A 144,179-nucleotide genomic window follows, 5' to 3' on the forward strand; every position below is an offset into this window, starting at 1 on the left:
TCCTCTTAAGTGCAGTCCTACCTTGCAGAAAATGGTTGCCTCACGTAAGGAAATTTAATCTCTAACGAGAGTAAGTTTCTGAATAAGCTATTCTACCTTTATGAGGCAGTAAGCCAAGTAGAGAAGAGAGATATAGATAAAGAATTGAGAGTCATCCATTCACAGATGCTATTAGAGCAGAGTTTCATGAGCTTATTCAAGGAGAATGTAGGAAGAACAGAAGAGTGGTACGTGAAGGCCACTTAGAGGAAGCCAGAAGTCCTATGGGGAGAATGAGCCCCACAAGAAAATGGTGTCTTGGTGGTCAAGAGTAAATAGTATTTCAAGAATGGATTGGCTTAAAATAAAAAATGCCAGAGAAACCAAATAGGATAAACTGAACATGAAATATTACTGAGTGAGTTAGGATGTTACTATTGACCCTGTCTTTGACAAAGACAGGTTGCAGTGCTTTTAACACTATTTGAGTTGTAGGAAAGTTTGTAGTCTTCAAAAGAGTTTGACTGGGAAAAGAGAATTTGGGGATCTAGGGTAGATTTAGGACAGAAGAGCAGAAAATAATTGTAATCTTAAAAGGGGAGAGTTTTATGCTTTTACAAACAGCAGAAAAGATATTTAATGGAGCAACTCCCGGGGAGGTAAAGTAAGATGAAGTCAAGATTACAGGTAGAAGAGCTAACTTTGTAAAAATAGAATGTCACACCTTTCCTGTTAAAATTTGAAGGTGGAAAAGGATGATTGAAAATAAAGGAAATTATGAAAGCAGAATATTTTTTGAAAGATGATCTTGTAAAACTAACTATTTAGATGGAGGTAGCTAGAGTAAGAATAAAATAAAAATGTGTAGGTAGTACTCTAGATTGTGAATAATTGCTTTAAGGAAAAGGATTTGAGGCTGATTAGAGTCAATAAATAGAATTCTGAAACGATTCCAGGCTGATTCTAAAGAGCATCATATATTGGTAATGATGTCTAGGTGCAAGTCTCTCTGACTCTCCCTGGTGATGCTTGGCAGCCTAAGATCTGGGGGGAAATAGATTTCTCCAGAGACGGGATAATCAGGATAGTTGTAATGAAAAGACAAAAAGACCACAAAGTTATTATTGAACTGGAGGCTCTTGAGACCACTTGAATGAAAACTGTAAGTATTGGAGTGCCAAACAAAAGACTGACTCAGTAAACCTTTGGGGTTTATGGAGTTGCTTCCAGCTTATTTTCTGGCATAGGTTTAACTGTCAAAATTTGCGTCAGTACTCAGTTGAATGATTTGATCTCAAAGACTTAAATTCTATTTGTTTTCTTTTTTTATTGTTGTTTATTGTTATTTATGTATTTATTTTTCTTTAAATTTTTTATTGTTATGTTAATCACCATACATTACATCATTAGTTTTTGATGTAGTGTTCCATGATTCATTGTTTGTGCATAACACCCAGTGCTCCGTGCAGAACATAAACTCTATTTGTTTTCTATAAACATGGGCCAAAGGGAGTGGGGAAATAAATCAAGCTGAAAATAAATAGTTTGAAACTATTCCTATTCTATATATGTGGTTGATATAAAAAGGATGATGCAGAGGGAACTTCATTATATATATATTCAAATAGTGATGTAAAGCTTAATGATATTACAATGAAACTTATTACTATTACTTTGTTTAAATTTTAGTTAACATACGGTGCAATATTTGTTCTGGAGTAGAATTCAGTGATTCATCACTTAGATATGACACCCAGTGCTCATCACAAGTGCCCTCTTTAATACCCATCACTCATCTAGCCCATCCCCACCGACCTCCCTCCATCAACCCTCAGTTTGTTCTCTATCATCAAGAGTCTCTTAACAGTTTTTTCCCCCTCTCTCCTCCCCCAATATGTTCATTGTTTTCTTTCTTAAATTCCAAATATGAGTGAGATCATATGGTATTTCTTTCTCTGACTTATTTTACTTAGCATAATACACTCTAGCTCCATGGATTTCATTCTTTTTGATGGCTGAATAATATTGTAGTGTGTGTGTGTGTGTGTGTGTGTGTGTGTGTGTGTGTGTGTCTTTGTAGCACATCTTCTTTATCCATTCAACCACTGATGGACATTTGGGCTTTCTCCATAGTTTGGCTATTGTTGATAATGCTGCAATAAACATGGGGGTGCATGTACCCCTTTGAATTGTATTTTGTATCATTTGAGTAAATACCTGGTAGTGCAACTGCTGGATCATAGGGTAGTTTTTTTTTTTTAATTTTTTTTAACTTTTTGAGAAATCTCCATATTGTTTTCTGCAGCAGTATACAGAATGTGGCTGCACCAGTTTGCATTCCCAAAAACAGTGCAAGAGGGTTCCCCTTTCTCCACATCCTCAACAATACCTGTTTCTTGTATTGTTAATTTTAGCCATTCTGACAGGTGTGAGGTGGTATCTCATTGTAGTTTTGATTTGTATTTCCCTGATGTTGAGTGATGTTGAGCATCTTTTCATGTGTCTGTTAGCCATCTGGATGTCTTCTTTGAGAAAGTGTCTATTCATGTCTTCTGGATTATTTGTTTTTTTGGGTGTTGAATTTGACAAGTGCTTTATATATTTTGGATACTAACCCTTTATCAGATAGATCATTTCCAAATACCTTCTCCCAATCCATAGGTTGCCTTTTAGTTTTGTCAATTGTTTCCTCTGCTGTGCAGAAGTTTTTACTTTGATAAAGTCCCAATAGTTCATTTTTGCTTTTGTTGCCCTTGCTTGTGGTGATGTGTCTAGTAAGAAGTTGCTGTGGCTAAGGTCAAAGAGGTTGCTGCCTGTGTTGTCCTCTAGGATTTTGATGGGTTCCTGTCTCACGTTTAGAATTTATTATAAATTTTGAATTTATTTTTGTATGTGGTGTAAGAAAGTGGTCCACTTCCATTCTTTTGCATGTGGCTGTCCAGTTTTCCCAACACCATTTGTTCAAGAGACTGTCTTTTCCATTGGATATCCTTTCCTGCTTTGTCAAAGATTAGTTGACCATATGGTTTTGGGTCCATTTCTGGGCTCTCTATTCTTGTTCCATTGATCGATGTGTCTGTTTTTATGCCAGTACCATGCTGGCTTGATGATTACAGCTTTGTAATAGAGCTTGAAATCCAGAATTGTGACGCCGCCTCCTGCTTTGCTTTTCTTTTTAGGATTGCTTTGGCTATTCAGGGTCTTCTATGGTTCCATACAAATTTTAGGATTGTTCTAGCTCTGTGGAAAATGCTGATGGTATTTTGATAGGGATTGCATTAAATGTACAGATTGCTTTGGGTAATATAGGTATTTTAACAATGTTTGTTCTTCCAAACCATGAGCATGGAATGCCTTTCCATTTCTTTGTGCCCTCTTCAGTTTCTTTCATAAGAATTATATAGTTTTCAGAGTACAGTCTCTTTACGTCTTTAGTTAGGTTTATTCCTGAGTATCTTAAGGGTTTTGTTGCAATTGCAAATGGGATTGATTTCTTGATTTCTTTTTCTTCTGCTTCATTATTAGTGTATAGAAATGCAGATTTCTGCACACTGATTTTATATTCTGCAACTTTACTGAATTCAATATTTTAGCAATTTTTTTTCAGGTTTTCTACATAGAGTATCATATCATCGGCAAAGAGTGAAAGTTTGACTTCTTCCTTGCCAATTTGGATGCCTTTTATTTCTTTTCATTGTCTGATTGCTGAGGCTAAGACTTCCAGTACTATGTTAAATTGTAACGGTGAAAATGGACATCCTTGTCTTGTTCCTGACTGTAGGGTAAAGGCTCTCTGTTTCTCCCCTTTGAGGATGATATTAGCTGTGGGTCTTTCGTATATGACTTTTATGATGTTGAGGTATGTTCCATCTATCCCTACTTTGTTTATCAAGAAGGGATCCTGTATTTTATCAAATATTTGTCTGCATCTATTGACAGAATTGTGTGGTTCTTATCCTTTATTAATCTGGTGTATCATGTTGATTGATTTGTGGATATTGATCCACCCCTGCAGCCCAGGAATAAATCCCACTTGATCGTAGTGAATAATTCCTTTAATCTAAGGTTGAATTCAATTTGCTAGTATTTTACTGAGAACTTTTATATCCATGTTCATCAGGAATATTGGCCTGTGATTCTTCTTTTTAGTGGGGTCTTTCTTTGGTTGTGGAATCAAGGGAATGCTGGCTTTGTAGAAAGAGTTTGGAAGTGTTTCTTCCATTTCTATATTTTGGAACAGTTTGAGAATAGGTCAACTCTTCTTCAAATGTTTGGTAGAATTCCCCTGGGAAGCCATCTGGCCCAGGATTTTGGTTTTTTGGGAGATTGAATTTCTTTCCTGGTTATAAGTCCATTCAAAGTTTCTATTTCTTCCTGTTTCAGTTTTGGTAGTTTGTAGGTTTCTAGGAATTTGTCTATTTCTTTCAGATTTCCCAGTTTGTTGACATATAATTTTCATAATATTCTCTTATAATTGTTTTTATTTCTGTGGTGTTTGTTGTGATCTCTCCTCTTTCATTTGTGATTTTTATCTACTTGGGTCTTTTTTCTTTTTGTTAAGTCTGGCTAGAGGTTTATCAGTTATATTAATTCTTTCAAAGAACCAGTTCTTTGTTTTGTCAATCTGTTCTACTGGTTTTTGTTTGTTTGTTCCTATATTTTGTTTATTCCTGATCTAATCTTTATTATTTCCTTTCTGCTGGCTTTAGGCTTTATTGCTGTTCCTTTTCTGGCTCCTTTAGGTGTAGGGTTAGGTTGTGTATTGGAGACTTTTCTTCCTTCTTGAGGTAGGACTGTATTGAAATATACTTCCCTCTTAGGACTGCCTTTGCTGCATCACAAATGTTTTGGACTGTCATTTTCATTTTCATTTGGTTCCATGTATTTTATTTTAATCTCTTCTTTAATTTTCTGGTTAACCCATTCATTCTTTAGGAGGTTGTTCTTTAACATCCATGTATTTGTGGTCTTTCCAAATTTTTTCTTGGGATGGCTTCAAGTTTCATAGCATTGTGGTCCAAAAATATGCACGGCATAATCTTGATCTTTTTGTACTTCTTGAGGACCCACCATGTGATCTATTTTGGAGAATGTTCCGTGTGCATTCGAAAATGATGTGTGTTCTTCTGCTTTAGGATGAAATGTTCTGAATATATCTGTTAAGTCCCTCTGGTCCAGTGTGTCATTCAAAGCCATTGTTTCCTTGTTGATTTTCTGCTTAGGTGATCTGTCCATTGCTGTAAGTGTGGTGTTAAAGTCCCCTGCTATTATTGTATTATAATACAATAAAAAAAGATTTTACTTATTTATTGGACAGAGAGGGAGCACAAGCAGGGGGAGCGGCAGGCAGAGGGAGAAGCAGGCTCCCTGCTGAGCAGGGAGCCGATGCAGGCCTCCATCCCAGGATCCTGGGATCATGACCTGAGCCGAAGGCAGACACTTAACGACTGAGCCACCCAGGCACACATATTGATGAGTTTCTTTATGTTTATTATTAATTGACTTATATATTTGGGTGTTCCCAAGTTGGGTGCATAAATATTTACAATTGTTAAATCTTCTTGATGGTTAAACCCCTTAATTATGATAAAATGCCCTTTTATTTCTTGTTATCTCTTGTTAAGTCTTCAGTTTAAAATCTAGTTTGTCTGATATAAGTATGGCTACTTCAGCTTTCTTATGACATCCATTAGCATGATAGATGGTTCTTCATCCCCTTACTTTCAATTTGCAGATGCCTTTAGACTCTAAAATGAGTCTCTTGTATGCAGCATATAAATGGATCTTGTTGTTTTTTTTTTTTAATCAATTCTGATACCCTATGTCTTTTGATTGGAGCGTTTAGTCTATTTACATTCAGAGTGACTTTTGAAAGATATAATTTAGTGCCATTGTGTTACCTGTAGAGTTGGTGTTTCTGGTGATGTTCTCTGTCCTTTCTAGTCTTTGTTGCTTTTGGTATTTTTGCCCACTCAGAGTCTCCCTCAATATCTCTTGCAGAGCTGGTTTAGTGGTCATGAACTCTTTTAGTTTTTGTTTGTCTGGGAAACTCTATCCTTCCTTCTATTCTGAATGGCTGCCTTGCTGGATAAAGAGTTCTTGGCTGCAATTTTTTTCCCATGTTGAATTTATCCTGCCACTCTCTTCTGGCCTGCTGCAAACCTGACCTGTCTTCCCTTGTAGGTTAATGACTTTGTTCCCCCTTGCTGTTTTCAGGATTGTTTCTTTGTCCATCTATTTTGTGAATTTGACTATGATATGCCTTGGTAACAGTCAGCTTTTGTTGAATTTAATGGGAGTTCTCTGTGCTTCTTGGATTTTGATGTCTGTATCCTTCCCCAGATTAGGAAAGTTTTATGCTATAATTTGCTTGAGTAAACCTTCTGTCCCTTTTTCTCTCCCTTCATCTTCTGGGACTCCTATGATATGAATGTCATTTCATTTTAATAAGTCGCTAAGTTCCCTAAGTCTACCTTTATAATCCATTACCTTTGTTTCCCTCTTCTTTTCAGCTTCATTATTTTCCATAATTTTGTCTTCTGTATCACTGATTTGTTCCTCTGTTTCATCCATCCTTGTTTTTATAACATTCATTTGGGTTTGCATCTTGGTTTTAGCATTTTTAACTTCAGCCTGACTAGATTTTAGATTTTTATCTCTGCAGTAAGGGATGCTTGTCATTTTGGAGGGGAAACTCCCCCAAAAAACCCTAAAAATTATAAAATCATTTAAAAATAAAATACATGCAGGGAGCTAGATCCTACATGTGTTTTGGTTGCCTTCTTATAAAAAGCTTGATAAAACAGAGAGAAAGAAAGAAAAAATTAAAAATTAAATAATACACAAAATAAAATTTTAAAAAATTTTTAAAAATTGCTCTTTCTGTATGCAAAAATACGAAACAAAACAAAAAAGGAAAGGCAAGACAAAACAAAAAGAAATAACCAAACAACCAAAAAAACCCCAAAGGACACAAGATTCTTTTTCCCCTAGAGCTGAAGCTTTGTAGTACTCTGAATTGGTAGACTTGATGTGGTTGAGGGGTTTGTGCTGGTCTTCAGGGGGAGGGGTTTCTTGTGCTGATTCTCAGGTGGAGTTGCTAAAGTGGATATGCGCCTGTAGGGGACAGGAAGCCAGGGCTTGGTGTAGCTGCTCCTTTCTTTACTTGGTGGTGCTGTTTAGCTCACTGGGATGGATCAAGCTTATGGGTTCCTGGAGAAAATGGCTTTACCCTGTTCTCTCCTTTTTGAGTGGAAAATACATGCCACCCCTCTACGCCCAAACAATGACCCCCTCCTTTGTCCCTGGTTTCCATCAGATCCCCACTTTCACCCTGTGTCCAAGCTATCTGCCTGCCAAATCGTGCAGCATTCTGGTGTTACATCTCAGGAGCGGCTGTGTTTCAAAACCCGACACCGCAGAGACTCCCATGGCAGGTATCTGCATTGATCTCTGGGGGAGGGTCTCCCTGTGCTGTGGCCAGTGCCAGCTTGTCCCAGGAGACAGTTGCACAACCACACAGTGGTTTGTAGTTTATGGTAAATTGCAATACACAACTGGCACTAGGGTTTGCTGCCCTCAGCTGGTATCTTTGTTCCTATACTGATAAGTGGGAGAGTTCTATGGAGACTTCAGGGTCCTTTGCCTGCAGTGGGGCATTATCACCTCTCCCAAATGCACTCCAAGCGAGGGAACCCCTTCTCCCCATGTGACCCTGAGGATCCTTGCTGCCTGCTGCTGTGGTTCCACCCTGCTCTACCACCAGAGCACTGTTCAGTTCCCCAGGTGCGAACCTGGCAATGTCACAGACCTCTGAAATGTGTGCTCTGCTGTTTATAGAAAACTGGTGGTATTGTAACCCTTTCCTTTTTCCCTGTCAATGGTTTTGGGGAATTGTTTTCTTGCACAGTCCCCTGCGTGACTTTTTACTCCCCTCCTGTGCCCCGCCACCGCCCCTCCCCCCCCCCCGCCAGTGCTTTCTCACTCTTTTCTCCGTCTCTCTTGCTACTCCCCTCTGCAATCAGGGCTTCCTCCCCTGCAGCGCCCAGGACTCTTTCCTCCCACCAATCAACTCCCCACAGTTCCTACCTTCCACGGGTCATTTTTCTGGTTGCAGCTCTCTCTTAAGACTCCTGATTGATTTCTTGGGTGTTCAGAATGACTTGATATTACCTAGCTGTGTTCAAGGGAGGAGGCAAGCATAGGGTTGCCCTACTTCCCCATCTTACCTCTCTCTACAATGAAACTTTTATTAGAAAGTACAGAGTCAAAATCCTAATCACCTCTCCCGAACCTAATAGAAAAGTTAAAATTAGTCTTGGTTCAAGAATACAAAATGATACTTGATGTATTTTGTTTTTCTATAGTAGATACGTTTCTTATTTAGAGAAGCAGAGAAGTGAGATAAGATAACCTTTAAAATATTCAGCTTATTTTACCTTTAAATGTGGCCTAAATCTAGCTGGAAAAGTTATTTTCCATCTTTAGCTGTTTCTTTTGTTTCATTCAGTGCTACTTCTGATTACCCCAAATAGATTAATATAATGCATCTTTTGTTGAGTAAAAAAAAAAAAAACTCATTTATTTACTTCTTGATTTTCTTAAATTACTATGAAATGTATTATGCTATGATCATAGATTACAAAAAGGAAGGGGATATCTTTTTCTCTCCTTCAAAATCTAGCCTTTGAGAGCTTTGATTTTTTGACTCTTGAGCTCTTGTGAGGACTGACATTCAGTCTTGAGTTAGGGTAGGACAGGTATTGGGATTTTAAGTATTTATATTGGTTTAATCCTAAATGTACACACAAAGCCTTATGGATTGAAGATAATCATTTTTCACCTAAAAGTTAAGCAATGATGGTGTAATTCCCTACACTCTAATATTTACCTCTGAATAATGAAATGAAAGCTAGGTGTCATGTCCTATCAATGCAAATATCAAAATCTGTGTCATAGGAGGGAAACAGTAAAATAGATTTTTCTCGGTTTTCATACAGGAGAAAGAGACAGCTGCTTCCCCTATACTCCCAAAAGGAGAAAAATACTTTTTGCTCCTTGGAGATGAATGAGAAGTATCCTGTGTTCTCACTCTAAGCTTTTAGAATGTAAATATATCTCTCCTAGGGCCAGATAAGATACACTGTCTCTGGATTTTATGAGTAAAGATGAAGTCCTATGCCTCATTTTCCCTTGAAATGTAAAGTCATACCTCTAGAGTTAGGTCAGTATCTCTGGAGTTCTCTAGACCATCTATACAAATGCCAACTAACTCCCCAAGTTTTGTTCCAAGCTGAGAATCCCCCATTTCAACAAAATTCATTCAAAAAGTTCTAACTCTCCAGAAACATAAAAATCTTTTATTTCCTCTCAATAGATGAACTAGGGCTTTCTTGGAAAGAGGTCATAGGATGAAGATATTGGTAATCCATAAGTGGAGCAAGGAGGATAATCAAGTAGTACACAATATGCAGATGCGGATGTTCATTTACCCAGGAGATAGACTGTAGTGAGTACTTGCCATGTTTGGATGTCAGATTGTGGCATAAAATGAAGGGGGTGAATCAGAGGGGGAGATAAACCATGAGAGACTATGGACTCTGAGAAACAAACTGAGGGTTCTAGAGGGGAGGGGGGAGGGGGGATGGGTTAGCCTGGTGATGGTATTAAGGAGGGTACATATTGAATGGAGCACTGGGTGTTATACGCAAACAATGAATCATGGAACACTACATCAAAACCTAATGATGTAATGTATGGTGATTAACATAACATAATAAAATAACATTAAAAAAATTCTGACATGAAAGATGTCAGAGTCTGGCACAGAAACTCATAAAAGAAACTTTGAGTCATGGTACAGAAAGTAGTTTTTAAGAAAATGTACAAAATTGAAGAAAGTACTATCAAAAAAATAAGAAAGAGATATGGGATAAAGACTTAATTCCTTATTATAAAATTTCTAAATTATATACCTAGATATGGGCATTCATTCTTTTTTTTTTTCAAGGACAACTGGTTGAATATTTTTTAAATTTTTATTGTTATGTTAATCACCATATATTACATCTTCCTAGAAAGGTTGGAATCTAGGAGTTACAGGAGGTAAAGGCAGTTCTTTCACTCACAATGCTTTGGGTCTGACTAGTAAATTAATTACAATACTTTCTGTTCACAGTACACTTGGGGAATTTATTTAGATCTACTCTCAGGGCTGACTTCCCAAGGGAATGCAAGTCAATTATGGTTCAAGCTCTTCCTGTCTCATTAGCTATTTGAATAATAATATATTTGAATGATGGCCCAGGAGACTAAAATTAGGAACTGCTTGTCTCAGTCCCAAATGAGCTTCTTAGTCAGATAATCTTAAGTGTCCATTATTAGTTCAAGCTGTGCCACGACTGATTCCTGGATGTTCTACTCAATCCCAGAAAAACTGGTGGGATATATAGCTTTATTTCTTTTTAATAAACATCCAATTTTACTAGACATCTGCAGCTTAGCAAAATTTCAAACCATCAAAACTGTTAAATCAAGATATCTGATACGTCAGTTTTGCTCATTTTCAACTTATAAACATAACTACTATGTTCTAAAAAAATATGGCGTTTTAGAGATTTTTTTCAAAACAACTGTTGCTCTGTAACCACAGGTAACACCTAGTGCAAAATTAGGTTGTATTATTGGTGGCTAGCTATCTTTTGATGCGTGGTGTGATGAGATGCAGATCAACCTATAAAGTTCCACAAATAATGATGACCTAGGTCATTATTTAAGTAAGTTGTTTAAGAGAAATTATTTTAAAAACTATATTCCAGTGCTTGAAAAAGAAAAGGTAGACACAATACAGTATGATTGAAGTAAGAATATATAAAAGAAAAACATGAGCCATGCAGTAACAATGTGAACAGTAGTCCCAGAAAAAAATAGGATGGCTCTTTTATAAGTTGCAATTTTGAGTATCTGTAAAAGTGAAACTAAGAAACAAAATCAGTTAGCCTTTGAATTAATCTTTGTAGCACTCTAGAGACCAACAGATAAAAGATCAAAAACCCAGCACTATATCCCATTCCCAAAGGAGGTATTTCCTGTGTGATTACTACTCCATTTTGATAATGTATTTAGCCAACTTGAAGACGTCATTCCCTACTTGTAGTAAAAACTCTCTCATCCTATGAAATGCTGATCCTTACTAGTTGGTACATTAACCCTTCATCTCGGAAACCTCAGAATTAACAGATAACATGAACTTAATCATCCTCTAGTTCTATCTAAATTCTGTATCATTAAATTCTATCACGTGTTAATACAAAATGTTCTCATAGAAACACACTAGAAAGGCCTGCATTACTTATAAAGAGATTTCTGCCTTTTATTTTCTACAGAATTTATGTACATTTTATGTATATTATGTACTTTTTTTTTTTTTTTTACATAGTATCTGGTACTGAGTATACTGGATTTTATGAATTGATAGATTGGCCATGCATGTGAAATGACTAGATTATAGGTGAGTTGACTATAGGTGAGTTGTTGATAGATGGGAATTAGCACACTAGCAGTGACTTGTGTTGGTTAATATTGATCAGCACAGAAACTATAAAATGTAGCATACCTTTTGTAGGTGCAGTGACCAAGTGAAAACCTAACTTTAGTGAACATATCTCATTTTAAGTATAAAGATCCCAACTAAAATGGAGATAGAATTATTTTAGAAAAGATTAGCATCGGGTGCCTGGGTGGTTCAGTCAGTTAAGAGTCTGCCTTCGGCTCAGGGTCCTGGGATCAAGCCTCGTGGTTTGGGCTCCCTGCTCAGGGGGAGTCTGCCTCTCCCTCTCCCTCTCCCCTCCCCCTGCTTGTGTGCGTGTCCTCACACATGCGCTCTCTCTCTCTCATATAAATAAAATCTTTCCAAAAACAAACAAAAAGGATTAACATCATCATTCTATGGTAAAATATATTTAACTCATCTTTCCGGTGGCCTGTCTTTGGATGCTGTCTGTAAACACATTGAGCTTATTTCAGTTAATTTAAAAAAGAGTGAAGAAACTTTACCTATAAATGTTTTAAATAGATCCCTAATGGTAAACATTCCGTCATAACCGATAGCACCCTCCATCTGTTCTCATAGTTTGAAGACAAGTGTCTGGGCCTGTGTAAGTCTGTGTTTTCTCATGCTAATTCAAGAATCTATTCTCATTAAAATAACTTGCTGTGTGTATTACTACCAGCCTTTGACTCGCTTGAATACTCTGAAAGCAGGCTGCCTGTTAAAATATGATGACGATTCTCTCTAATTGTGCAGATGCTATGGACTAAACTGTGTTCCTGCAAAACTCATGTGTTGAAGCCCTAACCCCTAATGTAACTGTATCTGGAGACAGGATCTTTAGGAAGTAATTAAGTTTATATGGGGTCATAAGTGTGGAACCCTAATTTGATAGGACTTTGGCCTTAGAAGAAGAGGAAGAAATCTCTCCCTGTATTCCTCTCCCCTTCTCCTCCTCTCTCTCTGCTCCCCCCTCCCTCACTCCACCCCCAAGTCATGTAAGGACCCAACAGGAAGTTGTAGGTGGCTCTCTGCAAGCCAGGAAGAGAGCTCTCACCAGAAACTGAATCCTGCCAAACTTTGAACTTGGACTTTCTGGCCTCTAGAGATGTGAGAAAATAAATTTCTGCTGTTTAAAACACTCAGTCTATGGTATTTCATTGTGGCAGCCTGAGCTGACTAATACAGCAGTTTATAATTAGTGTGTTTTGATAGAAGATTTGCTAGAACATTGAACAAGCTGCATCACAAATTTTAAAACAAACTGATTAATTATGAATTGTACTTAATTGGACAATAGCTACAGACAAAAATCAACACTTTCTTACAATTATAGGATGAAAAGTATCTTTTAAAATGTCACTGCTATATTTAACAAAGGCTTTAAAATACTGTGCTTACTAGGAATATGTCTAGAGCATCTGTAACAGCAGTTTCAAATCTTTAAGTTTGATAACTATAGAATAATTAAGATACCGCCTACTTCTTGAGCACGTATCTCCTAGGAGACAATTACGTTATTTAAATCTCCTATTATAAGGGAGATGCTGTTTTTCCCTTTTCACAAGTGATGAAATTGGCCATGGACATGCAAATGAGAATACAGGGATTACACTTAATTCATTTAAGACCATGGTACCCAATGCTTTTACCATAGACATACATTCCTGCCACATAAAATATGTGTTTATGGGATAATGCTGAAGATACCATGCCAGTTTGTTCCTTGTTCTCTTTCTATAGATGATGTTTAGACCATTTTCCTTCCATGAATATCGTTTTTTCACTTCAAACAGAGAAAAAGAATTGACCAAGATAAGAGCTTTCTCACTTATAATCACTTCACAGTCTTTCATCCTTGAGCTTATACTCAGGGTTTGATTGAATACTTAGGTCATTTTTGTCAAAGGGCTAAATTTGGTCCTTAGAAAGTTTCAACAGACAGGGGCGCCTGGGTGGCTCAGTTGGTTAGGCGTCCAACTCTTGGTTTCAGCTCAGGTCGTGATCTCAGGGTCCTGGGCTCGAGCCCTGCATCGGGTTCTGTGCTCAACGAGGAGTCTGCTTGAAGACTCTCCCTCTCCTCCTGCCACTCCCTGCCTCAAATAAATCTTAAAAAAAAAAAAAAAGCTTCAACATATAATTTATTCTGAGAGTGACCATAATTTCAGTTTTTGAAAATGCTTTACTCTTTACCCATAGAGAAAAAGTTAAAAAAAAAAAAAAAGTGTGAGAGAAACATCTGTCTCTCTATGCCAGGAAATACCCAGAACGGAGAGTTTCTGAAAATTTGTGGGAGACACCAGTAGGCAAATGACAACAGAAGCCCTTTTTAGGATAACCTCCTGTCTATACAGCTTCTCCTAGACCATCAAAATGGAAAGGGGGTAGTGAGGGTCATGGACTCAGCAAATTCTCCCACGGACCTTAGAAAAGGGAAGAGGGCCAAATTGCTAAGGAATACATTAGCAGGAAGCAAATGTTGAAATGGTAACACTTTCTGGTGCTTTCTGCCACAAATGTCTACTGGGAGGATCAGTAGTACTACCTGGCCCCTCATTATTCCAGACATCAGCTTCTTAGCCAAAACAGGCTGTTGCCATATTTTCTCCAAGTCTAGTGTTTACATATGTCACAGAACATATATTAAACAAGCAAGTACAAACACAAACTCATCATATAAACAATCAGAAGTCTATCATCCAATAACAATATTTTAAGTATAACATCTATATAGAGGGAATAAATTTTCCTAGGAGATAAAATATATTATTCTTAGGGGCGGGTTATGATAAGGACTTGTGGAAAGCATTCCTTGAGAGGATAGGAAATCCACGAGACAGTTAGAGCAGTAGATGTATGGACAGTTGAGTCAGAGCAGGTTTCCCTGAACCCTGACTTACGCTGTAGACTTGATGCATATGCCTAACCAAGGGCCATAATTATTGTGGCCACCTTAAGGAAGTGAAAAAATAAAAGATAGGGAAAATTAAACTAAAAAGTATAGAGCAGGCAGTTAAATACAAATAAAAAGAAGGAAATAAAACAGGTACAAACAGATGAGAGTATTTAAAGAGTAATCTGTGATTTAAAGAAATTGAAAATCAGAAAAATAAAAATTTGATCATAAGATAATTACAAAATAAAAGAACATTAAAAGGAAAAGTTCATAAGTAAAAATAGAAGTAAAATATTTCATTGTTTATAACAAAAGTAGGTAAGATTGTAGAATGAGACTAAGAATAAAAAACTAAAAATGTTGAGCATAAATTACAATATAAAAACTGTGACAATAAACACAACCAAGAAAAATTTTAAAAAAGTTAATGATTAGACAACTAGGTAATGGAATTAAAAAGACAAAAGGCAATGGAATTCAAGTCAATAAAAGAACGAAAAACAGATCAAGACATTAAACTTGATTCTATCAAGAAGTGTGAGGCCTTGATGATATGGTGTGGATCAACAATGACAGGGCATGAGCTTACTGCTTCTACGAAGCAGATATTAGTAATTCCACAGAAGAAGAAATTAATCTACATCTGTCTAAATACACTTATCTGTTTGTATTTAAGAGATTAGCATTTCAGACTACATAGAAAAAACTTTGTAAACTGTTTCCGCTAGATGGGAAAAGGAAAAACATTTCCATTTTAGTATAAACTGAAGTGTTTACGTATGATTATCCATATCAAGATAAACTATCTCAGCTTGGGCATATTTCTTTGTGAATCTGTCTTGGCACCCAAGAATGATCTTCAAGCATCAGAAAAATGAACTCTGTGAATCAAACAGCTGAGCAATTTAGTAAGATATGGCCTTTCAAAGTTTCTTTGGTCTTGATCCTGGTGCGATGTCCTTTTCTGGATAAAGAAGAAATCTGCTCTGTAATTTTTGAATAGGATATCTATCCTTCCCTTTGCTTAGAGTTCAGTGGTGGAGAATGATACGGCCGACAGCCTTGAGTTGGTAGGATAATGAGTCTGTGTGAGCTATTAATGCCTACATTAGCTTGTCCATACAGAAAGGAGTTGAGACCAGAGAGACAGCAAGGGAAACAGGAAGTTGAGTCACAACAGAGGAAGCTCTGGACTGTAGTGAAGGCACTTGACCAAAATGTCTGAAAGATGAAATGCACAGATTTATGAACCGGTCATTGGGGAACTTAACTAATGCTCTATAGAGGTCAAAAGTTTATAGATTAAGATGTTTGTTTTCTACCTTCCTTGTCCCCTTAAGGACCAGTCCCCTAGAGAGACTGCAAGTCACAATTTGGCTTCGGCTTCATCCCTGCGTTTTGTTGGTCCAGGCCAGCTTAGAGCAGTCTCCTTTCCCCTGCTCTTGGGCTCAGCGTCCTCTTCTGTCCAAAACCACCTGCTGCACCAAGAATCCACACATGGCCACCTTCTTTACTCCCTTGGAAGCAATCTGTTCTAAACCTTTTCTTTCTACTCAGACTCACGGTCCTCTCCTCAGTCTCACATCAGCTGGATCTAAAAGGAAAGCAATTAGATTATAGGAATTGATACCAAAAATATGAATAGCTGATAACCCACACCCACTTCCAAACCCTTTGAGAAAAATTGGCATTTTAAAATAAGACACTTTAACCTCAATAAATACTCATTTGGTGGTAATGTAGTCACTATGAGCAAGTTGAGAAAAGGAAAAACAGCAGGGATTGTGAGAGAACTTGGAAAAGGAAGGGCATAATTAAATAACTTCTGAGGTATGTGGTATAAGTGGCTCTATAATTCATGTCCAAATCCCATTCTTGAAATGCTGATATTTGCCCATTAGTGCCTGGTCACATATTTCCTGTGATTTTTGCCCAATTTTTCATACGTTATTTAGTAATATTGTAGGTACAAGATTCCTCTTGGTTACTTCTTGGATGAAACGCTTGGTCCTTATTGGCAGCACAAATTAGTGTGATCCTTGTCCTGCACCAGTTTCTTTCCAGGTCATAGTAATTTAATTTCTGCTTATTAGATGAGTGAGTTTTTGTTTTTGGTGGAACAAGTTCTATTTTGTTAAAAGGATAGCTGTAAATACAGGTGAAAGGATCTCTTATAGATAAGAATGAAAGAAAAACCAACATAACTATCGGCATAATTAGAGACATGTTCACATAGTTCATTGACTGATGTTATGATGTACAGATTTTATACACGTACATTTCTCCCTAGTCTTTTCCATAATGAACATTTCCCACTATGGAAAAACTATGTGTGCATAGCAGAACTGTGTTTTCTGCTGGTATTTCTTGTTCTCCAACTTTCTCTTCTTTTGCTGGGTATAAACGCACAACCCAGAGTGTTAGTTCCAAGGAAATGGATACACAATTTGGAAATTGTCATATCTGAATTTGAAATGAATTTGGGGGGAAGTATAATATGGAAAAAAGGTGAGACTGAGCAAACAAACAGGTACATACATAGTCTAAAGAAAATCCCAGAAGCAAAAGAGCTCTAGTTTTAAAGTGAACATTACACACTTCCTACATGGTCCTTCTTATTTCTGAGTGCATCTGTGAAAATGGAAAATATTAACCATGGACTCCTACAGACCTGGGCCTGAATTCCAGTTATGGTCCTTACTAGAATGTGAATTTGGAGGAGTATTTTTTAATCTCTATGCCTTGATTTCCTAATATATGAAAATATGGTTAAATATGTTTACTCTGGGTATTTTACGTAGTCCTTGGAAGAATCAAATAGGATATTGATGTGAAACTTCTGTATGCTATTAACTTTATTTTTTTAATTTGAGAGAGAGATAGTAAGAGAGAGAGAGAGCATGAGTGGGGGGCAGGGAGAGGGAGAAGCAGGCTTCCTGCTGAGCAGGGAGCTCAACTTGGGGCTCTATCCCAGGACCCCAGGACCATGACCTGAGCTGAAGGCAGATGCTCAACAAACTGAGCCACCCAGGAGCCCTTGCTATTAACTTCTTTAAGCACAAAGTTGTCATTCCTTCATAGAATTTCTCTTAAGAAACAAAAGTTAATAGCTCTACTATTTAAACTGATATGTGCTCATACTTACCAAGACAGTTATTGATATCTGCAGGGGCTGCCAAGTCAAGCATACGATGATACATAAAGAATATTCACTTTGGCAATAATTTAATGTTTTACTGGATCCATGTGGTAGATTAATATATATCCATTCAATTGTTGATTTAACATGTTTATATTAATAGGGAGTATTTTACAAATATAGTTTATAAAAACAGTTTGCAGGAAAATATATATATAACTGTTGTGGATCGAATGTTTGTATCCCTCCCAAATTCATAGGTTGAAGACCTAACCCCCAATGTGATGCTATTTGGAGATAGAACTTTTGGGAGGTGATAAAGGTTAGATGGGGTCTTGAGGGTGAGCCCCGCATGATGGGATTAGTGCCCTTACCAGAAAAGATACTAGAGAGCTTGCCTCTCTCTCCCCATGGGCCTTCGAAGAGGTCACATGAGCACATAGCCAGATGGTGCCTACCTGAGGCCAAAAGAACAGGCCTTAGAAAGAAACTTGCCTTGCTTTTATCTTGGACTGATCTTGGACTCTTCATCCTCCAGATGTGTGAGAGCTAAATTACTGTTCCTTAAGCCACACAGTCCATGGTATTTGTTATGGCAGCTTGAGCCAAGATATATAATTTTGCTTTGTTAAGGACCCTATTATGTGGGACACCTGGGTGGCTCAGTTAAGCGTCTGCTTTCGGGTCTGGTCATGATCCCAGGGTCCAGGGTCCCTGCCCAACGGACAGCCTGCTTCTCCCTCTGCTGCTCTCTCTCTCTCTGTCAAATAAATAAATAAAATCTTTAAAAATATCCTAATATGTGTGTATTAGGGCAATAAAGTGGAGGAAGAGACAGCATACACTTAACGGTGGTTAGCAGTGGGATTTAACATTTGGGGCTTCTCACTTTTTACTCTCTAAATTTGTACAAGATAAAGATATTGTCTAATGTGCATGCATTATCTTTCTGACTTGAAAAGAGAAAAAGATACTTTGATGTAAAAAGTAAATCACAATTTAAGATCTTAGAATGCTTGAGTTTAAGTTTAAAAGAAATGAAACTATTCTTGATCATGTTCGCCACATGCATATCTTTGGCAACTTTGTCAAGCTTTCTAAGCCTCAGCCCCTTCATTTGTAAATTATGTATAATGATATTAGCCCTGCTCAAGATCCTGGAATTTTGTAGGGGAAAAACAGAGCTAAAACATAAGAAAATTTTTAGAAACTATAAAAGTATTTTTCCTATGTACAGTATATCATAAATAACTTTGTCACTACATATGTTAAGAAAACCTATTTCTGAATAAAAAGGAAGGAGGAAACATTACTTAGACATGAGAACTTTAAGAATCAGCAACACACAAAGATGTTTTTAAAAAGTTATTCAACTGTATGGAAAGGAGTGAAGATTGAAACTGTTAACTTCACCAACCATGTCCGAGAACAAAGAGCACTTGCCTATTATTCTGAGATGTCACGTATTTCCAGTGGTACGTTCTTGTCTTGTTTAAATCATTATTCAGGTCTTCTTTGTCTGCTAATCTTATCTTCTATTCTTTCCAGTTTCTCTGCATTTCAGTCTTTGTATATTTCAGAAAATAGTTCATAGTTTTAGTTCTGATCAGACTAGATTAATCACGATCTGTGGCTCCTCATCCCTTTCAACAGTTCAACAGGACCTGTTGACAGAAAACAACACTCTGGATTTTCTTAAAAATAATATGAGCCATTAAAAAAAAAAAAAAACCACCCAAACCCGTCTTTTATATCTTAATTGATGCTTAGTTAACTTTAGCACCGTGTACAGTAAGATATTAAAAACAAGCTAGGGTTGATGTTGAGCAGCTTTGCTGTGTATTTGACAGATAATTTACTCTGAAAAATAGAGTACCATTTTCCTGTTACTTACGTTCTTTTTATTGTAGGAGTAAAACATGTGGTGAAACAAAGGTTATGACCTTTGGCATTAATTAAAAACACAAAACAAAAACGCTGCCATTGTTTCCTTAGAGGACAAGTTTTCTATGGAATAACTGGCATTTGTGGCTAAAAATAAGTCTGTCCTTGGTGTCTTCTTTTCCTCAATAGGTACATCGCCTTGTTAGAAGACAGACGGATACCCTGTCATATATATGTAGTCATGAACATCCAAAAGTTCATATTTTCCATTGGAAAATTAGAAGGGTAGAAAATTTGCAAGAGAGAAGACTCAGGGTTTCAAGTTGTCACTGCAGATTAAAAATGTAGTACGTAGTGTTTTCACATTAAGTATGGAACGAATCTAGTGTTCTATTAGTTTCCTAAGTCTGTGCTTTTTTAAGAAAAAAGTAAATAAAGGTAGAATTCTCTCGCCAGGTTCTTTGGGTTCAAAGACAGCCTGCCTAACTAGAGAAGAAACAGGTATTGATATAGAACACGGGAAGATGTGAAAGTCACAATTTGAGCTTCCAAAATGAAAATGCTTTAAGGGACCGTGGTTCTGTAAAAGGCTACTTGATGCTTACTAGTGTTTTATTTGTGTATGTACTTATTTTAATTTCAATAGCCTTGGGTTCTAATTCACATACCCTACAATTCAACCATTTAAAGCATACAATTCAGTATTTTAGTACACTCACGTGATTGTACAACCATTACCACCATCAAATTTTAGCACATTTTCTTCTCTCCTAAGAGAAACTCAGCCCTCATTAGCAATCACCGTTCCCACCCTCTAACTCTGATGAATGGTTAATCTAAAGTCTGTCTCCATAGATTTGCCTCAATATTTCATATTTATAGGGAATCCCATAATACGTGGCCTTTTGTGATTAGCTTCTTTGACTTAGCAAAATGTTTTCAAGGTTTGTCTTTGTTGTCCTATGTGCTAATACTTCATTTATTTTTATTGTGATTTGATACTCTGTTTTATAGATACATCGCATTTTATTTATCCATTCATCATTTGGACATTTGGGTTGCTTCTACTTTTTTGGCTATTGGGAATAATGCTGCTCTGAACGTTTTTGTCTGTTTTTGTGTGGCTGCATTTTTTCTCTTGTGTATATAAATAAGAATGGAACTGCTGGATTAAAATGGTAGGTGTGATGAAATACTGCTGGGGATGGTGGATTTGAGACTCATTTTTAGAAGGATGATGAGTGATAAGAAAATATGAAAATAAAGATCACTAACAGTTCAGAGCAAAAGAGAAAGTGGCAAAATGCCTCACGGGTATGTCCGTAGTTAAGCAGCCAATGGAAAAGTGACATTGAAGGGAGTAAAAACAGAGCTGTAGGGACACTGAAGAGGAAAGGCATGCCAATGCTGCAAAGAGTTCAGGAAGAGCAAGAATAGAGACGTGGATACTCAATGTGGCACAAAGGAGATCAAGCATTGGTGACCTTGGGAAGAACAGTTTTCGTAGAATGAAAAAAGTCGTCCTACATAACAAAGGTTTAAGGAGTAAGAGTCAGGGAGATGGCCAGTGTGGGGTAATATTTAGCAATTTTGATTTTTGAAAGGAAAGACAGTGACAGGACTATGGTTCAAAGTAGGAAAGCATGTTTGTAATCAGAGAAGAAAAGTCAGGACAAAGAAAGGAACTCTGAAAGAAAGGGAATTGTTCATTGAGGAAAATGACAAATGCGGTGAAGAGTAGAAGGCAAAGAACACACTAATTGCAGGGTGGAGACTTTGAAAGAAGGAAATACCATTCTAACAAATACACATTTGTCTTTGGGTAGGGAGAGAAGTTATTCTGTGAGCAATTTTTGTTTTAGTTCCAGAAAATACTAAGTAGCTCATTGAATGATTATTTGACATTTATTAAGCATGTATTTTGTTCTGGAAACTATGTCAAGTGCTTTATGCATGAAATCTAATTCTCACAGCCATTTTATAGAATAACATCAATTCACAGATGATAAAACTGAGGTTTAATGTTCAGGCAACGTAAAAGATCCCAGAAAAATGAGGATATGATTTAAAACCCAGGCTTGTATAACTTTGCTTTTAACCAGTATATTAGTCTTTTTATTTTGTTGGCCTTCATCTTTTCTATAAACTAGATTTCAGTTGCTGACATTTGCAGTGTGCTATACGGCTGACTGAATCTGTGACTGTTTTAATGTGTAGGAATACAAATCTAGAGTAGATTGGAATATGAGAGCTGAAGCTGTTTCTGATTTCTAAATGTCTGTCTTTAACAGTCCATGTGAAGACAGTGATGTGAAGTCTGGTTGAAGCAACGTCCTGCTCATGGAAACCTAGCTTTGCCCTTCTCCAGTAGGGGGCAGCACACACCAATGTACACCCCCATTCACTGTGCCTCCAACCAACACAAATAATACAAAGAAAGATCTCTGAAGAGTCCACTGTATAAAGGTAGTAAAATAACTGAGCCTATAATAATAGGGTCCTGCCCTGAGGAAGCATTTTGTGAAATACATAGATTAGTTGTGGTTCTTCCTGTATGATTTATTCATTAGTTAGCAGAGCTATGTTGTCAATTCTCCTTGAGAGTCATATGAAGATACTAAGAAATGGAACTGATAATAAATTAATCTCCATCAAATAAATTGAATATAAAAACATAATTCTTAAAACTCAGAATAAGGAATTTCACAACATCAGTGCTTGGAAATTGATGCATTTAGGATCTTCCAGTGTCTAAAACTCTGAGGTATGAATAAGGATATAATATTAGTTATTGGCTATATGAAAGACAACATAATAATACTACAAGATGGAATTTATTTTTGTATTTTGAAGGCCACTCAACTATTTTAGGTTTTTGTTAATACGATACATCCTATGTTTGTTATTTTATTAGTTAGGTTCAAATCACCATGATTTCATCAGAAACTTTGTTTTAAAAAATTATTTTAGTTTGGTGTAATTAATTCACAGACCCCCCCCAATATATATGTATATAGTTGGTTGCTGAGAACACAGACTAGAAATTTTAGAAATAAAAGGAAAATAGAACCCATCTAGTGATAGTTTTTGCTTAAACATCAAATTTCAAAGCAACTTTGGATATTTTCCTTAACACAAAACTTAAAGATACATTAATTCTAGTTCTAGAGTGTTCCATTACCCATAGAAAATAAGCTTAGATTGGCTGAATGACCTCATTATGTATTATTTAATAGACAATATTTCATAGCAGAAAAAAAAAAAAGGGCTACCCAGTGTCCCATAGCTGGTGAAGCTAGGATTCAAACACAGGCCTACCTCCAGATCCCATGATCTTTCTGAAAAGCACACCACATCATTCCCACGATCCTACTGTAAGTATTTGAATCTACCATATAGAACTTTCTCATGAGGTAAGAATCCTAAAGATTGAGGCCAAGGTGTCTCAGAAGAGCCAGTAACAAAGTAGATTGGCTTCCCAAAGTTTCCTTTTCCCCCTTCTCCAGGCTACTTCAGAAACCATTCCCAAGTCCAAAAGCAAGGATGGGGCAGGAGGAAGGGTCTAGATACAGACAGTGTCTATCATCCACAAAAGCAATTAAAGAGCCATGTCTTGAAAGAACAACTTCTTCCTTTGGTTCTTATGCCTCTCTTCCCTGGAACACTGTCCTACTCAGGAAGCCAGTTGCCTTCAATCTTCTTCTCTTGGATCATTCCCTTTCGTGTGCTGTGCTGGGCTTCCTTCTCTTACTTATAGTCCATTCCAACATTTTATTTTGTTTTATTTTTTTTTAAGATTTTTATTCATTTATTTGAGAGAGAGAGAGAATAAGAGAGAGAGAGAGCATGAGAGGGAAGAGAGTCAGAGGGAGAAGCAGACTCCCGGCCGAGCAGGGAGCCCGATGCGGGACTCGATCCCAGGACTCCAGGATCATGACCTGAGCCGAAAGCAGTCGCCTAACCAACTGAGCCACCAAGGCACCCTCCAACATTTTAGACAGACTCCATACCAAAAAAATGTCGGGCTTTGCCATGCAGACTAATAACCAATCTGTGAGGTACATTTAATAATGGCTGCACCTTGTAATAAAGTTACTGCATATTTTACAAATTAACTGAGGCATAATGGAAATATAATCAACTGTACATATTTAAAGTATGCAATTGGATTATTTTTTACTTTGGCATATATCTGGAACACCAACACCTTAATAAGGGTAACACATACTTCCATAACTCCAAAAAGTTTCTTTGTGCCCCTTTGTGATATTGTAATTTATAATAAAAAAAAATTGGCTTTTGTCCCCATCTCTGCTATGGAGCTTCTAAAACCCTTGGAATTTTCAAAGTGATAAGATCAACAAAGATGTCTTTTGTTATTCATAAGCCCTTTCAACCACCTGAGTTCATGTCAATGAGGTGATTTTCAGAAAGCCCCTAGATAACCACAGGATGGGGTTTGGTTAACAAAGGAACAAAGAGTGTATGCTTTTTGGTTGCAGAGATGCACTGGAGGTTGAGTTAATCATCAGTGGCCAATGATTTAATCAGTTATGCCTATGTAATGAAGCCTTCATAAAAACCCAAAAGGGTGGGGGCCTGGATGGCTCAGTTGGTTAAGTATCTGCCTTCGGCTCATGTCATGATCCTGGGGTCCTGGGTTTCAGCCCCACATTGGGCTCCCTGCTCAGCAGGAAGCCTGCTTCTCCCTCTCCCTCTGCCCCTCCCCTCGTCCACCTTTGTTCACGTGCTTTCTATATATCTCAAATAAATAGATAAAAATCTTTTAAAAAAATCCAAAAGGATAGGTTCCGAGAACTTTGGGGTGGTGAGCATGAGGAAGTCCTGCCAGAGTGACATGCTTGGAGAGGATCTGGAGAGGATCTGGAAGCTCTGTGCCCTTCCCCACCTACTTTGCAGATGCATCTCTTTTCCATGTGGCTGTTTCTGAGTTGGATCCTTTTATAATAAGTTGATATTCTAATAAGCAAAAGTTTTCCTGAATTCTGTGAGCCATTCTAGCAAATGATGGAGCTGAAGGAGGGGATGTGGAACTTCTCATTTATAATGGGTTGGTCAGAAGCATGGATGACAATCTAAACTTTATTGTCATCTGAAGTTGGAGGAAGTCCTGTGTGACTGAGCCCGCCCTTAACCTGTGGGACCTGATGTTATCTCCAGAGAGATACTGTCAGAGCTGAGCTAAATGACACTCAGCTGGTGTCTGGAGAATCTGAGAATTGCTTAGTATGGCAAAACAAGGAAAACAAGAAAGAAAAAAAAAAAAAAGCCCAAACCCAAACTCATATATCTGTGTCAAAAGTAAAATACTGAGAGTAGTAATGGAATTGTGAGTACACAGAAAACAGCTGTTACTCCATTCCTGTCCACAGGCGACCACTGATCTGTTTTTGGTCATCCTAGATTTGTTTACAAGATCTTGAATTTATATGAATAGAATTATACAATATGTAGATGGTGTATGAATGGTCAAAAAACTACATGAAAAGATGTTTAATACTTTTAGCCATCAGCAAAAAGTAAATTAAAACTATAATGAGATACTGACATGTACTTATTTGATTAGCTAAAAGTACAAAGCTGGACTTTTTCAGGTTTTGGCAATGATGTAAAGCCACTGAACCTCTCATCATGTACAGGGCTATGGGGATGTCAAATGGTACAACCGCTTGGAAGAAACCGTTGGACAATTTTTTTTAATTTAATTTTATTATGTTATGTTAATCACTATACATTACACCATTAGTTTTTGATGTAGTGTTCCATGATTCATTGTTTGCGTATAACACCCAGTGCTCCATGCAGTACGTGACCTCTTTAATACCCATCACCGGGCTGACCCATCCCCCCACCACCACCCCCCAGAACCCTCAGGTTGTTTCTCAGAGTCCATAGCCTCTCATGGTTCGTCTCCCCCTCCGATTTCCCCCCTTTATTTTTCCCTTCCTACTATCTTCTTTTTTTTTTTTAACATATAATGTATTATTTGTTTCAGAGGTACAAGTCTGTGATTCATCAGTCTTACACAATTCACAGCGCTCACCATAGCACATACCCTCTGCAATGTCTATCACCCAGCCACCCCAACTCTCCCACCCCCCACCACTCCAGCAACTCTCAGTTTGTTTCCTGAAATTAAGAGTTCCTCATATCAGGGGGAGACGAACCATGAGAGACAATGGACTCTGAAAAGCATACTGAGGGTTCTGGAGGGGAGGGGGTGGGGGGATGGGTTAGCCTGGTGATGGGTATTGGAGAGGGCGCGTTCTGCATGGAGCACTGGGTGTTATGCACAAACAATGAATCATGGAACACTACATCAAAAACTAATGATGTAATGTATGGTGATTAACATAACAATAAAAAATTAAAAAAAAGAATTCCTCATATCAGTGAGGTCATATGATACATGTCTTTCTCTGATTGACTTATTTTGCTCAGCATAACGCTCTCCAGTTCTATCCACGTCATTGCAAATGGCAAGAGTTCATTCCTTTTGATGGCTGCATAATATTCCAGTGTGTGTGTGTGTGTGTGTGTGTGTGTGTGTGTGTGTGTGTGTATGACATCTTCTTTATCCATTCATCTGTCGATGGACAACTTGGCTCTTTCCATAGTTTGCTATTGTGGACATTGCTGCTATAAACATTGGGGTGCATGTACCCCTTTGGATCTCTACATTTGTATCTTTGGGGTAAATACCCAGTAGTGCAATTGCTGGGTCATATGGTAGCTCTATTTTCAACTTTTTGAGGAACCTCCATACTGTTTTCCAGAGTGGCTGCACCAGCTTGCATTCCCACCAACAGTGTAGGAGGGTTCCCCTTTCTCCGTATCCTCGCCAACATCTCTCATTTCCTGATGGGTTAATTTTAGCCATTCTGACTGGTGTGAGGTAGTATCTCATTGAGGTTTTGATTTGGATTTCCCTGATGCCGAGCGATGTTGAGCACTTTTTCATGTGTCTGTTGGCCATTTGGATGTCTTCTTTGGAAAAATGTCTGTTCATGTCTTCTGCCCATTTCTTTTTTTTTTTTTAAGATTTTATTTATTTATTTGAGAGAGAGAGAGAGAATGAGAGATAGCACGAGAGGGAAGAGGGACAGAGGGAGAAGTAGACTCCCTGCTGAGCAGGGAGCCCGATGTGGGACTCGATCCCGGGACTCCAGGATCATGACCTGAGCCGAAGGCAGTCGCTTAACCAACTGAGCCACCCAGGCGCCCCTCTTCTGCCCATTTCTTGATTGGATTATTTGTTCTTTGGGTGTTGAGTTTGATAAGTTCTTTATAGATTTTGGATACTAGCCCTTTATCTGATATGTCGTTTGCAAATATCTTCTCCCATTCTGTCGGTTGTCTTTTGGTTTTGTTGACTGTTCCCTTTGCTGTGCAAAAGCTTTTATCTTGATGAAGTCCCAGTAGTTCATTTTTGCCCTTGCATTTAGGGCAAATTTAGGAAATGGCCCAGTTTCATTCTTCTGCATGTGGCTGTCCAATTTTCCCAACACCATTTGTTGAAGAGAATGTCTTTTTTCCATTGGACATTCTTTAGTTGGAAAATTTCTTAAAAAGTGAAATGGCACCTACCTACTTTCAGGAATTCATTTGAGAGAAATGAAAGCATATGTCCACACCAAGACTTGTACATGGGTATTCACAGCAGCTTCATTTGTCATAGCCCCAAACTTGAAAAACAAAAATCCATCCATATGTAAATGGATAAATAAAGTATGGTGTATTGACAAAATGGAATATTCCTCAGCAACAAAAAGAATGAGCTACTGATACATTCAACAATATGGCTGAATCTTAAGGGGTTTATATTTTTAAAGCTACTGTCTGCCTATAAGGGGCTTTTAACAAGGGGGAGCTGGGGGGAGAAAGGGAGAAGGGAGATAAGGCTTTATTGTAATCATTTGAAGATTTTTCCCCAAATATACACACAAGATAGCTTCCCTGGTGTATATCAGGTGTAGGGGGTGGTACGCAGAGATAATTTGAAATGTTAGCCACCTTTTTTTTTTTTTTTGTCTTTCCTGTCTCCCTTCCTCCAGGGCAATTTCAAACATGAAAGGAGTATGGAACCTTCTTGGCATGTCTTGAGTCAAACTACGTAGCCTCAGATCTTCTCAGGCAGAGCTAACTCTAGACAGTAACAACATGAAAGCATCATTTTAAAGTCTTTGCCCAAAAAAGCTTAGGTCTGTGAGGAGTGACAGACAGCTAAGGAAATTCAGGAGCGTGTACATCTACTTGAGTTCCCAAGGCCCAAGTGAAGATCCAGCAACATCCTGAGAGCCAGGGTGCATTTTATTTGGGTAACATTACTTCAGATTTGTTCTACTTTGAAGAAACCCATCTTGAGTTAAAACAAAATAGGAACTATTTCAGGGTTAAGCAAAATCACTGTATTCCTTTAATTAAGAGTCTCTCCCATAGCCTAATTTTTTCTATAATTTGTCATCTTTTTCATAAAGCTCATTTAATTGGATAACCTCTTGCTATATATTCAGCCATCATCTCTTTTTGTGTTATTCATTCTGAATCAAATGATCTTCCTATTATGAAAAATTCTTGTTGATGCATTTTGATGTGGTCTGTTTGTCTAGAGGCTTCCAGTTGCTTCATGAGCCCTGTGCCCTTTATTTTTCTCATTAAGAGCAAACTCCACTCTTCTCTAAGGTTTTTAGTTAGAGCAAATACAAAAATCAACAGAAGCTTTTCTTTACCCTCTCACTCTTTCCTGTTAAATTTCATCTTACTTTGTTGCAATAAACAAACCACACGCTCAAGTCTCAAGCTGGTTGACCTGCACGAATGCAGTGACTCCCACATCTCTCTATGTGACCCAGGCCAGGGTCACTTCTCAAGCCAGTCCTCCACATCTCCATGCAGCCTAGATGTTTCTCCATTTTTGTTTTGTCCAGATGTTTTGTAATTGCTCTCATTCTCTGTCCTACAAACGAAGACCCCATAATATTAATAAGAAGCAATCTTCTGCTGGGATCAGTTAAGGCCAGCATGTGAGAGGCAACACCTCCTGGATGAGAACAGGACCAGAATCTGCATCCAAGTCTGGAGAAGGCAGATGATTTGGAAAGGCTTGATCAGCATGCACTTAACACAAACTAAAAGGCATGCTTGTGACTGTAAAAATTTCAGTAAAGGTAGAGGGAATATAAACAGCTCCATACATTTTACAGCTAATGGGAAGAGTGTTACATTTTCATTCTCTTTAATATGATAAACATTTTAATCTGGCTGAGATTATTCACTTCTGTTTATTTTTTTTTTAATTTTTATTATTTTTTTAAGATGTTATGAGAGAGAGAGACAGAGAGAGCATGAGAGGAAGGAGGGGCAGAGGGCGGAGAACAGACTTCCAAGTGGGAGCCAGACACAGGGCTCCATCCCAGGACCCTGAGATCATGACCTAAGCTTAAGTCAGATGCTTAACCGAGCCACCCAGGCCACCTGGCACCCTGAGACTATTCACTTCTGTTTAAACATGCTATCACAAGGTTGTAATTTAGAGTTCAAAAACATAATTATTAGGTTTTAAAATATCTTTAATCAAATTAAATATACTAAAATTTGAGAAATGTAGGTATGTTTTACATATATATATTTTAAAGATTTTTATTTATTTTGGAGTGAGACAGAGTGGGGGTGAGGGGCAGAGGAAGAGAGAATCTTTAGCAGACTCCCACTGAGCGGGGACCCTAATGTGGGGCCCAATCCCACAACCCTGAGATCATGACTGGAGCCGAAATCAAGAGTCAGGGGCTTAACCGATTGAGCCACCCAGGCGCCCCTGTTTTGCATATATTTTGTCCTAACCTGAGTTTTCCGGAGAGCAAACCTGAAGAGAAAAAATTCCTTAGGAATCATTTATTTGGGAAGTGATCCTGGGGAGTAGAGATGAAGAATAGGAGAAGTGAGAATGTGCACCAGAGAAACCCAAGGTAAGGATGTAATGTTGAGTTGGCTATTACTCTACCTAGTGCTCCATCATTAGGGTTTTCTGAGGATCCTAGAAACTGCCTCCCAGAACTATCTATCCAGAGAGGATAAAAGAGGAAAGCATTATGGATAAGCTTCCGATCTCCTTTGATGCTGGCTGGCCCCAACGGTGTTAACCACCCTCACTTCCCAATTGCACTTCTCTGAATGTCCAGTGGACTCCTGAGAGTGTCCCACACCTCAGGATTAGAGTTGTCCCCGGTCAGGAAGCAAAGGGATGCTGCATGACCCAGACAAAGCACTGTACAGTTTCACGGGAATAAAGCTGGTGAAGCCCTGGCTGAGGTAAGAAGAGAGAAAGCCAAGAGGATGTGAGGAGGTTCTGATCCATAGCCATTGATATAAATGTCAGTACCAGTGGCAGCAGGTAAGAGAGTTTACGAGCCATTTGCTTAAAACGAAAATGTTACAAGGTAAAAGTGTATTTCCGCATCTGGGTAGAAATGTAGATCTATAGCGATCACAATATTGAGAGTGTACATACGTGACTAAATATAGTGATAACAAAAATAGTGATTACAATATAAGCTGGTTTAGAAACACAGTTTATAGAAACTTCCTAAGTTTGATTAGTCAAATCCCAACAAATGCAAGACCACCCAACTGTCTCTGCCATTTTGTGCTTTCTCAAAATGTGAATCAAATGTGCGATGGTTCAAAGAAATTTTTATCCCCTTTAACATTTTATTGATTATACAAGTAATGCTGTAATGACATCAGTGAGATTTCAGATGGTTCAGAAATTGAATCATCTCCTAAATGGTTATATATATCCTTCTAGCACTTAATCCTATGCTTGTAATGTGGACAAAACTGCAATCAGACCGAGTATTCTCTTTATATTCTGTTTTAACATTTTCTTGTTGTTCTGCAGTGGTCGTTATTATGATTTTTAATCTGAACGTTTTATTATATCAAATTGAACTATCATGTATCTGGCTATTCTTCTACCATTGTACACCTAGTATGTTTCAAAATATAATCCGTATTTAGGCCCAAAATATGTTGTAGTGAACATTTTCATAGCCATAATCTTTTCCTTCTTTTGCATTACTTCTGTAGATAAATGTCTGGATTTTAGACAACTACATTTAAACAGTGGGCATATTTATTCTTAGGATATATTGTCTAAAAGGCCTGTATTGAATGGAGCACTGGGTGTTATATGCAAACAATGAATCATGGAACACTACATCAAAAACTAATGTATGGTGATTAACATAACAATAAAAAATTTTAAAAATTGTAAAAAAATAAAATAAATAAATAAATAAAAATAAAAGAAAATAAAAGGCCTGTATAAATTGTTATTAGCACATTCTCATGAGCATTAGGAGTTACATCATTATACTCATTAGCATTAAGAATTTTTTAAAAATTATTGTCATATTAATAGTTGATAAGATTTCTTGACATGCCTTGTGGCTTTACAGTTTACTCTTTGTTATTACCAGAATTTCCTCTTTTGACTTTTTTCTGGGTGTTAATTTGTTAATGCTACAAATTAACAAACATTATAGTTTTATTATCTTATAAATTCTCTTGATCAGGAGTCTGGATATTGGTTAGATGGATTTTTCTACCTCTTGTCTCACCAGGGTGAAATCAAGCTGTTAAGCAGGGTTGCAGTTTCATCGGAGGCTTGGGGTGTTCTCTTCTAAGCTCAGTTTTTGGCAGAAATCAGTCCCTAATTGCTATGTGACTGAGGTCCCTGTTTTCTTGTTATCACCTCCTAGAGACCACAGATCCCCCACCCACTCATAGGCCCTCTCACAATATGACAAAGTACTTCGTCTTTCAGACCAATGGAAGAGCATCTCTCTGACACTGCATTTTTTAAAGAGCTCGTCTGATTAGGTCAGGCCCACCGAGTGTATTATCCCTTTTGATCACCTCAAAATCAACTGATAACTAATCACAGGAGTGATATCTCATCATATTCACAGTCCTGCCCACACTCAGAGGAGGGTATTCGACAAGCTGTGTACACCAGAGGGTAGAAATCTTGGAGCCATCTTAGATTTCTGCCTACTACATCAAGCTAAATTTAGAACTTAAGATTCTATATCGAACAGATAGAAAACTATGTATTGAACAGGTCAGAAGACCTGTTGAATGATGAAATGGAAGACAAACACAATCATATAAGAAATAAGGAAGTAAACATTTTAACCTCAGTTACATGATGGTAAGGATAATTGCCGTTTTTTCACATGGATTTGAAATGTCCTAATATTAAAAGTTGTCAAAGAACTATCCATTTTCATGTCATGGGAAAACCATATTGATTATAGACATGTCAGTCCAGATAATTACTTTAAAATACAATTTAAGCTATAGGCATAATAGCGACATTATAAAAACTAGAGAGAAATGAGAAAAGAAAAAAAAAATGAATTACTCATGATGTCAAACCCAAGCGTCTCCACCGTATCTCACTGATCTCCCTAATTCTTGCCTGGATGGCTTGCTCGTGATGTTCATCCTTACCTGCTTCCCCGCCCTTCCTCTGCTGTTCTCTGTCATACCCCAGACAGCACATTCACTTGCTTTTTCTCCAATTGCACCCCTTTGACTCCAGCTCATCATCCATATCAATTCCTGCCATCTGCGGTCATGCTGAGTACATACGGAGTCTGGTCTGACTTCCCGTTACCTTGTGCCATTTCACAGGATTTTCAGTATGCTTTATGTATGAATACCTCTAGGTCATGTCCCCTGAGCTTCCATACTGGTATTGAAAAAACTGCACGTCCCTTTTCCCTTGAGAATTAGCTGAAGTGGACACAGGTCTTTGTAGTCTCTGGTACAACTTGGAGATTTTCTGTTGGTTTGCAAGGTCAGGTTTCTAAATTGTCATTTCTGTATTTCGTGGAAGGCTGAAATCACAAATACAGCATTTATCTGATGTTTAATATGTCTCAAGCATTGTACGATATGCTTTATATACACTACTTCTTGCATCAGCTCAGTAAATGAGAAAACCATTAACACCCCTGCTCTAGATTGAATGTTTGTGCCCCCCTAAAATCCATATGTTAAAATCCTAACTCCCAATGTGATGGTATTAATTGGTGAGGTATTTGGTAGGTGATTAGGGTGTGAGCGTAGAGCACTCCTGAATGGCTTGTGCCCCACCCACTTTTGACAAGTGAGGATGTGGTGAAGAGTGAACCAGGAAGTAAGTTGTTACCAGACACTGAATCTGCCAGCATCCTGGCCTCCAGAATTGCGAAGCAAATTTCTGTTGTTTGTAAACCACCCAGTCTTTGGTATTCTGTGATAGCAGCTCCAACAGACTAAGACATACTCATTAAGGACGAAGAAAGTGAAGCTCAGAGGTGTGGTCACACATTTAGTAAGTGGTAGGGCTGGGATTTGAACTCCGGAAGACTGCATCCTATGTTGGCCTTCTAGATCTGACATGGCTTGGCAGTGGGTTGACTCTGATCACACAGTATCATTTTCTTCAAAGACAGCAGTCTAGGATAGCAAGGAGGGAGTGGATAATAGGATTTCTCTCACTTAATAGTCTATGATTCCCTGCCAGGATTCCACTGATTGTAGGTGCCTCTCCTACAGAAAGTTATGATTTATTCTCTAAGCTATGATCTCATAAATGTTTTCTCTTTATTTATGTCATGTTCAGTTAATCAAAAGTGTATTAAAATCTCTATTACTGCTACCTCAATTTTTTTTCCCTAGAATCATTGCTCCTATCTTGGAAATCTTCCAACTTTATACCAAAATTTAATGAGACTATAAAGAGACATTCTTTCTATTCTTTTTCACTTTATTAGATCACCTTTTTCTAATTTAGTTCTGTTTGAGATCTCAAAGACCTATCATTCACACAAAGGAAAATGTATATATTTAAAAAAAGTTAATGCATGATTTTCCACTATTCTTTGGTAAAATGGCTCTTGATTTTTCTCCTCCGATGTTCTTTTACTTTTCCACATATAGGCTTGTTTTTTCTTTTTAATTTGCAAACCCAAGTGAGTGAATGGAAATTATGTCTCCGCTCCTCCAAATAGAATATTTTTGCCCATCCCAAATATTAAAAACAAAAGTGATAAACTCTAAACTTTAATTTTTGTCACATCACTGCAAATTTATTTTTAAAATTCTCCTTAAGTGAAAAAGATTATAAATTATCAAATTATTTTAAAGTTAACCTCTTAACCTTTCAGTAAATAATGACAGAGAAAATGTACATGACTTGAACTAATTTACCCTCACTTTGATTTTTGTTTGTTTTAAGAATACTTGGATTGAATTAGTCGAGTCTAGGAAATGGACCTTGCTTCACTTCCTATCCTAAGGATTACAGTTCTTACAGATTAATGAGATTGGAGTTGAAAAGATAGAAATAACGTCATACTCCAAAGTTAGCACTAAAATATTCCTGAAAATAGACATGAGATCTACATACCAAATGAATAAAACATTTATTCTCCAAAAAAAAAAAATACTTAGATTGAAATAGCATACTACATATCTATTTAAGGTAATGTGATTATTATAAAATTTAGAGGAATATTTTGTGATTCATCTTAATTTGAACTGCTATTTAAAGGTTAACTTTCTCAGCTGCATTTTAGATCATTCCTACTCATTTGTACATGTAGTTAGTGGAAACTGAGTAAATAAATGAATAAGTAAATGATTTAATAAATGTAAGATTGGAGATAATACCTTTATTATAGAATTCTTCTTGAGATAATGGCTTATCTTGAGATTAGCCTGGCTTATCTTGAGATACCTGGCTTATCTCCTTTGCTAGAATAGTTGGTTTTGAAAGTATATACTAATCTAATCCTTTGCTAGAATAGTTGGTTTTGAAAGTATATACTAATCTAATCCACTCACATTTCCCTCAGAGGTCTAAATTGGAACATAGTTTAAGGGCTTTGTTAACATTTAAACTAAAAAACTTTTTTAAAAAGAAATTAAACTGAGTAAATTTTAAAGATCTTACTAGCTGTGTTCAGTGACTTAGGAATCAGACAACACTCAATCTAACAGATGGAAAGGAGCTCCAAGGAGCAGTACAAGATGAAAAACTTCTATAGGCAGAAAGGAATGAGAACAAGGAAGTCCCACAATGGCTGGGGGAGAGACAGAAGAAGCAGACTCCCTGCTGAGTGGGGAGCCATACACATTGCTCCATCCCAGGGTCCTGGGATCTTGACCTGAGCCAAAGGCAGATGCTAAACCGACTGAGTCACCCAGGCGCCCCCCCCTGTGTAGAACTACTGATAGCTCTTCTCCAGTTTTGAAAATTTCTCCTGTGTTGTCTTGTCCCTGTACTCTCCCTGGACTGAATCTTACCTGTATTTTTCTTGACTTTTGACTCTCTTCTGCACTCTCCCCCTCTTGGCTAAATAACTGTTAACAATGTCCCAAGCTCTTTTTGATTTCTACTCTGTATCCTCAGACAATCTCATCTGCATCTGCAGTTTCTATTTCTCTTTATTTCTTGATGCTTCACAAAAATACCTGTCTCTGATCTGAACTGCTCCTCAAAGTCATCATGTTCAACACCATTTTCCTGGACTCCTCCTTCCTTCCCCACACTTGGTGCTCTTGACCATTCCCTATCTTGGTAACTCACCACTATCCCTAACATTTTCTCTCCCTAACTGTCCATTAGCCCTACCATGTCTCATAGTGATGAATTAATCACAAGGTCTGTTGCAATGGCCTCCAGAATACATTATAAACCTGTCTGCCATTTTATTCTCCATCTCTCTAGTCCTAGGTTAGGTTATTATCTCCTTTTGGAGCATTTTGAATAGCTTCTCACAGATCTGTGCAAATCCAGTCTTCTTTCAGTCATTTTTTCCACAGCACGGCCAAGGTGAACTTTTCTAACTGTTAATCTTATCACACCATCTCATTTCTAAACACTCATCTTAAAAATAAAGACAAAAATCCTTAATGTGTATTAAAAGACCCTGACCAGTCCTAATCTTTTCAACCTTACTTCACTGTATTCTCTCCCTTCCTCTTTGAGCTCCACCAAACATAGTAATTTACCTGCCCCATGATTTCTCTGACCTCAGGGTATTGGGACATGCATTTCCTTGGCCCAGAATAGTTCCCTTCCTCCCTTCATCTCATTACCGCATCCTCATTCCTGGGTCAAGTTTATTTACTCAGAAAAAAACTTACCCCATCTGAGTAGATCACTGTTTGCATGTTATGTGCTAATGAGATCACATTCACTGCTTTCATAACATACACTGCATTTTATACTCACTATGTTATTAATTTGTGTAATGGCTTTCTCCCTCCTAGAGTAGGAATTTGAGGAAGGCAGAACAAGTGCTTGTTTTTTGCTCACAATCATAGACCCCTAATTTGACATAATGCCTATGCTGTAGCAGGTGAGTGACACATATTTACTGAGTAAATAAATGAATGAGAAAATGATTTAACAAATGCAAGATTGGAGATAATACCTTTATTATAGAATTCCTCTTGAGATACCTGGATTATCTCCCTTACTAGAATAGTTGGTTTTGAAAGTAGACACTAATTTAATCCACTCACATTTCCCTCAAATGTCTAAGTTAGAACACAGTTTAAGCACTTCATTAACATTTAAACTAAAAAAAAATATATAAGTGGAAATGAAAATTTAAATCAGTGTTTCCTTTTCAATGTTTTAAGCAATGTTTCCCCTACTACCTAATCATAGCAATCACAAATTCATGGACGTTCTTCAACAGAATCAGAGTGGGAACCTCCAAATACACATTTTTAAGCAGTCCTCTCTGGTGTTAACAAGACTAGTTTGAGAAATACCAATTTAATATCGTTAATGTATTTATATTTATAATAGACATAGTAATGAGCAAAAAAAATGACATCATTCACACATGTCAAAAAAAAATACATTCTTCTATTTTTCTTACCTTCTTTTTTTTCCAACCATACATTCATACTGATGTATTCCAAAATCAAAATCAAGTTTATTTACAGCAGACTTGCAAATTGTGTAGTCTTTTTCCTGAATCATAAGTACACTTGGGATTTCCTGTATCAATTTTTTGCTAAAGGCAGAAACATGTTTGTCTTCCTGAGTGATAAAGGAATTGTTACTTATGTCTTCAGGTTGGGGATATGCTACTTAAGATTGGCTCCTGATAGTGTGGTTGTACTTAATGTATAATTTATTTTAATCCACAGTGGTGCAATTATGTCTCATACATCTTTTGTATATTCTTTTGGGAAATCTCAACCTAAGTGCTAACATTTTTCTAGGTTCAACTGTGTGGGTTAAATTGTCTGGAAAATAGCTAAGCTGAGAAAGCCATGTTAGGATTATTACAACAGCATTTTAGTGAAAAATTAGAATGTCAAGGAAGATTTGTACTGAGAGGAATGACCTCATATTGATTTTATACAAAGGGGCAAGGGGTTTCCTAGGGAAAGAGAGAAAGGATTTTGTCTCTGGCTCAGCATTTTAAAATGACAGTAAGTTAGATTAATGACATTCTAATGGTTTCAGTTTTAGAACAGTAAGATTTCTGCTAGAGTTGGATCTGAGTTTCTGAATTAGGATTTCATAACTTAAAGATGGCTGTTCAATGTAGTTCAAAGAGTCAGGATGAAAGTCAAAGCCCTGGAGAACCACAAGGGCCTTCCCTTATTCACAGCTTTTTGTTTTTTTAAAGAAAATTGCCGCACAAAATAGTATCCATGAGCCATTCTGTTAAAAAAAAAAAAAAAAAGGCAGTGCTGAATCCCAGCACAAAAGCATTACCTACAAGATGGCTGCACCATGCCCAGAACATGGCTCCTTGTCTTAATACCTGGACTTCGTCAGTTATTAAAACTGCTTTTTACTGGGCTACAGTCTGTTTCCCATGTGTGTGGTCTAAAGGAATACAAAATAGTGCCCTTATTTCATTGATATTTAGTTTGTGGCCATGTCACCTTATGCTGACCAAAACTGAAAACCAGGAAGTAAGTAGAAAAGACCTTTGCCCAAAAAACCTGTCACAAAATCCATGCAATAATATTATTGCTGTGAATTTATTATCGACTATTGCCCAGACTGTATTTCCCAGAACTACCTGCAACAAGAGGGGTTCCAAAAAGGAATCTTTATACATGTCTTCTCAAAAATACACAGCATTAAAGAAATGTTTAACTTTATTTAACCTACTATGTTAAAAATTTGTCTGAGAAAGCTCACCCCTCAATCCTTACTTTTACTGCTGTTGTCCTATGTGGGAAACAGTTCTATGAATTTGAAAGTATCCTGGTAACGGAGACCTCATATTAAACTTGGTAACAGAGACCTCATATTAAATTTGAATGATTTCATAGAAATTTTCAAAGTGCCAATTTGCAGTAGTTGAAAAATTGAATAAATGAATGGGTTAGTGAATAGATGGATAGATGGAAGGATAAGCAAGTAAATAAATCAATAAAAACTCTTAAGCCTAATACAATGAATGTAACATAGATATAGTAAAGATGAAATCAAGTTTGCTAAACTCAGATGCTACCAATAAAATGAATCAATATTTGCAATTTTTATATATATATATATATATATATATATTTCCATATCCTCTAATATCCTTTTTAATCAATGTATTAACCTTTTAGAGGACATTTCTTCCAAATCTCTTCCTTTTTTATCTCCACTTTCCTTCATTCCCTTCCTCCTACCCAACCAGGTCCTCTGTTATACCAAGAACCCTCCTCATATTTCTGTATACGACATTACAATTGCGTGTTAATTTTTCTGCTCCCTCTGTTAATAATCAATAATCTCTAACATGGAGCAGGCATTTTTCTAAACACTCCACACATATTACCTCATTTAGTCCTGGACTTAAACCTGTACCTGTTGTTACTCTAATTTTATGAATGTGGATACTGAGGAGTTAAGGACCTTGCTCCACGTTGACAGCTAATCAGTGAGAGAGTTATCAGCCCAGATGTCTAACTAAAGGACCTTTACTTGGCACTGCTCTTTTCTGTTTATGTTCTCTCCACACTAAAGAGGAGGTTTCTCTTGCTTCTTTGTCTTAAAAGCCAAGAGCACTTTTGCCAGATCACTCATATTAGCTCCTCACATGTATATGTTCTTATGACAATGAATAAAATAAAACCCACATGCCTAAAACGAAACTAAGGCTATTGTTGCATTACACTATAGTAATTGTTGTTCACCATAAGGATGTTGGGACATTAAAGAAAGAAGAAAATACGTTGAATATATCCTATCTCAGAAGATAGATTAGTCTATAGTACAGTTGAATAATTCGTTATGGTTTAAGATACCCAGGTTTGAAAGGAGCAAATACTCTAGTAGTTTGAAAACACCCTATTTAGTAAGAAATCTCCCATTAGACAGATGATAATGTCCTTTGAGTTCCAGATGGCACAGTTTTATCATATTCTGCTTATACAACTTGTGTATCAAAACAGAGCTCTTTTCGTTTAAAATTCATACTCAGCTATACTATTCTTGCTCCCCTTGTTGGACTAGTAATAAAATATGGCACCAGATGAGTTACTTGATGAAGCAATTTAAAACTGCAGCATGTTTCCAATACAGTTCTAACACCCTGAGTCAGCTGATGGTTACAGATTAATGTCACAATTAGTATGTGGATGTATGATATGCCAATCTCCTGCGTTTGGAGCACTTGTAAAATGCCATGGGCTCAGCTGGGCGTTGTGTTGTCATTGCTCACAAAGGTAATATAAACAGACATCTTCTGGGCCTCTGCTGAGCTGGGGTTTCAAGATGGGCCTCTCCTGAAGTAAGAGTTGATTTGACTTCAAAGAGAAAAAAGACTTCCAAAGTGAAAATATCTTTTTCAGAAGGCAAATATCACAACACCTTTTATATACAATTAAATGATCATCAGAAGTCAAATTGCGTACATTCACCATTCACACTGTGGGAGTTTAATAGATGGCAAAGCTGTTGTAGTTTGGTCATTATGCATGAGAGAAAATCTGCCCCTTCAAATGTCTTTAAAAATTGAAACTTATGCTGGTTATATTTTTAGAATCGAAACACAACTGAGAGATAGCACAGAGTACATGCACAGTAAATTCCTTGAATCTTTCTTTAAAGGTTTTTATTGACTTTTTTTGGATTCAGTTTTTTACTTTTTTAAAATTCAGTTTTATTGAATGTTTTTAAGAAGCCCTGGCAATTGAATAAAACATTTACAACCCTTAACTGATTGGACTTTAGCTTCTGATTTAAAGAAGGACTAAGCAACTGGCAGGTTTCATTAGTTTAAAAGACACTTTTTAAACTGTGTTTAGCAAAGGTGTTTTAGGTCTTCCTGAAGCATGAGATGATTTAGGCAATTATATTTAGCAACTTGCCTGCATACTTTATATCAAGGAGATAAAATTACTGAAACTCACTAGATTTGGTGAGTTTATAAATTTAAGGGATGGCAGTAAAAGAAATCTAAAAATCTCATGATTAAACACCCTCTAATGGAAATGATGAAATTCCCAAATCTATATCAAAGATCATGATCGCTAAACTTCACTGAGAAAAAGTATTGATTTTCAACTGAAATCTACCTCGAACAACTAAATATATTCATGTACATCTCAGTGAAGGAAATGTTTTTTACATAAAAGTATATTAAAATGTGAGAAACTTAAAAGAAAAAATATATTCAGATTATAGAAAATATAGAAGTAAGCGTTTCACTATTACCTACTCGTATTTATAGGCATTGAAAGGTAATTTATTCATTAACTTTACAAGTTATATTGTAAATTTTGGGAGATGTAAGCATTTTCCAAAGCTCTGTGATAGAACTTTGATTGCGCATATGATTTGCGCTCTTTTGGAAAGTTACAGATAGGGGTCATTTCTACTACAGTTGGTATTAGTGTTAAAGATGACTAATACTTTGGTAAAAATCTGATTTCTGTTTGTAAAGCAGTTGGATACATATGCAGTTCAAAGTCTGTCCTGTTTTTAAGAACAGAATTGCTTTTGCCAGGCTTAAAGACAGTGTTTTTTTCTTTTTTTTTTTTTAATAAAAAGAACATAAAAATATTAGTAAATCTAAACAGGTTAACCTTTATTATAAAGAAAGCATAAAAAGCTATGAAATGTCCAAAGATTCTAAAGGTTGGTTCCTTTATTATTGTGTTTTGCTGTTCTAAGGACAGTGCTTCATGTGACAATTCTATCTTTATAAGCTGGTAGAAAAGAGAAATGCTCACATTTTAAGGTTTGTTTTTCATGTAATGGATGAATTATTACAGGCTTTTGTGATATGCTGCTATTCATTATCCAAAGCCTCAAAAAAAAAAAAAATCTGTTTGACATACATGTCTGCTCTGGATCAGCAGTCTCATTTCAAGCCTTCTGAGTTATGCTAGACAGGTTTCTTTTTATGAAGGGATCAGTGTGGCAGCAAAGGCAAGAGTGGTGTTGTTTTCTTTTTCAAATGTCTTTAGGATAATACTATTATTTCTTAGAATAGTGATGGGTTTGACTTCCTCTCTAGAAGCTTGTGTAATTCATATTGCTACTAAGAAGCCATGGTAAATAGCTTTGAGAAAACAGAGATTGCTAAATATTCCTGTAGCCTCCTTTGGAATATAAAATAGATAGGTAAAGAATGGCTGATTGGAAACTTTACTAAATGCATTCAAGTTTTGTTTTGTTTTTTTTCTTTTTGGTTTGAATTGGGTAGAAAATAGGTGGTTTTTTTTTTTTTTTTTTGGTCATGATACCTGACTTTCTTTAGACACTTTTCTTATCCCTTGCTACTACACCAAGAACATCGACAGGGCTGTGAACTTTAAAACACATGGACACAAGTCAGATGGTGTAAATGTTGGGGTTTTGGAATATAGGTGAAGTTCAGTGGGGTGAGGTCCAGAGCCGACGACCAAGAAAGAATTCTTGAGGCATCTTTGGTGCAAAATGGTGGTTTATTAAAGCCCTGGGACAGGACCCGTGGGGCAGAAAGAGCTGCTGCCCCGGGGTTGTGAAAGGTGGCTGATTATATACTATGGGGTTGGGGGAGGCAAGGAAAAAAAGGGAGGTTTTGAAAGAACTTTCATGTATTAAAGAAGACACACAGGACACCAGAGGCTTTGCTATTTGTCAAGTTAAGGTTGTCTTTCCTTCTAGTAAGACATTAACAGTAAGATAGTTGTGAGCTTCCTGGAGGAATGTTACATTCCTCCTATCACACGTCCTTATCAATGGGCTATATAGATTTACAAGAAATTCAATTTTATTTACATTTCCTTCTGCCTCAGCCTCCCTCAATTTTATGGAGGGGAGGGTGATATTAGGGCTTCAGGAAACTGAGTTATGTGTCTCTGGAAGTTAGGCTATTGATAAGAAAGCTTCTTCCTTGTAAATCACTAGGGCATTTGTAAACTGAGGGAGACTCCTGTCTTGCAGGATTGTGATCTCTACAAGTTAACTATTTGTTTTTCCTTTAGGGCAGCCAGCAGTGCCTGAGGAATGTCACATACATCCCAAGGCGGTGGAGGGGGTGGGGGTGGGGGTTTACAGGGTGTCAGCTTCAGCTTTGTCCTCAGCTTGCCTTCTGTTCCCTCATCATAAACAGAGCCTACATACAACTATGCTTATCTTAAAGTGGATTATATGTACTCTTCACAAGGACTGACATGGATTTACTTGACTTCATTATCACGATAAGGCTTACAAAGGAGACATAAGGTGGTCAGGGAGCACAAAGGACAGACAGGTAGCCAAGACCCGGGAGGTAAGGAGAGAATGTCTGAAAAAAGTAAAAACTTAAAGGTTGAGTTAATCAGTCAACAAATGGGGAGAAGGAGGAATATTCTAGGAAGAAGCACATTTGCCAGTGGATTTAGATTGAAGAATGGTAAAAGATTGAACTAGAGAGGTGAAAAGGTATTGGGGCATAGAGGACATTTAAACATCATGGCAGTTGGACTTGATTCTGTAATCGTGTAGAACCAGGGAAGCACTTGAAGCTCTATATGAAGTTGTTTTGCAATTTAAAATGAGCACCATCATCTTGTCAGTTGGATGGAAAATAGATTGGAAGTGGTGAGAACAGATGCAGTGTAGACAGTTTAAGGCGCTGTCCCAGAAATTTCTGTAAGAGAGAGACTTGAATTCAACAAGGAATAATGATGATGGGAAATGCAGGCAATTAAAGAAATACTTAGCATGCAGAATCACTAGAACTTGTGAGTAATTTGAGTTGGGTATCAGATGAGGGGGGAAGAAAAGGCAAAACCTAAAGTTGGCGTTGAACAACTGAGAGACATCATAGGAGGAGGGAAAGATTCAGTGAGTTTAAATTTAATTAAACTCATTAAATCATGACTTTAATTTTTGAGTGTTGAGTTTTATTTGTATATGTCTCAAGAGGCAGTTAAGATATACGTCTAGAGATCAGAAGACTGATCTTACCTACAAAAGAATGAACTCATAAAAGTACTTAAGATTCCTAATAGAGAATGTATAGAGTAGTAAAAGATGGTCTAGATACATATTTTTAGTAATACTAATATTTATAGGATGGCCAGAGGAGTTGGAGGAGAAGACACTAGATAGGAGGAAAATCGGGAAAGTATTATATTCCAAAGGCAAAGAGAATAGCAGCTTTCCAGGAGAAATTAGTAAGCAACCATTGATTCATCCATTAATTCACAAATACTCAATAAATTTCTACTTTGCGTCAAGCACAATTGTGGAAAACCCCTATAAGGGCTCTGCCCTCAGGGAACTTACAGAAAGGTAGGAAAATAAATGTAAATTAAATAATCACAAACATTTCACTGTAAATTTCAATTAGTCAAAAAGAGTAAAATTATCATAAAGAACTCTAAAAAATATAAAGCAGTTGAACTTCTGTAAGTTTTGGAAGCCCCTGTCTGAAGAGGTAAACTCTAATTTAAGATTTAAGGAGGAGCTAACAAAGCATGAAGTGGGAGGGGGCAGTTCTGGCAATGAAATAGCAGACATTATGCACCTACTATGTGAGGGACTTGGCCATGTACCCTGAGCTCTGTGAGTTAACGTGAAACTTTTAGCATGAGAATGATCTCAGCTTCCAGGAATTTTTAAAAAATAAATTATTACTTTTAGGGAACCAACCATGCAAGGAGGGTGGTCCTAGACCAACAGGGATGTTGGAGTTTGGTACATTTTGATTTTAGGCTGAGAGGTAATTAATTATGGGAAATATGAACTTAATAATTTATTAAATATTTATTCCATTACATATAATATGTGTGAGGTACTATGGGGAAGAATGAGTTCCATATTTTTTTAAATCAACTTTATTATAATTAGAGGGACAACATATATTCACCCATTTTTAAGATCATAATTCAAAAATTTGGTAATTTTACTAAGTTGTCACATTATCTTTAATGAAATTTTTATACCTTAATTGATGTGTTTTTCCTCCCTTGGATGGCAAAAGCCTCTACCAGGCTTAACGATGAAATCTTGCCTTGTGAAGCCTTTACTAAGGCCAGTGTTAGATGCTTGATTGTTCTACCCAGCAATAAATAACATTTCTAAGCCCTCAACTTAAAACTGAAAAGTAAAGGAGTTCACAAATTTTAAACATCAAGTCACATATTGTTAACCAAAAAATAATCCATTTTTCTTCCTGTTTCAATTTTCTTTAAATAATTCAAACAAGAATGCTCAATAAATATTGATGATGGGAAAAAAAATAATCCAAACAAGAAAGAAAATATAGCCACCTTGTAAAATTAGGAATTGTTCAAGTTTCCACCGGGAGACAGTTCATCCTAGAACTGATACTTAGGCTCAAGTTCTCAAGCACAGTGCAGAGTTCCCTAAAGTTACCATGTCACCTGTTCCAGAGACAAGATATAGTTCAGGAGAACTTTTTACCACAGATTCACAATGAAACACCTGACAAGTAATTTCCTGTTGGAATCTCTGAGTTTAATGGAGGCTTCTAAGCATGGTGGTCCAGAATAGAACTGCCCAGATACCTACATTACTGTTTCATAGAAAAACAGTACTTCCTTTTTTATATTTAGAAAAGGAATAGATGTTTGTGTCTGTTTTGGGGTAACGTATATGGTAGACATACAGAGAGAGAGTTCCTCACATGAACTGAGATCAAGAGTCGGAGGCTCAACTGACTGAGTCACCCACGCGCTCCAGATTATATATATATTTTTTATAATAAAATTCTTTGCCTTTTGTTTCAAGAGGTGGGGATGATAATGCTCCACCACTACAGCTATCATTGGGGGGCACACCATATACGTGAATAAAAATGTGAAGTGATTATTTCTTGAATGTAATAGAGACCAACTAAAGATTTGTAGACTCACTATGATGAATTAACTTGACTTTAACTATAAGGGAAATAAAATTGTTTCTTTTGTCAGAAAACTATCTCACATAGTTTGTGCTATTGCAGGCATATCTCAGAGATATTGCAGGTTTGGTTACAGACTACCACAATAAAGTGAGTATCATAATAAAGTGAGTCCAGTGAACTTTTTGGTTTCCCAGTGCATGTAAGTTAGGTTTACACTATTCTGTAGTCTATTAAATGTGCAATAGCATTATGTCTAGAAACAATGTACAAACCTTAATTTAAAAATACTTTATTGCTTAAAAATGCTAGCCATCATTTGAGCTTTCAGCGAGTTGTAATCTTTTTATTGGTAGAGGGTCTTGCCTTGATGTTGATGGCTGCTGACTGATCAGGGTGGTGGTTGCCAAAGGTTGGGGTGGCTGTGGTAACTTCTTAAAATAAGACAACAATAAATTTTTCCTCATCTATTGATTCTTCCTTTCACAGATAATTTCTCTGTAGCATACAGTGCTGTTTGATAGCATTTGACCCACAGTAGAACTTTTTTCAAATTTGGGTTCAATCCTCTCAAACCCTGCTGCTGCTTTATCAACTAAGTTCCTGGAATATTCTAACTCCTTTGTGGTCATTTCAACAATCTTCACAGCATCTTCGCCAGGATTAAGTTCCATCTCAAGAAACTACTTTCTTTCCTCACACATAAAAAGCAACTCCTTATTCATTCAAGACTTCTCATGGATTACAGCCATTTAGTCAGATCTCTAGGCTCCACCTCTAATTCTAGTTCTTGTGCTGTTTCCACCCCATCTGTAGTTATTTTCTCCACTGAATTCTTGAACCCCTCAAAATTCCTCCATGAGAATTGGAATTAACTTCTTCCAAACTCCTGTTCAGGTTGATATTTGACCTCTTCCCATGAATCACAAATGTTCTTTTTGGCATCTAGAATGGTGAATCCTTTCCAGAAGGTCTTCATTTTGCCCAGATCCATCAGAGGAATCACTGTCTATGGCAGCTATAGCCTTATGAAATGTCTCTTCAATAAGACTTGGAAGTGGAAGTAACTCCTTGATCTATGGGCTATAGAAAGGACGTTGTGTTAACAGGCATGAAAACATTAATCTTGCTGTACATCTCCATCAGAGCCCTTAGATGACCAGGTGCATTGTTCAATGAGCAATGTTATTTTGAAGGGATTTTTTTTTTTTTTTTTTTTTTTTCCTGAGCAGTGGTTCTCAACAGTGGGCTTCAAATATAGTAAACACATTGTAAACAGATGTGTTGCTGTCATCCAAGCTTTGTTGTTCCACTGATAGAGCACAGGCAGAGTAGATTTAGCATAATTCTTAAGGGCCCTAGGATTTTCAGACTGGCCAATGAGCACTGCCTTCAAATAAAAGTCATCAGCCCCTTTGGCCCCCAATAAGAGAGTCAGCCGGGCATTGACTTCTCTTCTCTAGCTATGAAAGTCCTAGATGGCATCTTCTTCCAAAATAAAGCAGTTTTCTCTACATCAAAAATCTGTTGTTTAGTGTAACCACTTTCCTGAATTAGGTCTTCTGGTGAACTTGCTACAGCTTCTCCAATAGCACTTGGTGCTTCACTTTGTACTTTTATGTTATGGAGACAGCTTCTTTCTTTGAATCTTAATAACCAACCTCTGCTAGCTTCAAATTTTTGTTATGCAGCTTCCTTCCCTCACTCAGCCCACATAAAACTAAAGCGAGCCAGGGTCTTGCTCTGGATTAGGCTTTGGTTTAAGAGAATGTTGTGGCTGGTTTGACCTCCTATCCAGACCACTAAAGTTTTCTCCATATTAGCAATAAGGCTGTTTTGCTTTCTTGTCTTTCATGTGTTCACCGGAGTAGCACTTCCGATATCCTTCAAGAGCTTACCTTTTACTTTCACCACTTGGCTAACCATTTGGTGCAAGAGGCCTAGCTTTTGGCTTATCTCCACTTTGGACATGCCTTCCTCACTAAGCTTAATCATTTCTAGCTTTTGATTTAAAGTGAGAGATGTGCAACTCTTTAAGTTGAACATTTAGAGGTCATCGTGATGTGGGAAACAAAGGCAAAAGAAAAATTATTAAATTTCCTTAGTACTTACAGCCCATTGACAAGTCCTTGAAAAGGCAGTGTGACATTCCTCTAGGGACTTAGCTGCCTCTATGTTAAGACTGTGCTAAGGGCAAAAGGCAATCTTAGCCCAACCCTCCAGGATCCTGTAAATCTACTTTAACATGTAAAAATTCCTTTGAAAACTGTATCTCTGCCCCCAAAGATACATGTTGGCAATCATCCCCCAAGCATATGACCCACTGATACACATCTGAAGGGTCTCATGACTCAGGTTTTGTTAGACGGTAATAAATGACCTTTTCCCAACAATAGCCAGCCCCCTTAAGGTCCTGGAATCCTTGCTTCCAAAATTCCTTCGAGACTTACGCTATCCCTAACTCCCTCCCAACTTGGAGGTATATAATGGGCCACTGCTCATGACCCCGGTGCAGCTCCTTCTGCCCAAGTGTCCTGTCCCCATGCCTTAATAAAACCACTTTTTTTTTTTTTTTTTTTACACCAAAGACATCTCAAGATTGCTTTCTTGGCTATCGGCTTCGAACCCTAAACGTCTTTCCTACATCAGTTGTAGGGTGAATAAGCTGCCTGATTTCAATATTATTGTGTCTCAGAGAATAGGGAGGTCCAAGGAGAAGGAGAGAGAGATGGGGTGGGGAATGGCTGGTGGGCAGAGTAGTCAGTCACGGATCACCACAACAAATATAATAATGAAAAAGTTTGAAATATTGCCAGAATTACCAAAATGTAAAGAGACAAAGTGAGCAAATGCTGTCAGAAAACGTGGCCCCGACAGACTTGCTGGAGACAGGGTCAAAATTGAGAAACCTTCAAATTGTAAGCAAAATATATTGCAAAGCACAGTAAAGCAAAGTGTGATAAAACAAGATACACCAGCATATAAATGTACACTTCTACAGCAGTATTTTTTAAATGTAATAAAATATTCAGATTTTAATTGGATAGGATAAATAATCCTAGCGTACAGCACCTTTTTCTTTGGCATTCTGCATGTGGGGCTTTTTATGCCAAACTTTCTTAGGCTAACTCTAAGTACAATCATCTGTTGTTTTCTCCAACCTAAGGCTTTTAATATGTTAAAGTAGAAACAGTCACCGCTGTTTTTGATTTTACAATGGCATGTCTTATTTGGCCATTTTTCTTTTTCAAAAAAGAAAACACCACAATCTGCCCTGAAAAATATTTTCCATCACATACATGTGCTAGGTTTGGTTCCAATCTGATGAATTTAGAAAACATCAATGTCTTTCAAATAATCACTTGGCTTGTGTGTGTCATACATTATTTGATTTCTGAAGGGTGTTAAAATTAGAGGGCTATTACTGTCCGTCTGAAGTAAATTAGGGCTTTTTTATTTCCTCTTTCTTTCGTGACTCTATTTACTTCTTAACTAGTGTGACAAATGTGGTTTCGAGTAAAAATTGTGCTATTTAATGAAAAATATGTTGGCAGCCGCAGAGCTGGGAATCGCAAAATGTCACAGAGCACTTATTTTCCTGTCGATTTGGTGGAGTGGTAGTTAAGGAGAAAGTTATAATCAACATAATAGTGGATGGTTAATGTTCTAGCAGAGTGGAATTTTACTTTGATTTACTGAAAAGAAACCCATCGATAAGAAGCCATTTAATTACTATTCATGAAACAGAGTTGTTAAACATCAAATTATTTTTTCTCCTACATTTCACCGTAAGCTAATCAAGATTTTGGAAACAATATAGATGAATGGAAAACCCCACTGTACAAAATGAATGCTAACTTAGATTTAAACAAGAGTTTGGAAATGGCCAAAAAAAAAAAAATTTTTTAGAGCATGAGCAAAGACTAAATACCTGTCTAACACTGAACAAATTTGGGGAACTGTGTCAGTAGCTTTGTTATTCACAGATTTGACTAAAGTAGAGTGTATTATGATCAGAAGATTATCGTATGCTGCTGAGCTGGAAGCACAAAATGAGCCATGTTTCTTAATAGGATTTGATTATCTGTCCCATTAAAGCTATTGGTAATCTAAATTTATTATGTTTGCAACATTTGGGTAGAAAAACACATGATGTTAGTGTGCCCCCGTGTGGCTACAGACTGGTCAGTAAGAATGTCCGAAAAGGCGGACAAAGAAAGATGGTCATAACTGGTTAGATTATTGAATTGAATACTTGCTGCATCCGGGCAGAGGGTGGCGTCTCCTATTTTTAAAGTTATTCTGAGAGGATTCACAATTGCTTCTATAGTTCTTATGAATATTTTACTTTTAGTAGTTATTCCTGCTAACTAGCACATCCGTCTCTGATTCTGAAGTGGTGTCACATTGGAAAAACACGTATCTCCACAAGAAAGATTTCTTTTTTCTCATGTATGTAGCATGTGATTAAGTCAAGCCTGACTGATTCTGTGCAAGTATTTGCAAATATAGTTTGTGATTCAATAGGATAGTGAGTGGATCAAGTAAGAAAACTTGTCTTAGGACAGGCCCATAGCCTGAAAAAAACTAGTTTGACAATTTGTATGATGTACATGAAGACTGGTGTTTGTTTTTAAGTTTTGCGAACCGTTAGGATATGGGATATCTATAATGTATGCTGTAGACTTCACAGAATTTGAAACCCCTTTTCTATAGAGCTGCTTTTTAGAGTCACCAACTTTAATATTTTGACTCCAGGGTATTACCAACGAATATTCTTCTTCATTTAACTCTCTAGTCACTAGTCCCAAGATGCAAAGACTTATCTGCTGATCAGTTCATGCTTCTGGAGAAACCCAGTTGTTAGTGACTCTGTTAGCCATAAGCCTGCACCAGATCTCTGAGGTGGTGCAGTGTATCTACAATTGGACACATTTTAGAAATGAATGAGTTGGAAGTGTTAAAAATCTGAGGCAAGAGGATTTAAGGACATTCTGAGTGAGGAAGAGAAACCTCAAATAACAGAAAAGGAAAATAGTATAATAACATTTGAACTTTGATAAACACTAAGAATGCTTCTTTGAGACACGTCGAACAAGAACACTAACTGTACAGCTGGAAGGTTGAATTTTCCATTGAAATAAGTATTTGAATTCTAACCAACTTTAATATTGCTGGTCTCAGGGCAACTTTCTTCTGGCTAAAGCATGGTTTTCCAGATTCTCCATTTTGTTACTTTCTTTAATTAGTTCAAAATACCGTGCGTCTAGGCCAACCTTTTTCGTTAAAAATTTAAAAAGTGAAATCAGAAATAGACTCACTTTTAAGGAGGGTGATCACTAAAGTAATAATGCAAACATCTATTTTCTCTACTAAAAATCCTCTTTTTAATCAAAATGAATTGTTTAGCATAACAACTGTTTGTGATTGTGAAGGAATTTTTAAAATTCCAATCATTGGGTTGGAAGGAATAGGTTTTGTTTTGTTTTCCTGTAATCCAAAGTGACCTCTAATTTTAGTTTGATCACTTAACGTACCTTTTTAATTTCTCAGGGAATAGTATTTTATAAATATTGATACTTGTCAAATTTTTGCACGTATTGAAATGAGTTACGTATTTTTAAAAGACAAATTGAACCATTTCTGACCCCACCATTTACACCAAAAAGAGAAATCCTAAGGGTAAGACAAAGTCAAAATCCAAATAATAATAGTAATATTTCACAAACTATCTTACTCCATTATGGAAAATTCTCTTCACACTGTTAGAGAAAAGCAGGTTAAAGTAGAATGGGAAAAAATAAAAAGACAAAGCAAAAGATGAAATGATAGCATTTGTGACCTTAATTTAGAATCTCTGAGCATTGAATATCTCCTAGCAAAATATTGGGTTTTTGTCATATAGATATTGGTTCTTCGCCAGAAAATTTTATTGAATTCTTGAGCTAAATGTTTTCTCTTTTTTCTGTCCTTGCTGTCTTAGGCTCCTTAATAATTTATATTCTGCAAAGAAATTTCCAATTAATTTTTCTTACAATGACATTTTTATTGGATTATATTTGTTGATAACTCCTTTGTGTTTTTTGAAAGTAAAGCCAGAAACACTCCAGTCAAGGCTATTTATTGAATAGTGATCATTCCGAAGTGTTCAGAATGGAAATGTTACAGAACCAGGAAGAAGTGACCCTGAAACATAGCTACCTAAACCCATCTGAGCTACAGATTGGCAAATTGCTTAATTTCTGTTTTCCCAATTTAGCTTGTAGAACACTAAGTAGCTCCCTTTTCAGGGTACTTATAAATCTCATCCACTGACCTACTATTCTGACCACCTACTAGGATAGAGAGTGAACAATATTGAGACCTGCTTGAAAAGGATATATTGTAAGTGGTACACACTTTAAAAAAGAAAGGTCATCTCTTCTGTTTGCAAATGACATCTTTTCTGTTTGTAAGGCACCAAATTAGCTTTTATAAAGTAGGCTTGACCATTAGCATGCAGTTGAACATTTAGAACGGACCCTACAGTACCAATAGGGAAGCTCAATGTTTCTCTTCTACAAAATCTCCTAATTATTAACTCTTACTTCCTACCTCTTATTCACAAAACCAAAACATACTAAATGTCAAGAAATGGAATTATTTTTCTCTCTTGTGGTCTAAGATTATTGTCCCCCAAACATCAGTTGTAATAATGCTCCGTGCCACTTTGGAGTAAAATGTGGGAAATGAGTACCCCATTGAGGACTGCTGTTCAGCCTGATCAGCTTTACTCTATGTATTGACCGCACACAGTCCCATTTTCTGCTAGGCTGGTACAAAAAGATAGATTGTTAAAATCTCCAATTCTAAGGGTAAATTCAACATGAATGACTTTTTTCCCTAAGAAAAACATAGCAGATAAAATTGTGTGCGTTTCTTTTGCATATGGAATTTTTCATCAACAAGTACATCTCTAGTGAACATTTCATTAACAACTTACTGATTGGAGGAATTGACCAATCATGAATAGTCCTCAATGTCCCAGAGAAATTGAAACTTACCCAGATATAGCTGACAATATAGTAAAATTTTTGTATGAGAACTTTTTGTTTTAGAACACTAATCTGTTAAAACTAAACACATCACACAGCACCTTTCCTTTTGTATCTTGAAAAGTGTACATTAGCAAGAGTGGAAGAAAAAAAGGATTGATTAGAAAAGCCCACAGTCTTTTAGATTCTCTTTGATTATTATATCTGTAACTGCATCAAACACGAACTTGACATTTTGGGTGTCTGTAGCACACGTCATGTGGGAATAAATTTCCTTATCTTCTTTCTTTAAATTCAGGTCTAGAAACTGGTTTTTGATGTAGTTCCCTGCATCTTCAAATGTATTTGGTCCTTGTTAAAAAAAAAAAAAAGAAAAGAAACATTAATTGCATTTTAAAAGGAATAAAATTAGAAATATCACTAAGTTTTAGGATTTTACTTTGTGTGCTGCTCTTTGATATACTCAGTATTGAAAAATCAAGATGGCAATGGCCAGTTATCTGGGATTTATGCGATATTAAATTTGTGCCGGGAACTATGCTTGCCCCACTGAGTGGGGGCTTCACTTGCCTCAAATACTCACAATACAGTAAAAATACTAACATACATACATAAATGAGCAATGAAGTCTACATATATGACAAGGACTGTGCATTTATCTGTGTAGGGGTGTGTGTGTGTGTATGTGTGTGTGTGTGTGTGTGTGTGTGTGTGTGTGTGTGTTTTAATATGAACTACAAGAAGAATAGCAATTGTAGATGAGTGGACTACAGAACGAGGTGGTGTTTGAGCTGGATCTTGAGGGGGAGCTAGAAGAGAGAAGGAAGTAGTCTGAGTGAAGGCCAAAAAGTGGGAGTGAGAATGGCCTGTGTCAGTAGACTTGAGGGTAGGGTTGAGAGTCAAACGTGCACTTTGGAGAGTCTAGTTGGATGGAAAGGACAGATTTTTGCAGAGGAATTGTAGCAAATCAAGTAGAATGGATGGTATAGGTCAGATTATGGACTATGTTGCTAACCAAACAAAGGAATTGAGATGACATAGGTGAAACTGGAGAGAGCTGTCCTTGACTGATGCTTTAGTAGAGCTAAATGGAGAGTTGATGAGGGGTGGGCTCGGGACTGGTGAGCCTTGTAGCAGGACACACAATGGATCAACTGGGAAAAGGCAGAAAAAGAAATACAGACGCTAAGAAACACAAGGCAGCAAAAAGTGACCCGGGTTGATGGGCTTTATAACAGAATATACTTTCAGGGAACCTAACATAGGATAGGGCAGCAGCATGAAAATTTTCCAAGGAGACACAATTTGTGTTCCTCACTTTATTGTAACTAGGAGAAAAATTCCATGAGAGACCATCTTTAAAAAGATGTAACGTGGCTAAAGTCCAAAACACTAATAATACCAAATGCTGGCAAAGATGTGGAGCCACAGGAACTCAAAATGGTACAGACCCTTTGGAAGGCAGTTGGGCAGTTTCTTACAAAGCTAAACATAGTTTTACTATACAGCCCAACACATGAGCTTCTAGATATTTGCACAAAAACTTACATGTACACAGAATCCTGGACATAGATGTTTATAGCAGCTTTATTCGTAATTGCCAAAAATTGGAAGTAACTAAGATGTCTTTCGATAGGTGAAAGATTAAAGAAACTGGTTTTTGGAGTGAAATATTATTTAGCAATAAAAGGAAATGGGGCTATCAACCCATGAGAAGACATGGAGGAAATTTAAATGCATATAGTTTTTAAAATGAAAAGTGAAAGCCGTCTGTCAGAAAATGCCATATATTGTATGATTACAGCTCTGTGACGTTCTGGAAAGGGCACAACTGTAAAAAAGATCAGAGGTTGCCACAAGTTGGACGGGAGGGGCAAAGCTGATGACTTTTATGGCAGTGGAACTATTCTGTATGTTACTATAATGGTAGGGACATGACATGAATTTGCAAAGCTCACAGAACTGCATGACACAGAGTGCCCCTAAATAAACTATGGACTTTAGTCATAACGTAACAATACCTGTTAGTCAGTTGTCACAAATATACCACATCAATGCAAAATGTGAATAATAAGGGAAATGGGAAGCTGGCCAGAGAGGGAGTAGATAAGAACTCTGCCTTTTCCATTCATTTGCCCTGTAAACTGAAAACTGCTCTAAGAAATAAAGCCTATTCGTCAGAAGAGAACATACAGAGCTTCATTGAGTCTATATTTAGTTTGTAATATTCAACATGGAATCATGACTATGTTTAATCACATGATAAATGTGTTAAAATATAATTAATATTTACAAAGCTAGAAGAAAGATAGAAGCACTAGTTTTAGATTAGCGTAAATAGCTACTATGACAGAATGCTATGCTTCAAGTAACATCTAGGCTACCCATGAAACAAAGTGGTGGAATTGGGCTTCTATTTGTGCTTTTTTAAATTAATTTTTTTAGAAGATTTTATTTATTTGAGAGAGCAAGCGTACACATGAGTGGGGGGGGGAGAGGCAGAGGGAGAGGGAGAAGCAGATCCCCCACTGAGCAGGGGGCCTGACGTGGAGCTCCACCTGAGCCAAAGGCAGACGCTTAACGGACTGAGCCACGCAGGCACCCGTTTGTCTTTTAATTCATAAGTGTTTCCGTCTTATACACAGTTTCATTAACAGAGCATGTAGCTATATTAAAAAAAAAAAGGTGTCTCTGAAGGAAAAAAAAACCCACTTATAGAACCTGACATTTATAGTCATTAACAGGATCAGCACTAACATTCTAGGACCTAGGAAAACTGGAAAATGAAAACTGGAAAGAGAAAATGTCACTATTCTCAAAAATCATCCAAACTGTCCCTCAGGAAACTTAATTCAGACTTTGAGAAACAACCGCATTATAAAGTTTCATCAGGAGATACATAAAAAGTGCCAATTTGCGGGGGCGGGTGCCTGGGTGGCGCAGTCAGCTGGGCCTCTGACTCTTGGTTTCAGCTCAGGTCATGATCTCTGGATCTTGAGATTGGGCCCTGCGTCAGGCTCCCTACTCGGCGCAGAGTCTGCTAGGACTCTCTCTGCTCCTCCTGCTTGTTTTCTCCTCTCTTGCGAATAAAATTAATCTTTAAAAAATGCCAATTTGTAATATATTATATTGTTTATAATGTTTAAGATAATACAGTTTGTGGTGTTGTTTAATACATAGATTAGCAACGCTGGTCAACCTAACCTCCTATTTATTCGTTAGAGCTTTTCTTTAGTGCCGGCAGTGTAGAGAGGCGTTTCCTATTTAGCTGCAAGACTTCTTCCAGTTTGGGTCATACATGTGACTCAAGCAATTATCATAAGCCTCAACTTCATAAATGTTACCTGTCAAGATGAAGACAGGAAAATAGAGGTCTATATAAGAGTTTTGTACGGAATTAAAAAAGTATCTTACCAGTGTATTCCGGAAAGCAGACACTAAGATGCACTTTGGTTACTTTTTCTTGAAAAAGATCTTTTTTATTGAGAAACAGGACAATGGAGGTGGTTGCAAAGTACTTGTGATTACAGATACTGTTGAACAGGTGAAGGCTCTCATGCATTCTGTTCTGTTAGGGATAAAGATGAGCATGTGTAGGATTATTATTGGCAAAATATTAACATTGGGCATTATAAGCAAGGATCTAGAAGTAACGTCTATGTTTGGAAGATCTTCCCTGAGTTGGGGAATGTGGTAGTCATGTTGGGAAGCACCGATGCTTGGTTTTTTGCTTGTTTGTTTTACCCTGGCTTTATTTTCCGTTGAGACTTACCACTTCCTCGTCTTCCACCAGGACCATGTCATAGGCACTGAGTGCTGCACAAAATATAATACATGTAACATCTTCAAAGCAGTGAATCCATTTCTTTCTCTCAGATCTCTGTCCTCCTACATCGAACATTCTTTAAAAAAATAAAAACACGGTAACAAGTCTCAGAAATACCCACCGAAAGTTACATTAATATTAACATTTAGAACTATAAATGAACGCTCTCATATCTTCAAAAGATTGTCTTTTGTTTTCATTGATTATAAAATATTTTATTTGGCCAATTTGCAGCTCAAGGACTACAGAAACAAAAAGTTCATCTTTTTTTCTTTATATATGTATTTTTGTATTCATGCAAGCTAGATAAAATCGCATACTGACTTTGAGGAACTGCGCAATTTTTAGCAGTTTACAGTTTTAGTAAGAAATTTACTAGACTTGACAGATTTTTGATCAAAGTCAATGCAGAATGTGGAAGTGTTACATTGATCGCTATGTTGTACACCTAAAACTAATAGAACACTGCATGTGAACTGTACAGGAACTAAAATTTTAAAAAAGTCTATGCATAGTCTTAAATGAACAGAACCTACAAAAAGATTGGAAGCTAACATAGTTCTAATACTATGATTCTTGCTTCTTCTCTTAGTTCTTCCCTCCTTCCTTTCTTCATTCATTCAATTATTGTTTGCACTTTTTGTGCCAGACACTGTGTTAGGCCTACCAACAGAAAGATGAAAAGATACGGTCACTATCTTCAAAGAGCCTGCTGTCTCAGAGAGAGAAAACCAATATGTTATTATAGGATTATATGATAAATAATCTTTTACTTTAAAGATTGTATTTATTTGAGAGAGAGAGGGAGAGAGAGAAAGCGAGGGGAGGGGCAGAGAGAGAGGGAATCTCAAGCAGACTCCTTGCCCAGTGTGGAGTCTGACAGGGGGCTCGATCCCATGACCCTGAGATCATGACCCCAGCCGAAACCAACCATCGGACACTTAACTGACTGAGCCACCCCGGTGCCCGGCACCATATAATGAGTATCCTAATACACAAGGTAAAATATGAGCCCAGAGGAAAATCTAAGTCAGCCTGAGTCATCTTGGAACTTCCTCAGAGGAGATGTTTGAAGATGTGGCTCTCCCCCAGTGCTAGTATTTTGGTAAAAGTCCCCATCATGGACCTAGTAACTCAGTAAAGAAACGAGGATCTCTTCTTAAGACCATCCTTTCCCTTGGGGCGCCTGGGTGGCTCAGTTGGTTAAGCGACTGCCTTCGGCTCAGGTCATGATCCTGGAGTCCCAGGATCGAGTCCCGCATCGGGCTCCCTGCTCAGCAGGGAGTCTGCTTCTCCCTCTGACCCTCTTCCCTCTCATGCTCTCTATCTCTCATTCTCTCTCTCTCAAATAAATAAAATCTTTAAAAAAAAAAAAAAAAAAAAAAAAAAAAAAAGACCATCCTTTCCCTTACCCTCCATATAACACGCATGCAAAATGCAGTTCCCAATTCATCCACTTCTCTCCAAGGCCCCTTCACTTGTCCAAGCCACCAACATTTCTCAGCACGGCCACAGCCAGAGTTCTGCAACTTCCTGCAGGCTTCTCAGCCATAGGACAACACACAGGCCGGTCTGATGACCCCTAAAGCTCTGGAGATTTTGGTTCCTGCTTACTTTTCCCAGCTTAATTCATACCACTTTCTTCTTTAATACAGTGAGATCACAAGGCTACTCTTGAAGCTCCTTTAGTATAAACCTAACCTTTTGCTGCTTCAGGACTTTGGCACAGCCTGTCTCCTTCCCAGGTGACATGACTCCTTTCTTCATGACATGACCCTGCCTCATTCTAACCTCGCAGGTCTTACAGTCAGTGTCTCCTCCACAAGGAAGCCACCTCGAGCCTCCATGTGAATTGTGTCTCTCCCCATCACCATTTACTTTCTCTCACATCATTTTCTTTCCTATAAAGGATTGCTTTATAGGATAGTGTTAATGGGACCGGGGGCGGGGTTTGATATCAAGTGCCCATGTCAGTTATCAAGGAAAGAGAGAACATGGCATGTCTGGGGTAAGCACAGAATTTATATTTTCAGGAACGTGAAAACTTAGCTAAAACCATCGAGATAAATGGCCTGATAATTATTTCATTTATTCAATGAATATTTATTTATTTATTTATTTATTTATTTATAGATTTATTTATTTGACAGAGAGAACACAAGAGCAGGAACACAAGCAGGGGGAGTGGGAGAAGGAGAAGCAGACTTCCCGCCAAGCAGGAAGCCCGATGCGGGGCTCGATCCCAGGACCCTGGGATCAAGACCTCAGCTGAAGGCAGATGCTTAACGGCTGAGTCCCCCAGGCGCCCCTATTCAATGAATATTTATTGATCATGCCAGGCATTAGAGATTCAACCTCAGGAATTTCTAATCTATGTGGGGGTGGCGGCGGCAGTGGTGATGGGGCGTGTGTTTGTGTGTGTGTGTGTGTGTGTGTGTGTGTGTGTGTGTGTGTTTGTGAACAGACTTAGGATATAGAGAGAGGGAGTGTAGGGGTGGGTCATAATTTGAACTAAACTAACTGGAAACTGCTAACTAAAAATTTAAGGAGTTGAGGGATTAAGCCAAGCGAATGTCTGGGGAAACGTTCCAGGTAGAGGCAGTGGAGGAAACAGGAAGAGCAAAGGATTCGAGCAGACAGGAGTAAACCTGACATGTTAGTCTTGAAATAGATTAACTGGGTCTTTTGTATTACATGAGAAGATGACATTTATATTGCAATCAGTGGGGGAGCTATGGGAGATTTGGGGGTAGGGAATTAACATTGTTTGTTTGCTTGTTGTTATGTTAGGTCACTTTGATCTGAGGCCAGAAGATAGATTTGATAAGGAAGAGATTAGAGGCAGAAAAAGAATTTATGGGGCTTTCATAATAGTTTAACCACAACATGTTAACTACCGAGAAGCATCCAAGCTGTACAGAGATTTCAAAGGCAGCAACCGTACCTGGGGTAATAAATGCCAATCAGCTGACTTGTTGAAGATAATCAAAAGTAGAATACATTGTAGAGTACATTCTACTTACTTTAATCCTGCTGTGTGAGCCAGGAAGAGAACAGACATATAGAATTGATTTCCTCAAATCTACACACACACACACACACACACACACACACACACACACACACACACACCCCAACCCACGCAAAAAGACTTCAGTAGTAGATTGAAAGAAGAGATGCTCACAATATTCAAGATAATGTTGAAGAGTTCAGTAGTTAAGTGCTTTGGAAATTGAAATCCAGTGTCAATAAGCACTGTTATAGGTGCTGCTAATACCAAACCTTCTGCAGTATCAGACTTGTAATAGAAATGGAGGAAGAGAACAAAATATTGACTTTAAGTTTATATTATGTGTAAACCAACCAACACATTTAATTTTTAAAAATGAGTCAACACTCTTATGGAAGCAAAGATAATTAATATGTGGTCAGACCTTTAAATTGTAGTCAAATAATTTGTTGATCTATAAAAGTAATCTTAGTCTTTTTGCAGAATTTGAAAAATCATTTTATCTATAGTTTTGTTGAAATTATGAAATGTAGTACACATGGAAATAATTTAGATCATGACTTTTATTTCCTCCATAAGTTCCCACCAATTGTAATGTCTTAATCTTAATTTAACATGCCTAATGAGAGTTTATTTGCCAGGCATGTGAGCAATCTACAACAATTGACTCAAATTTTAAACTATAAACTCATAAGGTAGGTACAATTATTATTTCTACTTTTCATATGAAAAGTTAAAGCAACTAGCCCATGGCTTATTAATGCAAGTCCTATTTGTGGAGGCTATTATGTACCAGGCACCATGATAGGTTCTGTGGGTATGATCGTGAAGCTTTGTTGTGAAGCTCATCAAGTGTAAATTTATTTATTTGGACCAGAGTTCCTCAGTTAATACCTAGTGTCCACAGTTAGCTTTAAAACTCTTAAACTCTCACCAGTGGGCTGGAATTACCTTCGCTGTAGTCTGTCTTTTTTCCCTTAGGGTCAGACAGTAGTTCTGTATGTTGTCAAACTGGGCAAAAATGTAAAACTCTTCCCTTCCCAGGTGTTTTGTTCCATGATTTTAATGGTGATAGTACAGACTGTCAGGATTCTGGGTGTTGTGTGTATTCTCCATTTGGTCATAGACAAATATATGATGGATCATTTGTTGACACAGAAATGTGATACTGTGACTGAACAAAAATACATTAACTTGAGGATTTTGGTGTGTTGAGGATTGACTATGCATCAGTAGGTTTAAACTCCTGGCAAGCTTTTCAAACTAAAACCACCTGTTGTGTCTCCACCCACTAGATTTGAATATGTAAGTATCTCCCTGATTCTTGTTTTCTCTTTTGTTATAGTCCTCTCTTCAGGGTTTGCTTCCATCATGGGCATCCCACAGTGGAGAGTGAACAGAATGAGGAGAAAAGTTGCTGGATGAATAGAATGTCTGTGCTAAGAGAGCCTGATATTGAATTTCTACAGTAGAAATGATATTGCAGTAGGAACCAAACTCCAGGACACCTTGGTTAAGTTTTCTCCACGAGATAAATGGGACGTGTGTTTGTCTAACTAACATTTCTTTTTGAGTCTCTTTTTCTTTGCTTTTATGACCAACTAAATAAGCTATTTCCATCTATCTGATGATTTCTTTTTAATTACTTCTGTATGTTCAATTAGAGTATTTTCAAAACTTACAAATCTCAGGATATTCTACTAGTAGAACTGCTCAGATTCCTGGCACAGTGATCAAATATTTTATCTCAAAGAGGATAACCTTATGGCTCTCATGTTAATAGTTTTTAAATCAGAAAAAAAAATTGCAGGGAGCCCTTTGCAATGAAAACAGTAATAAGAATTATCAAGATATGGATATCACCAATTTATGAACTCTGGGGGGAATTTAAACTCCCCAGGAAAAGGGAAAAACAGAAACTTCACGTACTTTCTATGTTTTTCTTTTCTACAATGTAATGATCTCAAACGACTTTCCCAAGAAATAGAATATTTGAAAAATCTTTGAGATGAAATTCAGAGCAAGCCCAGCAAACTCACTAGCTCTCTCCTGATGTTTTCTGATCATCCAGCTTCTTCACAGCCTACTGTTGACATTACCACCTTTGTGTAAGGGTAGCTATTCTCCTCTTCCGGTAAATATGTACAATTAGTGAGGGGTATAATGTGTAATATGACCCTTAGACCACTGTTCTTTTAATGTATCATGCAGCCTTCCGTAAACGTGTTTTAATAGGCTAAGCTTTCTCCTGAGGAAGGGAAGACAAAGATTTGTCCTCTGAGGGTTTTGTCATATTGATAAAAAGGGCTTTCGAAAGTCTTAGATGGCATGCTAATTACCTTCTCATTTTATGACTCACCTGATCAACACTGGTGTGTGTCTATGTGCATGTGCTCAGGTTGATGTTAGAGACAAAGGTCCAGGAAGCATAGAACATGCCATCTGCCATTACAGAATTTAAATATTCATTAGCAAATCAGACCAACAGCTGGAGTTTTGCTTTCATACTGAGTCTACTGGATATTATGTTAGCTCTAAGAAGTTATGTGTTGTGTTGCTGCTATTGTAGTAATTTCTTTTCATACATCTCTCCTCACTTTTAGCTCTTCCTCTAAATTTTAATTTGGGACTTATTTTAGAGGTGTAAAGCATTAAAACCTATTGAAACAATTTAGAGATTCCCAAAGTAGAAGCCTTTACTTAAATATTTCATTGAATAAGAAATATCTATCTAAAAAATATATGTAAGGATATATGAGTATAGAAATATATCAGAATAGGGGTGCCTGGGTGGCTCAGTCGGTTAAGTGTCTGCCTTCGGCTCAGGTCATGATCCCAGGGTCCTGGGATCGAGCCCCACATCGGGCTCCCTGCTCGGCGAGGAGCCTGCTTCTCCCTCTCCCACTCCCCCTGCTTGCGTTCCCTCTCTCGTTGTGTCTCTCTCTGTCAAATAAATAAAATCTTTAAAAAAAAGAGAAATATATCAGAATATACATGAATGTGAATACATGTATATTCCATCATGACCATTTTGTGAAAAACAAAAGGAGAAATCCGAGAAAAACATGCAATCTCGCTGACTGAACATTTGGATTGGTCAAATCTACAGGGACAATTAATGAGATAAACTTACATGTGATACAGATTGAGTCCCCTTGATTCCCTGAGGAGTGAAAGTAACCAGAGTCTTCATGATAGTGAATGGAATGTGCAGTTCTCATTTTTGGGTGAAGAAGTTTTGTTTTACTTATTAATTTTTTGGTAATACATATTTCCTTATTACATCTGATATTTCAGTTAGAATTCTTAAATTAAAAAAAAAAAGGTTAATGCCTGAGCTGTACAATACAGCTAAAAATCCACAGGCAAGTCTTTTAAGTAACAGTTGAACATTGATTATTTGTTAAACTACCTATAGCATTAACATAGGGCGAGTCATCAGGGTTTTATGGCTTTATATTCAGCAGTTGAGTTGTGTAGTCTATTTTAAACAACTGGGAAAGCTGATGAATTTTATGGCTTTATGTCCAACAGTTGGCTAAATATTTAACCACACCAGATTATTCACACTTAATATTAGAATAGATTATAATGAAGTAATCTGTACTTTGTAGTGCTTACAAAATTATTACATAATCTAGGATAGCCAAAAATTACTAATGCTACTGCAGCTAATTTGTTAGAAGTCTTTGCTCTTCTTATAAGTATATGACTTCTCTTGGAAAAAAAAAAATCACAATTTCTGACATCTATATATTTGACCACAGAAAAAGCAGACCTAATCTGAGTTGGAATTTATTTTAAATTATTATGTTGAGTGGAGTCGTTCCAAGATAATTGGTTGTATCAGAATTGACATAACTTCTTAAGATGGCCATATAGATCTATGTCATCACTATACAGACATAACAAAGTGGCCTAACCAAGTCTTTCCCTTGTGCCAAGTTCTGAAATATTTTCAGACAAAAGAGATATGCACAGAGATCATTCTAGATCCCTTAATTGCTTGTGATTAAAAAACAGAATCAAAAGGACTTATAACCATAAAAAAGTCAGATCTCTAAATGCTCATAGTTGTTAATAACATGATATACTTTCTACCAATGTGTGTGTGTCTGTTTGGAACTTAAAACGCCCACTAGATAATCCTCTAATTATTGAATAACCTAATTCATAAAATCATTAAAACATATTACTAGAATAAATTAGCCATGTTATAAAGCTTATTGTTTGGATAATATTGACAATGAACATACCTGAAACAAATAGAAAGTTATATATGAGTTATTGCTGTGTGAGATTTAATAGACAATGACAACGCTAATTTGGGATCTAGCAGCTGGGTAGACAATCAGACTCACTCCTAAGCTTATACCCCCACAAAAAGGAACCTAATGCACATGATCAATTTAAAATTCAAGAAAATTATAATTTATGTCGTATCAGAGATCCACTCAAACATTGTCGAAAATAGTTATGTTGAACTTACAAAACCTAAACTCCACATTGTAATAGCTGCTGACTTGTTTGATTTCCCCAGTTTTATGTCCTTTCGGTTCTCTTTTTAATTGTGGAACAATTAGGAAGAAAATGACTTCTCTATAATTATTTGATAGTCTTGTGAATCTTTAAGTTCTTTATCCTGAGGAATTATTTTATAACAAATAAAAGAGCTCACACTTGTATTTTCCATTTACATAGTACTTTCACATCTGTAAAAATAATTTCTTTCATGTTTGGCTGTTGGAGTTCTGGTTTGATAAGAACTCTAAGGTAATTTCCATTAAATTAGGTGATACAGGAAGATGATACAGTATATTGGCGGAGAGAATTTTTCATTTTGATGTTCCTGTTTAAAATTCTAGAGTTCTCTAATTTAATATGCAAATTAAATCTTTAGTTTTAAATAATCATCGGATGATGTATGCTATGTGAATACAAATCAATGCTAATGCAATATATTTTAATACCTGGGCACTTACTGAAATGAAGTTGGAAGGTATCTTATTTTTATACTTTCTATTTTGAAATACTACCAAATTTTACACTACAAAAGCCTGTGTGCACTTTTAGATAATCCTATTCAACCCTTCAAAAAAAAAAGTTATTTAACTGTGGGAATTTATTAAGGGATTAATATATCTCCGTTGCTGTGACCAAACTTAAAAATGTAATTAAGTGATTTTAAATAGTTCCTTAAGAAAGAAGAGTTGCCTTTTTTATATTTTGTAGTAAAACCTAAATATTTTCAAAATTTTATTGTTTAAATACTTGTGTTTAGAGAAACTCCCTGCATTTGAGTAATTAATATTCTCCATTTCCTTATAGAAGATGCCTTTTGTTAACAAACCCTCTTGAGCGGGAGGAAATACAAAACCTATTAAAAGAATTAAAAACCTGTTTTAGTGAATGGCAAAGAGGTAGTAGCTGTGTAGTATAGAGAATGTTACGTCAAAAGATGTCCTAACTTGGCTTTACAATCCAGTTCACAAACACCCTCCATTTCAGCATTGATGCTGTCATGGAGAATTTAACAGGCCCTTTCCTACTCCTTCGTAAGGGCCAGCGAGATATGAAAGTAGCGTAGGCAATCACCTACCTGTAGGACTCAGGGCCTCACAAACCACAGAACTGCAAAAGGACAAGAAAATGATGATGCACCGTTGGGAGTTTAGACGTATAATCTGAAGAGGCCTATTATGAGGTCACATATCTTTAATATGGTGTTTTATTTTTTAAAAATTAATGCAAATACTGTATTCTACTCAGAATATAATTTTTAAAATTTTATGACTATTATTTGGTACTGAGAGAAATAGATGTTCCAGGAAATGAATGTGACTTTCTGAGGTTTTGGGTGCTCATTGGTCGTTGTCATGTCCCTGGGTTTCAGAAGCACAGATGTGCGAAGGTACCAGAGCCTGTCAACTCAGAGATATCTCCCCAACAGGCTGTCATTTTATTCCCTGTTCCCTCTTCTCTCTGAAGGCAGTTACAGAGGACCAACAACACTGGAAGGAGCATTTACTCTATGGAAGAAAGAACGGTTTCTGCTCCGATTTACCTCATGGCACTCAGAGACGCCAGTGTAACAAGTGTGGTCTTGGAAGTCAGAAAGATGTGTTCTATTCACACTTCTAGCACTTCTATGTATGCTCTTGGGGAAATCTTTTACCTCATTTTAGCCTCCATTTTTTTTTTTTTTTGAACTCTTTGTCCAACATAAGGCAGCATTGCTCAGTTCAACATGTTACAAGGAGTGTGTACAAATAGGGTCCATACAGTGATTGGCATAGCACATTTATTCATCTGGCAAGAACTGACTGCAAGCCTACTCTGTGCTAGCCACCATGATAATCACAGGAGATGGTACTGTGAAGACATGGCCCCTACCCTCTGGGACCTCAGAGCATATGAGACAGAAACAGAAACCAAAGAGCAAACAAATAAAGAAGTCAATTTCACATATTAGTAAGTTTTTTTTTTTTTTAAAGAACAAAATAGTATGATATTTCAATCCTGTGAAGACATTGGCTCACATTGGTATGGCAAGTGAGAGCTGTTTGTATTTCTTCCTGGGACTGCCCTTAGTGACCTCACATTGCTAGGTTGCAATTAGCCATTGTTAAGGTATTTTTATACCAAGGGAATCTTCAGGGGCCACACATCGGGCTTTCCTTCTCCCCCTGTCCCAGAGAGCCTACCGATATGTTTACCAGCACACTATCGGGTATAGTAGTGACAAGTATATGCAGGGATGGCAGGAAGAATGATCAAGGATCCATGAGGAGACAGCATCTCATTTCGGAACTCAGTGATAACAAGGAGCCAGTCCTTGCAGAGATCCAGGGTCAGAGCATTTTAGGCAAAGAGAACAGCAAGTACAAAGGCCCTAAGATTTGGAATGTTCAAGGAACAGATATATACAGCAGATAATTTATGATAGTGACTATTTCAGAGAAGATACTAAATTAGTGTTGCATAGACTGACTGGAGTTGTAAACTTCTAGGTATTCAGTATGTGATAGTAATTTGCGTAACTGGTTCATGATCCAGTCTAAACTCTAGAAAATTCCATTAACTTGTGTAATGCTTTGACGGGCTTAGGAGGGGCAGAGGGTCCAAGCAATTGGACTTGGATTCCCATAGGAAAACCTTAGAAACTGGATCAAAAACCAGGCGTCCGGAGAAAGTAGTTGCCAAAGAGGAATTGTACAGCAGCCATGACAGGACTGAAGGCAAACTGCTTACATCTGCCAAGTGTAGATGTTGATGTAAATCTTGGCAGTCCCTTTATCCTGGTTTCATCTTTGACTCATCTGTCAGAAAATTAACTATTTGTGGACCTGAAATTCAGGTGTAAATTTTGAAGAGCTTTCTTTGATATTAACTTGAAAATATACTGGCTATCTATATAACATCTCTTCTAGTTAGATACTCTGTCTCACCAATGTTAATAATAAAAAAACTTTTAAAACTTTTATCCCACTGAAGTAAGTTTTGCTTCACAAATGGATACAGATAATTCATGTCACTTCTGTTCAGTTTTTCTACTTTTAAAAAATATTCCCAGTTTCCATACATGAATGAGTTTATTAATTGCATTTTAATTAATTTTTTCATTCATTAAGTGGTACATCTGGAACCTGGTTTTGATGTTTAACAGTCCATCTTATCCATGATCCACAGGGAGAGGCACTTAAGTGTTGTGACATTTTATAACAACTACAGTTTGGATTTCCATTTCTTGGTATAGTAAGTGAGTGGTTTTGCAATAGCATTTCTAGAAAGGTCTTGATAATGTGACAGCAATAAAAATAGTGGACTCATTTTCATACCCAAACCATGCTTATAAAATAGGTCTTGTTATTTCAGTAAATAGCATCACATTCAAATAGTCCTCTCAATTATTTGCATTTTTTTAAATTAAGGAAGTGAATATGAGTATTTCAGGCAAATGGGAGATTGGAGGACAAAGACATACTATCCATAGCACCTGTTACTTAAATTTTTTTAAAATATATTTTCTTTCTTTTTCTCTCTCTTCTTTTTTTTCCAAAGTAGGTATATCAGTTTCTAGAGGAAAATGAAATCAAACTCCCACCTAGTTAAGACAAGACGTGCTTCTTGGAGGGAGGGATGGGGCGTAGGATGAAGGGTAGGTGTAGGGTCACAGGAAGGCAGTAAAAGCAGGTGGTGCTGAAAGCGAACCAGGCCTGGGAAGGATGCCCAAGCGCTCACTTGGCTCGCATATGGGTTAGACCTTTCTCTGTGAAAAAATATTGAATATTTTTGTTGATGGTTAGAACAGACATGGTGCATACCTGAAATGCAAATCTTTAAAGGAGAATTGAGTTTCAATGATTCCGGTTGTTTTCACTCGAGAATGTAGCACATCTTGCTCATTTGGGACATATCCAGGAGCTGTGATTCTGTTGACATCATTCAGATAGCTAATAAAACAACAAAAATAGCATATATTTTTTAAATTTATGTTTGAACAGACCAGGATTTGGTACAAATGAGTTTTTACTTCAAGGTCCATTAAAATTACTAAGCTCCAGACTGGTGCTTTTTAAATTCTGCTCCTCAGAGCTTGGTGGCTGGTTGTGGCAGAGGGCCAAGTGTGGTGCACAGCTGACCCATGGAGGCCTCTTATAAAGGTTGCTAGATTGATGCTACCTTAGCCTGTATTTTATGAGGTGTATGTAACAGAATTGGTGGTGTATGGATATATTTCAGAGAAAAGTTCTATTCTTAGCTTTTGATCATCCAAAAATGGGTAAGCAAAAAAATGCTATCATGTAATGCTAGGCACTAGACTATCCTAAAAATGCTGTGGTTTGAATTTAGGCACTTTGAATTTTAAGAGAGTAATTGGTTGCAATAATGTTGTTCTCCACAGATTGTCTAGCTTAGGGTTCTGGACCATTTGTGTTAAGTGCCATGATTGTATACAGTTAGTGCAGTTAAAAAAAGAAAACAACAGCCCCTATGGCTGCTGGTGTAAATAAACTGCATCTCCCCATTGGTAAACAGTACTAATAAAATTTTAAAAAATGACCTTATTTAGACTCTGTATGTTCATCTTTTAAGATTGTACATGTTTTTCAGGTATTGACATAGTAAAATAAATGTTGAATTGCTGTTGGGAAAAAAAAAAGAAAAAGAAAACAACAAAAAACTTTTGACTTTCTTGCTGGTTCACAATGGAACTAACTCATGACATTGGTGACCCATCCAAGGGACAGAGGCTGAACTTAGACATTACACCCACTCCTACTACTCTTCTCTTCCACCCATGTGTCAATGTCCTTAACTGTTTCCTGGAGGACATATTTAAAAACCCTACCACACCGTTACCAAGCTGAATACTGCCCTCTTTTTGCCCACAGGGTCTAGGGGTCCTGAGAAGGAGGAACAGGTCTGAGTAAACTGTGTGCTCTATTAGAGTTTGTTAGTTAGAGGAGAGGAAAGGAACTGCTCTTTGCCTCCTTCTTGAAACTAGATCATGTCTTTAAAAGTATTTCATTGCCTTCAAAACATTTGACAACCACTATTCTAGACTTTCAATACTAAGGCTTTAGTAGCTTAACAATATGGCTATTTCTGTGAAAATGCTAAATAGAGATAGTAAAATCTGGTAAGGTTTTTATGACAAAATTGGCCACTATATTAAGTGAAGTTTACATTATGTAGCTAAACGGGAAGATCAGGATGGGTATACATCCATCCAGACAGAATTCGAGGGGTAGAATCTAGCTAAAGAGTACACATTTTTCAAAAGTTGAATTTTTCAGGGATTTAATTGAAGAGTTGTTACATGTAAGCACCTCACACAATGCCTTAAACAGCAAAACTGTGTTGTCATTTTTTTAAAAAATAAATTCAACAGCAATATGGATAATTTATTCTTGGAGGATCTTTCAGCTTTTGAGCCGAAACAAATGGAGTGAATGCCCCAAAGGGATTTTGGCCAAATAGGCAATTATAGTTCAGAAACACATGTATATGTGATGTGAAAATTTATCACCATGCTTTATTCTAAAAAAGCTGAATTTTTCTTAAAACCAAGAGACAAATCAAGATACAGATATTATCAGAAGAAAATATTGGAAGATTTTTCCAGTTCATCTGTTTTCTATTTTGTGAAGTCGGGTCCTTTGTGAATTCCCTATTGACTAAGTCTTCACATATGGGAAAGTCTACTTTTGGTCAGTTGGTTTATGCGGGAACAACAACAAAAGCAAACTTGTCAATATAGCGATTAAATTCATTTTAATGATAGCTAAATGAATACTTTGGTAAAGACACATTTAATGTACTTTCATTTTCATATACAAATGATTTCAAGCAAAGCAGAAGCATTAGCAGAGTGACAAATTTGCATTTAAGATGCCTGCTTTTAATAAATACAAGATTTGAGTGCTCAGGCCTGTGGTCTAGAACTTAAGCCATAAGCCCAACATACATATAGCTCCAATCATTAAAAAATAAAATAAAATAACCTGATTATTTTTCTAATCATGTAAAAATAGTATTTTTTTCCTGTTAGCCTTTGTTAAATCTTAAGGCTTATAGAATTTAAATAGCACATTAAGTGGCCTCAATCAGTAAACCATGAAGCATTAATAAAAAAATCTTTCCCCTGTTTGTCACTGTCATGCCCTTTTTCTTTCAGTTTGCTAGTACTGATGGAGGCAGTTTGGTGTCCTGTTGCCATGGACATTACCTTCCCTGCTCTGATTAGGACTCACCTCTTTGTTAGCCTAAACCTGAAGGGGCTATAGGGTTTTTTTTTTTTTTTTTTTTTTTTAAGATTTATTTACTTGAGAGAGAGTGAGAGAACGCATGTGCATGCACACCTGAGTGGGGGTAGGGGCAGGGTGAGTGGCGATGGGGAGTAAGGGGGAGGGGCAGAGGCAGAAGCAGAGGGAGTGCGAGAGTGAGTCCTAAGCAGACTCCTTCTTAGCACGGAGCCTGACCTGGGCTGGTCTCACAATCCTGAGATCTTGCCCTGACCCCTGAGATCTGAACCTGAGCCGAAACCAAGAGTCAGAAGGTCAACCGACTGCACCACCCAGGTGCCCTGAAGGGGCTCCAGGTTTGAAAAAATGATTAATATCCTATTTTGACTGAAAAAAGAAAAAAGGAAAAAGGGGAAAATGTAGAGAGAGGGAGAAGAGAAAGAAAAGTGGAGGGAGGGAGAGAGGGAAAGAGGCCATTGTTTTGTATAGTACATGTGAAATAGACATGGGTTTGGTACCTATCTGATATTATATTTAGTTTTAAAATGTGAATGTAAGGCAGTATTTGAAAAAAAATGTTAATTTTTGGAAGAAAGCAATGACCGTTCAGCTATTTTTCTTTGTGTTTTACTTAATCTTTCTTTTAAGGGCCTCTAAGGACAGAAAATGATAATATTTAAATTGGGAGGTGTTTTTAATAATGAAAATTTTCTTAGATATGGGGGTGGGAGTAAAGGTGGAGGAGTGGATCAGATTTATTGTCCTACTGCTCTGTAGATCAGTCAGGGTATTTAAAACCATTATAATATGGGCAACATTCACAAAATGGGTACAAATGTGTAATTGCATTTAACTTGAACAGATAAATGCTTTTAATATGAATCTATAAATGTGATAGTTCCACTGTAAATTATATATTTTGTGTGCCAAAACAGAAAAACTGAAACTAAAGTTTAGAAAGATTAGAAAATAAAATGTCATTTCATCTACCCATTTTTAACAATACAATATGTAAAATATTTTTGCTAATAAAAAGCAAAGTGTTTGGTAAACATAATGATAGTATAATTGCAAAACACGTCTTAGAATATTTGAATGGGAAAATAATGCTTAATAGCTAATGTATATCTAAAACGAAATCTATTAAGTACAGCTATTGAAGGGGTTCCGGACAGCACATCCCCCCGTACCCCAGAATGTGCCCCTTTGGCATGTGGATTATTTTGAGCTGAAGGCACCTGAGACCCTGCAGGCTCAAGAGAACATTTGCCCCTCCCTCAGCTGCATAGAAGAATCTAAATTGAGAGTCTTTGCCCTCAATTTAGCAAAGATAAATTTTATCTGAGTGACCTATCTGTATGGCAGGGCAAACATCTAATTACCAAACATCTGCTCTTCTTATCGCTCTGTGAAACATTCCTTTCCTCTCAAGTCCCAGACCACTACCCCCTTCTCTTTAGTTCAGAATAACATATATACCTCATTTCGCCCGACTTTGAAATTTCCACGTCCATGTAGATTCCCTGTAGGTATGCCTATTACATTTTATTTTCTCCTGTTAATCTGTCTCATGTCAATATGATTCTTAGGCCAGCTAGAAGGACCTTGGAGGGGACAGGAATTCTTTGTCCCCAACACTATCTTGTGCTTGTTTCGGCAGCACATATACCAACACCATTAATCTCTCACTTCTTCCCTAGAATTTTGTTAAACAATGTTTTCGGAGACTATTCCACAATTCAATTTCTTATTGTGACTGCCCTTATCAATGATTTATATAGAAAAGCAGTGTTTTCTATACTACAGAGAGTTCTGTTAGTATTAAGATGTGGCTAGGTACTGGGACCCATAAAATAATTCTTTGAGTTTGTGTAATCACATGATGATATGCATTCTCTACTCCACCAAAGAGACAAGAGCAGGACTTTCCTCCAAGGGCTTTAGAATTTAAAATGAACACGAGTGAGTAATCACAGAAGACTGTTGTTGTTATTAGTTTTTCCTAAAATTTATATGGTTTGGTTTCTCTCTATAATCCTTCTGACTATCATGATCAGAAGTCTGAAGTATCATACAAGTTTCACTGTTCTGTCTTCATGTAATCTTTCATTTGCTTCATTTTTACTGTATATATATTTTTTAAAGTATTACTAACGTTCTGTTGAGAGCTCATCAAAAGGACTGTATTTATACCTTTTTAGACATTGCTATGCATGTGTAAATATAATTAATATAGAATAATTAAATTGTATTTGCATACATGTGCACACACAGCACAGGTTAAAAATTTCTTACTAAAATAGAAATTTAAAATAATTTTGATAATGAAATTATTCATACTGTCATAACCTCCTAACTTCCTTATGGCTGATAATTGCCAACTGGATGATAGTAGCTGTGAAGATTACATAATCTTTCTCAAGACTCAAACAGAATCCCACAATACACAAATGTTTTGGAAATCATTATTTTCCTCTAGAATTCAGTATCCTAATCATTGAACCAAAGGAGCGAAAGAATGTGTCATTAATAAAATTATTTTGGAAGATGATTTCAACAATAAGACTAGTAATGAAATGAATGGCCCAAAGCCTCAGTATGCACGTCACCAATCTGCGTTAATGTTGAGCACAGTGCGCAGAGATTAATTCCTTTCAATTGGGAGAAAATATTTGCAAAACAGGGGTCTCAGGCAAATAGTTTCAAAATTAGTTATTTTAAATGCTCCTTTGCTTAGATTTTTAAATCTCATGATGTCACCTTGATCTTTATTTCTCTTCAATTACTTTTTATCTTAGTCTAACAAAATGTGAAGCTGTTTGCATTCCTCATTGGTGATTACAAAAGCAGAGTTTGAAGAATTAGAATTCTTAATATAAAATGTTTCAACTATAATTATTGTCAAACGCATTCACTTACTAAGCTGCTGAGTCGTTGAGGTGATACTCAGATGCCCTTTCAAAGCAGGCCTGAACTCCAGGGTCCCTCCAGAGTCGTTTTATTACCTCGGCCAGTTCGGGTGTCATGCCACCATCTTGCAGAGTGTTCGCCATCGCCCAAAGTTGTTGTTGGTCTTCCTAGAACAATGTTTTTGTGACAATGATAAAAATGTGTTGTTATTTGGAATCATGTAACTTTTTTTTAATAGAGCATTTCAATTTTATTATTTTTATCTTATTCTTTTAGGTAATAATTTTGTTGAGCATCTATTCAGTGTATCTTAAGGTCAATGGAATTTAAGTGTCCTTATAATGGCTGGGTGAAGAGTTCTCTGTTGCAAAAACTATGTATCGTTATATGGTGAAATTAGGATATTTTGGAATATATCATTAACTTCTGAATATGATGTCAAAGGGATTGATAATACTTCAATGTAAATCCATTGAGATCTCAGTCAAAATGCAAGGAGAAAATATAGTGTCTTTTACAAATGAATCCAAAACTAGGAGGCTAATTTGAGAAACCAAGAAAGACAATGAGCATCAGAAGAGTCAAACTTAGACTACTTTGTGCTGTGTGAGGTGGCTCCCAGTGAAGAATGGCCAATGAGAACTTGCTGTTTTTCTGATACAATTCAATTTATTATTTTAAAATACTAATAATGGTCTATTTCACCATTTTATTAAAAATCTGTTCTTTGCATTAAAAATGAAAGGTATGTCTCTCAGTGTCAAAAAGAGGCTCTGTTAAGACTAAAAATCTTATTACATCTGTCTTCACATTCAGTTTTTATTGCTAACCGGAATTGATCAGATGACTATTAAGTCAAAAGTCGTAAATGGCCCAAATCCAGAGACTGACCCCATTTTCGTATATTGGCACAGAGTAAATTTTTAAGTCCTTCTTCCCAATAAGTTGGATGTGAGAGAGGGCTGCAAATCCAGCAAAATATGACCCAGCCAGCTTAGCTGGCATCCTCCCATTTGCCTCCTTTCACTGTTAAGGTACCATTTAGGACAAAGGATGCAGTGAAACAGCTACTCAGACTAGTTAGTCCCTAAGGGAAAAAATGACATGCCCTGTTAGCATTCCTTTACAAACCAAGCTAATTTCTAATATACTCTTTCATTAAAACTTTTTTTTTCCAATTTCAGTTTACACTTTATTTGAATAGATATCATGAAAATAGTCTCATCTTGAACATGTAGATGTCATAAAGTATTCTTCGACCACAACCTCAGTCCTTGTGCTTCCGCCAAAGGGCAGGTCATCGTATCAGCTTGGTTTTTTGTCTTTCAAGACCTTTTATTTTTTAGCTTATTGCTTGCGTAGGTAAAGCCAATGGTGGCTTTACACAGCCAACCGGCTGTGCCTTATAAGCATGTGGGGCACTTTTTAAAAATACTGATACCAGGACCTCAACCCAAACAAAATGAGGCAGAACCTCTGGATGTCAGATTCTACAAAGGTATTTTTGAAAATCTTGCAGGTGGCTCAAATGCGCAGCCTGAGTTGAGAATCCCTGGCAATATAGAGTTTTCTTTAACCGTAAATAATATCTTATTGGACATACGGTATTTTAATTCGTGAAGTTCTTCTACAGTTGTTAAAGGCCTGACATGGTAATTTAAAGAATCAAAATTCATGTGTTTAAGGAGTTGGGCCCCCCAATCATATTTGAATTTTTAAAATATATAATACCCAAATCAACCAGTATTATGAAAAGATGTCTTCCTCATAAAAAGCCAAAGTGATGGAAAACTGATTCCTACTGATAATCTTACTCTCATATTTTAAAAGCTCCAGTGATTTCCCATGCACATTTTCAACCACTTACACGTGTGGACATGTTACAGAGCTCAGAAACACAACACTTCTTTTTTTTTTTTTTTTAAAGATTTTATTTATTTATTTGAGAGGGAGAGAATGAGAGACAGAGAGCACAAGAGGGAAGAGGGTCAGAGGGAGATGCAGACTCCCTGCTGAGCAGGGAGCCCGATGTGGGACTCGATCCCGGGACTCCAGGATCATGACCTGAGCCGAAGGCAGTCGCTTAACCAACTGAGCCACCCAGGCGCCCCAGAAACACAACACTTCTTAAAAGAAATGTACTAGTTCTGTCCTATTCCCACTGGTGATAGCATTTCCTTTTTCAGTAATTCTTTCTGTAAATGAGGATTTGGCTCCCCATCCCAGCTGTGCTGCTCTTTTGAAATAGCTGATGCTTTGTAATTACTTGTCCAGCTTCAGACTTCCCTCTCCTGAGAGCGGATACTGTTTCTATTTTATTTACTGCTGATGCCTCAATATATTCCCAATGTCCAGTCAGGTGTCTGCCATGTAAATCAGTTTAATGAAATATAATTTTTTCAAATGATATTAGATATATAGACTTTAGTACATAAATTTTAATGAGCTTACATTTGGAGTGATTATTGGAAAATAAATACTCAATATTTACTAGGGTCATGACCTGAGCCAAAGGCAGAAGCTTAACTGACTGAGCCAACCAGGTGCCCCAACTTTTCACATTTTTCAAATAGCTCCAAAGAAGTTGTTTTGTTTTTAAGTGGCTTTCCTATATTTCTCTTTGCTTCTGTAATAGTCCTTGAAACTTAATGAAAACACTAAAGTTTTGTGGATAAAGAAACCCAATGTAGAGAGATTAAGTAACTCATCCAAATTTACAGAACCAGTAACCAATAAAGCTTATGGACATTTTCCTTTAGGACTATAATGTAAAAATATATAAATTATATAAATAGCTAAATTGAAAGCTATAGAAAACTACTTTCAGAGTACACACACATAGATGTTTAGCAATTAATCTGTTAAAGAAACAGTTCAAGCCAGGTATTGAGTATATTAATCTTAAAATCAAATACTAAAGAAGGTCACTGAAATTACTATAGTTTTCAACAACTGAAATAAAAATTCGAGTTACATAGTACCTGCCAACTGATGTTTGACACTTAAGGGCATAGGTCCTCCTGAGAAGTCATATCAGTCCTTCGGTGCTGCATAAATTACTCTTTTACCATTTAATGTACAGTTTGAATAAATTGCATTTATCCTAATTTTCAGTCAGCATAGTGGCAGCAATCTACAGAGTCTATATTATTTTCACTCCACCTGCATGCCAGATCATTACGATGTTAATCAGTGGGGGATTAGCAATCATTCCTGATCATTAAAAGTATTTTTATAAAAATCCCTGCATTGGGAAAAGCACTCTAATGGAAGCCAGAATTGGGTTTTGCCCAAAACACTGGCTATGCAATGCAAGCCACCTTGCTAATCTTCTTTGGCCTTTATTTTTCACATCTTTAAATATGAGGCTTATACCAGGTTGTTTCTGAAGGGCCATTTTAAAGTCTCAGATCCTTAGAAACAGCCAAGGTCAGAGGGATAACCAAACTACCCTTAAATAAAAAGGGGATCACCAAGTCATGGAATGGTAAAGAATGCAAGGATATTGGAGTTGAGCTCTTGCAAGTTCCCCTCTTATATGTGAGTGGGAAACTGTAACTTAAAGAAGGAGATGACTTACTGGAGCCCACTTTGAGGAAAACTAAAAATGGAAGAGGAGTCTAGCCAAACTCCTGACTCTGCTTTACAAAGGATCTGCCCTGAGAACATACTTAGAATTTTTGTGCTCTTTGTTGGAAAATGGCAGAACAAGTTGAGGGTTTACCATTTCCTTTAAAATTAACAGCATGAAAGAGGTATTTTTCTTTTTATACTAATGGTGTCCAATGGTAATTTACATGGTCTAACCCTAAACTCCTGGAGGGGTAGGAAGAGGAAAGTACAAGGGTCATATTCTTCTCTATACTTAACATGCTGTTCCTCTCTTTCTTATTGTAAGTGTACAAGGTATCTAAGTTACACTGGGAGCAGTTCAGTTGATATCATCTGGGGGCACCCAGCTGCTCCAGGACTGGACAAATGGAAATGAGTGTTTTCCTGTTGATTGTACACTATTACTCCTTTTTTGCGTGTGGTTAACTATTGTTCTTTGGAGAACGCTATATATATAGTTGCCAACTAAAATAGTTCTATATGCTTGCACATAAACGGTTTGAAATTAAGTGGGTTTTTAATGTATTTTAACACAAAATAATTATATTACAAAATATAAAATAGAATGAAATGAAACTGTTTAGATGCTACCTTATAAACATAACTCTGACTACTTGAATATATTTATTACACAAAAATCTTACTTAGTCACACAATTTGGAATTCTTTTTTAAAAAATTAACACTATAAAATAATCATTTCCCTGCCCAACATTGTCTTATAATTATTGTTGAACAATAATGATAATTAGAATGTTATTACTATTACTACAATGTTATGAATATAATTATAATCACTCCATGAAATGACTCATAATTAAACTAGGAAAATAAAAGTAGGGCTATTGCAGTTTGATTTTATGGGATGAACTCTTCTGTATTTAGTAAACATCAATATTTTACTCTAATACAGTATATTATTTGATATCACGTTTGATTCCTGGGAGAAAATGCTGAATAATATTATGGCACACAAAGTTTCACTTAAAGGAAAAAAGGATATCTTACACTAAACAGAATTAAAGTTCCCCAAATTCATATTTTATATTCTTGAATTTTTGGTATAGATTAGTACTACAAATTTAGTTCTGTTTTACGGCTCAAATTCCATTGTAGGACTACAACTGTCATTATTTGCATACTTACTGCACTTGTGGGGTTTACATAATCAATCTGGAGGGTAGTCATGGCTTTCACAATAGCTAGGATGGATTGCAATGTATTACTGTATATTACTGCTTTGAACTCCATGCATTCTTGCTCACTGTAACCATTCTTATGGATGATCCTATAATTTAAAAATGAAACGCTTTTGTGAGTTGAGCAATTTTTAAAAATAATATTAAAACACATCAACAATAATTTGCTTGACTGAAATTCCAGTATATATTTGTTACAAAAAATATTGTCCATATGTATATGTTAAATCTGAACAATCACATGGCTTTGGACTTTTATTATTATCATTGGGACTTAATACAATATTTTCTTTCTGAGCTCCTTGTGCAAAATATAAAGAGGACTTAGAATTTGCCCAAAGTAAACCAGTATTTAAAATGAGTAAATCATGAGAATTTTACTTAGAAAGCTTATTATTTTCAAAAAACAAATTTCCAGTTTCCCGGGACAAAGATACATACAGAGTTCTGAAACTAGTCTTTATAACGTGGTGTCTAGAGGAAGCAAAGTAATTTAGTAGAACATTCATTTCTTTTCCTATCACTTAAGACGCACTGGAAAATAGGAGTGACTGCTTTCTATTTATAGCCTTAACAACGGCATCTTTTTTTTTTTTTTAAATGTAGGTAATTACCTGCTATTAAATCCCCTGTAACTTTTCCATCTGTGTACGTGCCACTAGTTCTCAAAGTTGAAAGGCTCACTTTATTTGGCTGAACTCTTCTTTTCCTTCCATTCACTCAGTCAGAACTCAAAATTTTATTGTTTAGGCATATTAGATTGAAATAGATTTACCTTCAAAAGCTAAAATCTCTGCATATGCTAGTTACTTTATTGCTTCTTTATTGTATAATATGTTATTGCCCCTTTCTTTTTGTTGTTGTTTTTGAAGTTCTTTGTGTACATTAGGCATCATTTTGTAAGTCATATTCTGAAGGGTTTGTGTTTTATCTATATACAGAGAAGCTTTAGCATAGGGGAAAAAGAATACAAATGCTCCCCAAGATACTAAAACTTTTTTTTAATTATGCTATGTTAGTCATCATACAGTACATCATTAGTTTTTGATGTAGTGTTCCATGATTCATTTTTTACATATAACACCCAGTGCTCCATGCAGTATGTGCCCTCCTTAAGAGCCATCACCGGGCTAACCCATCCCCCCCACCCCCTCTAAAACCCGAATACAAGAATTTCTGCTGTGAAAATAGAGGTAGCCCCTATATCCATTATTGATTGTTTTTGCCATTTGCTTGCCAGGAATTGCTGTATTTCTATTTTAAGCATGGCCATGTTTATCTTGCTGTATTAAACAAAAACTTTAATAAGTAAATAAAGTAGACAACTAAAGGTTGTAGAAAAATGCAGTAAAATGTCTTTGTGGATAGACCAAGAATAAGTTCATTAAATCTCAGGTCTTTCTCAAAAACTGAAATTGGAAAGTTATTTTAATTACTAAATTAAAATGGCAGTTACCAGTAAACTTGGGGCCATTTAGGTTTTCTTACTGGAACAAGTTCTGATTCCTATCTTTTCATCATAGGGTAAGGAAACATCACAAAGCAAAATGGTAAGAGCGGACTTTAAAAAATCCAGCCGTAGTGGGACTTTAAGCAACGTTGTTTTTCTAGGAACTGCATAAATCCATTTCTGTGAGATAGAGCTTTCTACTTGCAAGCTGATTCCGAAATCTGTTCCAATTAATGAGCTTTTACTGGGCATTTTCTGTAACATACTGCATTATGTGCTAAAGAGAATGAATTATACTTTCTCTCCTCCCCAAAAACCTATAGACTAGAGCTCCACTGTCCAATACAGTAGCCACTAGATGTTAATTAAAATTAAAATAATTCCTCATTCACACTAGCCATATTTCAAATGCTTAATGGTCACATATGACTAGGAGCTGCCATATTGGAGAGCACAGATAGAGAATCTTCCTGTCATCACAGAACATTCTATTGGATAGTACTAGATTATAGAAAGGTAGAGCATAAAATCCATTTTTATGCAGTGTGATAGTATATAACGACAATGTCTGCAGGTGGTACCATAAACTAGAAAAGAAAAAGTGATAAACTTTATTGGGAGTAGGTATAAGGGATCACAGGAGACTGCCTGGGAGCAGTGATGATCAGTTGAGTTTTCAAGGAGAAGTCGTTATTTCCAGATAATGAAAAGGAAGAACGTTCTAGGCTGAAGGATCTGTATGACCAAATAGATGGTTACCATCATCAGGCTCTCCGTGTATGCAAAGCATGGTGTTAAGTCCTTTATATGTCTTCTCATTTCTTGCAATTAAGTCCTTTAAAGAAGGTGAAATTGTTACCTACATTTTACAGGAAAGAAATGTAGGCACAGATAACTGAAGGAACTACCCCTAACTTACTCAGTACGTGGTACAGTCGGGCAACGAATGCAGTCTGGTTTGGGAGCCTGTGATCTTAGCTGCTAAACTGTTCTGCCTTCCGTAGTCCACGGAACTATGTGAGTTCAGCATTTCCAGTGCAGAAAGCAGGAAAGGGGAAGTCACGGGACATTAGAGCGAAGAGACAGCTAAGAGCTGGATTCTAAAGTAACTTATGTATCCTTCAAGGAGTCTGTTCTCGGTAGCCCATGAAGAGTACAATTTGGGAAAGAGATGCAGTTTTCTTTTTTAAAGAAATCGGTTGGTGTTGGTGTGGACATTGCAGTGGAAGAAAGAGGAGGGAGGGAAAAAGGGCTTTGCAGGATACTGTATTAATCCAGTTCCGAAATGCGGGGGTTTTAAGCTAAGGCAGAGACAATAGGGATAAATGACACCCTTGAAGACAAGAGTTGTGTAGATGTGGCAAAACTTAGAAAGTGAATGTCAACCTATCTACACCCAGATTAATTGCTTTAGAGACCTCTGCTGCTATAATTCACTGTAGGGACAAGGAGGCCAGATGGGGAGATCACTTAGTGTTGTTTATTCTGATTTGGACCTATCCATAGAATATGGAGGTAGACGTACCTACTTCCCCAGTTTAGACAAAGTGAATTTGAAAGAAATATCCTGAGACAGTCCGCTTGAAGATGAGAGTAAAAATCACGGTACCTTAGCAGTTTTCATGTGAAGGTATAAAGTAAGCAGAGAAGGGGGCCAAGTGCATTAGATACACCAGCAGTCAGGATGTGGTCAGAGAATCTGAGAATAAAGCAGGCAATTAGGAAGTAAACTAGGAAAGAGTTATTCTAAAAGCCAGGGTGAAGTTTTAGAAGAGAAAAGCCCAGTGGAGTTGAATGGAATTAAAATAGGCACCAGGTGTTATACGCAAACAATGAATCATGGAACACTGCACCAAAAACTAATGATGTAATATATGGTGATTAACATAACAATAAAAAATAAAAAAAAGATTAAAAAAAACTAATGATGTATGGTGATTAACATAACATAATAAAAATAAAAAAAATAGGAACTCATGATGGGGCGCCTGGGTGGCTCAGTCGTTAAGCGTCTGCCTTCGGCTCAGGTCATGATCCCAGGGTCCTGGGATCGAGCCCCTCGTTGGGCTCCCTGCTCAGTGGGGAGCCTGCTTCTCCCTCTCCCGCTCCCCCTGCTTGTGTTCCCTCTCTCGCTGTGTCTCTCTGTCACATAAATAAATAAAATCTTACAAAAAATAAAAAAATAAAATAGGAACTCATGAGCATTCCAGACAAAGTGGCAATTAGGAGATAATACTGATGTTTATAAGGGCAATTGATGTGGCATGCCAGAGGCAGGAGTGATGGAAATGGTTTAAGAGCAAAGGGAAGGTAGAAGAGTGAAGAGACCTAATGGCAATGATTCTTCATAGAGTCTGCCGCGAAAAGGAAGGAGGAGATAGAATGAGGAGACTCTTTGTTACTAACAAAAGCAATACTTGCTCATTGTAGAAAATGTGAAAAGTCCAGCAGTATTCAAAATGAAGGTGCAATGTAACTTTAAATCCCGGTATTGAGAAATAAATATCATTGAACATTGGCCTATATTCTCCCCTTTTAGAAAACTATTTTGTCATAGTTGAGGTAAAGATGTTTATGCAATTTTGGATCTTAGTTTTTTTAACTAGCGTAAGTATTTTCTGCTATTAAAACTTTCTCATATACTTATAACTTGTAATGGATGCAAAATATTGCAATTGAAAGGTGAATTGTTTCATACTTTTGCAATCTATTTCCTTGTGTTTTATTTTAATTTAGGGTACTTTATTCTATCTCGTATTTCATTATTTTAAATAAGACTAATCTAAATCTCTTGGGTCATAAATGTTCATATTTTCTTGTTTATATTATTTTATTTTTGTGCTTTTTCAAATTTAAATATTTTACTAAAATTCTCAGAAATATATTTAGATCAATAATTATTATTTTCCCAGTTTCCTATGTAGATTGCAAAATTATTTCTATAAATTTGCTATAACAAATTATTTTACCGGTAGTAATGAGAAATATTAACTTCTCAAAACCTCACCTTTATTGGGTAATATTATTTAAAATTGTTTGCTAATCTACTAAGATAAAGCATAGCTCATTATTGCTTTAAATAGATATTTGAATTTTGTCTCGTGTGAATTGTTCATAGTCTCTTTCCATTTATATATATTGGGCAGCTTATTTTTCTCACCAGTCTATATGACTGTTTATATTATGATAGTCAATTATATATCATATTCATTACAGATTTTTTCTTTTCTTTTTTAAAACTTATTTATGGCTTATGTATTTAAAAGTTTTAGTTTTTAAATAGCCAAATAATTGCTTATGTCTTGTTTTACTGCATTTAACTTCATAGAGAATGAAGAGGTAAAAAGGTTAGGGATTTGAGCATGATTAGAACCAGAAAGAAAAGAACAGGTGGACACAGTGGGAGTGTGATGGGGGCGGGAGATGATTTGGGTGCACGGATGGAGCTGAGAACCCAAAAGCCGTCTGAGCAATGATCAGGGGAAAGGAGTGTCCTTTTCTTCAAAGACAGAAGAAAAGGAACAAAATTTGGTTGCAAGTACACCTGTCAGGAAATTCCAAAAGTGGGACTTAAATAATTGTTTGTTTGGAATTGCATAACATTATTATTTGAAAAGAAAGAAAAGACCAGTGATTTAGATTCTAAACAGACAATCGCATCATTGACTGGGGTATCATTAGGTGACCTATTCCAAAGAACAAGATCTTCCAACATAGAATGAAAAATTAGCCAAAAAAAAAAAAAAAAAAGACGCTCTTCTTCTCCTATAGCAATAGTTGTCCTTGAAAATTCTGCAGCAGTGACAGAGCCATGAAGTTTTACACAATCCCCTCCACTTACCAATTGAATTTTATTCATGTAGTCATTATATTCTTGAATTTTAGCACTTTTGTGTTTGTTGTCTCATTAAAGAATCCACGTCTATTTCATTATAAAAAGATTTTTAAAAAGTAGAGAAAAGAAGTGCAAAAATAAATTGAAATCCACAATGGTAATAACTTTGAATAAGCACTTTATTCCCAGGGAGGCAAAATGCCAATTAAAAATACCATTTCCTCTTAAATTCAACTGGGTCATCGACGGACATATTTTGAAATGCTTATGGCTCCTGCCCACAATACCGAAGCCCTAGATTAGGCCCAGATTAATATATTTAAAACATGACTGCTTTGAGTATTCATCTTGTTGAGAGGCAAAATTTAAAAGAAAAATGGAAACTCCAATACCACACATAAGTTACACTCCCTGCTAAAGGATAGGACGGAGACTTGCACGGGAATTGAGCTAGCTCTTCCACCACCTGCATGTATAGACCATCAGTCAGATTTTCCCAAAGTATTTCTTTTCAGACTGGTCGAGTACACAGACGGACTTCAAATATCAAACATGTAAAATGGTGTATACCTACTTCATTTGTTTAACGATTGTACTTTTTCCAGATTCTCCGGCACCTGCAACAGAAAGAAGGGAGTGTTACCAATTGCTACCTTAAATTCATATAGATAATAAAACCTGGGATTTTTACTTTCTTGTGGGTAAATCTTGACCAGACAACTCTCCTGTATAAAGAAGAAAAATAATCTCTGTCCAGTCTTGAAAGATATTAGCTGCCCACTTTCCAGGAGAGCAGAAGAAAATAAAACCCTCTATGATTGATGTTAAATCCAGATACAGGTCCGGCTTCAAGGGAAAGGGTATCTTCTAAAACAAGAAACGTGTACTCTCAGGAAAAAAAAATAATATTATTATTGCCTTTGAACAGAATTTGGAAAGCTCATGTCTCCTGGGTTTGCACCCCAAGGAAAGTAGTCCCAACTTTGCAGTCTCTAGAAAACTCTTGTCTCCCAGAATGTCTCCTCATATATCCTATTTGATTAAATAGCAATAAAAAAGAACACTAGACAATTGTCTTTTATTTCCAGAATTGTTTGAAGCCTATTCTAATTGAAGAATGGACTCTTGTCTTTATTATTGTGTTTACCTTAGTACATAGGTGTTTTCTCTTCTGCTTAAATAAAGGAGTTAATAACACTAACAACACTAAGCAAACCTGAAGAGCCTGCAGATAACAATGATGTGGGACTATATGCAAATGGATGTGTACTCCAGGGGGAGGAACAAGGGGCGGCAGTAATACCATAGAGAACCAGTTGCATTTACCTGGAACGTTTATTTTAGTTGATGATATACAATATGCAACTTTATTTTGGTATGTTTGGCAAGCAATGTAAAAGAGATGCAAAATTCACATGATTTTTTTAAAGATTTTATTTATTAGAGAGAGAGAATGAGCAGGGGGTAGGGGCAGAGGGAGAGGGAGAAGCAGACTCCCCGCTGAGCAGAGAGCCTAATGCTGGGCTCGATACCAGGACCTCGGGATCATGCCTGAGCTGAAGGCAGACACTTAACCAACTGAACTACCCAAGCGCCCCAAAATTCACATGATTTTTAAAATACAAAAGATGAAACTTCGATGAAAAAAAATCTGATTCTTTCCAGCTATGTCTCAAGGCCTTTTGAGCATATTTCTCGAGTGTTCTTTGCCATTAATGAGTGTTGACTTGGGAAATGAAACCCAAGAAGTACTGAAATGAAGTGACCTGGGTTTGAGGATTTGGCTTTGTCCCCATGTGTGCACACATATATGTTTGTGTGGAGCTGCGATATCTTTGGTAAATTCGTTAGCCCCTTAATTTCCTTGTCTATAAACTGAGAATATTTACCTCACAAGATTATTAGAAGACTATGACATAATAAGCATGAATTTATCTGCCAACTACCATGCAAAATAAAACATAGAGCAATGTACTTAAGAATCCAAGGATGAAAGAAATTCTGTGGTGTTTTGCAAAGAGAACAGTGTCGAGATACCCTACATGTACTAGGTGAATGATGCTGAAGCAACTGGGTATTCATGTGGAAAAACAGCACTGACTTTTATATGACAGTAAGCCAAAATTAATTTGAACTGATTCATAAACATGTATGTGTTTCTGTGTATAATGAAACTCTAAAAGTTCTAGAGCAATATGTAGATGCAAAATCTTTCCAAACTTGAAGTAGTCAAAATGCTCTTAGATAGGACATAAAAAAAAAAAATTGAAAATTGATAAATTGGACTTGTTCATGGTTAAAAATCTCTGCTCTCCAAACACTATCAAGAAAATAAAATGACAATCCAATGTTTCCTAGGAGGAAACGTTCACACCATGTATGTCAGGCAAAGGACAGGTACCCACATTTATAAAAACTATTGTAAGTTCATAATGAGAAGACATAAAAATCTAATAAAAATTAGGCAAAAAAAATTGAACTGATGTTTCTCAAAAAGAGATATATGTGACTAATAATCTTATAAAAAGATGCCCGATATTACTCGTAATTGAGGAAGTGCAAATGGCACCATAGAGAGATGGCATTACATATCCAGTAAAATTGGCTAAAATTTAAGACTCACAATACCAAGTATTGACAAGGACATAGAGCAACTGGAAGACTCTAACATTGCTGGTAGAAAAGTACATAGGATAGCAACTTTGGAATATAGTTGGCAGCTTCTAAGATGTTAAACATAAGCCTATCATATGATCCAGGCATTACACTCCTAGGCATTTACTTCAAATAAATGAAAATGTACATCCTCACAAGGATTTGTACATGAATGTTCATGAAACTTATTTGATAGCCCCAGAGCAGTAATACCCAAATGCCCATTAACAGGGACAATAAAATGTAGCCTATCTTTATAATGAAATGCTACAAGCAGTAAAAAGGAACACATTATTGACTCATGCAACAACATTAATAAACCTAAAATAATTATGCTGAGTGAAGGAAGACACAAAAAAGTATATTTATCCCATATATTCCATAGTATATTTGTTTCATTTATATAAAACTCTAGAAAGTACAAACCAAAGCATAGTGACAGAATGCTGACCAGTGCTTCCTACTCGTGGGAGAGGAGAAAGGCAAGGATTGTAAAGGCACTTGAGGAAAATTTGGGGGTGATGAAAATGTTCAGCATCTTTAATCATGGTAATAATGATTTCATGGTGTGTACATCTATCAAAACTCATCAAGTTGTACCCTTTCAGTATTTGTAGTTTATTATATATAGATTTTATCTCAATCTTGCTTAAAAAACCTACATCCTCACCAACTTAGAACAACAACATTGTAGGTCATTATCCAGAATAATACAGAACAGAAAACACCAACAATTTTTGAGGTCTAATAGTGCCATAATATCATTAATGTGTGTTTTCTGAAGTAGGATATTACATTTTTATAGTTATACTTTAAACAGGATAAATGCAGTGGGACTCAGGAATGTTCATATAAGAGTGTTGATTAAAATGATGACTAATGTGAGGATGACTGCCATATGAAGAGTCTAAAAATGGATATGACTCTTGAGAGTGAAAATGATAGGAGAATTTGGTTAAAATTACTGCAAGATGTAGGACATATTGTATAGATAAAATGGGATATAACGACATACCTTTTCGTGTATTATCTATGTGATAAATACCTATGTATTTATCTTTAGTGTATTTATCTATGTGATAAATACGTATTTCTCTTTATGGGAAGGAGAAAATTCAGGCAACCACTTGAACTTTGAATGTTCTGATTTTATAGATAGGAGAAAAGCGGAGAGTCACCAAGAGTTGGCAAAACCCGATAAAACAAATTTGTTCATAAAATTTTTAGATACAGTCACCAGTAAATCTTGAAGGTATTGGGGGGGAGGTTCAGCATTTTGTAATTGATATGAAATCATATTTTTTGGAATGTATCCTCAGGTTACAACAAACTTTTCTTGGAAATTTGACATTAAAATATGGTATATGACCAAGCACCCGAACTAGAATACCAATGAGTAGATTTTTGGGTTTTCTCATCCTAATTTTTGTATCTTTAAGAGAAGCAAGAGACCGATATATTACTGTCAGCTCCAAAAATTGGGTCACAGGACACATTCGAAGTCTCTGTGTGCCTGTTAATTTTGGCAGTTTTAAAATTTCCTAGGAAAAATCCTAATTCAGGAAAACTAATAAACATATATCCCTTACCAGCATGGCGGTCAACTGCCTTGTTTTACCTCTGTTTTTATGTAAGCAAAAGTAATATGACTTTTGGTAACCCGGAATCTCAGAATTCTATTGAAATTTATATCAAAATATGTATTGAATCAGAGGAACCTGCCTACCCTGTTTCAATTTTTAACTTCACTGTCACTCACTTTATTCTATTTTCCCTACTCCACTTTTTCCAAGCGCTTATCTTATTCTACAAACTTACAGATTACTCACATGCTGTTTTTAATTTTTCTTGTCTGTCTTCCAATGCTGTGAGGTTAACTGCACAAGGGCGGGGGTTTTTGTTTTGCTTCCTGACGGATCTAAAGCATCTAGAAGAGTGCCTAATCATAGAATTTCAATGCAATAAATGAATTCTTTAAATTTGTGCTTCAAAAATACAATTTTGCCCTCTGTCTTGTATATTATATTTTTCACATTGCAACATTTCTCCCTGATTGGCACTATTTTCTTAAGCCGTGATAAACAGATATAATGGCAGCTAAATTGAATTCTACCTCACAATGAACTTGTATTGTCTCAGCCTATCTAAGTGGATCTAGCTCCTGCAGTTTATCTGCAACGGCTGCCCAGGATATCAGAGTGGCAAAGCTATGGGAAATGAAATTTTATTGCCTGGTGGGGATAAATGGATTCTTCTTCTTGGGTAAGCCTCTGGCATACTTCTCCTTATGGCTTTATGTTAGTGTGGTCTACACCACACAGCATAAAATTTGACGAATGCAAAATCAACCACAGCAATTTGCTAATCTTTCTTTGACTGACAGATGGAGCAAAACCATCTCATTTAATAGTGACTGCTATGTCCAAGAGTAAAACTTCTGGGGATCAAATAAAAATCACATTAAAATATCACCTCACCAATCTTCAGAAGACAACTGGCTATATTATTTTGCATGGTTGAGCATTGCTTGTTTGCAACAGTGGTAAGAGCAAATCGATGAGCTTTGTACAACATCGTGGTTTGCTGGCTTCAGAAAATTTGCTATTTTGCTCCAGGCTGTGCATTACTTTGGAAAAATAAAAAAGTTATCCGGCAAGATTATAAAACTGTTCTTGGTAGTTTTGTTTTAAATTCTCTAACAGTAGATGTGGACATGAGATATTATAGCATCAGCCTCTATAGGTGACATATTTGGAGAATATCTCACTTCTTCATATTTATATTTATATTATTTATATTTATGTTTATATTTATATTCATGTTAATAACTTTGCTATATGGAAAATTACAGAGTGATAGGGATGTGGGAGGAAAGCCGACGGGCCCGATAGGAACTCCCTTGCTTGTTCATGCAGGTGTATTTAGTCTTAGATTTTGTTGAATCAGAATGGAAATAGTGGGGGGTAAAAAACTTTGGAGAAAATCTGAGACTGAGAAAAGGAGCTCATCTCTATTATATTTAATTGTGAAGCATACTGACAACACTAAGATCTGGCACATTTCCAAAATTATTTCTGAGTCTAGAGGGTATCTTATTATAAAATGATTCTTTCTAGGTTAGCTGATCATTCATGACCTTTCTTGGGTAAGCAGAATAATCAGTCATGTTTAAAAAATAGTATGTAAGTTTTTTTTTAAATGAAACTACATATGAAATGAGTATTTTCTTTGGAAGACTTTACAAAAGGTATCTGGAACATTTCTTGCTCTATGTAGTGACTCCAGTCTTTTATATGAAGGTCTAGTACAGTCAGCTACAGCATTAACAGGAAAATTCCTGAAGAAAAGCGAATCTCTCTAAAATCTCATTTATTATCTGAAACTCTATTATAAAGTTATTTCCAAAATAAATTATCAAGTCCCATATTCACAATGATTCTGGGTCATAGTTCACAATAACCATTCCATTCTTGTATGATGAGATCATGTTACAGAGTCAAATATAGACATCAAAACAGCGTGTTCACATAGGCTGAGGGCATCCAGAAATAATCTCTTCCTTCCAAATTGGTCACCACTAAAATTATTTTCTGGGTCAAGGGGTACTAGGGGAATTTTATTTCTTGGAAGGGGATAATGTTTCAAATAATTAAATATTTCAGTTTATGCCTCATATTTTAATACTTATAAATTATTCCTGGGAATTAGAGATTTTATTCCACATTTTTATTTGCAAATATTCAAAACAATTTTGAAGCTGTATAGATACTTGTAACTGAACTTCAGCTGAACACATGCATTTGCTAAAAGAGGCAAAATGAGAATAAACACTCCAACTTGTTATCCTGCATAAGATTTCTTGTAGGTGGTTTTAAAAATCACACAACTGTGCAGTAGAATAAAACCTCAGAAATCAACCAGTTACCTATGCATATCTCTTCATTCCATGCATGAGAAAAATGAGTCCAGTAGAAATTTTGATACTCACCCAAATCTACCTTAAAACAGAGAAGCTCTGTCTTCTGACTCCCATATTAATGCTGTAATGTTGCTTTTTTTTAAAAAAAAATAAGTACTGGTAATGTCAATATCAATATGATTTCAACACAGAAATTATTTTAAATTCCTTCATTTTAAATTAAATGAAAGCAGTATACTTTTCATAGATCCTGGTATGCAGTGTCTGCTTGTCATGCATTTATAGACTGCAGCATGGAAGGTTTTTAGGGTAGCCCTTTTGAACAACTTAATTTTATTGCAGGGACTCTTCCTCTTTCTTATGGAGCAACAACAAAATTATCTGTTTCTTCTGCATGACAGCCCTTCAAATCGTCTAGACTGAAAGTAGGAAAATGTGATAAGCATTTTGGAATTAAACAAATGTGGGCTCGCAGTTATTTCTGACTTTGGGGATCGGGGATCTTGATCAAATTTAATCAGAGAGTCAGTTTTCTCCTTTATAAAATGGAGCTATTAGTATCTACCTCTGAGGGTCAGGGCAGGTTAAATTAGAGATATGAAATACCCAGGACATACTTTAACTCATGGTGAGTTCTCAACATTTTCTCTTAATTGAAGCATGCTCTCTTTTCTAAGAGACTTTTCAAGTTTAATATGTTCTGTTCCTTTAATCCTTTCTCGTGGAACGTGATATTTAGACCCATTCCACTCGAACTGCGCTCCATGTGAAAGCCAGTGTATGAAGTACTGGTACTGAAAATTGTGTCTTAGATATCAGGAGATTTATCAACATGACTGATATTCTGATGTGGTAGGATAGGAATGTAACCTAGGCTGCCCTTGCTCTTGGTGCTTCTTTTTAAATAGAACGCTTAATTCGGAGCATGATTCATTTGCCGCCTTTTTTTTTTTTTTTTTTTTTTTTTTCTGTATCATTATCACATTCTTGACCTATATTGAGTTTGGAGTATTTAAGATTTTTCTACTTTTCTTCCACACCACCTCTTAGCAAACAGATTCTTTCATATAGTACACATGTATCCTCTTTTTTTAAACCTCACTTGAAGATTTCTGTTAAATTCCATTTTGTTTATTTGGACCAATCATTTCTGGTAGTTCAAGTCAGTTAGAATTTTGATTTTGTTTGTCACTATATGTTGCCAAACTCTGAATCTTACTTGAGTGTGAAATGCTGCCTATCCACCTTCACCCGAATCCCTGATAGGAGCATTGAATAGGAAAGGGTGAGGGGCAGGAAACTACATCAAGTGCCTGAATCATCACGAGCCCTTGTTCACTCTTTGTAGTAACAACGCTAACAGTGTAGTGAACAGGGCTAACAGTAGTTAACTATGGCAACCACTGAAGGGTTTTATACATACTACTTATCTGGTTAAGGGAATTGCCTTTATAGCTTGTTTGATAAGAGTTTTTATCAGGAATGGATGAAGGAAGTTTATTATTTGTGTTTGGTTCAGCTTTTAACATAACTATAATGATTTTTCTCCTTTAATGTGAGAATGTAGTGAATGATATTAATGTTCTAATACTATTTTAACCATGCATTCTTGAGATAACCCCCCCGCCCACACATACACTTTTTTTTTTCTTATATTTTATGCATTGTCAGAATCAGCTTGCTGATATTGGCTTTGGTCTTTGGATCTATGTTTCTAAGGAGGGAGATAGGCCCGTCACCGTCTGTTAAATTTTGTTGTCAAGGTTATCAAATAATGCATTAAGAGGTATTTCTTTCTTTATGTAATTTTTAAATGATTTGTTCATGAGATAATTGGTCAGATTTACTTGTAAAGTCATATACTGAATTTGTAGATAAATTTGTACATTTTCTTTTGCCAGATAATAAACAGCATCTCAATGTACACTTATTTTTCCCAGACATTTTATTCTAATAATCTTAAAACCTGCAGAAGTTTGAGAAAATAGTACATTGGAAACCTCTATTTTATTTTTTAAATTGAAGTATAATTAACATACAGTGTTATATTAGTTTCAGGTATACAACATATTGATTCAACGGTTCTATTCATTCTTCAATGGTATATATTGAGTGTATAATAAATGCTCACCAAAATAGGTATATTCATCCTCTGTCACCATACAGTGTTATTACAATAGTGTTGACTATATTCCCTCTGCTGTACTTTTCATCTCCGTGACTTATATACTTCATGACTGGAAGCTTGTAATCTTCTTTATCTGTTTCGTCCGTCTTCCCAACGCACTACTCCTCTGGCAACCACCACTTCTCTGTATTTAAGGGTCTGTTTGGTTTTTGTTTGTTCACATGTTTTGCTTTTTAGATTCCACATAGGAGTGAAATCATATGGTATGCATCTTTCTCTGACTTGTGTTACTTAGCATGATACCTCTAGGTCCATTCATGTTGCAGACGGCAAGATTTCATTCTTTTATATGGCTGAGTGAGAGTCCATTGTATTTACCACATCTTATTTATCCATTTAACAATTGGTAGACACTTGGGTTGCTTTTTATATATTGCCTATTGTAAATGATGCTGCAGTAAATAGAGGGGTGCATATGTCTTTTCAAATTAGCATTTTCATTTTCTTTGGGTAAATATCCAGCAGTGAAATTACTGGATCATACAACATTTCAATTTTTAATTTTTTGAGGAAACTGCCAGCTGTCTTCCACGGTGGCTGCACCAACTTCCATTCTCACCAACAGTGCATATGGGTTCCCTTGTCCACATCTTTGCCAACACTGGTTATTTCTTGTCTTTTTTGATACTAGCGTTTCTGACTGGTATGAGGTGATAGGTCACCATGGTTTTGGTTTGCATTTCCCTGAATCCCATGGTTTCGATTTGCATCACTGATGATGATTAGTGATATGGAGCATCTCTTAATGTGTCTGTTGGCCATCTGTAGGTCTTTTTTTTTTTTTTTTTTTTTTTTAATTTTTTATTGTTATGTTAATCACCATATATTACATCATTAGTTTTTGGTGCAGTGTTCCATGATTCATTGTTTGTTCATAACACCCAGTGCTCCATGCAGAACGTGCCCTCCTCAATACCCATCACCAGGCTAACCCATCCCCCTACCCCCCTCCCCTCTAGAACCCTCAGTTTGTTTTTCAGAGTCCATCATCTCTCATGGTTCGTCTCCCCCTCTGACATACTCCCCTTTTCTTCCTCTCCTGTTATCTTCTTCTTTTTCTTTTTTCTTAAAATATGTTGCATTATTTGTTTCAGAAGTACAGATCTGTGATTCAACAGTCTTGCACAATTCACAGCGCTCACCGTAGCACATACCCTCCCCAATATCTATCATCCAGCTACCCCATCCCTCCCACCCCCAACCACTCCAGTAACACTCAGTTTCTTTCCTGAGATTAAGAATTCCTCATATCAGTGAGGTCATGTGATACATGTCTTTCTCTGATTGACTTATTTCACTCAGCATAACACCCTCCAGTTCCATCCACGTCGTTGCAAATGGCAAGATCTCATTCCTTTTGATGGCTGCATAATATTCCATTGTGTATATATACCACATCTTCTTTATCCATTCATCTGTCGATGGGCATCTTGGCTCTTTCCACAGTTTGGCTATGGTGGACATTGCTGCTATAAACATTGGGGTACATGTACCCCTTCGGGTCCCTACATTTGTATCTTTGTGGTAAATACCCAGTAGTGCAATTGCTGGATCGAACGGTAGCTCTAATTTCAACTGTTTGAGGAACCTCCATACTGTTTTCCAGAGGGGTTGCACCAGCTTGCATTCCCACCAACAGTGTAGGAGGGTTCCCCTTTCTCCACATCCCCGCCAACATCTGTCGTTCCCTGACTTGTTAATTTTAGCCATTCTGACGGGTGTGAGGTGGTATCTCATTGAGGTTTTGATTTGGATTTCCCTGATGCCAAGCGATGTTGAGCACTTTTTCATGTGCCTGTTGGCCATTTGGATGTCTTCTTTGGAGAAATGTCTGTTCATGTCTTCTGCCCATTTCTTGATTGGATTATTTGTTCTTTGAGTGTTGAGTTTGATAAGTTCTTTATAGATTTTGGATACTAGCCCTTTATCTGATACGTCATTTGCAAATATTTTCTCCCATTCTGTCGGTTGTCTTTTGGTTTTGTGGACTGTTTCTTTTGCTGTGCAGAAGCTTTTTATCTTGATGAAATCCCAATAGTTCATTTTTGCCCTGGCTTCCCGTGCCTTTGGCGATGTTTCTAGGAAGAAGTTGCTGCGGCTAAGGTCGAAAAGGTTGCTACCTGTGTTCTCCTTTAGGATTTGGATGGACTCCTGTCTCACGTTTAAGTCTTTCAACCATTTGGAGTCTATTTTTGTGTGTGGTGTAAGGAAATGGTCCAGTTTCATTCTTCTGCATGTGGCTGTCCAATTTTCCCAACACCATTTGTTGAAGAGACTGTCTTTTTGCCATTGGACATTCTTTCCTGCTTTGTCAAAAATAAGTTGACCATAGAGTTGAGGGTCCATTTCTGGGCTCTCAATTCTGTTCCATTGATCTATGTGTCTGTTTTTGTGCCAGTACCATACTGTCTTGATGATGACAGCTTTGTAATAGAGCTGGAAGTCCGGAATTGTGATGCCACCAGCTTTGCTTTTCTTTTTCAGTATTCCTCTGGCTATTCTGGGTCTCTTCTGGTTCCATACAAATTTTAGGATTATTTGTTCCATTTCTTTGAAAAAAGTGGATGGTATTTTGATGGGGATTGCATTGAATGTGTAGATTGCTCTAGGTAGCATTGACATCTTCACAATGTTGATTCTCCCAATCCATGAGCATGGAACGTTTTTCCATTTCTTTGTGTCTTCTTCAATTTCTTTCCTGAGTATTTTATAGTTTTCTGAGTACAGATCCTTTGCCTCTTTGGTTAGATTTATTCCTAGGTATCTAATGGTTTTGGGTGCAATTGTAAATGGGATAGACTCCTTGATTTGTCTCTCTTCTGTCTTGTTGTTGGTGTATAGGAATGCCACTGATTTCTGTGCATTGATTTTATATCCTGCTACTTTACTGAATTCCTGTATGAGTTCTAGCAGTTTTGGGGTGGAGTCTTTTGGGTTTTCCACATACAGTATCATATCATCTGCAAAGAGTGAGAGTTTGACTTCCTCTTTGCCGATTTGGATGCCTTTGATTTCTTTTTGTTGTCTGATTGCTGTGGCTAGGACTTCTAATACTATGTTGAATAGCAGTGGTGAGAGTGGACATCCCTGCCGCGTTCCTGACCTTAGGGGAAAAGCTCTCAGCCTTTCCCCATTGAGAATGATATTCGCTGTAGGTTTTTCGTAGATGGCTTTTATGATATTGAGGTATGTACCCTCTATCCCTATACTCTGAAGAGTTTTGATCAAGAAAGGATGTTGTACTTTGTCAAATGCTTTTTCTGCATCTATTGAGAGGATCATATGATTCTTGTTCTTTCTTTTGTTAATGTATTGTATCACGTTGATTGATTTGCGGATGTTGAACCAGCCTTGCAGCCCAGGAATAAATCCCACTTGGTCGTGGTGAATAATCCTTTTAATGTACTGTTGGATCCTATTGGCTAGTATTTTGGTGAGAATTTTTGCATCCATGTTCATCAAGGATATTGGTCTGTAATTCTCTTTTTTGATGGGGTCTTTGTCTGGTTTTGGGATCAAGGTAATGCTGGCCTCATAAAATGAGTTTGGAAGTTTCCCTTCCATTTCTATTTTTTGGAACAGTTTCAGGAGAATAGGTATTAATTCTTCTTGAAATGTCTGATAGAATTCCCCTGGGAAGCCATCTGGCCCTGGGCTTTTGTTTCTTGGGAGATTTTTGATGACTGTTTCAATTTCCGTAGTGGTTATAGGTCTGTTCAGGTTTTCTATTTCTTCCTGGTTCAATTTTGGTAGTTGATACATCTCTAGGAATGCACCCATTTCTTCCAGGTTATCTAATTTGCTGGCATAGAGTTGCTCGTCATATGTTCTTATAATTGTTTGTATTTCTTTGGTGTTGCTTGTGATCTCTCCTCTTTCATTCATGATTTTGTTGATTTGGGTCATTTCTCTTTTCTTTTTGATCAGTCTGGCCAGGGGTTTATCAATCTTGTTAATTCTTTCAAAGAACCAGCTCCTAGTTTCGTTGATCTGTTCTACTGTTCTTTTGGTTTCTAGTTCATTGATTTCTGCTCTGATCTTTATGATTTCTCTTCTCCTGCTGGGTTTAGGCTTTCTTTGCTGTTCTTTCTCCAGCTCCTTTAGATGTAGGGTTAGGTTGTGTATTTGAGACCTTTCTTGTTTCTTGAGAAAGGCTTGTATTGCTATATACTTTCCTCTCAGGACTGCCTTTGCTGTATCCCAAAGATTTTGAACAGTTGTGTTTTCATTTTCATTGGTTTCCATGAATTTTTTTAATTCTTCTTTAATTTCTTGGTTGACCCATTCATTCTTTAGTAGGATGCTCTTTAGCCTCCATGTATTTGAGTTCTTTCCGACTTTCCTCTTGTGGTTGAGTTCTAGTTTCAAAGCATTGTGGTCTGAAAATATGCAGGGAATGATCCCAATCTTTTGGTACCGATTGAGACCTGATTTGTGACCTAGGATGTGATCAATTCTGGAGAATGTTCCATGGGCACTAGAGAAGAATGTGTATTCCGTTGCTTTGGGATGGAATGTTCTGAATATGTCTGTGAAGTCCATTTGGTCCAGTGTGTCATTTAATATCTTTATTTCCTTGTTGATCTTTTGCTTAGATGATCTGTCCATTTCAGTCAGGGGGGTGTTAAAATCCCCCACTATTATTGTATTGTTGTCAATGTGTTTCTTTGCTTTTGTTATTAATTGGCTTATATAATTGGCTGCTCCCATGTTCGGGGCATAGATATTTACAATTGTTAGATCTTCTTGTTGGATAGACCCTTTAAGTAGGATATAGTGTCCTTCCTCATCTCTTATTACAGTCTTTGTTTTAAAATCTAGTTTGTCTGATATAAGGATTGCCACCCCAGCTTTCTTTTGGTGTCCATTAGCATGGTAAATGGTTTTCCACCCCCTCACTTTCAATCTGGGGGTGTCTTTGGGTGTAAAATGAGTCTCTTGCAGACAGCATATTGATGGGTCTTGTTTTTTAATCCAATCTGATAGCCTGTGTCTTTTGATTGGGGCATTGAGCCCATTTACATTCAGGGTAACTATTGAAAGGTATGAATTTACTGCCATTGTATTACCTGTAAGGTGACTGTTAACTGTCTGTTGTCTGTGTTCGTTTCTGCTCTTTGCTGCTTTTAGGTTCTCTCTTTGCTTAGAGGACCCCTCTCAATATTTCTTGGAGGGCTGGTTTCGTGTTTGCAAATTCTTTTAGTTTTTGTTTGTTCTGGAAGCTTTTGATCTCTCCTTCTATTTTCAATGATAGCCTAGCTGGATATAGTATTCTTGGCTGCATATTTTTCTCGTTTAGTGCTCTGAAGATATCTTGCCAGTCCTTTCTGGCCTGCCAGGTCTCTGTGGATAGGTCTGTTGCCAATCTAATGTTTCTACCATTGTAGGTTACATATCTCTTCTCCCGAGCTGCTTTCAGGATTTTCTCTTTGTCTCTGAGACTCGTAAGTTTTACTATTAGATGTCGGGGTGTTGACCTATTTTTATTGATTTTGAGAGGGGTTCTCTGTGCCTCCTGGATTTTAATGCCTGTTTCCTTCCTCACATTAGGGAAGTTCTCTGCTATAATTTGCTCCAATATACCTTCTGCCCCTCTCTCTCTCTCTTCTTCTTCTGGGATCCCAATTATTCTAATGTTGTTTCGTCTTATCGTATCACTTATCTCTCGAATTCTGCCCTCGTGATCCTGTAGTTGTTTCTCTCTCTTTTTCTCAGCCTCTTTATTTTCTATCATTTGGTCTTCTATATCGCTGATTCTCTCTTCTGCCTCATTTATCCTAGCATTTAGTGCCCCCATTTTTGATTGCACCTCATCAATAGCCTTTTTGATTTCGATTTGGTTAGATTTTAGTTCTTTTATTTCTCCAGAAAGGGTTTCTCTAATAACTTCCACGCTTTTTTCAAGCCCAGCTAGTATCTTTAAAGTCATGATTCTGAACTCTAGGTCCGACATCGTACTAATGTCCGTATTGAGTAGGTCCCTGGCTGACGGTACTACCTCTTGTTCTTTTTGCTGAGGTGATTTCTTTCGTCTTGTCATTTTGTCCAGAGGAGAATAGATGAATGAGAGAACAAAAGGCTAACAGGTTTACTACGTCCCCAGCAAATATACTGTATACAAATCAGAAAAGACCTGAAACCAGGGGAAAAGAAAGGGAAAGAAAGAAAAAAGAAAGAGAAAAAGAAAAGAAAAAGAAAAAAAAAGATAAAAACAAAAACAAAACAATTCAAAAAAGGCAGAATATGATCAAATATGATCAGGCTAGTGCATAGATCAGTGCCACACACTAGATTTTGGGCGTATTTTGGTCTGCTAGAAAAAAGTGCCTCCTAAAATTTTAAAGGAAGAAAGACATATATGTACAAAATAAGGGTTGATACAATGAAGGGATGGAAGATGACTGTAAAGATGAAAATTATAAAAGATTTTATAAAAGGACTTGGTAAGATAAGTTGTTTGAAAAAAGAAAGAAGATTTAAGGAAAAAAAAAAAAAAAAGGAAAAAGGGAGAGAATGTGATCAGGCAGGAGACTAGAACAAAGCCATACACTAGTGATTTAGGGTATATTTTGATCTGTTAGAAGAAACTGTACCTCAAAATTTTAAAGAGAGAACAACTTATATATATATGCCAAAAACAAGGATAACTACTATGAAGGGATAAAATATGACTCTAAAAATGAAAAAAAAAAAATGTTTTTTTTTTTTAAAAAAAAGGGATTTATAAGATGTTGGTTGAAAAAGGGAAAAAGAAAAATAAAAAAAAGTCAACAAAAATTAACTTTGATGAAATAATGAATCATGGTAAAAAAAAAAAAAAAAAAAAAAAAAAAAAGAAGCCATGAATCTATGTGCAGTATTCCCCTAGCGCTGGAGTTCTCCTATTCTCCTTGATCGATCAACTTGGTCTTGGCTTGCTGGCTGTTTGTGTTGATCTTCTGGGGGAGGGGCCTGTTGCTGTGGTTTCCAAATGTCTTTGCCGGAGGCGGAATTGCCCCGCCCTTGTCGGTCCGGGCTAAGGAAGCTGCTCCAGTTTGCTCTCAGGAGCTTTTGTTCCCTGCAAGCTCTCGGCACAGCTCTGGAGGACCAGGGCGAAAATGGCGGCCTCCCAGTCTCCGCCCGGAGGAGCCGAGAACTCAGGGCCCCACTCCTCAGTGCGCCCCCAGAGAAAAGCAGTCACTCCCGTGTCCCCGGTCTCCGGCCGCTCTCCATGCTCACCCGGCCCGCGATCGAGCGTTGCTATCTCTGGCACCCGACCCCGCTCGGAGTCTCCAAACCCAGCAGATCCCTGCAGTGCGCTCCCGCACCGCTCCTCCCCGGGAAGGAAGGGGAGTCTCCCCGGATCTGCTGCTTGTTGGGTCCTTGCTGGGGGAGCCGTGCCCCGACTGGGCCGCAGATCACAGTTTATGGCAACCCCGAGCTGAGAGCCCGCGACTCTGCTCCGTATCTGCAGCCGGCTTCCCCGCCCCGACACCTGGGAGCTCTGCCGCACTCAGGCACCCCCGGTCTCTCTGTGACCCCAAGGGTCCTGAGACCACACTGTCCCGGGAGGATTCCACCCCCCGCTTAGCCACTGCAGCGACTTCCCTCCGCCGAGCCAACTTTTAAAAGGTCCGATTTTGTGCTCCGCGGCTCTAGCACTTGCCAGAAGCGGCCGGCGGAGGCCCCTCCCCCGCCGTTTATCCTCCCGAATATCGCCTCGGATTCACTTCTCCGCACGTCCTACCTTCCAGTAAGTGGTCGCTTCTCTGTTCAGAGAGTTGTTGCTACTCTCCTGTTCGATCTCCTGTTGAGTTCGTAGGTGTTCAGAATGGTTTGATCCCTATTCAGCTGAATTCCTGAGACCAGACAAAATCTAGGTCTCCTACTCCTCCGCCATCTTGCTCCGCCCCCGGCCATCTGTAGGTCTTTGGGAAAATGTCTATTCAGGTTCTTTGTCCATTTTTTAATTGGATGATGATGATGGTGATTTGGTATTGAGTTATATAAGGTCTTTATACATTTTGGATGTTAACTCCTTATCAGAGATAACATCTGCAAATATCTTGTCTCATTCACTAGGTTGCCTTTTTGTTGATGGTTTCCTTTACTGCGCACATATATTTATGTTTTTTTATTTTGTTGTAGTCCCAGTAGTTTATTTTTGCTTTTGTTTCCCTTGCCTGAGGAGACATTTCCATAAATAAATTGCTAAGAGTGATGTCCCTGAGATTACTGCCTATTTTTTTTTTTCCAGGAGTTTTATGTTTTGGGTCTCCCATTTAGGTCTTTAATCCATTTTGAGTTTATTTTTGGAGTCTAGTTTCATTCTTTTGCATGTACTCTCCACTTTTCCCAGCACCATTTATTGAAAAAGCTGTCTTTTCCCCATTGTACCTTCTTTCCTCCTTAGTCCTATGACTATGATTAATTGATCTTATAGGCATGTGTTTATTTCTTGGCTCTCTATCCTGTTCCATTGATCTATTTGTCTATTTTTGTGCCTGTGCCATACTATTTTGAATACTAAAACTCAATAGTATATCATGAAATCTGTGATTGTGATGCCTCCAGCTTTGTTCTTTCTCAAAATTGCTTTCGTTATTTAGGGTTTTTGTGATTTCATAAATATTTTAGGATAATTTATTCTAGTTCTGTGAAAAATACCATTGGTATTCTGCTAGAAATTGAATTGAATCTGTAGATTGCTTTGGGTAGTATGGGCATTTTAATGGCATTAATTCTTTCAGTGCATGAGCATTGAACCCATAGGTTTGTGTTGTCTTCAATTTCTTTCCTCAATATTGTATAGTTTTCAGTGTATAGGTCTTTCACCTCCTTGGTGAAATTTATTCCTAGGTATTTTATTCTTTTTGGTGCAATTGTAAATGGGACTTTTTAAAAGTCTGCTACTTCATTGTTTGTGTATAGAAATGCAACTGATTATGTATATTAATTTTGTATGCTGTAAATTTACTGAATTAATTTATCTGTTCTAGTAATATTTTTGGTGGAATCTTTGGGGGTTTCTACATATAGTAACATGTCATCTGCAAATAGTGAGTTTTACTTCTTCCTTACCAATTTGGATGCCTTTTATTTCTTTTCCTTGTCTGATTGCTGTGCCCGGAACTTCCAGTACTGTGTTGAATAAAAGTTGTGAAGTGAATATCTTTATCTTGTTCTTGATCTTAGAGGAAAAGTTTTTAGTTATTCACCATTGAGTATGTTTCCTGTAGGCCCACTTTGTTAAAAGTTCTCATCATGGATGTATATTCTATTTTGTCAAAAGCTGTTTTCAGATGAACATGTGTTTTTTATCCTTTCTCTTATTAATGTGATATTTCATGTTGATTTTGTGAATATTGAACCACCCTTGCATCCCTGGAATAAATTCCACTTGATTGTTGGTGAGTGATTCTTTTAATGTATTGTTGAATTCAATTTAATATTTTTTAAGGACTTTTGCATGTACGTTCATCAGAGATACTGGCCTGGTAGTTCTTTTTTTTTTTTGTGGTGTCTTTGTCTGGTTTGGTATTACAGTATGCTGGTCTCATAGAAGGCATTTGGAAGTTTTCCTTCCTCTTCTATTTTTTGGACTAGCTTGAGAAGAATAGGTATTCACTCTTAATGTCTGGTAGAATTTACCTTTGAAGGCATCTGGTCCCAGACTTTTGTTTGTTTTTTAAATCCATTTGGTCAGCCACACCTTTTGACTAGAGCATATAGTCCATTTACATTTAAAGTAATTATTCATAGGTATGTACTTATTGCCATTTTGTGGATTGTTTTCTGGTCGTTTTTGTAGTTCTCTGTTCCTTTCTTCTCTTGCCCTCTTCCCTTGTAATTTGATGGCTTTCTTTAAATGTTACACTTGTATTCCTTTCTCTTTATTTTTTGTGTATCTGCTACAGATTTTTGATTTATGATTACCTTTAGGTTGATATATAACATCTCACATGTACAGTAGTCTGTATTAAGCTAATAGTCATTAAGTTCAAGCACATTCTAAAAACACGAAATTTTCCCTCCCTCATTGATGTTTTATGTACATAAAGTTATACTTTATATATGTAATTTTCTATATCCCTTGACTTATTTTTATAGATATAATTGATCTTAACCGCTTTTGTGTTTTAACTTTCACACTGGCTTTATAAGTGAGAAATCCATTACCTTTACTCTATATTTGCTTTTACCTGTGAAATATTTTCCTTTCAAAATTTTCATCTAGTTATGACCTTTTCTTTCCACTCAAAGAATTTCCTTTAACATTACTTGTAAGGCTGATTTAGTGGCAATGAACTCCTTTAACTTCGTTCATCTGAGAAGCTCTGTATCTCTCCTTCTATTCCAAATGATAACCTTGCTGGGCATAGTATTCTTGGTTGCAGGTTTTTACCTTTCTTGGAATATATTATGCCCCTCTCTTCTGGTCTCCCATGTTTCTGCTGCAAAATCTGCAAAGAGCCTTATGGGGTTGCCCTGTATATAACGGTTTTCTTTTTTTTCTAGCTGCTTTTAAAATTCTCTCGTTATCATTACTTTTTGTTATTTTTAATTATTATGTGTCTTGACATGGACCTCCTTGGGTTAATCTTGTTAGGGACTTTCTGTGATTCCTGGTCCTGAATGTTTGTTTCCTCTCTCAGACATGATTACTCTTGATGATGTCACTGAGTTCCCTTAAATGATTCCCATTTTTTACTCTTTTTGCTGTTCAGCTTGCTTGCTTCCCATTCCTCTCCGCTACATTGCTGATTTGTTCTTCTGCATCTTCCAATCTGCTCTTGATTCCCTCTGGAGTATTTTTTTTATTTTCACTATTGAATGCTTCATCTCTGACTGATTCTTTTTTATATTTTGTATCTTTGTGAAAGCTCTCACTGAGTTTATCCATTCTTCTCAAGTCCAGTGAGTTTCCTTAGGACAATTACTTTGAATTCTCTACCACACATATTGTTTATCTTCGTTTCACTTAGCTTTTTTTTGCTGTGATTTTGTCTTATTCTTTCATTTGAGACCTATTCCTCTGTCTCATTTTGTCTAACTCTATGTTTGCTTCTGTGCGCAAGGGTGATCAGATACATCTCCTGGTCTTCAAAATAGTGGCCTTGTGTAGAAGAGGTCCTGTGGTACCCTGTATCACAATGCCCCCCACCAGTCACCAGAACCAGATGATCCAGGGTATCTCCTGTGTGGCTGCATGTGCCCTACTGTCGTCACTGAGTTGTGCTTGTTTTCTGCCCAGCCAGCTGCTATGTATTGGGTGCAGACATATCCAGTGGCAGGGCTTGCTCCCTGTGCAGACAGCTAGGAAGCTTGGATGCAGGAATTGTGGTGTGCTGGTGTCGGGGGTTATCTTCCCTTCTTCCCAAGACAGGAATCATTTTGGAACGGTGCCGTTCCCTGCTGGGGCTGCTTGCACAGTGTGGTGGTGGTGGTGGTGGGGCTCTTTAAGGGCAGAGACTCAGTTTCCTATTGCCTTCTGACTCTCCTGGAGTTAAGCCCACTGATTTTTAAAGTAATTGGAGTTAAACCCCACTGATTATAAAACCTCTCAAATTTAAGCCCCACTGGTTTTCAAAGCCAGACCTTATGGAAACTTGTCCTCCCACTGTGAGTTCCCAGTTCCTGGGGTACCTGGGGTGGAATTTGATCCTCTTGCTTTGCTGCACTTGTGGTGTCCCTCCTGTTTGTGGTTAGTCTCACCGGGGGTTTGGGTCACAACTGCGTCTTCACTGCTCCTGCCCTTTTTGATGTGGACTCCTCCCTACAATTAACTGTGGAAGGTCTCTTTGGCCAGTCTTCAGGTCATTGTCAGAGTTAGTTGCATATGTGTAGCTATTCTCTCAGTGTGTCCAAGGAACAGGTGAGCTGAGCATCCTCCTACTGTACCATCCTCCCTGGACTCCCCTAAACACCTATATTTTGTATCATTTACCAATTGTTAACGTTTTGTCATGTTTCTTTTCTTTCATATATATATGAAATAATGATATGTATGTATTTACATATATATAGTATGCTTTGTTTTGCTGAACCTCCGAAAGCATCACTTTACCCAGAAATACTTCAGAATGCATAAGAATAAGGCCATTTTTTTCTATAAAATCACAATACTAGTTTCATGTTTGAGAAAATTTATATTAATCCAAAATGTGATCTGGTATTTTTATATTCAGTTTTATCTGATTGTTCCAAAAAATGTTTTTCATACCTCTTATAGTTCTTGGATCCAAGATCCAGTCAAGGTTTATATATTCCTTCTGGTTATTATGCTATTTAAATTTGTTCAATTTAGAATATCTCCATTTTCATATTGTTTTTATTTTGTTTTTATGACATTAGCATTTTTGGAAGGTCTAGGGTAACTTCTTTTATTTATTTATTTACTTTTTTAAAGATTTATTTATTTGACAGAGAGAACACGAGAGCAGGAACACAAGCAGGGGGAGTGGGAGAGGGAGAAGCAGGCTTCCCGCAGAGCAGGGAGCCCGACGCGGGGCTCGATCCCAGGACCCCAGGATCATGACCTGAGCCAAAGGCAGACGCTTAATGATTGAGCCACCCAGGGCCCCCTAGGATAACTTCTTATATAATGTCCAGTATTCTGTATTTACCTGATTAGATTCAACATAAATATTTTAGCATAAATATGATATAAATAATATGGGTTTTTTGTGCATCACATCAGTATGCTTATGGTGTTAGATATATTTCTATGACTATTAGTATGTCTGAGTACCTATTTCTGTGATAGAATACTAATAAGCATCACAAATCCGTAAAATACCTTATCGGGCAAACTAAGCATGTTTTATTCGTGAGAAATATTGTGGCTATGTACTATCTTTTCTAATGAAATTTTATTTAAGTACTTCCAATTTTATACTTGTTTCAAAAATATAATGTTCAAAGATGATATGAGCCTTTTTGGATTTTAAGAAGTATTTTAAAAATATGTCATCTTTCTTATTACTATATGTTTTAGGCTGAAAAGGGAAGAAACTAAAATACAGAATTATGTGGTTTTCCCCAAAGAGGCCTATTTTAATTAGAGATATAGACGATAGATAGATTTGTCTAAGTATTCATTAATTGTGGAACAGGCATTTAAACACCTTTTTTTTTTTAAATAATAAAGTTTTAAAAAAAAGGGCCTTGGTTAATTACATGGTTATTTTATCCACATTTGATGATTGGGCAAAGGAAAACAGAGGATTGAATATATCAAATCTCTAGTGCTCACTGGAGTTGTCCCTCCTAGTTTCCAGACCCATATATTCATCTATTTAATAGGTATCTCCACTTGGTTGTGCTATAAACATCACCCATTTGAATGTCCTAAATCATTTCTCCTTTCGTATCTTCCCCAACTTAAACTTTGTCTTGCCTTTCACATACCGATGAATAAAATGATCACCATATTCAATTTCACCTTTAATCATTACTTTCACTTAAAACCCATATGCAGGGGCGCCTGGGTGGCTCAGTTGGTTAAACCGCTGCCTTCGGCTCAGGTCATGATTCCAGAGTCCTGGGATCGAGCCCAGAATTGGGCTTCTTGCTCAGCGGGGAGCCTGCTTCTCCCTCTCCCTCTGCCTGCCTGCCGCTCCCCCTGCTTGTGATCTCTCTCTCTCTCTCTCACTATCTCTCTCTCCGTGTCAAATAAATAAATAAAATCTTAAAAAAAAAAAAAAACCAACATATGCAGTCAGCTAGCAAGTTCTGTTCACCTTGTCTCTGGATGTCCCTCAAATCTTACTTCCAAACTTGTAATTTCCACCTTAACTTACAATCTCATCAAGTATTTGCATAGTAGTGACAGTTTCCTAGTTGGCCCACCTACCTCAATCATTCTTATAAAATCTTTGTCTCATAGTATAGCCAGGATGGTTTTTGACCCCCCCCCAAAAAAATCCAAATATTATCATTCTCACTTACATTCTGAAAACGTATCAATATCTTCCAGTTGAATTAAACAAGCTCTTTATGGGAAGACATATATATGGCTTTTCTTTAGCTCTGTTTCCACATATCAAATGTATGTGTATGCTTTAGACACTATGAACAGCTTACAGAAATATTTTAGATTCCGATTCTGTCATTCTTCCATACATACATCATGCATGCATGCATTCCTGTGCTAAGCCATAGGAATTCAATGAAGAACAAAGCCTGACATGTTTGTTTTCATAGACCTTAGAATGCAGATAAAAATCTAAAACTGACATGGATAAAAATAAGAGGCTTTGTTTTCTTATAAGCTAATTTGTGATCTTAGAAACGGAATTATCTTCTTAATTTCTTAAGATTCCTATCTGTATAATGAAAATAATATCTATTTTATAGGGGTGTTTTTGTAGATTGAAAACAATAGCAAGCAGTGGAGAAATGTGAGATCCCATTCTATCAGAGATAGAGATAAAACTCAGCTTTGCCACAAGGTTGCCCTCGGGCAATGGACAGAGAATGATCACAAAGGAGTTAAAGAAGATTGAAGTACAGAATTGCTATAAGGAGAAAGACTATAACTGGGAGCCTCATAAAATACAAAGTTTAAGGATAAATAGGCAGCAAGATAAACCTGAAAAATAATTTTGAGATCTCCTAAGTTGCAATCAGTTCACTGATAAATAACAGAAATTTGCAAATATGGATCAAAACATGGGCAAAGGAAGGATATTAGTGTCCTTCTTCCAGAAGAGATCATTAAGTTCTGACGTGAGGTCCCCAAGAGACAGGACAGATTGCGAAACATAAGATCCAAGGACAAACTTTGATAGGTGAAAGCACTTAAGAATGGGGAGAAGAAGCAAGTTTCAATAAAGGGAGCAGTGAGAGGATATAAAACACCAGAGGGTAGTGCGGTGTTACAAGATGAAGAAAGAAGAGAGATGCGAAGTTACCGAGGTCTGGGTTTTGTGAATTGGGGGTTATCAGGGCTCTACGAGAGATAACATTTTAGTAGAGAGGAAGATACACAGGTAGATTGTCATTAACTGAAGAGAATGTAGAGGGTAAGAAAACAAGCAGCGAGCAAACACTTTGAGAAGTATTTCAATGCAAAAACATGTTTAAAAAGGTACCCGTGTAAGGTCAATTCAAGAAGATTATGGAGTCAAAGAATGTTCTTTAGGCTAATGGAGAGAAATAGCTCTATATGCCCCGAGGAAGGAGCCAGTAGAGAATTCTGAAAATGCACTTAATTACCTTCTATTGCCTTAAGAAAAAGGAAAAGAAAAAATAATTCATAGAGCAAAATTCTTAAGATATGGAAGAGGATCAAATTTATAACACAGAGGATGAAATTAGCTTTAAACTGAAAATGGAATAGTTCCGTGAGATTGGAGACGATGACTGATCACTATCTGGTACACGGATGTTCATCTAGGGTGAGGCGAGGGGAGGAGGGGTTTTAGACGAAAGTGATATCGGGAACACAAAAACAGCTTCCCTTTGGGTGACTTTAGGAGAAAACTAGGACTGAGTAAAATACTCATTGGTTATAAAGTTAAGGTTATCAGCTAAAGTTAAAAACAGAAATTTGTCAGCCAGGAAACAGAAAATGATACCATTTTATTCTACAACACCCGGGAATGAAGGAAGTTGGGAGGATGCGTGGGGGTCAGGGTTAGATCTTCCCTAAGGGCTGAAAAGATGTTGACTAGCATCACTTTGGTGGAAATTGGTTGGCTTCAGGGTATTAGAACAACGGTGAATGGAGAGTTTTGAGGAATTAGCTAGGGTTGAGGGTATGAATCTCAAGGCAAAAGATTAAAGGGACGGGATTATGTCAGAATTGTCAGAGGAATGAAGCCAAAATGGCTGATTCCGATTGAAGGGGTCAGGAAAGTATATGAAATGGAAGAACTAACTCAGCAAGAGTCGAAAAGAATGAGATAATATAAAACGCTGGTCAGAGATTGAAACTTTCAGACATCTTGAGAAAGGAACAATTAATTCTAAGTAGCACATTTATTCTATTTGAATATGAAATCCTGAGGCAGGAATGAAAGCTGTGAAATCTGCTTTAAAGCATCAGGAGCTGATGAACAGAATGGGTGTTTTTCCACATCTTGGTGGGTCTCGTCCTCAGTTTCACATTCAATCAATCCTACTTCTATAGGGTCAAGGCTACACTGATGTATATACACATCAATACTTGGAGAAAACTTAGATAAGCAGATGGATTCTGAGTTTGAGTCTCAAATCTTAACTGGAGGTATATTTTATGTGAAATCTCTCATGGAGTCATTATGCTCTCAAAAGTTCACTACCCTCCTATCTCTCTAACAGTCTGGGGGCGTAAATAACTTTTTGTTAGCTGCTCATGGTGCTTACGTAAATGTTTTTAAAGGTACAGTATAGCTTGCCCTTGAATCAGTAATTCAGAGTTTGAATGAAAAAAAAAGTGAATGCAAAAAAATTCTGTGATACTACTAGAGAGGTTCTGTTAAGTTAGAGTTAACCAGAGTCTTTTCCAGAGTATTTAATCTCATTAGCAAATACCATCATTTGGCTAAATATGGAATGCCTTAATAAATGGTTTGCATCTTTTATGTGAGAGACTTGAGTCTATGTATAAAATATGCTGCTTATTTAAGATAGATTAACTTAAAGCAAACAACCAAATACATGCAAAGCATTTGTCTAAGTGTTTTTTGCCTGTTGGAAAAGGGGACATTACATAGAGCTATTTGATACTGCCATCTGTCATTCTTGGTAAATAAATACAACATTATAAATATTTGGCTTTGCTTTTGGAACTTTCAAATTGTTATGGTGCAAATGGTTCATTGCATTTTGGAGAAAATTTGAAAACTCTCCAAGTAGACCTACTTTAAAAAGAAAAGAATAAAAGTAAGAACTTTGATTTAACCTGAATTTCTGTCTTCTTTTTTCTTAGGTATACATAACAGGAAAACAAAAGGAAGAAAAATTGTATACATTAATTGACATTCAATTTATTTCAGTTTTGCAAATCTATTACACCACAAAAATCACATTTGTCTGGATTTTTACAGTTTATAAAATACTTTGACACCCACCATCTCTCTGAGGTTATGTGGCTAGCCTGAGGTAACTCAGAGATGTGAAAAAGGCATAACATAATGAAAGCATTAAATCAATTTTTTTTTAAATCTCACATGGCTTAAAAACACATTGTACTCTATTTGTTTTGAGTTAGATTCTCTCCACTCTGCCAGGTAGATAAGCCTATTTAGTCAATTCTGCTGTGCAGATTTTGTTTTACCAATTATTTCTGAAATAAGCTCTTAGACAGTGTCAGAATTATTATAATTCTCCTACTGTCATACTGGAAAAATGATACACTTTCCAAAATATCCATTTGTTGAATAAGTGGGGCCATTTGAACAATTTGAAAATGTTGATTACCTAAGTAAATATAAACACATTTAAAGTATTCTTTAATTTACTTTAAATTTATTTAAATTAAATTTACTTGAATTTAATTTAATTAACACATTAAAGATATTCTTTTGTATTTGGATGTTCAAGTTCATGTTTCTAAGAGTCAGATGATTGCCATAATACTTTAAAACAATAAAGCTCAAATGGCACCATTAAAAAGTTATGTGACATTTATAATATAGCACATAGGAAAATAAAGAATATAAGGGTTTAGAGCTAGAAGAAAATAAATGATGAACAGTCCAGGATAGTGCTGGAAATCACTGGCTAAAAGCTAATTATAATATCATAGCTGAAAATTGTAGAATAAATGTAACAGTGTTTCAAATATGAAGAGAAAACAAAGCTAAGTTCTCCTTATATTTCCCATCAAGCTCTGAACCTACAGAAATACAAAAGAAATTAATGTAAAATATAAAAAGAAGGGACGTGGAAAGAATGGAAATGACCCACACTGATTCTGCAATTTAATGACAGGTATTCCTTTTGAATAGAAATAAAGTTTAATCAGACATTTATAAATTAAGCCTTTAAAAAATAACTTAGGCAATCTCCAAAAGAGAACATGTTATTCATTAGAATTTGTTCTTCTTATTAAAATGTACTCTTTCTGGGGGCATCTTTACAGGCTTTTTTCCCCCCTCTTTTTAAACCATGTGACATTACTGTCCTGAGAGCAATTTTCACATGTGGCCGGGATGTCTGAGTCATCTCCAGTGTTTCCTAGAAGCCTGCTTTTTGTGAAGGAAAGAGATGTGGCATCTCTTCTGTAATATTACTAAATGTCTGAAAGGCATAATAAAGAGGGAACCTGTCTGCAAGCTGATTCTTTATTTGTAAAATAGCAATTAGATAGCTCTTTAACTTCCGTGAAGTCTTGTGTCCTGCAATAATACCAAATGGTACACCTGCTTTACAGCACATGTTAAATTTGGTAAGTTGTGTTGTGTGTTTAAGCACCTAGAATTTATTAGATGAGAGGATCAGCATGAAGCGTGACTTCTGTCAAAAATATTTTTCAATTTGAATCTTTTAAAAAATTGAGTTTAGAATCAGGATCTGATCACTACCAAGCCTTAACTGGTCAGTCCCTCATGACACGCACACAGAGACTGCTCTCATGAATAGGAATCCTATTGTTTTAATGATGGGAGAGGTTAAATTTCATTCGTGAGGGGATTTGAGTGTAGGAAGATGGCAAGGTTTAGGTTAGTTCCACTGAACGCTTGTATGTCTTAATGAGGCCATATTGCATATAAAAAAATGACTGTTTAGAGAATTTGAGTTCAAGGAAAAAATGAGGATTGAAGCAGAGTTTTTACAAGACTTTGTTGTTTTGAACTTGACAATTGAACGATCATACATAGAACTCAGAGTCCAGAGGGAAAACTTAAGACAAATATTTGGACTAAACTGAAAGAGGAAGACTTGAGAATTTGATTCACTTGTGTAAATAAGAAGTTCGGTGTACATATTGTCAGAACCAAATAAATCCAAGCGTGTTGTCTGGTAACTTTGGAACTGAATTTATGAAACTGTGACTGTCTGGGGAAAGTAAAAGATAAAATAGTGCTCCTAATGATTCCTTTTTATCTCTAGTACTAAAAGTTACCCTCTTTTCTTGATCTAACTCAACCACTTTAATCTAAAAATAACTGGTATATTGAGAAGAGGTCTAGTCTTTTGGAAATTTTATCCAAACATAGGGTTTTTTTTAAGATTTTATTTATTCATTTGACAGAGAGAGACACAGTGAGAGAGAGAACACAAGCAGGGGGAGTGGGAGAGGGAGAAGCAGGCTTCCTGTGGAGCAGGGAGCCCGACGTGGGGCTCGATCCCAGGACCCTGGGATCATGACCTGAGCCGAAGGCAGACACTTAACGACTGAGCCACCCAAGCACCCCTCAACACAGGGATTTTTAAATATATTTTATCATTACTCTTCTATCACTGTTCTTAGTACAAGAGAGGGACACCGAATGCATTTGTAGGAGTGCTTGGCTTTCCCTCTCATCTTTTATTTGCTTTTTCTATGTCCACATTACTTCTACTCTTGATCAAAGCCTCAGGGAATGCTCTGGAATGTGAGGGAAAATATACTCGGTGATTTCATAAGAGCTGGCCCCAACACCTTTCTAAGTTACCCATCCTTAGGTGGTTACTTGCGAGTGCTCTGGGCAAGTGTGAGCCACAGAACTTGTGCATAAAGGGAGAGAATGTGCTCTTTTCTTTGAGGAGCAGGTGCTGGGAATCCCACAGTTGGTTTCTGAGACACTCTTGCCACGGGGAGCCAACTAGACACAGGAAAGGGGGCACTTAGAAAGATGAGGGTATTTCGTGTGAACAATACACAATTCTGAAATAAAATGAAGTCCTGTTGTGTGTAACTAAGCAGGAGGAACACACAACTGATTGAAGTTCTTGTTTTGATCTCTTTATATAGGTCTTGATTTTTATTTCAAAAACATTTTTGCTTGCCGTGACCACTATATGTTAGATTTTTTTATGTTTAGAAAAATGTGCAGCATACAGATTTCCTTCAACTCATTAAACATTTGTTGAATTTAGAGTTGTGGTAAAATATTGTGCTGAGTTTTAAAAGGATAAAAAGATAGAAGGAACATAATTCCTGACCTGAATCATATATAAATATCCTAAAAGACTTTAAATGGAGTATTTTACAAGTGTAAAACAGTATCACAGGCAATATTCAGAAACCTGAATAATGTTATTAATATAAAGTACCTTATCATTCATTACTCTCTAAATAACTTGAGACTAATTGGTTTTCACAGCACAAGTAATTAAATAACATATTAAATTTGATCCCAAACAACTCAACATGTTTCTGTTCAAACAGAATAATGTAACTCTTTATAACTTGTAATTAAAGGATTGTTTTCAGTACTAAATAACTGACATTCAGAAAATGATTAGGGTGAGATAAAATAATAAGTGGATATGAGTTCTATTTTAATAATAGTAAGTTGTATTATTAACAAAGAGGAATTGAATCATCTCATAAATATTTGTCTCTCTGCTTAAGCAAAAAAAAAAGTGAAATATTAAACAAGAAAAGTAAACATTTATAGAGGACATATAAAATATTTTTAAGTTTCCAAGTACATATTCATTATAAATCCCCCATATGGTAATATACCTGAAATTAAAATTTGAGAAAAGGAAATACATCATAATTGAAAAAAAAGTGGGGGTTTTGAAAGCAAAAGGGAAAAAAAAATATTACCTAATAACAGCAACTTTATAGTTCTTGCATCTCGCTCAGCATCTTCCTGAAGCTTTTTCTCCAGTTCTTTGGATCTCTTGGCTGATTCCTTGCTCTCTGAACTAATTCTGCTCCCCATCTTGTGGCGTTAGGTACTTGTTAGTTTATTTGCCCAAACTTTTTCAAATGTCGAGCACAGCTCTGCCTTGGACATAGGATGCAGAAGCACTGCTCTCCCTGAGCTTCCTAACAGCCCACTCCCTTACTCTCTGAGATTCTGCTTTGACTAAGGAGATGCTTTCTGAGCTGTCACCTGATCAAAGGGTAAAGCCACAAAACCCCATGGTTGTATGGCTGGAAGCAAAAGAGGAAATTCATTATGCTTTCAAATTAAATGACCACTTATGGCACATCTTCAACAACTTGCCCATCTTGCTTAAAGAATAGTGCATAATAATGTAGAACGTGGTCCAAATCTATACCCTAAAGATAATCTGCAATGAGCAGTTCAATTGGAACATGCTCTTTATTACTGTGATTTAAAGTTATTACTAATCAACAAGCTTGTATCTTCAGATATTTGAGTCTTCAAATTCTTCATAATCATTCCAGTATCACTATCAGAATATTTATATTGAATCATCCAAATTTATAGTCTTGTATATTCAGATTATCACTCAAAATTGTTGGGAATCTCTTAGTATTAACTAGAAAACATGTTTTTTTTAAAAAATAGAAACAAATAAATGTAGTTTTTATATTTATACACATTGTTGTATTGCCACAAACCTAGAATTCAACACACACACTGCTTTGGAATTACTGATTTTAGTCTGACAGGAGCCATCTCTAAAAATTGAGCTTTTACTGCTTGTGAGAAAGCCAATCCATCAACATTACTTGAGGGCCCACTTGGTGTAGACACTGAACTGTGTTCAATTTAGGCAGTGCATTCACTCTTTGGGGCCATTAAGCAACAGCTGTTGTGCTGGAAGGACTTTTATTGATTTGGTACCAAGGAAATAAAAAAAAAAATGTTCTTTGAAATGGTAGGTAATTGGTTCTTCCTGAAAAGTAAGAACAGTAAATATGTCTAAATGTGTTCCCTGCCTTTCAACTATCCCAATAGATATCATGCACTTGAAGACCTGCAAGGTTGGGGACAAAGATTATGTTGTACAACTTTTTGTTTATATGAGGCATAGAAAAGTACTTGTTAGGTAGTTGAGATATATTTATGTCTTATATATAAAAGAACATAATTGAGATATATATGATTATATATATATATATAACTGACATATATAATTATATAATATATAATAGAATCTCAGCTGAGATATATATCTCAATTATATAATTACATTATATAATATATATAATTTTATAAACAGGGTTGGCTACCTGTGGCAGCAGGCAAATCTTTCAGTGAATATTTTGGGATTTGTGAATGTGCCCTAACCAGAAAATTATAGAATACAGTCAGTCCATCAACATGTCAGTGTTGTTCTTTTGAATCTTGTGCGAAGTTAGAACAGGTGGGGTTTTGCATATTCATAAAACAAAGAAATTTTAGTCTTCCAAATTAAATACATATTCCTGATTTGTTTACTTTTTCACATACAATATTGGGCTGTAGATATATAAGCATCATCAAAACTCCTGGATTTCACCTCTCCAAAGCCATGTAATGATAGCATAAAAAATGTGGAAAGGTAGGTACGCAAGGCTTTGTGCAAATCGTGTGGTACTGTTTTTACAATGCAAAAGGCCTGCCCCGAAGGAATAAGATTTGCACTGCTTAGTTTATTTATACCCGTCCCTGAACAAAGAGTTTACTATGACAGCATTGCAAAAGAGCAAACATTAAAATAAATTTGTTTTCGCTATTGTTTTTATATCAAAATTAAATATACCTAGTCCACTGACTCTACAAGATTCTTGTATGTTTCATAACAATTATGAACTAAGACACTTCATATAATTTGCATTTGAGTAAATATACCCCACAGCTTTTTGGTGGGGACATACCTAGGCTTTGAAAAGGTGTGCATTTTACTCAGCCTTCCTGAGTAGGTTATTAACTTAAGCTGACCAACTCCTCCAGGGCTGTAGGCAATTTTCTGCACTGTATAAAATTATAAACTTCTACTTTTCTGTGTAACCCAGAAGGTTTAGTCATCAACTTGGAGATGATTATATGATTTTTTTTCATCAGTGATTAAAATAAGCTTGATAGAGAATTCAAGACGTTTCTATCTTTAGGGGAGGCAGGCTGGGGAGGGCCGGGGAGAAGAGAAAGGTTCCTTTTACAGCGCTCTCCCCTGGGTACCTGGGCAGCAGCCTTACTAATGAGCTGGGGTTGTTAATACAGCTATTAGTCCCGTGGCTTCATTTAGGATTATAGTTTTCTGGGCCTAAGAAAATGATGAAAGTAAAATAATAAACTCCACTAGAGTGGGGACAATATCTTCCTAGCTTGGATGTGTTCCACAGTATTTGGCAGTGTTATCCATAGGAAATGTTCAAAAATTACTTCTTGCTAATAAATTGAGGCCTGGAGTCCTTTTTATTTCTTATGCTCTGCTGAGGGACAGTATGGTTAGGGCTCCTTTCCAAGGTTCATTGTCATAGTGGGTCTATCTCAACAACCTGGAAATTTTAGTGTGTCTCCAAAAATTAATGAAAAAGCCCAATTTTGGTCTGAAATAATGTCAATATATACAATTACCACTGTTAGCCCAACACTGACCTTTTTTCCCCTCAGCCTTAAAAATAACATTAGCATAATCCCTTTCTATGGTTAAACCTCATTTCATAGTGAGAGAAATTGATAAAAGTTGACAGTGAGAAAGGTAACTAAATTAGAAGCTTTTTATTCAGGGAAAAGAGCAGCTGTAAATTTTGTTCTTGAAAACAAACAGAAAGCTATCTAAGACACCATAATGTTAGAGTTCTATGTATTAGCCAGCTGAAGGGATAAATTGCTCTGTGTAAACACACACACACACACACACACACACACACACACACACACACACACACACACACACCCCTTGAAAGCAGGAGACATTGTACTGGAATGTCATGGTCGTTTAGAATAATCATTTAGAATGACTTCTAAGAGCCTTGTTGTTGTTGTGGTTGTTGTTGTTGTTTTATTATTATTATGTTATGTTAGTCACCATACATTACAACATTAGTTTTTGATGTAGTGTTCCAGGATTTATTGTTTGTGCATAACACCCAGTGCTCCACGCAGAGCGTGCCCTCTTTAATACCCATCACCAGGCTAACCCATCCCGCCACCCCCCTTCCCCTCTAGAACCCTCCGTTTGTTTCTCAGAGTCCTTAGTAGAACCTTGTTGCTTTTTAATTTTTTTTTTCCACAGCATCAGCCTGCCTGAGAATATCTCCTTTTGGTACCAGGCTGTGCAAAAGAAAATTGACTTGAGGTAAAGTACAGAGAGAGTCCTCAGCTCTAAAGGTCACTGAAATACCACAAGCTTTGAATGGTGTGAATAATTTTTCCCCTTGATATTTTTGGTCAGGGTCTCAGTGTAATCTTCAGAAGGGGACATTAGCCTTTTAAAAAGTTTGAGTAATCATTATTTTACATTTATAATTCCACATCTTGCTTGAGAGGACATGCAATCATTCCCCACCTGCTTTTCATAATGAGATTTCAAACCATGTTTTTGTAGGTGTCTCTTTTGCCAGTATTACCTGGGCTTCAAGCTGGATTTCTTCCAAGGTTGTGCTCTGTGGCTGATTTTCATAAGTAGCTTCAGTGGCTCAGCTCCTTCTGGAAATTGTAAATTCAGGCTACCATCTGTATCACTCTTTATTTTGTTTCCACATATTATAGGAGCTGTTGACTTCAGACACTGGGTCCCTGGGTGGATTGAGTCTGGCTGCCTTAGCAATGACCTTTATCCTTATATATTCCCATGAAATTTGCAGCAAACCATCCCACCTTTGCTAATGGTACTCAAATGTGCACTTCTGGGAGCTGTGTGTGTGGTATTTCCTCCAGAGAGTTCACATCTTTGGGGACTTCCTGAGAACACTCTTTTGATCTTGAGGGAATAAGGCAAAACTTGCTGTTTCAAGTTAGTACATTCATGTGGTGCAATAAATTTACAATGCCAGCATTAAGCAGCTCTTATGTCTTAAGAGGTAATACAAATATGTGTTTTTATTCATTGGAATGGATTTCTACACTTACTTATTCTACATGTTCTGTTTAGATTAGAATATGCTTATGTATAATGATTATTTGAAATTAAAAAATGCTATACGCTTAATCGACAAAGGTGAGAATCATAATTATCTCCAAGGGACCACTTCCTGGCCCAGATTCTGATCTTATTTAAGATGTTTTTTACTATGTCTTTTTAATGCAGTATTTCCGCCACGTACCCCCTTACTCTTACTCCTCAGTCACTTCAGTTCTGATAATTGCAACCACCTCTCACTTAGGTTTGCAGATTCTAGTCTCTGCTCTATTCCACTCTGACCTGTCTAATTGTGCCAGGTTAAATTCCCTCAAACCCAAGTTTCATGATTAGACTCTTCTTGTTGAAAACAATCAAAGAACTCCTTCACTGTGACTGTCCGCTGCCACCATATACTCAGAATCTAGTTAGTACTGTCCAACTATCCAAATATATTTCCCATTACTTCTCATAACACATTCTCTATTATAGCCAGGCTTTTATCTTTTTCCTAACTAGATGTCCGAACTTAACTTTCACACATGCTTTCTTTCCTCAGTAGGAATATCTTGCCTTTCCATAGCTAGCTTTTTCCATAGTGTCCATTCCTTAAGAACCTAATATGTATATTCTCCGTTATGCCTCACAACTGCCACCACCCATTGGGTGATCCTTTACTTTCCAAATTCCTAAGAGGAATCTATTACTGGTTAGTTTGTTCTTCCTCATTAATGAGGTAGAATACTTTCCAGTGACCGTGCCTTCTGCTTCTCTTCGGTTTGCAAGCTCCAAACTAAGAGTGCATAGGAGGAAATCTTCCTTATTGAAATAGATGGTGAATAGTAAGTAACTGATGGAAATATGGTATTTGACACCTCTTTGCTCTGTCTTGGAAATACATGATTCTCCTTTCCACGTGATTGCAAGTATGAAATATTACCTCTAGAATTGCAGGAATTTAACAATTGATATACTTAACAACTGTCATGTACCAGGCATGGCAGATTCAGCAGTAAACAAATTAAATAACACCTTTTATACAACTTAAATTCTAGGGTGTGAGTATGTATGGGGGCTCACACAGACAATAAACGTGATAAATACTTAAAGTATGTAGAATTATAGATGGTGACAAGTGTTAAAGAAAACAAAATGAAAAAAAAGGGGGGGCGCACCTGGGTGGCTCAGTCAATTAAGTTTCTGCCTTTGGCTCAGGTCATGATCTCAGGGTCCTGGTATCGAGACCTACGTCAGGCTCCCTGCTCAGCAGGGAGTCTGCTTCTCCCTCTCCCTCTCCCTCTGTGCTCTCCCCCCGGCTCGCAAATAAAATAAAATCTAAAACAAAACAAACCTAGAATGAAATAAGGATTATGAGAGTTGTGATGAGGATGCGAGATTAGAATTTTATATAACTTGTCCAGGGAAGACCTAACTGAAAAAGTAATTATTTTAGATCAAGTTTTCTAAAATCTGACTTTAATATGAAAAATGCATGCAGGAAGTTTACCAGAAAGTGTTTTTTGGAACAATCCATGTGAATGAGTAAAGAAAGCAATATTGACAGAAGGAGAAATTAGATTGCAATGCAGTTGTAACAGAGAATTCAGCCATTCCTATGGGGAGCTCAAAAGCTGAGATGGTCCCTCAGATTTATATTGAAATGAACCACAATGGACCAGTATACCTCCTTTAAGGACTGTAACAGCCAGGGGCTGGGTGGGGCAATATCATAGGCATCCATTTGATATTCACTGTGTTTACTCTTACTGAATAAACCAGAAAAGTGATATGAGGATTTTACCTACTGCCATATCTATTTATTCCAACTATGCATTTAGGGAGTTGAGAAATGAGTACTGGCTGAGTCTGTGAATCCAGTGGATTCACTGTAACCTCGATATGGTCCAGGATACCATTTATTACCTGCTTCCCATAGGTCTCTGTTCTAACACGAGGGCCATGATGCTATTGCTGGTCCCCAAGTATCACGGTTCACATAGACCCCATAAGATATCTTTTGTGAATCGTCACCCTATACATATCTCACGTTGTTGACGTTTTGTCATTCATGAGGATCTTTCAGTAATTGGGTCCTGGCTTTGAGAAATAGCTCAGGTATAGAAATAGAACAAGAGTTCATAACATTTTTTTGAGAGTGACCACTCTTATCCTCTAATGATTACCCTTCACTTTTCTCGTTGTTTAACTTGAGCAATACTTGTATTGCCTACTCATTTATTTGGGCTTTAAGAACATTCTGTTCTATTAACTTTTTTCATAGATCTCTGCATATAAGGGTCTCTGGGCTGCCACTCTGAATTTGACTCTCATTACAATATTATACTTAGTTTTGTTCTCATAATTAAGTCTTTCTTATTTTGGGATCTTATTTTTCTCATTGCTTTGAGGAAGCCTAGTTCTGTAATTGAATTTTTTATTAACCCCTACTTATAAAGAACTATCTCAGTAATGCTGAAATTTTCTTCACTAGTGTATTTCTTATTATTTTAATACATAGAAAACTTTTTGGTCATTTCCTAAAGTCTGGTTGGTTTTCCAATCCAGGATGCCCACTTCTTTAAGCCTCTTGTTGCTCTTCTCTACCATCTTCCATGGGACAACATTATATACAGTCTTCTAAGAGCCATCCCATGAAATGTGTTAATACCATCTCCCAGGGTGCTGGCACCCTGTATCATAGGAACAGGCTTCTGTATGGTACCTCTCCTCTGTCTAACTTTATGTCCCGCCTTCCTTTGATCTAGCAACCTTAGCAACCTTAGAATCCAGTTGTATATGTATATGATGTATATGTATGCGCATTCCAGCTCCTGTACATGTTGGCTAATTTCTGTAGCTCTTTTGGTATGTGGGCTCTTCTGATGGCAGTTCCAGAGCTTCCCTGGCCAGGTTATGTCATAAGTAGATTATAGTTATTTACCTGATCTATAGGAGCAGTGGTTATAGATCTTCATGAGGTTAAATGTTATAAGACAAAGGCCTCTGTGTTGTCTTCATGCAAGGGGGAGTGCTAGCCTTTAAAAAAGAAGAGTATTCTACTTTTGCTAGTCCCACATGGTCCAAATCTAAGGATTCAAGATTTTTTGATGCATCAGACCAGGCACTGCTTTCCAGTGAGGACTTTGATTTTGGTGTAAGAGTCTTGCCAAGGTTTGAAAATTCAATCTTCTTTGGAACTCTCCTACCCTTATAGCTAAGTCCTACACCTGATCATCAGTTTTTCCACCCTCATCTTTACTACAGGAGGTGAGAGTCTCTTTCTATGCAGCACGAGAGATCTGTTGGCTTTAATCACTTTTGATCTCTCATTGTCTTTCTCCAGTGAATTGATAGTCCACCACTACAGTCCTTATAATTTCTATTTCCCTTAACTCAAACACTAAGATTTTGCTCATCTATACATTGACTTTCACTGGTATGCCATCTCAGGTGAAAAGCTTACAAAACTAAACTGCTACTGAAGCCAGCGGCTATCACCAGTAAAGGGAGTCTAATAGTTCAGCTGGCTAGAGATTGAGGGTAAGGGGTGGGTAATCTTTTTCTAACGTCCCATTTTTGAGTCTGCTTCTTAGGTACACTCCTCGAACTAACTCTCTCAGATTAAGTTTCCTGGAAACAGAATCTGAGACAGATTTACATGACGAAGTGGAGTGGGGAATACCCTTGGCAGATATGCCTCTATGGAACTAGAGTCAAAACTTGGCAGGAGCAAAGGCTGAAGTACAATGCATTTACAAGGAGTCTTTAACCAGAATGAGTCTTCAAAGTCATAACTGAGAAGGGAGATGAAGCCTTAGACTCCCAAGTTGTCCAGTCATTGGATGGGGGATTCCCTCAGGTGGGAGTTAAAGCCTTGGGAAAGACAGCTCCTTTTGGTCAAGCACAGTTCCTGAAGAGGGACTCAGCTGCCAACACTCCCATTAGCTGAAAGAACAAGTGTCTCAGTCAGGAAAAGAGTTCTAAGTGGTGAAGCAGAATGTTCACTTCAGTAACATTTAGGCAGGGGCATCAAAGAGAGGAGGAATAAGAACAAAGTCACCTGGAGAAAGACAAATCTGAGCAAAGGGAATGGTAATATGAAAGCCATGAGGCAGACACGTGCCTGGTGTGATTGAAAAATTGTAAGAGAACCAGAGTGGCTTGGAGTAGAATGAGTACAGGGATGGTAGTAGAAGTCTGAGAAGTTGTTGCTAGTGTGAAAGGAGAAGAGTCAGGAAAACATGCTGTCCTCCTAGAAGCCAACAAAAGGGAGGGTTCTTAAATGAAGACAATGATTCACTCTGTCAAATGCTACTGAGAAGTAAAATATATTGAGAATTAATCATTGATTCCAATCAGGCCTACCGCTAACATTTTCAAGGAAGAATATCATTCAAAGCACATATGCTACACAACTAAATATTTATTATAAATCAAGCTAACAATTAAAAAAAAGGTATTCTTTCCTCTTTAAAAAAAAGTAACTTCATAGTGCTGTAAAAAGGCATTCAAATTTAGCATACTGAGTGCTTTTCAGTACCAAAATATGAAAGAATGAGGATCCTGCCCCTCTTCTCTTCCCACCATCAACTCTATGTTCTGCCATGACAGAATTCTTGCACAGGCAAGCTCTGGCCAAGCTTCTTAACACCATACAAACAGGGGCTTATTGGCAATCTTTCTAGGCTAGGGATAAGTATACTGTTGGTGTGATCAACTCTTGAGGGGTCAAACTCAAGAAAGAGGCCCATGCAGATCCTGAAGTGGGTTGAAGTGATTTTAGCAGGAAATTAGGGGATTCTGGTTTCCTGAAGTGTGGTCTAGAGGAAGAGCACAGGCTCCAAGAGGTCATGTCCACTTGGCCTTGCTTTATGAGGGAAGAGCTCAGCCAGTGAAGGGCCAGAGCAGGGATTTCTAAGTTGTGGGGCCCAGAAAAGTGTCCCCTCTTAACTGAATATAGAGGTGGTACAGAATTTAGAAGTGTTGACCTTGATAACAGTTGTTTTAAAGCCGTGTTAAGAGTGAAAAAATGGGGAGAGAAATTAGAGACTGCAATGGACATTGCTTTCCAGGTTTTCTTCTGTAAAGGAAAGGAGAAGACTGGCATGGTAACTGGCAAGGAGCGTTGGTCAAGGGGTATGCTTTTGTACATACTGATGAGAAGACACAGTGCAGAGGGAAAATGTTAAGATTTGATAATGCGTAATAAAGAAGGGACTGTGCTATTGAAGTGATCTTCTTGAGTCGGTGAGAAGGAATGAGAGGTAGTACACAAGTGGATGGTAGTTCTCTACTGGAAGACCAGACCGTTCATTGATGGTAACAAGAAAGAAGGAAAAGTAAATTGATCCTGAAACAGATAGGTATTAGGATTTGATGCTGGAAGGGTTCCCATTTACAGTTGAACCCCAAATAATGATATATCGAGGAATAAACTTAACCAAAGAGGTAAAAGAACTGAACTCTGAAAACTATAAAACTGATGAAAGCAATTAAAGATGACACAAACAAATGAAAAGATGTTCATTCTATGCTCATAGATTGGAAGAACCAATATCGTTAAAATGCCCATAGTGCTTAAAGCAATCTACAGGTTTAATGCAACATCTATCAAAATACCAATAACATTTTTCATAGAACTAGAACAAATAATCCTGAAATTTGCATGGAGCTACAGAAGACCCTAAGAAGACAAAGCCATCTTGAAAAAGAACAAAGGTGGAACTATCACAATCCCAAACTTCAAGACACACTACCAAAGCCATAGTAACAAAAACAGTATGGTACTGGCACAAAAACAGGCACATAGATCAAAGGAACGGGATAGGGTACCCTATACAAACCCATGCTTATATGGCCAATTAATCTATGACAAAGGAGGCAAGAATATACAATGGGTAAAAGAGAATCTTTTCAATAAATAGTCCTGGGAAATCTGGACCACTTTCTTAAATCAAACACGAAAATAAAGTCACAGTGGATTAAGACCTAACAGTGAGACCTGAAACCATAAAACTCCTAGAAGAAAATGTAAACAGTAATTTCTTTAACTTTGGCTGTGGAAGCATTTTTCTAGATATGTCTCCTCAGGCAAGGGAAACAAAAGCAAAATTAAACTACTAGGACTACATTAAAACAAAACAAAACAAAACAACTTTTGCACAGGGTAGGAAACCATCAACAAAACAAAAAGGCAACCTAATGAATGGGAGAAGATACTTTCAAATGATATATCTGATAAAAGGTTAATATACAAAATATATAAAGAACTTATACAACTCTACAGCAAAAACAAAAAACAAAACAAAACAAAACAAAACAAAAACCACCAAATAATCTGATTAAAATGGGCAGAGAAACTTGATAAACATTTTTCCAAAAAAGACTTACAGATGGCCAACAGACACATAAAAAGATCACTATTCATCAGGGAAATGCAAATTAAAACCACAATGAAATATCACTTTATAACTGTCAGAGGGGTTAAAATAAAAAACACCAGAAATAATAAGCGTTGGAGCAAAAGTGGAGAAGAGGGAACCCTTGTGCACTGTTGATAGAATTGCAAACTGGTGCAGCCACTGTGGAAAACAGTACGGGGGGTCCTCAAAAAAGTAAAAATAGAATTACCATATGATCCAGTAATTGCACTATTGGGGATTTACCCAAAGGAAAACAAAAACACTAATTCAAAAAGATGTATGTTTACCCCTATGTTTACTGTAGCAATATTTACAAGATTACTACTTACAAGATTATTATTTACATTATTTACATTCTATGCCAAGATATGGAAGCAACCCAGGGGTCCATCCACAGATGCATGGATAAAAAAGATGTGGTATGTATACACAATGGAGTATCACTCGGCGGTAAAAAAGAATGAAATCTTGCCTTTTGCAACAACATGGGTGGAGCTAGAGAGTATAATGCTAAGTGAAATAAGTCAGAGAAGAACAAATCCCATATGATTGCGCTCATATGTGGAATTTAAGAAAGAAAACAAGGGGGAAAAAGACTCTTAAACAGAGGGAACAAACTGGTGATTGCCAGGTGAGGAGGTGGGTGGGGCATATGGGTGAAAGAGATAAAGGGAATTACGAGTACACTTACCTTGATGAGCACTGAGAAATGTGTAGAATTGTTGAATCACTATATTGTACACCTAAAGTTACCAGTATATGTTATACTTCAGTAAAAAGATAACATATACAGGGCGCCTGGGTGGCTCAGTCGGTTGAGCGACTGCCTTCGGCTCAGGTCATGATCCTGGAGTCCTGGGATTGAGTATCGCATCGGGCTGCTGGGCGGGGAGTCTGCTTCTCCCTCTGACCCTCTTCCCTCTCGTGCTCTCTATCTCTCATTCTCTCTCTCAAATAAATAAAATCTTTAAAAAAAAAAGATAACAAATACAAATAAAATATATTTCTCTTCTGATTGCTTCTGTTTTCTCCCTGAAATAGAAAGCAAGAGTGGGAGTTCGTATTGGAGATACCAAAGGAGAAAGAGTGAAATAGTCATCCAATTTGTTACCAGTTCTATCCAAACAATCCTTTATATCAGTCATATAACCCCCCCCCCCCCATTCAACTCTACCGAAGTTGCCTCATCAGTCATTGTGGTGTACAAATCACCAAGTCCTTTTTCCCTTAGGGGTTGTCCTTGAATTCCTTGGGAATTTGGAGATCGCTAAACTGTTCATTCTTCTGAAACATCTGTCACACAGGGTTTCATGTTCTGGCTAATAACCTTTTATGCTTCACACCTGGTCTTCTGTCGTCACTGTATTCTTTTCCTGTTACTTTTGCTAAAACCGGGTTCTTTCACATTTCTGTCTTTAAATCCCATGCTCCTTCTTCAGGCTATCTCATTTCCTCTTTAGGCTTCAACTGTTATAAGATGAAGCCCCAAATGTTTACTTCCACCTCGACTGACCCTCCTCAGTTTGTGGCTAGTCCTATAGCACTTCAAAATTATCATTTTTGAAACTGAACTCACCATGTTTCTCTATAAACTCCTTATTCCCTTGTGCAGCATCACGTACTGGACGTGTGAGTCATTTCTGATTTTTTTCTTACTGCATTTAATACAGGTTCTGTAGCACTCCTGAGTTCTGTAAAATCCTTTGTTCCCTTTCTGTTTCTTATCCAGGTACATACTTCACCCTCTCTCCTTGATTATTGGAGCAGACTCCTAAAGTTTCCTGCTTCCTCTTTTCTTTCAACTAAACTCTTATGGATCTGACATCATAGGGGTAGAAGATTTATCTTCCCAAGGAATCTGTGGCAATGTCTCTTAAAACATGTCCATTGTTTAAATTAAAAACTTTTAGAAGGCCCAAAGAACAGAAACTAGTTTTTTTTTCTAGTTTTTAAGTTTTTAGTAATTTAAACAGTAGGATTTGAGAAACCATTATCCTAAAAACTTGAAATGCTCAATAATGGAAATTACACAATTCCCACTCCCCGCTTCTGACCGTACTTTCCCAGAATTGTTGAATTACGAGTTCAAATAAAACTGAGGTCCACCCTACACCAAAACTTACCGCTAAGACCAAAGAGCTGCAAGCCTACTGAAGTTACCCATTAAAGAAGACCTTCCACTTCCAAATATCTCTGTAAATATTTACTTTGTGTTTCCAGCTTGAAGGAAGACATCATAAAGTAAAATGCCTTATAAAAACAACAACAAAAACTTTTAAGTCTCTACTAGTTGATCTCAATCTACCTTACTCCTGAATTTTACATTTCTCTCCTACATTTATTCTAAATCCTAGTCAAAATTAATCACTATTCTTCATACCTTTTTTTGTTAGGCCTTCATGCCTTTCATCATTAATCTTGTGCTATTCTTGTTGCCTCAATGTCGCTTCCCATCTCAAAAATATTTAATGCCTAATTCAGTGTCACTGCATCTACTACTCTCAACTCTACCCAAACTTGAGCAATTTATATATTGTCTGAAAATATAGAATTTTATTGGGACCACTTTTATAATAGTTGTTGAACTTACTGAAACTCATTTAAATTATTGATATATCTGGTTTATTATTTCTTGTTGGTTTGCAAGTAGCTCAGGGGATTTCCAGGTATAATCTGAAACTGGTCCCCCAACATGGAGGGCAGAGAAAGACTGAAGAAAGAGGTTGCTCCAGATTGGTAGGTGGCAATTTTAAGAAGGAAAGGAACTTATATACGAGGCTTAACCTGGGTGACTGCAAGATGAGTAGTTTTCTGCACCTGCCCATGAAATCGTAAATGTTTATATAGAGGACTTAACTGGATTCAGTCTCATATTACACCTAGATGGTCTCAACTGCACATCACTAGCTCAAGGCTATGTGTCCTTGGAGCAGCCTCTGGGATCAGGGAAGGCAAGTGGACCCCCCAATCCAAGGACAGAGGAGAGAGGGTGAGGATTCTTCAGTTGCTGGGCCCATCTCACAGGCCAACCAGCAGTCACATCTTCTTGATGACCTCCCCCAACAATTGTTCATACTAATTGATGAGCTGTAGGCTCTGGAGACAGAAAAATCTGAAAAAAAAAACAAAAAAAAAAAAACAAAAAAAACCCCCCCAAAAAACAAAAAAAAAAACAAACCCTGCATATTACTTGTACTTTAGTCAGAACTCTGAAATAGAATCTTCTGCAATGGTGGGAATATTCTGTATTTGCACAGTTCAATACACTAGCCACTAGCTGCATGTGGCTACTGAGCACTTGAGGTGTGTGCAAATAAAACATAAATTTAAAATTTGGTTCATTTTTAATTATTTTGGGTTTAAATTTAAATAGGTACAAGTAGGTAATAGCTTTCAGTTACTACATGTTTGGCCTGCATGTGTACACTGAGATTTCCTGTGTAACTGTCACCACAATCCATTCATCTCACCACATGCAAACTCTCGAGCTGATGCTGCTATAGGAGTCACATCTCACCCAGCCGTTGAAAAACTGCACTGTACACACCACCTTTGGCCTCCTTTCTATGACTCATGCCAACTAACCCTAATCTGAGTGTTTTGCCCTTTCTCCCACACTACCCAAAACACATGAAAGCCTAAAAACAAAGCCATTACTCATCAAATCTATTTTTCTAAATATGTCTCACATTGCTCCCAAATATACACAATCCTTGAGCCAAACTGATCTGTTCATGGTAACTCACCACGGTGTCTCTTAAACTCTCTTGTGTCTGTGGGAATTCATGCCTCTGGTTCTCAAGACATGCAGCTTCCTGCATCTGGAAAATTCATAATGCTACTCTATACTGAAATTACTAATCAAACACTAGCCCATGATCTAGTATTTTCATTTCTATTTGTGGGGTGGTTTCTATTTTCTATGCACCTAGAAGTCAGAGAGACATTACTGGGTGTTTGATGGTAGCAGGAAGAAAAGTTAATCTGTTTCAATGACTATGCATTTTTCTCTTCCTTTGTCGTGCTAGCAAAAGAATGATTTCATGTCTCCATTGAATTATTTTGTCCCTAGAAAATCCTCAAATGATTTCTCTACCTATTCAACCCTTTTTATATCTCTACCAAAGTTTTGAACTGTAGTCATACCACAGAATGATATTCCTAAAGAATATTTAAAAATGGCTAAGTCAGTAATACAAGTACACAAGAAAAGAAAACCGTGGTACAAGAAGTTTATGGTTAATGTCAAAAGAATTGTAAGGGGCACCTGGGTGGTTCAGTCAGTTAAGTGTCTGACTCTTGATTTTGGCTCAAGTCGTGATCTCAGGGTTGTGAGATTGAGCCCTGTGTTGGGCCTCATGCTTTGCGGGGAGTCTGCTTGAGATTCTCTCCCTCTCCCTTCGCCACTTCCCCTGCTCCCTCTGTCTCTTTCTCTCTAAAACAAATAAATATTTAAAAAAAATTGTACACACACATGCACACAAAGATTCAAAGGGTTCAGAGGAGAGACCTATATCCTTTACACATAAGGAATCTTGTATGAAGAAGTAATGATTTTAGCTATTCTTTGAATTATAGATAAAATTTCAAATGAATAAAATAAAAGGCATGCAGAACACAGTATAGACTACTCCAAAGACATGGAGTTTGTAGGCACACCGTTCTCTTGGTAGTTGTGTCACCCTTTGCAAATTTCTTAATATTTAAAAACTGATTTTTCTTTCCTTGTAAAGTGAGAGACTTAACACCATTCTTTTTATTTGAAGATTAGATATAATGTCTGCAAAACTCCTCGCATGGTGCTTGGAGGATCACTGGATTTCAGTATAGAGTAGCAGAATGACTTTTCCAGATGCAGGAAGCTGCATGTCCTGAGAACCAGAGGCAGAAATTCCCACAGACACAAGAGAGTTTAGGAGACACCGCAGTGAGTTACCATGAACAGATCAGTTTGGCTCAAGGATTGTGTATATTTGGGAGCAATGTGAGACATATTTAGAAGAATAGATTGAGACAAGATTGTGAAAGACATTTTATTCCAAGGTAAGGAGTTCATATGATAAGCTGGAAAACTTGGAAAGAGCCGGTGAATGTTCTTCAGTAACGCAATAGCCAAGTAGAAGTGGTGTTTTGAGAATAGAAACTGATCTACCATACTTGGAAGAAAGAGGGATAGAAATAAAGCATCAAGTCCAGAGTCCAGTATGGTAATTGAAACATTAGAAACTAAGGAATAGAATTGAGGCATCAAATGTGGAAAAGTAACTTAAAAGTGATATACAAATGGAAGAAATATTACCTACAGAAAGATGATAGACGCTTGATGAAAAGGAGATTGTGGAATGAAAATTTGGTGTAATGAAAGGAATTTTTTGGAGTCAGAGAGTCTTAGGCTCAAAATCCTACCTTCACTCTTTGCATGAATTTAATCACATACCCAATCTCCCTGAGTCTCGGTTATCTCCTCTGTAAAGTAAAACTAACGATACCAGTGAATTTGCTGTGTAACTATAATATGATGGAATGGTAATGCATTTTGTATTTTGAATTGAAATGATGATGGTGTAAATGAACAGGATTTGGAAAAAAGAACAACATATTTGAAACAGGAAATAAGAAGACTAACATTTATTTAATTTGACGTTATAGAAGGATCTCCTTGAGGCAACATAAAATAGGTATTTGAAAATTCATGACTAGTACTCAAGAGACACCATTATTTTATTTTGAAAATGGAGGTTATTTTGGAAGAATGGGGTAGAAATCTCAGCCTAGAATGTCAGAATTGTGAGGTTCATGAACTCTCTCCGTCCCTGAGTGCAGCTCATGATGAAATCTGCTATAGACCAAGGTAATAGATTTCTCAGCCTGTAACTCTTACCTTTCCCATTCAGTCTCCACACTATGACTAAATATATTTTTTCTAAGCCTCATTCGAAAATTTCCATTGATTTTGGAGATGTGGCATTCTCATCCCTCTGTTAAATAGCTCCAATATTCCCATTTCGGCTCATACTTTACCATATTTCCATAAGTTCTTTGCTGTTCAAGGCAAGATCTCCCAGAACTTTTCAGTCTTCCTCAAAAACAAACTCTTTGCTTTATCTCTATTCCCTGAAGTTATGTCTATGTGAAATGTCATTATGACATCCAAACATGTCCAGGATATCAGGGTTATGCAACATTCATTTAAAAGTTGAAAATGTGGGGTATGTAAATTAGAAAATCTATTTTAGGGAAGTGCAGATCTAGCAGTCAGGGTAGCAGATTTATATTGCATTCTGTGTTGACTCAAACAATTTGGGTCAGATGGAAAAAATAAGAATTAGGTTTCCCTCTCCATTTCTTAGCTTTAAAAAAATAAGGTGAACCCAAACATTTCCCACTGAGGGCGATAATGGATCATTGGCAAAATGCAGAAAAGGCTTTATTATCCACCACGATGTTTACCTGGAATGAAGAGCCAACATTACTAAATAATCATTCCCTTAGTTTTATTTGACCTGAGACCAATCCCTTTAAGGAGAGTTACCCTATTAGGAAATGAGTGACATCATTATTTGCACACCCTACCTCCCTTTTGAGAGTTTTTCTTTTCCTAACTCTTGGTACATTCTTCCTTAAAAGCTCAGAGACCCACAAAACTTCCCATTTTCTAAGTGACACACTTCCTTCAAACCCTCGCACAAAACAGAACCTCTTAATTCAGACATACTCTACTCTACATACTCTACTTTAATAGTGTGATCTAAAGATCACACTATTAAAGCTGTTGTAGTAAGCAGTATAGGGGAATGGAAAGTCAAGCAGAGCTCACCGAGTTTAAGTAATCTCTGAAAATGACAATAATAAAATTGGTCTATTGTCACAAATGAGTTAACACATGAGAGAATATTAAAATAGTGCCTTGCCTATGGCACTTTTTTAAAAAAGTATATTCTTCCTGGTCCTGTGCCCAAAAGAGATGTTCTGATAGGACTCGCCTAAGTAACCACTGATGATTATATCTCCAGGACAATTCTTTATCCTGTGGGTGGCCTAATGGACATGTTTACTAGGATTTTGCATAGATATCCTGTTGTGGATCCTGTGCCTAGTCACCCACACCCTTATTCAGGGTTGAAGGTTACTCCCCTTCAATTGCTAGACTGCTGTTGCCTGATGATAGCTGTAGGATTGTTAGTTTTTTTCCAGAGATTTCCCGCAGCCGCCTATTTCACCCAAGGTCATACATCCCAAAGGGGATAGTCTGCATCCAATGACTGGGGCTTCCAGTCAAGACAAATCTGAAGAACCACCCCAGTTTCAGAGCTCCCTGTGGGCCTTGTGGAAACATTATTACTGCACAGCATCCTACCTTTCCCTTCTACCTAATTCTTAATACTTTTACTTCCCTCATAGATGTTGATCCTGGGAGCATGCCCTAATAAACTTCCTTTACAATGGTCTTGTTTCAGAGTTGGCTTCCGAAGGGACCACACCAAATACCATGCTCCAAACCAAAACAGACCACCACCAATAACAACAGCACAAATTCTAGCAAACCTGTAGTTACATGACATTTTGTGCACTGAACATTATGACTCAATCAACCAAGGTATTTTTGCCACTTACTCTCACTTTATTTCCACATCCAAGGAAAGAAAGAGTCCATTCAATTTTTAACAGACTTTATTTTTTAAACAATTTTAGATTTATAGCCAAATTGAACAGAAAGCACAGAGATTTCTCATATACCTCTGTCCCTCTATGCATAGCCTCCCGCATTACCACCATCCCCACCAAAATGGTACATTTGTTACAATTAATGAACCTACATTGACACATCATTATCACCTAAAGTCCATAGCTTAAATTAGGGTTCACTCCTGGTATTGTACATTCTCTGTACAATAGGTTTGGATAAATATATAATGGCATATATCCATCATTATAGTATACAGAGTAGTTTCATTGCCCTCAAAATCCTTTGTGTTCTACTTATACATCCCTTTTCCCCCTAACCCTTGACAACCACTGACTTTCTTTTTTACCATCTCCATGGTTTTGCCTTTTCCAGAATGGCATGTAGTTGGAATCATAAAGTATATAAAGCCTTTGCAGATTGTCTTCTTTCACTTAGCAATATGTATTTAAGTTTTCTCCATGTCTATGGCTTGACAGCTCATTTCTTTTTAGCAATGAATAATATTCCATTGTGTGGTTGTACCACACAGTTTATATTTTTCATCACCCACTGGACAACATCTTGGTTGCTTCCAAATTTTGGCAATTACAAATAAAACTGCTATATATCCACGTGTAGATTTTTGTATGGACATAAGTTTTGAACTCTTTTGGATAAATATCAAGGGGCACAACTGCTGAATGAAATGGTAAAGATATGTTTACTTTTGTAGGAAACCACCAAAATGTCTTCCAAAATGGCTGTACCATTTTTCATTCCTACCAGCAATGGATGAGAGTTCCTGTTGCTCCCCATCATTGTGAGCATTGTGTTGTCACTATTCTGGATTTTGACCATTTTCATAAATGCATAGCACTATCTCTTTTTTTAATTTGCACATACCTGATGACATACGATGTGGAGCATCTTTTCATATGCTTATTTGCCATCTAAATACCCACTTTTGGGGCGCCTGGGTGGCTCAGTCGTTAAGCGTCTGCCTTCAGCTCAGGTCATGATCCCAGGGTCCTGGGATTGAGCCCCACATCAGGCTCTCTGCTCAGCGGGAAGGCTGCTTCTCCCTCTCCCACTCCCCCTGCTTGTGTTCTCTCTCTTGCTGTTTCTCTCTGTCAAATAAATAAATAAAATATTTTGAAAAAATAAATAAATATTAAAAATAAATAAATATCCACTTTTGTGTCTTTTAAGGAATTGGTCTAGGTTATCAAATTCATTAAAGCTGTCAAATTTGTGGGCATACAGTTGTTTCTTCTAATGTAAATGGGAATGATGTCCTTTTTTTCATTTCTAACATTAGTGATTTGTCCACTGTCTTTTTTCTGTTAGTCTGTATAGAGGTTTATTGATTTTATTGATCTTTTCAAAGAATGAGATTTTGGTTTTATTTATTTTTCTCTATTGATTTCCTGTTTTCAATTTCATCAATTTCTGTTGTAATTTTTATTACTTATTTTATTCCACTCTTTGTATTTTTTTTGCACTTTTTTTTCTAGTTTTCTAAGATGGGAGTTTAGATGATTTATTTTAGATCCTTACCCTTTGGTAATATATGCATTTAATGTTATAAATTGTCCTCTAAGTATGACTTCACTTCATCCCACAAATTTTGATAAGTTGTGTGTTCATTTTCATTTAATTCAAATGTTTTAGTATTTCTCTTGAGATTTCTTCTTTGACCCATGTGTTATTTAAAAGTGTGCTCTTTGATTTCCAAGTATTTGGCAGAATTTCTACCTATCTTTTTGTTATTGATTTCTAGTTTAATTGCATTATGTGATTTCTACCCTTTTAAATTTGGTGAGGTGTGCTTCATGGTACAGACTATGATCTAGCTTGATGAATGTTCCATGCAAGCATGAGGAGATTTTGTATTCTGCTGTTGTTGGATCAAGTAGTCTATAGATGCCTATTATAATCAGTTGATTGATGGTATTTTTTTTTTCAACTATGTCCTTATTAGTTTTCTGCCTGCTGGATCTGCCCATTTCTGATGAAGGATGTTGAAGTCTCTAACTATGCTACTGGATCCATCTATTTGTCTTTGCAATTCTATTTTTATCTTGTTTTGTTGTTAGGCACATATACCATAAGGATCATTATGGAGAATTGACACCTTTATCATTATATAATGTCCTACTTTATTATTATTTCTCCTTCAGTTTTAAAGAATGATATCTTAGAGTACAGAATTTTAGGGTTTTTTTTCTCAACACTTTAAATATTTTTATCCCACTCTTTTCTTACATGGTTTCTGAGAAGGGGGATAATTTAATTCTTATCTTTGTTTCTTTATAGGGAAGGTATTTCCTCCCCCGACCCCACTGACTTTTTCAGGATCTGTGTTTTATCTTTGATTTTATGTAGTTTGGATATAATATGTCCAGATGTAGTTTTGTTTTTTGTTTGTTTGTTTTGTTTGTTTGTTTTGGCATTTATCCTCTTGACGTTCTCTGAACTTTCTGCATTTGTGGTTTGGTGTCAGACATTAATGTGGGGAAATTCTTAGTCATTATTGTTTCAAGTATTTCTTCTGTTTCTTTTTTCTCCTTCTGGTATTCCCATTATGCATATGTTATACCTTTTGTACTTGTCGCACAGTTCTTGAATATTCTGTCTGCTTTTATTCATTCTTTTTTCTCTTTGCTTTTCAGTTTTGGGAGTTTTCTACCAAGATTACTTCAAGCTCAGAAATTTTATCCTCACTCACTTGCTCATTCATACAGACTGCCTGATGGAGAGCTTGTTTGATTTGGTATTCAGTTCAACAAGCAACAGGTTGCCTTACTACAGTGCACAGGGCTCTTATGATCCAGCTCTTCCTTCACTCCCCAGTCACATTTCTTGTCATCACATCACACCCCCACTGTAGTCATACTAAGTTGCTTATAGTCATGACATTCTTTTTTTTTTTAATTTTATTTATTTATTTGACAGAGAGAGAGAGAGAGAGAGAGAGAGAGAGAGAGCACAAGCAGGGGTAGTGGCAGGCAGAGGCAGAGGGAGAAGCAGGCTCCCCACAGAGCAGGGAGCCTGATGTGGAATTTGATCCCAGGACTCCAGGATCATGACCTGAGCCAAAGGCAGTTGTTTAACCAACTGAGCCACCCAGGCACCCCTAGTCTTGACATTCTTTCTCTATTTTGCACAAACTGCTCCCTCTGTCTTGGCTTATCTTGCTAATATTATTCACCAATACATAAAATTGCATAGTTGTTAATTTCTTAAATTAGGTTCTAAAATAACTAGGGAAGAGTCTACATATTATTTACTATCCTAGTCTCTGATCTTGACATAATGCCTGACATGGTATACACTCAGATTTTTTTTTAAAAAGTGATTTCTGTGTTGAAATGGTTTTTTGTTTGTTTGTTTTTGTTTTTTCTTTTGCTAACTTGATATAATCAAATTGTTTTGAATGCGGCTAGGCATAGTTCTAAGCTATGGACATTTTGGGGGGAAGTTTTTTCCTCTTAAAGTTATTGATACAATTTTAGGGCTCTGCTTTAATCAAAATAGAACAAGAAATAATGCATTAACAAATAATGCCAAAATCTCAGGAACTTGAAGCAACAATGATTTCATATAGTCATTACATGGAGACAACATTCATGGAATGAAAAGACCAGAATTCTGAGGACAGAGTACTGGGGAATGTTTCACAAGTAAAATAAAGAAGAAACTTTTTCTGTATTCCAGTATAATTACATGAGGATAATTATTTCTATATTTTCTACTGCACAGAAATTGCATTTATGTGCACCTATATGAATTTATAAACTCCTACATAGAGTTTATAATTGAATGTTTAAGAATATGTAGATATCTAAGCCATTGTTATTAATTACATTTTTCTAGAAAGTGAGACATTTATATTTTGAATTATATGACAATTTTGTCTAAAAGAGTGATTATTTAGTTTTTTTTCTAATATTCCAGAATAAACATATGTGAAGTATATTTTCTTTTAGGTATATGAATTAACAAGAATGAAACACTTACTCACAGAACACTTTAGTGATGGTTTACAAATTGTTTGCATGTTACCATATTTTTTCCAGGTTTTATGTTTTAGATTATTTCTAACTGAATTCTAAGACCTTATTATTTTTATTATTTTTGTAATATTTGGTTATAGCGGTTATTCCAGTTATTTAGAGAACTGTTGGTTTTCTAACTGGTGTGCTAGCATTCTCTAGCTTATTTCCCAGAAATGGAGAGAATGTCTTACTTTAGGAATTTTATTTTTTAGGTCTATTACCACTGAGAATGCAGATTATAGCACATTCGTTAAATGAAAGCATATATTACCTCCAATTCTTGTTCAGTTTCTTCTAGCTTACTGCTTCTTTCTATAGGCAATATTTTCAAGAAAAGATCCACTCTGCTTATGAATAGATTAAGTGGATTGATAATCATACTATATCTTTTGAGTGGTTCCAAATTTCTCCCCCACCCAGTTCCAGTGTCTCACATTCCCACACTGGGCAGGCTTTTTAAGAAAAGCTATTTTGGCACATTTATAATGTTAACCCCCACAAATGTTTTTTATCTGTTTTCTCTATGTTGTTGCTCTGTTTTCACATTTTATTTCTCAGAATATTAAAAAGCAATGTCAAATTGTTGAGTTATTTTATAACTGTAAATAAAAAGAAAGGAAGAGAGAGGCTTTAGTCATAGGCCAGAAACTATTAGCACAGCTCAAATCACTCACTTTCTTGTTCTATAAGAATTATTGACCAAGGGAAGATTAGAAAGGGTGAAGGAAAGCTATCCTTCTTCCATGCCTTAGGAATACATCTTTTCTTCTATGAAGGAGGATACATATCCTCCTTCATATAAGAAATATAAATATATATTTATATATAATTTATATATATATATATTTATTTCTTTTTTTAAATTTTTTATTGTTATGTTAATCACCATATATTACATAATTTGTTTTGGTGTACTGTTCCATGATTCATTGTTTGTTCATAACACCCAGTGCTCCACGCAGAACGTGCCCTCCTCAATACCCATCACCAGGCTAACCCATCCCCCCACCCTCCTCCCCTCCAGAAACCACAATTTGTTTTTCAGAGTCCATCATCTCTCCTGGTTCGTCTCCCCCTCTGACTTTATATTTATTTCTTAATCCTCATTTTATTCACTATTTCAAAGTCTTCCAATAATATATCTTTCTAATTAAATTGAAAGGTAAATGATAGTGGAAGCCACCCAGTTCCATTATAACTATTTCCAACTCATCTTATATAGCTAAGATTATGTCTCCTGAATTGGACTGAGGACTTCCTGGGTAGAATGATTGCATTTTTTTTTTCCTTTTAATTTCCATAGTACCTGGCACATCAAGGCCTTCGGTAAATCTTGCTAGAGTAATGAATGAAAAAATACATTGATTGATATATTTTAAAATGTTCAATTATTAAAGAGCTTTCTGGAATAAAAACGTAGACTATTCTTTCGAGTAGTTTTAAAGCAGATTTAAAATTCATTTCCCAACAAGTAGTTCAGAATACTCAGGTGAATTCATAAGATTGTTGTGAATAATAAACAATGTGGGTCAGACATCCCTCTGTGAAAGACACAAGGTGCTCAGTAAATGAGTTACCTTTTTTAAAAAGTCTTTTCTAAGGTCCTTTTAACAAGTAAGCTAGGATATACCAACCATAGAGGACACCTAATCTGCTGACCAATTCCACCAAGCAAACCACATCCATCAGTAGGCAATGATTGGGGCACCCCGTATCTCCTCGGGGGAGATTAATTGCAGTGTTTATAGAAAGCTGGCTGGATAGTGAGGTTAATCTGGGGCTTCGTTTTTGAAGGAGCATGACAGGAGCCTCACAATCCCACAACCACTCCACTCAACGCACTTAGATCTGCTGTGTTACTTAATTCATGCCCAGTCCTCTGTCTCTTCTTTCACATGACTGCATCTAGTCTTAGTTGCACTGGGTTCATCAACTTTGGGGGTCTTAAACATGGATATATTGATCTTTGTGGATATATGCAAAAAGCATTTATAAACATGTGCTTTAGCCTTTCTTCAAAAGAATAAAAAAAAATTTCAATGCAAACTCATATGAAGACTAAAAATCCTTACTGCATAGATTAGTTATCAGGCCTATCTGAGGGATATGCAAAGGAATCACATGAAAGAGAAAATGAAATTTGAATTTAGGAAATCAAAGGAATGTAATGCCTGAGGCCTATTTACCGTCAATCACTCATGCTCTCATTATTACTCAAATTGCCATTGACAGAGGAGAATTAAGACATTTTTATTTTTGTTATCATTTGTATACAGTGTTGTTCTATAATAATATAAGTAGTTTTAAAAGTTTGGTAAAGAAATCCTACTATAAAGTAGCTCATTCATATCCTTTAATGTATACCTTGAGATAAACTTTCTTGTGTTTTATTATTTTAGAGGAAATGTGAGTGCAGAGGAGGATACTGGGGCATCACTGGACCAATAAGAATCTCTAATTTTTTTTCCTTGACTACATCTGCTATTTGCCTGTAGTCTGACTTCTTTAGGGCTCTCTTCCATTCACTCATCTTGACAACCAGCTAAAAGGAATTTCAAGGCAAACACAGTGAAAAGACACATTCAGCTTTTTCTTCACTCCAGATCACAAAGCTATTGTTGATTTCTCTTAGTTAAAGATCTCATCTAGAAAAATTTATGGAGTAGAAAACTTGGGGATTTGGGGTTTTAAACTTTTGGAAACTTAATATCATCCCGAGGCTCTAATCCTTGTTAGAACCTCCCTCTCCCTCACCTCCACCTGTCTTCCCCTCCTGACCCCAGTAGTCTTACTGATTCACCCTCAATTTCCTGGAGGTTCAGTCCCAACTGTGGAAGCTGGAAGCTGGAAGATCCTACTGAGCGGGGAATATGTTTATCTATCTTTTTTTATTTTGTCTCTCCTAGAGTCCCTGAAGCATGTATTTACTGATTTTTCTGACTGCTTTACTGTCCACTTAAATGAGAGAATAAATCAATGAATAAATGAATAATCATAGTTTTTTTTATTATGTTATATTAGTCACCATATAGTACCTCCATATAGTACCACCATGTAGTGTTCCATGATTCATTGTTTGAGTATAACACTCAGTGATCCATGAAGTACGTGCCCTCCTTAATACCCATCACCGGGCTAAGCCATGTCCCCACCCCCTTCCCCTCTAACACCTTCAGTTTGTTTCTCAGAGTCCATAGTCTCTCATCGTTTGTCTCCCCCTCCGATTCCCCCCGCTTCATCTTTCCCTTCCTTCTCCTAATGTCCTCCATGCTATTTCTTATGTCCCACAAATAAGTGAAACCATATGATAATTGACTTTCTCTGCTTGACTTATTTCACTTAACATAATCTCCTCCAGTCCCATCCATGTTGATGTGAAAGTTGGGTATTCATCCTTTCTAATGGCTGAGTAATATTCCACTGTATATATGAACCACATCTTCTTTATCCATTCATCTCTTGAAGGGCATCTTGGCTCTTTCCACAGTTTGGCTATTGTGGACCTTGTTTCTAAGAACATTGGGGTGCATATGGCCCTTTTTTTCACTACGTCTGTGTCTTTGGGGTAAATACCCGGTAGTGCAATTCCTGGGTCTTAGGGTAGCTCTATTTTTATTTTTATTTTTTTTAAGATTTTTTATTTATTTATTTGAGAGAGAGAGAATGAGAGATAGAGAGCATGAGAGGGAAGAAGGTCAAAGGGAGAAGCAGACTCCCTGCTGAGCAGGGAGCCCAATGTGGGACTCGATCTCGGGACTCCAGGATCATGACCTGAGCTGAAGGCAGGCGCTTAACCAACTGAGCCACCCAGCGCCCAGGGTAGCTCTATTTTTAATTTTTTGAGGAACCTCCACATTGTTTTCCACTTTTCTACTTTGCCCTTCCTCTTATTCTTTCAAGTTATTTTAAGACAATAGTCAATGTAATTAGTTTCTTCTTCATTATATTTTGAATTTTTAAAAATAATTCTTAATGTTCTTATGGTTTATAACGTACTACCACTTGTTATTTTAAATGCTTCAAATGTAATATTAAATTTTAAAAACTAGGGGCGCCTTGGTGGCTCAGTCAGTTAAGCGTCTGCCTTCGGCTCAGGTTATGATCCCAGGGTTCTGGGATTGAATCCCACACTGGGCCCCCTGCTCACTGGGGAGTCTGCTTCTCCCTCTGCCTGCCCACCCACCCCGTCAAATGAATAAATAAAATCTTAAAAAAAATAAACTTTAAAAACTAGTGGGCCCTTTTAAATATTTGAAACTAACATTGTTTTCTTTTTCTTGTGTTCTCTCCTTTCGTTTGTATTTCAGAAAGAGGAGGCCCAAAGAAAGCACAGTTTGTTCAGATCAAGGAGGCATATCTCAGAGGGAATGAATATAGTCTGCCTTCCTGTGGTTCTTTATCCTTTCCTATGAGGCTTTCCAAAAGTAATGCCCAGAACCTGTTACCCTTAAGGGCAGTTGGGCAATGCTTCATTTCACCTGTTGTCTTATACCTGTTCTATGGCTTGATAGGTAATAAGAAGAAATCTAAAAAGCGAACATTTACTTGTTGGGGGTGCAGATAAAAACAAAGTGAAAAGGAAGTAATAAACAAAATAGAAGTCTTACTATGAACAGAATGAGCAAAATGCAAATAGAGTATTGTGAAGTAAGATATTAATAAATTATTGACATAAAAATCTGAGAAAAAGCTTGCAGGTTTATGAAATCTGGGGGAAAACAGAAGCTTGGAATTTTATGGCTAGATAATATGAGAGATTATATAATCAAAAGGTTTTATGTCATGGAATAGAGAGCTCGGTATTTTTTTTTTCAATGTAATTCATCCAGTTCATAGCCAAGACAAAAATAGAATCCAGGTTTTCCTATGTTAAGTCTGATTCTAGGGTGACTTTTACTTTTAATTTTTTTTTAAGATTTTACTTATTTATTTGAGAGAGAGACAAGGAGCAAGCATGAGTGGAGGGCAGAGGGAGAAACAGACTCCCCACTGAGCAGGTAGCCTGATGTGGGGCTTGATCCCAGGCCCTGGGATCATGATCTGAGCTAAAGGTAGCAGCTTAACTGACTAAGCCAGCCAGGTGCCCCTCTAGGGTGACTTTTAAAAGATTGTTCATGTTAATAATATAAACTCTCTGAGAACAAGGATTTTTGCCTTCTTCACTGTGGTGTCCCTGGTGTTTAAAACAGTGTCTGACCATATCAGGCCCTTAAATATTTTTGGGATATGTGAATATGCACTGAATACATTGATTCATTAAGACTTCATTTCTGAAGGATTTGTAAGAAAGCTTCTGTATAAAATAATAAGGTCCAAGATATAAACGCCATAAAATATTTGATATTTTCTTTAAATACTTATGAATTTTTAGTAAATATTTTAGTTTAATTATATGTAACTACTGATATTTCAACATTTTTTTACCTATAAAAATGGCAAAATCATGTTTCAACTGAAAAATCACTGACATAAATTCAATAATGTGTAATTCCAAGAATATGAAAAAAATAATAATGCTCTATACTGTTGGAAGAATAACATATCAGCTCTGCTAGTGATCTTTACAAATTGCAAAAAGGTTATTTTATCTAATCAGGCTGAGTGATTTAACATAAGAATAATCCTGGAAGCTTTTTAAAATGTACATTTCTGAATCCCTACCAGTTGAGATTCTGGACTAGAAAATAAGGTCTAAACTCCCTGTCATTCAAAGCCCTCTGTACCAGGTTATAGATTCAGTGTGACACCATCACCAACTCTTCACCAGTCTAATTCTACCCCCTTCACTCCCAATCACACATTATAGATCCTTAAGTCTCCCCGTCTTTGTTATCTCTATCTCAAATGCTACATCACTATAAAATTAAATCATTTCTAAGCCATTTCTTCACAGATTTATTATCTGTCTTCCCCAGTAGGGAGAAAAGTTCCCCAGTGGCAAGACCATTCACTAGCATTTTCCAAGATCCTGGTAAATTTTTCTTGTAAATAAAATGGAATTAATAAATATCTGTGATATCCATAATTGAATGACATATGCCTACTTTGCTATAGTACGAAGCATAATGACATAAATATGAAATAGAACTGAAGATTTCATGCAGTAGGACTGCAGAGGGTGGGTTTATTAGCTCCTCTTGGGTAGAGGGCAGTTATTAGGAAAAGCTCCATTGAATCGGTGTCAAGTCAAGGTCTAGTTCGTAATCAAAGGCTAGGGATCTTGTCTATAGGTAGGGACTGACTGAGACTCTGATTTTTAGTTCTCTCACTTGCTCGTTTGCTCCTGCTGTCATTCTTGTGCTCTCTCAAAAAGGCACATTTCATAAATATGGATTTTTTTATTAATTTCTCAACTGTTACTATCTACCCCTTATTATAGCTTGAGAGCTCAACTTTACCTTCATTGGTGGTTATGCCTTTTATATGTTTGTTTAATATAACCAGTTTATTACATTATGAGTATCTTTCTCTTTTACAGTGAATTCCTATTGGCTCTAATTCTCTTGGTATTTGTGCATAGTGTTAAAGGGAGTTGGCTTTTAGAAGCATTCTAGGATCTGTGACCTATGATTTAAATCATTTACTTAATGACACAAAAGAAAGCAAACAAAAGGACATTTTTTAACATCCCCAGAGACTTTCCCCATCAGCATCTAATTTTAGATTGTTTCATTTCCTGCTATTGGCAGTCTTAGGAGCTGCCAGTTCCCATAATGCTTTCAAATTTACATGAGAAGGAAGAAAGAACATATGGGACCAAAGTTCTGTTTTTCATATTCTCCATTTTAACCTTTCCCTTTAAAATTTAATCAGCATGAGAGGAAATAAACACTTTTTGCCTCCATTGTACAAGGGGAGTGACATCCTCCTCCCTTTCCCCAGTGATAGTCAGGTTCCAGATGGTGGCCTTAGACTGCAAATTTTCAATCAGGTTGACTCCTAAGAGCAACTTGGTGAGTATTTTTGTCAAATGGAGACCAACTGTTTCTTAGATGGTGCCAAAGGGCTAAATACTAGTCCAGAACTGCTCACAGGACTTAACAATTCAAATCTGTAATAAGATAGCATGCATCAAACAACTATTTTACATTTTGCCTGAGACAGAACCCAGAAAGGAAAAATAATTATGAGAAGAAGTCTTAGGATTCAGGGAACATTATGTAGCTGTCAAAAACCTGGGATTTGTACTACAGAATGTCTTTTGAACGATTATCAACATGTAAAATTAAAAGGGATATGAACAGAATTATTAAAAACCCACTGCTTTTCCTGAGCTATTTCTTCTGCTTCCTTGGTGGTTGGGGTGGGGAGGGGTGATGGGCAGCAGAAAGAAATACTATAAAAATCCATAGATCTTAAACATTTTATATATTTCTGTTTTTTATAAAAGGAAAACTAACATGCATTAAATATTAATTGCTTCATCCTGGTTGTGTGTGAAATGGAATTGCCTAGATAGATATTTATTCCCTATATTGTTCACACTTAATGGTACTACATTTTATTGACATCAGATTTAAAAACCAAACTTCTCATTCTTAAACTTTAGAGGGGAAAAATATTCTAAGAGAAGCAAGTTTTACCTTTCAATGCTTATACTATTTTGATGAATAATTGAGTTTCTCTTTTTTAAAGAAATACTTGACAAATTTTATCAACTTCTAGTTCCTTAAGAATCATCAGCTAAATACAATTAGTTTCCTTAATTATTTGTGGAGATATTCCCTTTCTATCTAAATATTTTTGTTGCTGGCTACAAACTTTCTGGATCGTTTAGCAATTAGATCATTTCATCATTAAAAAAAAAGCTTTTCCAATGTCTGAGATACATGAGCAGTATTTTAAGTAGCAATGATTCTTGTTAACTGAGCTCCACTTGTGTATGAGAGACTATGGCAAGAACTTTGCACACACTATATGTAATTTATTAGAATTTTCTTCTGTATAAAAGGACATAATAATAGTATTTACCTCTTTGTGGCGGTGTGCAGAATAAGAAGTCATTGAATGAAAGCACTAAGAACAGTCCTGGCCACAAGGCACCTGGGTGGCTCAGATGGATAAGCATAGGACTCTTGGTTTTGGCTCAAGTCATGATTTCAGGGTCATGAGATGAAGCCCCACATGAGGCTCTGCCTCAGTGTGGAGTCCTCCCTCTCCATCCCTCTACCCCTAACCCACCTCATGGGAGCGCATGAGTGCACTCTCTCACTTCCTCGCTCTAAAATAAATAAATAAATAAATAAAATCTTTAAAAAAAAGAGAAAACAGTGCTGGCCAATAGTAACTCTAGATGCATTATGTATTACATAATATAATACCTAATACATTTATATTAATAGAATTGTCCCATGAGGTTACATTTAAATGTCAAGAAAATTAAAACTTAGGAGTTTAGGTAACTGGCCCAATTCCACAAAGTAGAGAAGTCAAAATTTTGGCTCCAAAGCCCAGTCTTAAAAGCTGCCTCTCCTGTTGCTCCAGTATTCCCCACCCCACACAGCATCCCCTAGTATATACAAGGTAAATATGAGGGAAGACTGCACCGCAGTACACGTGCTAAGTTATGGAGATGTCTACCTTGCTTCCAGGAGAAGCACTTCCTTGAATTGTGCCCTACACATAGGATCTTTCTTACCATTTTGTATTTACTAGATGCTACTTCTTTCTTCAAGTCCTATTTGTATTTCTGCTTTTTTGCTTTCTGGCTCTCCTGTTCATTTCCCTCCTATCCATCTTTTGTCTGCCAGCTAAGAGAAGGAAGTTATCCTATCCAGGCTCTCAGAGTGAAAACCAAAAGTTTCTCTGCCACAACATCAAAGTCATCAGTAGGCATGATGCTACACTTGCCTCAATTACCCAAAAACCTCCCTTAATTGTAGTGTGCAATTTTTAAGGGTGGTTAGGAATACCTCAAATGACTCTCTACAGGTTAATATAGGTTCCCTTAAGCAACTATGTGAATTTACATTGGAGAAATGAAATACTGATACATTTTTTAGTGAATATGGTCTTCAAAATCAACCAATGTGATTGCCAGGAAGAAGAGAGTTTATCCTTTCATGCAATGACTGACAGAAAAGTATTTTATTTCACTTGATGTGTCACATTATCATCATAAAAATAAAACCAGACAGAAAGAGATGAATGTTTTAGGCAAGAATCTACAAATCAGGAAGAAATTGGGCTGGGGGGACTAGTTTGAGAATTAATTTTCATCTTTGATGGTATAGATATACCTACTTATCTAGGTGAAGAGACCCTTCTGTCTCTTTAATTAACAACTTGCAAACATGTAATTACTGGGATAAAAATCAAGAGGAAAAGTCATTCTGCTACTTCCTACCTTTCAATCAGGAATATAGGCAGACCTTCCGCTACTCTTCCTGTTCTCTCAGCATTAGCCTTCATCTAATGACCGAGAGATAACCTTTCCTGATAATAAAATTTTCCAGCAAGAATTATAATTTCTCCTGCAGAGTTGCTGTGGAAATCAGGGCTATATATACTGCTATCTCTAAAGATACTACTCTACAATGATTACATTGAATAATTTCATGCTTTAAATGTGCTAAATAATCTATTGGGACATAGAACTTACTTTTATAATTTCTAAGAAATCCAGAAATTCACACTGCTCCATAATTTAGTAAGGTTTCTTTTTTTCTTGCTTTGAGCCACAAATTCTTGAGTAAATTGGTCAGGTAGCTGACACAGCATATCTAACTTGGGAATAACTGAAGGAGCCAAAACTGTTTGTTGAGAATGACTAAATATTTAGTGTAAAATAAAGACATTTATAGAACGAACTTAAGAATACCTTTTTATGCGCACTGAAAAAACTATGTAGAAGGTTCTAACTCACCTTCCAGGTACTCATCTCTCAGTGATGACTTGTTTATGAGACCAAATATATTCTTATGTATTTAGAAAATTAAATCATTTTTCTA

The 144,179-nt window shown here is 36.8% G+C and overlaps 1 protein-coding gene across 1 annotated transcript; it reads right to left on the reverse strand.

The window, feature by feature from the left end:
• Nucleotides 1–52,028: 52,028 nt before the first annotated feature.
• GNAT3 (G protein subunit alpha transducin 3) lies at nucleotides 52,029–112,005 on the reverse strand. Its single transcript, XM_027574314.1, has 8 exons — nucleotides 111,888–112,005; nucleotides 83,032–83,074; nucleotides 77,120–77,261; nucleotides 72,372–72,529; nucleotides 67,029–67,157; nucleotides 55,641–55,770; nucleotides 55,283–55,436; nucleotides 52,029–52,219 (listed from the first exon to the last, which is right to left on the reverse strand). Exons 1-8 carry the CDS (start codon nucleotides 112,003–112,005, stop codon nucleotides 52,029–52,031), a joined length of 1,065 nt encoding a protein of 354 aa, XP_027430115.1.
• Nucleotides 112,006–144,179: the final 32,174 nt, after the last annotated feature.

Source organism: Zalophus californianus, chromosome 12 (genome assembly GCF_009762305.2).
Source record: "Zalophus californianus isolate mZalCal1 chromosome 12, mZalCal1.pri.v2, whole genome shotgun sequence".
NCBI classification, from domain to species: Eukaryota; Metazoa; Chordata; class Mammalia; order Carnivora; family Otariidae; genus Zalophus; species Zalophus californianus.

Coding starts and splice junctions, on each gene's coding strand:
- GNAT3 (XM_027574314.1), bottom strand. CDS start 112,005: ATGGGGAGCAGAATTAGTTCAGAGAGCAAGGAATCAGCCAAGAGATCC. Junction 72,530..77,119: donor ATGTAAACCCCACAAGTGCA/GTAAGTATGCAA, acceptor ACATTGTTCTAG/GAAGACCAACAACAACTTTG. Junction 52,220..55,282: donor CTGCTTTCCGGAATACACTG/GTAAGATACTTT, acceptor TTTTTTAACAAG/GACCAAATACATTTGAAGAT.